Source organism: Pezoporus occidentalis, unplaced genomic scaffold (genome assembly GCF_034315485.1).
Source record: "Pezoporus occidentalis ecotype Australia unplaced genomic scaffold, CSIRO_AGI_Poc_V1 ctg78, whole genome shotgun sequence".
Classification (NCBI taxonomy): Eukaryota; Metazoa; Chordata; class Aves; order Psittaciformes; family Psittacidae; genus Pezoporus; species Pezoporus occidentalis.
In genome coordinates, this window is record NW_026916137.1 from 2,511,597 (window position 1) to 2,651,538 (window position 139,942).

At 46.7% G+C, this 139,942-nt stretch overlaps 6 protein-coding genes and 1 long non-coding RNA gene across 22 annotated transcripts; 1 reads left to right on the plus strand and 6 right to left on the minus strand.

Moving 5' to 3' along the window:
* Positions 1-922: 922 nt before the first annotated feature.
* On the minus strand, positions 923-9,197 carry TXN2 (thioredoxin 2). The gene is made up of 4 exons (XM_062602738.1): positions 9,128-9,197; positions 8,350-8,549; positions 6,687-6,810; positions 923-1,634 (listed from the first exon to the last, which is right to left on the minus strand). Exons 2-4 carry the CDS (start codon positions 8,547-8,549, stop codon positions 1,518-1,520), a joined length of 441 nt encoding a protein of 146 aa, XP_062458722.1. The 5' UTR covers positions 9,128-9,197; the 3' UTR covers positions 923-1,517.
* Positions 9,198-11,357: 2,160 nt separating this feature from the next.
* FOXRED2 (FAD dependent oxidoreductase domain containing 2) lies at positions 11,358-19,498 on the minus strand. Its single transcript, XM_062602755.1, has 9 exons — positions 19,437-19,498; positions 18,506-19,051; positions 16,746-16,997; positions 15,966-16,235; positions 15,095-15,261; positions 14,323-14,488; positions 13,681-13,922; positions 12,655-12,825; positions 11,358-11,960 (listed from the first exon to the last, which is right to left on the minus strand). Exons 2-9 carry the CDS (start codon positions 19,027-19,029, stop codon positions 11,695-11,697), a joined length of 2,058 nt encoding a protein of 685 aa, XP_062458739.1. The 5' UTR covers positions 19,030-19,051; positions 19,437-19,498; the 3' UTR covers positions 11,358-11,694.
* Positions 19,499-19,741: 243 nt separating this feature from the next.
* On the minus strand, positions 19,742-27,872 carry EIF3D (eukaryotic translation initiation factor 3 subunit D). 2 transcript variants are annotated; one of them, XM_062602609.1, is made up of 15 exons: positions 27,743-27,872; positions 27,269-27,402; positions 26,712-26,757; positions 26,180-26,316; positions 25,995-26,080; positions 25,443-25,515; positions 25,197-25,309; positions 24,843-24,975; positions 24,074-24,221; positions 23,714-23,844; positions 23,169-23,254; positions 22,816-22,945; positions 22,191-22,333; positions 20,706-20,986; positions 19,742-19,837 (listed from the first exon to the last, which is right to left on the minus strand). In XM_062602609.1, the coding sequence occupies exons 2-15, from the start codon at positions 27,389-27,391 to the stop codon at positions 19,824-19,826; spliced, it is 1,644 nt and encodes a 547-aa protein (XP_062458593.1). In that variant the 5' UTR covers positions 27,392-27,402; positions 27,743-27,872; the 3' UTR covers positions 19,742-19,823. The 2 variants fall into 2 exon arrangements, with proteins under 2 accessions (XP_062458593.1, XP_062458592.1); XM_062602608.1 differs by having other exon boundaries at positions 25,197-25,312.
* Positions 27,873-32,956: 5,084 nt separating this feature from the next.
* On the plus strand, positions 32,957-38,337 carry LOC134155464 (uncharacterized). The gene is made up of 3 exons (XR_009961572.1): positions 32,957-33,055; positions 35,329-35,590; positions 37,973-38,337. It is a non-coding gene; the product is annotated as an uncharacterized LOC134155464 (long non-coding RNA).
* Positions 38,338-38,876: 539 nt separating this feature from the next.
* On the minus strand, positions 38,877-91,643 carry CACNG2 (calcium voltage-gated channel auxiliary subunit gamma 2). Of its 2 annotated transcripts, XM_062602613.1 has the most exons (5): positions 91,127-91,643; positions 90,433-90,578; positions 45,476-45,559; positions 42,079-42,219; positions 38,877-41,626 (listed from the first exon to the last, which is right to left on the minus strand). In XM_062602613.1, exons 2-5 carry the CDS (start codon positions 90,572-90,574, stop codon positions 41,091-41,093), a joined length of 903 nt encoding a protein of 300 aa, XP_062458597.1. In that variant the 5' UTR covers positions 90,575-90,578; positions 91,127-91,643; the 3' UTR covers positions 38,877-41,090. The 2 variants fall into 2 exon arrangements, with proteins under 2 accessions (XP_062458597.1, XP_062458596.1); XM_062602612.1 differs by having other exon boundaries at positions 90,433-91,641.
* A 4,724-nt stretch (positions 91,644-96,367) lies between these two features.
* IFT27 (intraflagellar transport 27) lies at positions 96,368-115,925 on the minus strand. 13 transcript variants are annotated; one of them, XR_009961579.1, is made up of 9 exons: positions 115,040-115,325; positions 112,411-112,490; positions 111,284-111,343; positions 110,548-110,607; positions 109,444-109,561; positions 109,058-109,167; positions 108,634-108,853; positions 99,041-99,565; positions 96,368-97,223 (listed from the first exon to the last, which is right to left on the minus strand). XR_009961579.1 is itself a non-coding variant. In XM_062602704.1 (7 exons), the coding sequence occupies exons 1-7, from the start codon at positions 115,808-115,810 to the stop codon at positions 102,304-102,306; spliced, it is 636 nt and encodes a 211-aa protein (XP_062458688.1). In that variant the 5' UTR covers positions 115,811-115,925; the 3' UTR covers positions 102,232-102,303. The 13 variants fall into 13 exon arrangements, 6 of the variants coding, with proteins under 6 accessions (XP_062458688.1, XP_062458691.1, XP_062458685.1 ...); XR_009961578.1 differs by having other exon boundaries at positions 96,368-99,565; XR_009961574.1 differs by lacking the exons at positions 96,368-97,223; positions 99,041-99,565 and adding an exon at positions 102,232-108,430.
* A 10,102-nt stretch (positions 115,926-126,027) lies between these two features.
* Positions 126,028-135,586, minus strand: PVALB (parvalbumin). Of its 2 annotated transcripts, XM_062602754.1 has the most exons (5): positions 135,335-135,586; positions 134,964-135,031; positions 132,871-133,003; positions 132,361-132,470; positions 126,028-126,934 (listed from the first exon to the last, which is right to left on the minus strand). In XM_062602754.1, exons 2-5 carry the CDS (start codon positions 135,022-135,024, stop codon positions 126,906-126,908), a joined length of 333 nt encoding a protein of 110 aa, XP_062458738.1. In that variant the 5' UTR covers positions 135,025-135,031; positions 135,335-135,586; the 3' UTR covers positions 126,028-126,905. The 2 variants fall into 2 exon arrangements, with proteins under 2 accessions (XP_062458738.1, XP_062458737.1); XM_062602753.1 differs by lacking the exon at positions 135,335-135,586 and having other exon boundaries at positions 134,964-135,145.
* Between the last annotated feature and the right edge of the window lie 4,356 nt (positions 135,587-139,942).

Consider the following 139,942-nt stretch of genomic DNA (forward strand, 5'->3'; position numbering starts at 1 on the left):
AGGAGCAATGCCTGCAGCACTGTGGCTGCAGCAGGACACGGATCACCACTCCCCTGCTTCATCAAAGGTCATAAAATGTTATTGCAGAGGTGCAGAAGAAAATGGCCTCACCTCTCATAACAAGCTGTGCTAGGGCGGTGAAATGGAGCAGAGCCAAAGCAGGTTTAAGAGTGACTGAAGGAAACAGAAGCTGGGAAGCAGAGAAAAAAGGGGAAAGAGAAAAAAAAAAAGCAGCCTGTACTTGGTGATTAAGCACTTACAATGTTCTCATGTGGCTTAGATAAGCAAACTGGAAATAAGCACCACAGTGGGCATCAGTCCTGGTGCTGTACTCTGCCTACAAGCACAGGAGGAGGCTGGGAGCACTCAGAAGCCAGGTTGACTGGAAACAGGTGTATATAGGGAGGAGACGGGAAGGGCTGAAGGCTGCTCACAATACAAGCACACACTGCTCCCTCAGTCTGAAGGTCAGGGCTATTAAAGTGAAAAGGCTGCCTGTTGGCAAGGCTCACCTGGATGAACAGATTTAATCATTCACACAAGGGAGAGGGAGTCTCTCAGGGTCCACAGGCAGGAAAGGAGTGAGAAAAACACAGGGGAGTGAGCACAGCTCTGGCTCTGTGCACAAGGAGCCGCTGTTACTCTGCATGCAGGGGGCAAGTCCTTCCTCTGGCATCCTGGAGTGAGCAGCACCCAAAGGGGATCCTAGAAGCAGCACTGAAAGCCCTGTGAAAGTAACCCACTTGTTTGTTCTTCTGTGCCTTCTTTTTTAGTAGGGATCAAGTCATAACCTGTGCTCTCCCAACCCACCATCACAAACCAGCCACTGAGGTGCCGATACTCCCTCTCGCCTCTCTGGACAGATAAGGGACTTCCCTGTGATTTCCAAGAATCAAGTTTTATTCTCCAGCTAGACAACAGCAACTGATAAAGCTCTCTTTATTACAGACATATAAAAGGAGATCCATAAAATACTTCTCCCTATTTTCTCTTATAAAATTATGACTGGAGCCTATGGAATTGTGGGGGAGTTGTACCTGTCCCAGCAACACGAGGACAGAGGGACACAGACAGGTTTCACAGACAAGGCAGAGGCATTCTCAGCTTTAAACAAACCCACCCAGGGCAGGTATGTACCAACATCTTGCAGGGAGCAGCTGCCCTCTGCTCTGGGTTATCAGATACTAAGCAAAGAGGAAAACATTCCTCCCCTGAACTCAGCAGCGGCAGTTCTGCACGTCAGCTCTTTGCTGATAAACACAGGCTAATTCCAGCCACATTCCCCATTTTGAGAATAAGCAGCCCTGCTCCTCAGTGCCCTTTACAACTACTGCTGCTCAAGAGAAGGAGTGGGTGGGAGGGAAGGATTAGAACACTGTCCATCTCCTAAAAGCCCCAAACCAGAAGAAAACCCCAGGCTGTACAAGGCAGGCCGTTCACGTGCCCCTCAAGTCTCCTAGGCAAGGAATGCACAATGTGGACGTGTCTGGAGGCAGAGGTACAGCCACCCTTTCACTTCAGGCTCCGATGAGTTTCTTGAGGAATGCCTCCAGCTGATCCTCATCCTTTATCCCCACAAATTTATCCACAACGTCTCCGTTCTTCATAGCCAGCACAGTTGGCACTGCTGACACCTATGGGCAAGGGAAACAGGGAGACACGGGTGAGCAGAAGCTGGGCCTGGGCCCCACATGGAGCTCCAAAGAAGTGGCTACAGGAGTGACGTGTCTGCTCTCAAAACCAGGCCAGTTGAGCTCCATGTTCCTCCTCTCCCTGTGGCTTCATCTCTGCACTGCTTAAGTCAAGGCTGAGCAGCTTTTCAACTTTAAATAAGGCCCAAAATGTTAAAGACAAACCCAAAGCTAACGTAAAAACAAAGCAAAGCTTTTCTCCCTTCTCCAGTACAAATTCCTCTTCTCCTTCCTTTTTGTCCTATCATAAGCAAACAAACCCAGTCTTTTACCAGGACACCCCTCAGACATGACGACCTTTGGACATTTTATGGCCAGGGCGGTTTCAGACTTGACCCGTGTTCTTATGCAGACAGGACTGGGGCCAGAGGAGTGGCATCCCTCCCCCCCATCATTGCACAGGCAGATTTCCTGCCCCATCCTGTCATGGTAATGACAGCCCCCTCCGACCCATCCTTCCTTTTCTGGTCACACACCAGTACAGTGTCCACTGTGGATCCCTGACAATTAGCTAGGAAGAGATAAAGCTCCTCTGACCAAAGTGAGTCCTGCTCTGGGCACTGCTTTTTTAGCCAAAACCAAAGTTTTCTTGGAATTATCCAAGAGGACAGCAGCAGAAATGACAACAATCCCCAGGGGCTTGCTGGATGACCAGTGACAGAAAAGACCCCAGGGACACGACTGAGAAAGGAGCAACAAGAGCTCAAGAGAGCTGCTGTGGCAAGAGAGATCTGGTCATGTTTGTGACCCCACAGTGCCCGTATCTCTGCAAAGCCTTCCCCCAAAACACATCCTTATCTTGCCTGCTGCCTCCCCACTAGCCTGCAGGGCCTTCCCATGTGTGCTGCCAGCCCTGCTACCAACAAGGGTCTGCAAATCCTTCCTTGGGAAACCCGCCAGAAGGCTGGCTTTCCTCCCACCAGGAGCCTCAGATGAAAGGGATATTTTGTGCTTTCCTTCCCACCCGGCCAGTCCAGCGTGGCTGCTGCAGTCTGTCCTCCAGGGCTTGTGAGTCTCATCTGAAGGAATGGGAGCACCGGGACTGCTTCAACACACGATCTTCAGCTCCTCCTAGTGACTGGTGGGAGTGGATCCAGAGAGCTCAGGCCCCAGCACTGGCAATGGTGCCATCAACATGTTCCGTTGTGATTTTAGGGGTGAAAAAGGATGGTACCAGCACTGCACTCAGCTGGTCTCTCCCTCCCTGAGAAGAGCAAACCTCCACTGGGCCTCCCTCTAGTTTGCAAAGTGGGTTAATAATGAACAGAGTTGGCCCAGTTCCATCCAAAACACCTGTATGCCCAACCAGCAACAGCAAGGACCAGGACACTGCAGCCCGAGTGAGGAGCAAGGGGCTATTTGAAGCACTATGGAGAAGCAGCTAATGCAAAGTTACAGGGCTCTGAGTGCTGAGCAGCGCACCCAGGAGCTGCACACAACAAACCTCTGTCCCTCCTTCTCTTCCCCTTTTCGTGCTAGGCAGCAAACCCCAAGAAGGGGTAGCGGGTCTGGGGCTGGCTGAGAACCAGGGGCACTGAGCAACTTGCCTCTGCCCAGAAAACACGCCACTTTTGACATCTTCCTTCCTACTGGCTGCAGCAAGGGCAGCCTCTTAACGGAGCACACGCTATTTGCAGCTCAAGAAGCAAATGTCATGGGAATTTCTAGAATGCAAAGTTGCTGCCCTTTTCCACCACCCCCCCCCTTCTTTTTTTGGGTCCCATCTGTACTGAACCTAAACAAACCCTCATCCTCCCTCAAGAGCATTTATAGAGAAAAAAGTCAGGCTGCTTTTGATCAGTGCTGACCAGAGATAAATAAATGGGGCCATCCAGGCTATTCCTGGCAGCACTCGTTCCAAGGGAATTCTCTTCCATCTGAAACTGGGGCTTTTATACAAGCTTGGATGTCACACAATGGAGCAGCGAGAAGGATTTCACCCAGGCTTCAGAATAAGGCATAACATCGGATCAAGCTCTGCTGCTGAATGACCATCCTTGTATCCAGCAGCTCCCCTGAGCTACTAGAGAAGGGGCTGCCCCTTTCCAGCAGCCATGCACACAGGCAACAGGCCAAAGCAAGAGATGAATCTAAAGAATTTTAAGAGTCGGCAGATTAAACAAAAGTATTCCTTCTCCCTTTCTGCTCTGGGGTCAGAGGTGAGGAGCGGGCTGGAGCAGCAGAGAAAGGCCACGACCAGAGATGAAAGGTGTTAGATAAAAGGAGGAATCCCCAGAGAAAGAACTTTTGTGCTGGGCATAACCGGACAGGGAAAGGCGCCGGGGACATTTCTAGTCGCAGGAAGCGTGTCCCCGCTCTGTGCTAAGCGGGGAGGGCTCAGAGCCAAGAGAAGGAATGTGCCGGCATTCCTCAGCTCTTCCAGGGGGTCTGTCCCCTTGCCCTGCTTCCCCCCGTGGTGAGGAGGCTGCTGAAGAGGACGTTGTGCAATTGAGTAGTGAGCTGGGGGCTGCATGTGTGGACATGGATGGAAAGAGACTTCCTGGCAGCTTGTGGAGAAGTCGTGGATGCTGAAGCCCCCTGAAACAAAAGCTTTCTCAGCCTGCAGATGCCCAGTCCCCAGTGGAATGATTTTAAAACAACTAAATCTTTCCTGATCCATCTCAAATACCACCTTTGGTTATCCTGATCTCCCCCAAACACTGTCTTTGGTCCCTCTTTGATGTCAACTTCTTGTCTTCCCATCAGCCCTTATGCGCACATCTCAAGTGGTAACTTTCCAGAAGATGAAGCACAACCAAGCCCATGCCCAGCGCATGAGCCAAACTCCTGCCTTGAAAAGGATGGCCTAAACTATGAAGAACAAAGCAAACAGTTATCCTTTACCCCTATCTGTTTGCAGCTGTTCTGCTCACAGACACTACCTAGGGATGGGGGTTAGCCATGGAGATTATGGTCAAAACCAGACACGCACATCACTCAGAGCAGAGGATGCAGCAAACAAAAAAACCCAAAATCTTCATCATGTTTGTATACAGGCTGGGAAAGTTGGGGCTGTTCAGCCTGCAGAAGAGAAGCTGCATGGAGACCTCATAGCAGCCTTTCAGTATCTGACGGGGGCCTAAAGGATGCTGGGGAAGGACTCTTCATCTGGGACTATAGTGGTAGGACAAGGGGTAATGGGTTCAAACTTAAACAGGGGAAGTTCAGATTAGATATAAGGAAGAAGTTCTTTATTGGGAGGGTGATGAGGCACTGGAACAGGTTGCCCAAAGAAGTGGTAAATGCTCCATCCCTGGCAGTGTTCAAGGCCAGGCTGGACAGGGCCTTGGGTGACATGGTCTAGTGTGAGGCATCCCTGCCCATGGCAGGGACTAGATGGTATTACAGTCCTTTCCAACCCAAACTGTTCTACGATTCCATGATGCTCCAGAACAAATTGCTGGAAGCTGGCCCTTGCCTGCCAGCAGCCTCAATGCTGCCTGCACCTGTATCACCAGGGCTGTAAGGCAGAGCCTGCAGACAAATGCATGTACGTAGCAGGCTGTGCTGGTGTTCCTTGGCCATCCAGTGGGAACACACAGTGTCAAACCTGTGCAATTTGGGAATTTCCTGCCTCTTTTTAATGACCTTTCTTCACATACACACTCTGCCGTTTTCCAGCCATCTGTGATTATCCTCTTGCAATCCCAGCCAATCACATCTACTGGAAGGCTTAAAACAATACATAAATTGAGCTAATAATCTTTCTTATTTTCTTCTTAGGATGGTTGCTACAAGAGCCTTGCCTGCATCTACTAGGATTTACTAACTTTCTGACCACCACTGAAACAACTTCACCCTCTTCACCTTTGCCCTTGAGCTACACAGCCCTGCTCAGGAGCCAGCACCCATCTTCCTTGGCCTGAAGCATCTCTGCCAGTACACCACCCCCAAGAGAAGCACCTAAGGCTTTCATGCTCAGCTTGTGGGAACTGCAAATCATGACTGTGGGCACCAGCTGCGTGGATACGCCACCACAGCACAAGCAGAAAGGTCTCCTTGGGAAAGAGTGGGAGGGAACAAGCTGTTTCCACTTCCTCCTGGCTCAGCAGGGTGTGGGAATGGCACAGAGTGTCTCCTCCAGGCTGAAGAACGTGGCAGCTTGCTCAGGACACTTTGCTGGGCAGCTTGAGGAGCTTCCTGTACCAGCCTCAGCCCTAGGACTCATCTGCAGAGGGAGAGCAGTTCCATATGTGAGTGGGAATTAAGTGTTTTCTTCCCTGTAAAATACAGCAACAGGATGCCTGGACTCCGCAGACTGAGTTGTTTACAAGGAGAGACAACATAAGCGAGCACAGTTGTCAGAGAAGCTTTTACACTTCTTAGACTACCTAATGATTGACACAATCATGTAAACCAGAGCTTCTTCTCCAGTCACTCTGCTCTATCCTGGAAGCACGACAGAACAGAAACACACCTAAGAGGCGTGTAAAGCACTAGTGTAAGCACTAAGGCTTGTGCTTGCCAACAGCAAGATGCATGTTCCTGTTGCTTATGTGTGTCCTCTGACCTGGCTTTTACCTGTCTAAACATGGTGTCTCCTTGTGCTGTGGCTTGAGGATGGGACACTGTTACCAAGCAAGAAATTCTGCACAAGGAAGGGCTGGCTGCATGAAGAGCCAAACCACATTCAGGGCAGAGCAGATTGGGGCTTGTTAATTCATGTTCCTGCCCTGCACTTGAGCAGCCCATGCCTGCAGTACAATGCTGTGTATGCTGCAGGCTCCTTGAGGCCAGGCAAACATTCATGTTGACAGACGCCTGCAAGGCCCAGAGGACACCTTTCTGCAGAATTAGAGGTGGGGAGATGCTGAACATGAGCGGCAGAGCTGCAGCAGGGCCAAGCAGTAAACTCCACCTACTGATGAGTGAACAGAGAGATCAGAAACCTACAGGCACTGAATTTCCCCTCCTCACACCACGCACACCTCACCCCAACAAGGGACCTTCTTTGCACTACCAGCAGAAGAAAGTCTGTGCTCTTCCAGCTCCTACCTCGTACTCAATAGCAAGGTCCGTGTGATCATCGATGTCCACTTTGGCCATCAGCACCTTCCCCTCCTGCTTGGCCACCATCTTCTCTAACCTGGGGCCTAGGATCTTGCAGGGGCCACACCATCTGATGGAGAAAGAACAGAGAGGACATTAGAGGAGGGGAGCACAGCAGCCTCCATTCAAAAGCCAGCCTGGAAACACCATGCCCAAACCACAGTTCCACAAAGTAACTGTGAAAGAATTTTGTGTGTGTGGCGGTGGGGCTGAGTGGAAGAAGAGGTCACCATTCAGCATTCGTGGTGCTTTTCATGTCATTTGGATCACACCATAATCTGCCCTGCCAGCCTTGGTGGGCGGTCCTCCTGCCCCTCTTCTCAGCCGTTTATCCCAACCCTGCTTTGTGTCCTCACTGGTGGGTACGTGGAGAGCTGTGATCCTGCTGCCCACAAAGCTGCCCTGGAGCCAGTGTTGCTGCTGGGTGCAGGGGTAGCAGCAACACTCAAATCAACTTCTGCCAATTATCAGATCATAGATTTCCCTTCCACACTCATTGCAGGGTCTACAGAAATTCCCTTTAGCTGCAAAACTCACAGAGGTATCCATGTGTTCGAGGAGAGACCACTTATGCTAAACCAAGTGCAACAGCATAAGACTTTGTGAGGCTTGTACACAGAAAACATCCCCTGCAGCCTCTAACAGCATCAGTTACGATGGTTTGAACTTACTCAGCCCAAGCAAAATGTAAGTTAAAGCTCTAAGTGCCCTTTTCTTTTAAAACGGGAGCTCTGCTAAACTCTGCTCCTCCTCAGCCTCCCTCTGCATCAGGTTTCAGGCTTTCAATTATTTGTCCTCTCCTCTCTGGCTGATCCTGGTTAACGTTTGTTTTGGTTTGTCAGTTTGGTCTATTTAAAGAAGCAGTTTTGGGGCTGTTTCATACTCTGCTTGCCCAGGATCAACCACAACAGGCTCACATGACAGCACTGTGGGACTAGGGAAATACATGAGAAAACAAAGATAATCAGTATCGTTAATCCAGCAGATAACATCTAGGAATATTTTTACTGGCAAGAGGATGACAGTGTTTTTATCGATGACGAATGCTGCTGTTGGCATCACGGGGCTGTTACTAATTCCTAAGGGCATTTACAGTCAAGCGCCCTGCCTCAAGAACACACAGCGTAGAAATCTGGAAAAGCACAACGTGACAGTGCAGGGGTAACCAACTGCAGTGCTATTCCACAGCTGTTCATATCAGTGTTTTAAAGAGGGTACTTAATCCACAAAGGGGACATCAGAGCTTTTTCTTGAGGTGCCATTTGCAGGATGATGCAACACCAGTTGGGGTGGCACCCAACCACTTGGGAGTTGCAGTTATGCTGCTCTGAGGAACGCCTTCCTGGCACTTGTGTTTTATGCTCCCGCAGGGTGTAGCTACACCTACAGTGGTGCAACTCAACAAACGAGTGAGCCCTCTATGGACTGTGCTGTAGGAACAAAAGCACCTTTTAACACCAGATGCTCAGCAGGGTGGTCAGCAGCTCCACAGCCTGGGGAGCCCTTGCACACACTTGCTTCTCTGCACTGTGTCAGGAAAGCAGAAAGGCACACCTGCATGTGTGATGGATGGCAGAGAGGGGCACAACAGCCATGGGGGGGAACTTACTGTGCATGGAAGTCCACCACAACAGGTTTGGGGTTGTTCACCACCCGGTCCTGGAAGTCGCTGCCATCCTGCACATTGAAGGTGCTCTTGCAGTTTGCTGAGGCGCTGAAGGCCCTACTGTGGCGTGCCGCAGGGGCCTGTGGGGGCAGCGCCCTGGGGGCGAGGGACAGCAGCTGCCGAAGCGCCAGCCTCTGGGCCATCTGCGGGGAGAGGTGGATCAGGTATGTTGGGGTGAGTGCACCCCGCAGCCAGTCCCAGTGCAGGAGTCCCCTCTGCGGGGCAACCCCCAAGCCAGAAGATATCCTAGATAGACATATATGGGGCACTGCATGGAAGCTCTTGCTGTCCCTGTGCCAAACCCCTGCCACCCCGCTGCAGCTCCGGCCCCACAGCCATGGGTCCCACCTGCCACGGAGTCCGCAGCTACAGACCCAGCTTCTGTGAGGATGCTCCCCCCGCCCTAAGCACAGGGTCCCCGTTCCCCCAGCCCTACAGAGCAGGGCCCTCCCCCCGGGCTATTCCCTTCCCCTGCACTGGGATCCCCCTTCCCCTGACGGCGCAGGACACGGCTCCCCTAGCCAGCGGGTCCCAGCGGCTCCCACCGGTAGGATAGGCCATGCCAGCCACGCTCAGCCACCCGAACCGGTACGGAGAGACCCCCTCTCCAACCCCAGGGGCAGGCTGCCGGAGACAGGCGGGACCCACAGGCGACCCCCGGCCGCCACGGGACACCCCACACCCAGAACCCCGCCGCCTCCCTGCAGCCCCCGCCCCGCACCTTCCCCGTCCCTGAGGTGACCCGCACGCAATCAAACTTCCGCCTGCCGCCCCCCCTACCCGCGCTCTGATTGGCTGCGGCGCAGGAACGCTGCGAACACCGGTACCACCGCCCTCACAGCTGATTGGCCTTCGCCCCGATCTTGGATTGGCCGTCGTGGCCGTCCTTTAAGCTTGGCAGGGGCGGGCCGTGAGTGCTGATTGGCGGCGGTGATCTTCCAATGGGCTGCGCGGGGCGTGGCGCGCCTCCTGCACGTGGTGGTGGCCCGGCGCCGGCCTGCGGCTCCTTGCTGCTTGGGGGTGGGCGCCGCCTGTGTGGGCATTCCGGGAAGGAGGGTTCCCTGCGCTCCCCCGGGCCAGGGATTAAATCCCTGCCAGGAAACACGCAGCAGAGCCAGGCACCGGGACTAGCCTGCAGCCCTGCTCCCACGGGTGCCTGCAAACCAGGGCGGCTTGCTGCTCCCCCGCAGTGCCCCATGGGAAACCAGCCGCTGCTTGCACTCCCTCCTGTTGTCAGCTCTGGCAGAAGCAAGCCCAAACGGCACTGCTTGCTCAGCAGCACATGGAGGAGGGTAGGTTTAGATTACATATTGGGAAACAAATTTTCCCTGTGAGGGTGCTGAGGTGCTGGCACAGTTTGCCCTGAGAAGCTGTGGCTGCCCCATCCCTGGCAGTGTTCAAGGCCAGGTTGGACGTGGCTTGGAGCAACCTGGTCTAGCGGAAGGTGTCCTTGCCTATGGCAGAGGGTTGGGACTGGTTGAGTTTTAACACCCCACTCTGTGTCCATTCTATGACCCTATGACCCAGATATCAGCTTGTGTGGGAAGCAGGCAGCAGCAAAACCTTCTGAAGCTGGATTACCAGATCCAACCCTGAGATGCAGGCGAAGAACATGCTGGAAGCATCGGTGGGTGCCAATTATTTTCTGTACAAGGCGAATCACAATTTAAGGCGACACATGTGCTGTAGGCGTGCAGACTGCTGCCCCCTTGTGGGATTTGAGGCTGGAAGAGGAAAAACCTGGAGAACATGCATGCACGTAGGTACAACAGGGACACCCTCCATGTCCACGCGCACAGGGATGAACGAGTGAAAGGGGTTCTTTAGTGACAGCCAGTCAACCCAGTTCAGTCAGACAATCCCAAAATAAAGAGCCAATAGTACCACGGATGTAGGAAGTAGTGGCACCCCCAGACTGCTACAGGCCACAGGAGCCAGACTGGCCTTAGAGCTGTGGCAATGGGACATAAGCCCATGGAAGGATGCTGACTAATGCACATTGAGAAGTGATTGTGTCCCCCTTCCAGCTGCATGTGAACTTCTAAGATCTCTCAGCAGAAGTGTTCTCACAGAGGAGCAAGAATTCACTTGCCATCTTCCTCACCTCTTCTGCTCCCCAGCCTCTGAGCAGGGTAGAAACTGGGACTTTACAGAAACAGCAAATGAATTTGAAGGATTAGGGGAGTTTTAGGACTCCCCCACTCTGGAAGCACTAGAGAGGAACATTCCTCTAGATGCCCAGTGGTTGGAAAACAAGTGCTGAAGCAAAAAGCCCGTTACCTTTTGCCCCTCCTCCATTTCCTAGAAATCAGAGAGACATCATAATGTCAAGCTCGAAACTGCTCTCGCTTTTCAGCTTCAGTGGAAGGAGCCCACAGAGAGGTGACAGACATATGCATGTGGCTTACAGAAGGAGCAATAAATGCCAACAGCCTCCAAGTCAGTGCCAGCATGCTCTCAAAGTAACAGGAGAGGGAATAAAATACAGAATGAGCATTTTAATGACATCAGTGTCCACCCAAAACTTTCTTGATGGGACATAGTGTAAACAGGAGAACTATTGGTCATGCTTTATAAAAGACAAGGGCTAACCTTTCAGGGTGCTTGGGGTGGGAGAAGAGAAGTGTGAGAAGAGTGAAGCTGAACCCACTGTAAGTCTCTCTGTATCTGGCATTCCAGGCAAGCTGCTCATCCTTCCTGAAGGAAGAAATGACAAATTATCTGACCTATAAAGTCAGTAAAACCCACCCATCTTCACTCAAGCTACACACCTGCCCTAACTGAAAGGCAGGAAAAGTACCAAGGAGTGTGTCTGGAGTGCCACTTGGGGATTCAGCACAGAAACAAACCTTCAAGTATACACAGTGTACGGTACTCCAGGACTAGAGAGCCCGCACTGGCCTGCGTGAGTACCAGCAGGTCACCTCCGGCATGGGACATAACATTGTAAGTTACCCAGCCGATCCTGCAGTCTCTTCTGTGACCCCTGGAAGTCACTGCTGGTACTGATCCATGAGATAAACACCAACACCGTCTTCAAGCGACTCTGAACTCTGCAAGGATAACACGGGAGCCTCAGCATAGCTGGATTTTAGCCCCTTGCTTATCATTTAAAGCACGTTGGTCCTCTTTGTAACAGCAAGATCTGAGCAGGTCTTTGGCAACTCATGATCAGTGGAAGACATGAGGATAGAGAAGGTGCATGGGGCAGGGCAGAATCCTGCTGTGGATCTCTGTTACAGTATTGTCACAACAGCACCTTTGAGTTTCAGCGTGGAGTGAGAAAGGTTAAAGCTCATCCTTGGCATTAACGAGATGCTGCAGCGGACGAACCGATATGACATGATCTCTCAGCAGTTGGTCCTGTGACCCTTTGTGGCTGTCAGGGGGTCTGTCACCCATGAAGTCTGTGATGCTGTAATCCTGCAGCAGGCCAGCTTCTACGGCATGGCGCCAGAGCCCCTCGCTCCCCTCCAGACCTTGCATTCTCATGTAGCCCTGACGACAGAAGGGAGGCAGCTTCTGACGGGTGAAGGCAAACAGGAAACAGGACTCTGTGGGGGAAAAGGATCAAATATCAGACTCAGCAGAGATATCCTGCAGAGAAAAATTCCCATAAACTTTTGAGGACTCATTCAAAACAAAAAGCAGAGAGGATGAGGGAAGGCAACCAGAGTTTCCCACCCAGTACCCTGCCCTGGATGGCAGCAGAGTAATGGACTTCATTTTGCAGAGTTCAGAAGATGCAGGGTGGGAGCTCCAGTTCGTGCTCTGAGAGGAAAAGGAGCTGGATTTGAACTTGCAGCCCTCTGGCATGTTCTTTGTACCCGCCTCTGTGTGTCATGTGGACATCCTGCAGGAGGTTCCCAGGCCAGCAATCCAATTTCCCATCATCAGTATGTGAAAAGAGATCTGGTACCCAGTGGCATAAAGGAACATTCAGATAATGGAGGTGGAAAGAAAACTGAAGCTAGAAAAGGGATTGAACCCAACCTCATACACCTTTCCCTAATCTGGGTGCACCTGGGCAGTCTTTTTCTGGTGGTGAGCAGGAACAAAGAGTATTTGGGAACATACACACAGCACCAGCATTTTTTACTATCTGGAGAGTGCATCAAAGAGGTGTGACCGATGGTGAGACCACCAGCACGCCATGGGTTGATCTCAGCTCTTTGCAGATCACTCCTGTTGCATGTCCCTCACATCCCTCCTCCTCCTCCTGCCACCTCTATCCTGTGCACAAATTACCTGCAAAGAAATTGCGCAGGTCCGTGCTGAGGCAGTTCTCCAAAAACCGCCTCAAGGGCAGGATGTGAGCATTTGGAGCCGTCCAGTCTGTCAGAAAGTCCTCCACAATGTGATGGATGGCATCAGGGCGAGGGAGAGGCCAATCTGGGGGCCGAAGTTTCATTTCATGCTCTGCCAAGAGAACATTAAGGGAATCTCTCAGAATCAAAACAGCATTAAAAAGTGCCTGGGCAATACAAAGCAGCCACCACAGCTGTTTCAGCTTTTATCCTGCCCTTTTAATCCCTACCTGACTTTCATTTGCAATCCCCTCTGTTAGCTTTGTCCTCAGCAGCCCTGCCACTGCACAGCTGCCCCTTGTCCCTGCCCACAGTATTCCTGTCATTTCACTCCTGTTTCCCCTGGCAGGGACTGTCAGACGGACTGAGCTCCTTTCAAGCTTTAATGCTGCTACCCATCATGCTGCTTCTTGTGCAAGGCAAGCTGGACCCTGACCCTAGGTTTCAGGAGATGAAGATTCAGCACAGTAATTTCCCAAGGAAATCTATTCTGAGTGCATTTGTTTGCTGGCTGTAATACTCATCTTCAAACCCCTGCCTCTGGCTGCCTCTCACTGTGTGACCTCTCAGACCTGAGCAGGCCACAGAGAACAGCCTTCTTTTGGTGCTAACACTGAAAAACCCAGGACTCTGCAAAATAAACACAACGTGCCAGCCAAAGGGAAGCAGTGTTCCTCTTTCTGGGAACAGAGAAATTCCCAGTGTGCCTGTTTGTTTCTATTCTCAAATGTGAGGTCTTTGGTACAACTCCCCCACTGTGCATCAGTCTGACTGATGGAAACTTCTTGCCAGCTCCCAGCTTTTTTTTCAGCTCACACAGTGGTGGTGGGTGCCCCAGAAGATGGACATGAAAGAAGCAGAGGAGAAGGGTGTGCAATTCCTTAGGTCCCACCCCCTTCTTTGGCAGTGAAGTGTATTTATCCCTCTCAAGTTTTGCTAGTATCAGGTAACTCAAAGGAAAGCTTACCTGTTGGGAGGTGTTTGTAAAAGTAAATAACAGGGTGCAAAAAGTTGGACTGCCAGGCATGCTGTGCCTCTCCCACAGCTCGGTTGTAGTAGAAGACATCCTTGTCAGCCCCAGAGAAATTTTTCCCATACTCCATGATGACAACAAACAGCCCACTGGGAGCCTTTCTCCCTGTCTGCATTTCCAGGTCAGCCAGGATTCCAACTGGGTACTCTTCCAGGTATTCAAATGCTGTGGCATTCCTGTGAATTACAACCACAACCACCAAATTTTTCCATTAGAGAAAAGCCAGCTGGGATCCAACATCCCCTCAGCTGGTCCAGGCTAAGGCCAAAAAGCCACCAGATGCACTGCTCAAGGAAAGCTTCTTCCTGGGGACAGTAGAAGAGTATTACTCCTCTGAGCCTAAAGAGAAGGTCCGGACCCTTTCAGCCCTTTAAGAGAGGGAGGTAACTGGCAGAATTGGGCATACTGGCATAAATTGTGGCAGTGGTACAAGTTTTGAGGTGGCTGCTTACATGACTTACATAACATCCTTAGGCAGCAATGGAGCAATTTATGTGGTGGCAACACGGGAAGCAGTGGTTGAGAAAAAAGGACTGAAATGATGGAGCGCAGTGCTGGGAATAATTACTCACTCACTCTCTCAGCAGTATGATGTCAGCCAGGACACTGAACATCTGGTAGAGGCCCGAGGCCTCGTTCACCCTCTTGATGATGGAATTGGTCAGCTGTGTAACAGGGTAGACTGCGGATGGCCAGGGGACACCATGGTGACGCTTTTCCAGTAGGCGGTGAACTGCACGAGCTAAGACATGGGGAGAAACAAGGACACCTTATTAACACATCCAAGCTTACTTCAGAAATCACACAGATAACTGACAGGGCACAATAAATAAGCTTTACAGCTCATCTGTGCTTAGGATCTCCCACCCCAATTGCTGGTAACTGCAGCGGAAATGCCCTCTGAAAGCTGATGCGATGCTAAGTGGTTGGTGAGCAGGCGGGGAGGGGGAATCCTAAGGGATGTTTCATTACTTCTGAGTAGTCTTAATGATAAGGATGAGCACATACATAAAGACAGAAATTCTCTACTGGCCAAAGCCACTGGGTTTTAACTCCACAGCACAGACCTCTCACCCACAGCCTGTCACGAGGCAGAGCGTCTGGCAGGCAGAACTCTATTGTGTTACATAAGTAAGAGACAATGGGCAAAGAGAAACACAAGACAAAACAAAGACAGACAACCCAAAACTTCAGATATGACCCCAAGTCACTTCTCCTCCACTTCAGATGATGCAGCTGCAGCTTGGCTGTGTTTTGTTGTCTTACTGCCAGCCATAAGCTATGAATTGTTCCTTCGAAGGGAGGACCAATTGCCATCTCTGTCCCTTTTGTACAGCCCAGTACTCACTTGTATACCGGAATCCATGGATGAAGCCCCCAGCAGATTTCCTGAAGTCAATGGAATGGCTAGCAGTGCCAAGAACAAAGAGCCCTTGGGTGCTTGTGGACTCGTAATTGGGTTTGATCTCAGGATACTTCTTTTTGTCTCCTTTCCCTGGCATCATTTTAAGGGATCTGATGTGCAAAAGACAAGCAAGAGCAGACTGTCAGAAAGGGCTTGGGTGAAAAAAATAGAAGGGGTTTCTGATATTATATACACATTATATTGCAGCCACTGCAAGACACTGCTTCATGCCCCCACTGTCTTCAGTGGGATTTACTACTTCAATGAGGATCTTCCAGAAGACAAGGGTGCTCATCCCAAGTTAGCTCGGGACAAGATCAAATTCCAGCCTGAGCTGCTGACAGTGAATTTTAGAAGACAGTGAAGTTAAGAGTACCATTTTGATCTCCTGGATGTACTAGGAGACAAACCAAGGTAGAGTGAAGGTTGCAACCTCAGGGGAAAAAAGCAGACAACACCTTTCTGTAGCAATCTGTACCTGTACTATCATTCAAAAAAATCCCAACCCAAACCACAGAACACTGCTCGCCCTATCCATGTGTTCTGGCAGGTCAGGATATCAATTTCTAAAGGTACAGGTTTTTCTGTGTCATCCAGGTCTCAACACGGCCATTTGCTCAGCCCTGCAGCCTGTCTGGGACAGTGGCACACACAGTGGTTCCCACTGCAACATAGCTGTAGCTGCAGCATCAACAAAGGACCAGCCACCTCAGAGCATGTGGAGGTCTAAGCAATGCTGCCAGAAGAGGACCTGCTCTTCCCTTTCCTCTGTACTCCAAATACCTGCTTTCCTGAGATTCTGTTTCCTCCTCACCTGTTGTAGATAGAGAAGTCAAACTTCCACCCCAGGCAGCGGATGACACGGTCGTAAGGTGCGCGGGGGGCAAAATTATCCAGTTCATCCTGCGGGAGGGTGATGGAGTCAATGCCTGCACTGATATTACTGTTCTCCAGGTAGAACCGAAGCGTGATGTGTAACTTCCCTTTCTTGTCCTTGATGATAGCCAGGTCTTCCAAGTCACCCTCCAGAAGCCCATCCAGAGATTTTAGCTGGTATGTGTCCAGCAGGCCATTGTTGATTGCTCTGTGGTAAGAAAAGGAGAATGTAAGAAGAGCTAAAAGAAGGGAGGAGAGGTTCTGTCTCCACTGCTGAAAACGGCAAACCTTTACCAGGTATCCCACATCCCTCTTCAGTGCAAAGGTTATCCCCAGAGCCTCAGGGCTCACAGGAACAGCACAGGTAACACACCTTCACTGTCCTTGCAGGATGTAGTCAACCGCTCAGCTCTCCTCTGTGACTGCAAGCAAGGGAACAACTTAAGACCCAGCACTATTTTATGACACTGTTTCCAAAGAGATATTTTCCTATTTCACATAGATCCTGAAGAGCTCTCATTAAGCTCCTGCGTTCACCAACTGCATCCTGGACTGCCTTAAACCAAGGGCCTAAAGCTAAAAGGCCCTGTATTTCTTCTGCGATGTGCAGGACCACAGCACCTCCAGTGCCAGTCCGGCTCATTGCCTCAGCAAGAAGTGATTGTCCAGATTCATACTCCAGCTGCATTAGAAAAGAGGAAGAGAAGCGGTTTCCTACCTCAGATCCCCGACGTAGTGGGTGGCCCACGACAGGCGCACGCGCGACCGGCTCACCATGTGGATGAAATTCGTGACGCCCAGAATGTTCTCTGCTGTCTCAAAGGCCGAGTTCCCTCGGCCCAAGATCAACACGGTTTGCCCAGTGAAATCCTCAGGGTTGGTGGACACAGTCTCGTAACCCTCAACGTATTCGGAGCCAGGGAAGTTCACCACGTTGGGGACCCATGTCCCAGTGGCAACCAACAGGCAGCTGCAACAACAAGGATAGCACTAGAAAATGCAGCAATTATGGGACCAGGGACCGTTACTCTGTCTCATCACTCCGTCCTCCTGCTATGGAGGATGGCTGTGATGTAAATCCTGAGTCTCACTGGATCAGCTGCAGAGGTCATAGTTTCAAAAGAAACTTCTTCCCAGCTTCACCTATTGAGCTGCTCCTCTTTTCCCCACCCTCAGGCCAGCAAGGACAACTAGAAATATTGTTATATATAGCAAAAGTCAGTGTGGGTGCTGTACATAAACACAGAATCATAGAATCAATTAGTTGGAAAAGACTTTCAAGATCATCAAGTCCAACTGTTCAACCAGCACTGACAAGGCCATCACTAAACGCCGTGTCACTGAGGGACTCATCTACACGGTTTGTGAACACTTCCAGGGATGGTGATTCCACCACTGCCCTGGGCAGCCTGTTCCAATGCCTGAGCACCCTCTCAGTGAAGAAATTGTTCCTAATGTCCAATCTAAACCTCCTCTGGTGCAGCTTGAGGCCGTTTCCTCTTGTCCTGTCACTTGTTACTGGGAGAAGAGACCAGTCATCTCCTCTCTCCATCCTCCTTTCAGGTAATTGTAGAGCGCAATAAGGTCCCCCTGAGCCTTCTCTTCTCCAGATTAAACAACCCCAGTTCCCTCAGCTGTTCCTCAACAGACTTGTGCTCCAGACCCTTGACCTGCCTCCACTGTTCAAGAATGTGCAAGTACTACTTATACGTACTCACTGAAAATAGATATAATACTAAAGTTTTAAAGGTGATTCTATGTTGCATAAAAGGTTACTCTGATTTAAAATTTGTGTTGCCCTTTAGTCCAGCAAAACAAAAGTAGTTTTTAAGGGGGACAGAAAGTGATTTTGATATTTAAAACCTTTAACTTGTAGCCGTAAAAACACGTTATCACTGTCACTAATTGCTAACACTAAAATGAAATATAGTAATCTTTTTATCTTTCGCTGTAAATTTTCCTTAAATCTTAGGCAAAACTTTGTGACTTGTATGGAAACACCAGGCAGCCGAGGCTAGAGGTACTGCCTGCTGTTCCAGCCCTGCTCACGCAGCTCCTGGTGCGTGGGTGCCTGGGATTGCCTTCTGTCCCCACCAAGCTTGCCTGCCAGCTCACCTCCAAATGAGAGTCAGCAAACCTGCTGTTGTGGAGCTGAGCTTCCAGGAGAGGTGAGAAATAAACTCCGTATGTTTACTTGAGGAACTTCTAGGGTTTTAGGAATGGAGCTCAGCAGTGCTACAGGATACACACGATCATAGAATGGTTTGGGTTGGAAAGGACCTTAAAGCTCATCCAGTTCTGGCCCCCTGCCATGGGCAGGGACACCTTCCACTAGACCAGGTTGCTCCAAGCCCCCTCCAACCTGGCTTTGAACACTGCCAGGGATGGGGCAGCCACAGCTCCTCTGCACAACCTGTGCCAATGCCTTTGAAGACACCCATGGAGAGTGGCGTCCCTAGCCCTGCATTTGCCCATTACCTGCACTTGTAGTTCTGCCTGTCCTGATCAGTCAGGATGAAGTAGTGCCCATTCCAGGCCTGCTCATCCCTCTCCAGCGTGACATGGATGATGGCCGTGTTGTACTGAACCCGCAGCTTCAGCAGGGAAGCAAAGTCCTCCAGGTAACGCACCATCTCGTCAGCGTTGGGGTAGAAGTCACGCGAGTAGTGCCGGAAAAGCAGCCGGCGGTCGTGACTGAGGAGAGAGTTCCAGTCATGGCGCAGGTTGAACTCGCTGTTGGATTTGCCCGTGTAGCGCTTGTTGATGCTGATGAGCTTGCGGTGGCGAGGGTAGAGGGCGAAGAAGCTTCCGGGAGCGTGGCTCCGCTCAAAGACGACGTAGTCTCGGCCGGCTCGTTGGAGGAAATACGCTGCCTGCAAGCCCGAGGGTCCTGCCCCAATGATGCAGTAGTCGTGGTAGACCAAAGCGGTGCAGCTCAGCACACACAGGCTGCCAGCGTACAAGGCCAGGCCCAGGAGCACCCCGCACACTGCTGGGGTCATGGCGGGGCTGGGGCAGCCGCCCCTGTGGGGGAGAGGACCGGGTAGGTGTCACACAAGGGGCGAAAGACCTTGGGCCCGGTCTGGCCGCCATGAGGGCATCACCACCCCTCAGGGCCCAGCGTGGGGTGTTGGGGCGGGGCCCTGTTCCCTGCCAGCCAATACCAAAATGGACCACAGGTCAGCCGACCAATGGGCACACAGGGCCCCCAACCCCAACCAATAGCAGACAGCATGAGGCCTGCAGGTAGCAACACCTGTGGGCTAATGGCCGCAAGCCCCTCATTGTGCCGCTGCAGCCCAACAGCCAATAGGGAAAGGGACTCATAAACCCCCCCACCCAATGGGGTCCGGCCTCGGCCCCTCGCCCAATGGCGACCCGCCCGCACCGTTCGCACCAGCGGCCGCACCTGCACCGCGGGGCTCGCGCCGCTCCCCGCCTCCCGCGCCGAGCAGCAAGTGGGGGGGGGATAGGGGGGGGGGGGAGGGCGCGCACGGCGCGTCACGTCACGTCACGTCACGTCACGTCTCGCCGCCGCCGCTTCCCGCCGCCGGCACCATGGCGCCGCGGTGCGCGTACCACGCGTGCGGGAAATAGAGACAGTGGGCGGGGCAACGCGCTTAAAGGGGCAGGCGCCGCAGGGGATTGGAGCCAGGCCCAGGCCCGCACACACGACACGGCAGCGACACTGAGCCAAAGTCACTTTATTGCCTCGCGGTGCCGCCGCCGAACCGCCGGTGTGAAGGGAGACGGGGAGGCCCGGGCGCTCATGCCCTCCTCGGGCAGCCCGCAGGGTTCAGCTCTCTTCCTCTGAAAGAGATGAGACAGGAATGAAGTGAATGCACCTGGTCAAGGAAACACCACAAGGAACAAGAGGAAACCAGGGATCCATCCCACCTCCGTGTGCCTGACACCCCCCCAACAGAGCTGTCAGCCAACACCATGAATTTAGAACAACAGTGCAATTACATTCCTGGACAAATGCTGCAGAGACCTAAAATGCCACAGTGGGAACTAAGTCTATAGCTCCCACCCCTGCAAGAAACACCAAAATCTTGCTGAAAGACGTCTTGTGTATCACAGAAACAAGATCTCTGGGTCAAATGTTTTTGCTGTTGCCCACTGCAGCACAATCAGCCCTCTGGAACTCCTCAATGACCTGCTAGTCACCAGAGCTTCACCAGTTGCATTACTGAAGCCTTCCCAGAAACACATCAGTCAGTCTGGGTCACCATGTGTTCTGAACGCACTGACCTAGTCAGTCCTGTTTCTAAAACTGTACTAAACAAATATGCTGGTACGAGCAGAAACACGCACCCACCCACTGCCACTGAACAAAGGGCTCCCATAGCAGGCTTTGTTTTCCCAGTTGGTGCTCTGAGTCCTCTCCCCAACCCCTGCCCAATGAGGCCTCACTTAGCATCCACACCAAGGCATGACATCTGCCTTGCCAACTGTCAAGCTCTTCTTGCCTCCATCTGAGCTCTCCCAGCGTCACCCACAGCTGCTCCACCACTGAATACCATCCTCTGGACTGCAGGTTCTCCAGCCTCACTCCTCTCCTGCCATTGCACTCATCAGATCTCACCATTTAGACTGGGTCTTCACCACAGGTCACCCCTTTTCGCCCAGACCAGATCATCTCTTTAAAGCATATATCTCCAAATTTGCTACAAACCTTCTTCCTCCTCCTCTTCCTCTTCATCTTCCTCATCTTCATCAGAGCTGAAGGTGCCATCGGGCAAGCTGTAGATCCGGATCACCTGCTTGTTGGGATCCTTCAGGATGAGGTACTTCCCCTCATCCAGCTTCATGCAGATGTCAATGACACATCGCAGGATGCCCCAGGCGTTCTCTATGCTCAGGTTAATCTGGCTGGCAAACTCATTTGGCTTGAACTGCTGTGTGCCCAGGATCACATGGCGGGCAGAGTCCTTCACATGGTAGCGGGACACATACCTTCGGAGGGCAAGAAGAAACCAGAGGGATATCAGGAGATTAAGCCCAGCCAAGAGAACTGACAGCAAGAAAATCAGCACCATCACCTCAGTTTTCTTTCCTGGGCTAAAAAAAAAAAATCTAATACTCCCAACACTGAAAGTTAAGAGGATCTCCTCACTACAAGGTGACAACCAGTAACGTACCTGTAATCCTTCCACCACCCCAAATCAGATGGGGTGGTACAGAAGATTCAGCAAAATTAGTCCCACAGGTAAAAATTAAGCAGTAACATGATTAGCAAAGAGTTATGGAATTAAGCAGCTGCAAATGCATCAGTCCCATATCCAAAGATTGAATCTGGAACTGCTGAACCACCAGACCCAAATTAGCAGACACCTCTTTTTCATTATCCACAGCATGTACCCAACTGATTTCACACTGCCATTTCAAAAAGTGCTGTGGCTATACCCCTCCACTGTATCTCCCAGCAACAGGACCCTGAGGATCTCAAATTCCTGACAGCCAGTACAGTCTCTGCATTTATTTCTATGTTGGCAAAAGAATAGTAGAATGGTTTGGGCTGGAAAGGACATAAAGACCATCCAGTTCCAAACCCCCTGCCATGGGCAGAGACACCTCACACTAGACCATGTCACCCAAGGCCCTGTCCAACCAGGCCTTGAACACTGCCAGGAATGGTGCACTTACCACTTCTCTGGGCAACCTGTTCCAGTGCCTCACCATCCTCACAGTAAAGAACTTCTCCCTTATATCTAACCTGAACTTCCCCTGTTTAAGTTTGAACCCATTACCCCTTGTTCTATCACTACTGTCCCCGATGAAGAGTCCTTCTCCAGCATTACTGTAGGCCCCTTTCATATACTGGAAGGCTGCTATGAGGTCCACAGAGCTTCGCTTCTCCAGGCCGGAGCAGCCCCAATTATCATCCTAATCATATAACGATGCTTTGAAATGTTATGGCTAAACATGTGTGACACCTCCAAAGGTCAGTCACAGTGGAGGACACAACAGCTGGATGCTGAGGGGAAGTGGCTCACACCAGAGCCAGTGTGCTCACTGCAAACCTTCCCCTTCTGGCCATGCAAAACATGGGGTGATACTATGATTATTCATTCTACAGATGGTTCTCTTGGATATACATGCTGGGTTACCTCATGGGAAATGCACCTGCAAGATGCCTGGTGTGAGAACGCCATCTTACCCGAGTTTAAGATACTCAGATCCAGCCAGCAGCGCGCAGCAAGTCCAGCGGGCTAACTTGTAGCTGTTGTTTTTCAGCTCTGTGGCAATCACAGCTCCCCTCTGAGAGTCAAGCTTCTGGCGCCAGTCTACTCCATTGCAATACTGAGAGGGGAATCAAAGCAAGGGTCAGCCTAAGAAGCCAGCAGCAGTCATCTCTTCTGCCACCTTGACATCACACAGGGAAGTTTTTTGTCTACCTTATGGTATCATGTGAGGGAATGCCAACAGCAACGTGCAGGGAAAGCCCTTGCACTGGGAAGGGGAGTAATGTGAACCACAGGTATTGGTCAATGTTTGTGGCACTGGTTAGGAAGGGAAGCTTGTGAGGGAAGAGTTCATGGGAAGCATGGGAACAGACTGGCTACTGTGCTCAACACCTGGGACAAGAGGGTTCAAACCAGCTACCTCACACCTGGGGGAGAACCCCACCAGCACTGCTTGTCCACCAAAGTTATAGTCCTTTGGTGGAACATAACCACCTGGGTGACACCACCAGATGTTTATCTCATCTTGCCTGCTGTACCTGGCAGGTCAGGCAGCAGTGCAGCTGTTAGAGCTAGCTCTGGGATCAGGTTCTTCCTCACCCTGGAATCCCACTCGTTCAGTGTTTTGATGTTGATGAATGACACCTCTCCATTAGCTCCTGTCATCACTCCATCATGCTCACAGCGGACAATGAGATCTATATCATCTCCCAGCTTCCACCTTCGGTATCTGCCAACAAACAAATCAGAAGGTTATTTCTGACTCTTGTTCTTACCCAGACCTATGCAAGTGCTCAGCAAAATCCTTTTCCCCTTGGATGTCCTGTGAGAACATCCAGGAACCCCACTCATGGCAAAGCTTCTATCAGTAACACCCTCAATTTGTTTTCTCCATATCACGCTGACATCCTGCCCCCTTGCCAAACCTGGGCATCAGAAAAATATCAAGATACCTGTAAGCAACAGATGCTACTTCATTTTTATCCATGTCATCCTCTACAAAGGGGTTTGGGTTGGGAAACTTGTATTTCTCCTTTCCCTTCAGGACAAAAGAGAAAGGCATGTTAGAATTAAAAACCCAAGGCAGCTCTCCCCTAGGGGATAAATATTCCTTTACAGCAACAGAAGCCCATTTCCCTTATATAAAAAATGCTAAGCCAGTAAAAGAGCTGATGAAAAGCCTCATTTTCACATTAGTCACTTCGCTGTAAGCAGTACTTCTACTGGCACTTTGGCTTCACTAAGCATACTCAGAAGCTTGTCTGCTTCACCAGTAAGAGTGGGGTTTCTTTTTTTGTGGAATAAAGGTGAGAATCTTTCCACAATAAAGTCATGTTGCTCATAGCAAGTAATCCCACCTCCTTCCAACCTGAAAGAGCATCAGCGTCATGTACTTATGCCAATTAAAATGCTTGTGTGCTGTACTACAGCAGCCTTAACAAAGCCTCCTCTTGAGGCTCTCTCACAGGCCTGACTACCCAGCACTGCTCGACCTTACCATCCTCAGGCACTGCTGGGAGAAGTTGTGATTGATGTAGGTAGCTTCCATGGCAAGGTTGCGTGGAGAATTAAAGGAGTTGCCCTCTTCCTGTGGTGGTTCATTGGCTGTTTCACTCACTGTCAGGAGGTCTGGGAAGAAAAAGAGATACAAGTGGTTATACTTGGGGGAATAACTACATCAGCTTCAGTGAGTCTCTAGCTCCACGCTGGAGCAGATTAATACTGAAGTCTTCTGCTGTATTCACATTGCTCCAGGAGTCTCAGTCTCAATGCTGAGACACAGAATAAACTCCAAAAGAAAAGCATAAAGAAAACTTTAGCTACTGTAACAGAAATTTCTTTCATGACTTTTCCTTACCAAAATCTGAATTGTCCCTCTTGTCAAAGAAAAGCTTGGATCCAACTCTCTGGACAATGATGTCCCAGGAATAGACGGAACGAGTGCAGCTCATCAATGTGGCCAGGATGGCATCTGTGGCAAATACATTCCCTTGGGTCTTGGCCAGCTACAGACACAGAAGGAGAAATATGTTTCAGCAACAAGAACAGACAACCTTAACCTTTCCCTTTCCCAGCAAGGATGAGAAGAAATTAATGATCTGGTTTGCTAACACTTTTCCCATGCTGAGGAAGTTACACTAATAGGTATACCACCAACTGCTAGAGAAAGCATTAGGTACTATCCAGCAATCCAAGCCAATCCTCAGTCAAACAAGGAAAAGGTAAGAAATATATCACAAAATGTGAGTCCTGTTGGGAAAAGGCATGGCTCCTCTTTCCTGATCAGGTCACAGAGATCTCCAAGCCTTCTTCATCGCCAAAAGGAGAAACCTTAAGAACCAAGTCTCTGACATGGATGTTTCTTTCCCACTGTAGCTCAAGCACAGCTCTGCTCGCTTCTCCAGAATGACAGCTTTTCCTTGGCCAGTATTCCTAGTTTTGTATTAATCTAGATCTGCCTTGGACCTAAGAAAAATAATGCTACCAGCTAATGCTTCTATCCCTTTACAAGCTTCAGGATGTGGAATTTTTCTGCCCTTAACTTTGGTCTGACAGTGTCAGCTGATCTCTCACAATAGCATGTGCTGAGAAACACACTACTGGGTTTTAGAAACCAGTAAACGTACCTTTCGGATAACTGGGTCATCAGTTGTAGTGACGGTATGGAAGATACGCTTAATGCTCCTCAGTAGCTTCTCATTCCTTGTTGTTATGCGGTCAAAGGCTTTGTCATAGTATTCCAGGGCTCCACAGCACTCTCTGCAGAGGTAAGAGAAAGACCACCTTGATAGCCCCACTACAGATACCAGCACCCACAAACTACACAGGACTAAGGGGGGCCTGTTGGCTGCTCCATTACCTCCCCCTGCTTTCGGTACCTCAGTGAGAACACTGGAGCAGGCCAGGAGACCCTTGCCCTTTTGCCTTCCAAAAATCCAGCCAGTTCAGGAGGCAGGCAAACAGCTGTTTTGGGAACTCACATGTCCTGTGGCTCTGAAACCTCCAGGTAGCGCATCTTCATCAGCCGAGGGAAATCCATCTCTTCCTTTACCTCCCAGTCACTGCGAACTTCAACAGAGGAGTCACGAGGCTTCTGCTGTGCGGCCAGAGGCAGGACAGATAGAGAGAAACAGAGATACAGGTATCGGGCAGGATTCATGCAAGAGAAGCTGCCCTGCGAGCACAGGCAGAGCTCAAAGCAGGGGGCAGAAAGCTTGTTAGTTTACCTGTGATTTTTGGTCCCATTTCTGCCTCACTCCAAACTGCTTCTGAAACTTCTTTTGCAAGCGCAGACGATCTCTAAAATGACAAATATGAGAAGACATGAAAAGAAATTCTCGATTCCTATGTGCCACAACCATTTCTATGCTTCCAAATTACAGAGCAGCACTTTTAGGCACTGAGCCACTGAAAGAGCTGCTGAGCTATCTGTTATCAAGACGCCCCAGACGTTAAAAGCTCTGCTCTTTATTCCAAGCAACTCTTTAAGCATTTTCACCTCTAAAGACTGCAATGCAGTTTTCGGAATGCTCTTGCTTTAAAACACCCCATTTACTTTCTAAATACAAAAAAACGTTTTCCTAAATTCTTAGATAGCAGCTTGAAACCCATGCTTGTAACCACTGCTGGCATCAGCGCAATGAACTGGAAATACCCTGAAATTCTTCCCAGCCGACTGTTTGCTCCAGTGGGTTCTGTTACAGCAACTTCCTAAATTTATGAACAGTATGCTCACACACTCCAGTCCAAGTTTGGTATGCTCCTATCTGCAGCCTCACCTCTCCTTCTGCTTGGCACTCTTTGGCAGGGTCTGCATGCTAAACTGCAGCATATTCCGACGATCCTTGTCTCTCCGAAGGTTCCTCTGCAGAAACAAAGGAAACAAATAAAAGAACATTTTAGATGCAAAATCCTCCTGTGCCACTGAAGCTCACTTTTGAGCCTGTTTCTGACAACACGTTACCTGTGCGAAACGCATCCGATTCCTCTGGTATGCAGTTTTCTGTGTCCGAGCTGTATCTACCAGCTGGAAGCTCGTCTCATCCTCCTCGTGGAAATATGCATATTGGCTTCCACCACCAAACTGAGATGAATACTTGTCTGGAAATAAAACAGAGCATCTTGACAACAGGTGCTAGAAAAATCCCTGACAGTTTGACCTTTTTTTTCTCCCCAGATTCCTTCCAACCGTCTTCACTTATGATGCATACATCAGGACTCAGGCCTTACACCAGCATGTTTCTGTTCTTCCAAGCGTCCCTGAGAAGCCCCAGCAATGAGGCAGTACAAAACTCAGGAATAAGCCCCGAGGACAGGGAGAGCCCCACAGAGCTCTCCCAGCAAGGGTGAGGCATGCTGCCTAGTCTGAGTGGCCTCTCTTGCTGAGCTGTGCAGGTAACCACCAGAGCGGGTGTGAGACATGAAAGCAGGAATGACGCTTGAAGAACACTTGGTAGGAAATAGGTCATGAGCAGCAGCAACCACACAACACGTACTTGTATATCTTTTATCCTGATACGTAGCTCCTGTCCAATCAGCCACCTAAGGACAAGCATAAACAGTCACAGTAAGCATTACCTCACGGCAGCCTTCCAGTATCTGAAGGGCCTATAAGGATGCTGGGGAGGGACTCTTCATTAGGGACTGTAGTGGTAGGACAAGGGGTAATGGGTTCAGACTTAAATAGTTTAGCGTGTGGTATCCCTGCCCACGGCAGCGGGGTTGGAACTGGATGATCTTAAGGTCCTTTCCAACCCTAACTATTTTATCCTATTCTAAAATAAGTATGACAGCTCCCCCCACCTCTGGTTTTATCTAGGCAGGACTTTCAGCAGCAGAAGCAAACACTGCTGTGTGCTCCAGAACTAAACCTCTCAACTCCCACCTCCCTTTTGCCAGCCCTGCCAATTGGCCACAACTATGCTATGTGTTAGGAAGGGTGTCAGAAGAACAACCGTGGTAGTAAGAAAGCAAAAGCCGGTGGCAGCATGCAGAGGTGGGAGGGCAGGAGACACACAGTGCTTGCTCAGCAGCAGCCCATGGCTGGAAGTACCTTTCCCAGGCGGTCTCCTTTACTGAAGGGCTGGTAGGGCATGTCCCGGAACTGCTCGGGCACGGCGCAGGGGCCCCAGCCCGAGGGGTTGTCCTGGATCACGGGCGTCACGAACTTCGCCATGTTTTAAACTTCTAGACGGAAGAAAAAGCAAACCCCCCAAACTTCAGCTGCCGCACGGCCAGCCCCGCCGCACACGCTGCAATGGGCCACCGGGGACCACGACCTTACCCCGGCACACGCCAAGGCGCGGAGACACCGTGAGGGCACGCCGGCAACCGGCCCGCACCGAGCTGAGCAGCCAGGGTGGGCCGGGAGCCCGGCGCTGTGTGTGCGAGTGTGGGGAGGGGCGGGAGCTAGGCCCCACCGGAACTAGCTGCAAAGCCGGGGCGGGGCCGGGGGCTTACAGCGCCAGCGGATGAGTGCCGGTAGGACGGGAGGACGATCCCGGGCCGCCCCCAGCACTCCGCTCACCTGCGCGGCCCCCTTACGGCCCCGATGGCACCGGATGCGGCGGAAGCGGCGGCGGCGGGCACGGAAAGAGGCCTGCGTGGCCCCGTCCCGCCTCTTGCGCGTCAGCGCCGCGCGACAGGAGTGCCGCCAAGCGGCGCTGTCGTAAAAGTAAAAAAAAAAAACCCTAACTACAACCAAACGCGTTGTGCGGCCGTAAAGCGTCACCTTAGAGCACGCAGTACGTCGTGGCCATAAAGTTGCAGTACGTGCGGGCTAGAGAAGGCACAGCGGGTGAGAGCGCCCCCAACGATCCATTCCTCGCTGGCGGACCTGAGTGTCCGCGTCCTTCAGCTTCCTGGGGGTGCCGGCGGGGGTCCGGACGCTGCGGAGCTGCATCCCATGTGGCGTGTGCCCCTGTCGGGAACGTCCGGCTCCTGTTTTGCTGTGCCTTCTGTGGTGACAGTGCCACCTGCTGGAGTTCTGCTCTCTGCTAATTACCGCTTAACGACAAAAATGCGTAGGAGTGGGAAGAGAGTGATGTTAATGGTAGTAAATGTGCCCCGTTGATTAAAAAGCTTGGGTTTGGCTTTGAAGTACAAAAGCTGGGGCTGACACATGACAAAATGTTCAGTTTGTACCTGGCTGTCACTAAGAGGAAGAAAACATTGATTTTGGTGTCTGAGGAGAGCACGGCAGCTCAAAAAGGCGATGGCGAGGTGTCAAAAGCGTCTTCTCCAGCAGAAACAATGATTAAGCTTCATAGAAAAGTGGAACTTCTCTTGGCAGAAGTATTTCTTTTCAAGGCCAGGTTGGATGGGGCTTGGAGCAACCTGGTCTAGTGGAAGGTGTCCCTGCCCGTGGCAGGGGGTTGGAACTGGATGAGCTTTAAGGTCCCTTACAGCTCAAACTATCCTATGATTCTGTGATATCAAGGATATCAATATAACCACATGTCAGGACAGAAAACATGACTTAATGCTGTGCCTCTTAATTTTCACACACACACAGCCTCTTGAAATAAAAATACATTTCTATCCAATGATTTTGTAGGAAAGCAGGTAACTTTTCAGTTTGTAGCTGTATGATCATTCAACTGACTGTATTTTAGAGGTTGTTAAGAAACATTTGACTTTGAGAGGTAAAGATGCACAAAGAACAGGAATTGCAGTTGCCCTCACTGTGTTCACAGCGTGGCATTTGAGGTTCTGCATTGTCCTCATGGCTTTCCTTGACCTGCTGGAGGGGAGACCTAGCCCTAGACGTAAGGATTCAGCCTTGTTGCCCCTCTGGGAGACCATGAGCCAGTGATTTAGTACAGCATGTGCCTCAGATCCCTGCTGCTGGCATTGGTATAGTATTTTTTCTCAGGGATCGAGGGCAATAAATCGTTAAATCACAGATGTTCATGTGCCAGAGGAATTGAAGTTTCCTCTGCCCCTAAAAGCAGCAGGATCTAGCTTACAGATCTCTTTTGCCCAGAGGCCAAAATCTAACTCTTTAGATAATTTTATCAGGTATCTTTTACCTAAGAAGAGTATAGATCAATATTTTCCAGGCAGAGAGGTGTGCATTTTCTTCTTCATTTGCCACTTGTAATTCCCCCTTGAGAAAGAACTGAAGCTACAGCAGTCTTTCCTTTGCCAAGACACCCTGCCATTAATCAGAAGTGGGATTATTAAAGCACTTTTCCCCGCTAGCAAAAAAATCCACTTATAGAAATACAGTTTATAAAATGCAATTTGTAACTGTCTCACCTAAATAGCCCTTTTGGAGACAAACATCATTAGTGCTGGAACTGCCTCACTGGTTGCTGGTGGTGGCTGAGTGCAAGCCCAGCTCCAGGTAACCCCCACAGCACCCATCCCTTACCCTCCTGCATCGAACGGGCTCAGAGGGACTGTTGATGGTGACAAAAAAAGTGAAAAGTTCTAAAGAGAAAACTGGACTAGGGAACGAATGAAGAGAAGTGATGACAAATTGATATGCCAAAATCCTTTCCCTTCCATGGCTTCCTCTTTGCTCAGAAGCCTGTGTAGGTGCTTACAGGAGAATGTAATGCTGCTTCTATATCCCAGAGATGACAGATCATGTACAATTTGGGCTTAGTCCTTCAAACTACCTTTTGTGGGGTCAGAGTTGGGTAAAGGCATGGGTCAGAGGAGAGTGTGTGTAGGAAGTGGCTGGTGTGGGTTAGATGTGCATGTGGGCACAGAGACAACCTTCTGGTTTCTTATCAAGGACAAGAAAGGATCTAAGACAAAAGCCCAGTGTTGAAGAAGATGAGATTTGCTGCCCCATTTAGGTCAAATTTACTGGAAGAGGGGAAGGAACAAGTGTGTCTCCCTTTCTGCTTCATGCCAGGCACTGCACCTCCTGTATCCTGTGCCATGCTGCACCTGGGACCCCTCTCACCCCAGCCACAAGCCTTTCACCACCCAGCCTCTAGCTCTCATTAAAAGCACATGAGATACGTCGTTTCCCGGAAAAGTACTCAAAATACACTTGCTTGCAATCATTTGATCCTTGATCCATAATCTCAGTTCATCAGTTAATTAGTCACTTAATCAGTTAATAAGGCTAATCACTCTTCCCTGGAAGATGCTCACGAGAAGAGCCAGGATAAATTGCTCCCATCTGTTTCTCTGTTCTTGTCTCCCGCTTCACTGTTTCTGGGCTCTGTGCTGGTGTTAGATCCATAAAAGAGGGGCTCGTTCCAGCACTGTGGCTATTCCAGTCTGAAACTTCCACCACCATCAGCCTCCACCATGGTTTGTGGTTTCTTGGAGGTCTGTTGCTCTGTGAGCTGGCTCTGTGTTGAGCAGCAGCCTCCTCTGTGGCACGAGGACAATACGCAGCTCAGGTGGTGTTACCAGAGGTTTGCCAGGTTTAAATGAAGGAAAGCAAGACCAAGTGCCCAACCGGTTAGGGGCCTTTCATAGGAAATAGATCCCTTCTGCCTTGACCGAAGATGCCTTGGAAAGCCTTAAGGCAGGGGTTGCTTTCCAGCTTGTGTCACTGTATTTCCACTCAAGGAGGCAGCTGAGGACTGGAAGACTGATGTTCACGTTAAAACACTCTTTTCCAGTAGTTCCTTTTCTCATTCTTATAACAAATGCATCAGAAATAGCCACTTGGATTCTTCTTCCTCACTAAGCAGCAAGCACACCTTTTACCTGTGCCATATGCTTAGTATCCACTGCCCCACGCTTCTTGACATACCCAGAAACCGAAAGAAATAGTCTTCAGCCTTAACACCTTCCCCCTGTGGGGAAACCTGACCTTTACACCCCTCTTCAGGTCAGACTCTTCTTCTAAAGTCATCATTGTTGTCTTTAAACAGAAGAGCTCACTGCTGGCTCTTGGGCTTTCACTGCAACCAGCCCTGGCTGTATAGGAACTGGCTTCTGCCACAGAGCAGTGTTCACACACTGGGAAGCCCTCCGTCCTTCCCTGGCTTTCTTCTTTGAATCCCATTTTTCCCATTGCTCTTTTATTTGCCTTTTCAGTCTGCTGTTCTCCCACACCATGTGCTTCACTGTGACACGTGGCCTCCTTCTCAGCACCTTCATCCCCTTCCCGGAGGCTGGACTATAAACCTGCCCTCTTCGTGTGGCAGCTTTCCTGGAGAAATGCTTGACTGGATTTTTGGGAACCCAGTCTTCCTCTGAATTAGTGCTGTCTCTTGGTTGGCTTTGATTGTTTTTATCACCGTTGTCAGATGTCTCCCATGGCTTCTGTAGCTTTGACCATCAGGGCCTGGACCACATGTATCATCGAAGAGGCAGCATGTATTATACTCTGTTCTCATCCTCAGCTGCTGAACGCTGCTCTTTCCAGAGCTGCAGAAGGAGCCTGCGTCCAACTGCCTCCCCGCAAACTGTCAGCAAGATTGCCTCCTTTGATCTGCACTCAGCGCTGGATTTCATCCCAGCAGCCAACAGGCTAATTCCACACGTTTATTCTACAAAGCTCAATTAGAGCAGCTGGTGCCGGCAGTGTCCCTGCTGTCTCGGAGCCTGCAGAAGGAGAGGAAGGCTGGTGCAGTGGCTGGGGTATGAGCTTGGGAGTGCACAGGCTGAGCTGCAATCCCTGCTCTGTGTGCTGTCTTCCAGGCCACCCCAGTAAACCTCTCCAGTGGGAGCTGGCACCTCCATGCTGTGCAGGGAGGGACATTATTTCCCCGCCTCACTGAGGGAGAAGTACGTTAGAGACACAAGCTATTGTGGTGATGCGGAACTGTGTCAAAAGAGGCAGAAGCAGGTCACAGCTGCTGCATTGGGGAAATGCTGCATGGATCCAGCTGGACCAACAGCAGGGAAGAGGATGTGGCCCAGGATGATGGAGGGTGATAGACTTCTCACTACTGAGGTAGTGGTTTGCTTTTCAGCTGCAGATGCCCTCCTCCTTGCCCTGCAGTTCTCCAGTGTCTGAGTTATATTCAGCACCAAACTGAAAGGGATCCTGGTGTGTGTGAGCAGAACCACAGGCAACGTGGTCTTTCTTTACAAGGGCCCCTGTCCAGCACAGAAAGGTCCACGGTAATTTCCTTCAATACTGTCAGTGTTGTGGTAACTTCCATGAAAAATCAGAATCTTCTGGAGCTAATCATGTTCTCCACATGCTACTGCCTCTCTGGTCCCTCTTCTGGAAAGCTTACTGTTTACTGAAACCAGGTAAAGAGGCCTGAGCAGGACATCAGGAGGCAGGAAGAAAATCTTACCATAGAATCATGGGATCATGGAATTACAGACACAGAATGGTTCCGGTTGGAAGGGACCTTAAAGCTCATCGAGTTCCAACCCCTGTGCTATGGGCAGGGACACCTTCCACTAGAGCAGGTTGCTCCAAGCCCTGTCCAACCTGGCCTTGAACACTGCCAGGGATGGGGCAGCCACAGCTTCTCTGGGCAACCTGTGCCAGGGCCTCAGCACCATTGTCTCATAGTGAAGAATTTCTTCCTAATGTCTAATCTAAATCTCCCCTTTCATTTAAAGCCATTCCCCCTTGTCTTGTCATTACATGCCCTTGTAAAAAGTTCCTCTCCAGATTTCTTGTAGGCCCCCTTCAGTACTGAAAGGCTGCTGTAAGATCTCCCCAGAGCCTTCTTCTCCAGGCTGAACACCAACTGATTTCTGCTAGTGAGCAGAGTTGAACCCAATTTGCACAAGAACAAGTTATCAAAGCAGTAAGGAGTCAAATGCAGATGCTACCTATGTATAAGATGCTGTTTCTCTCCCAGGGTCTCTCAGGAAAGTCCCCACAAAAGAGCACAGTGCCAAGGGACACACAGCAGCTCAGCCAGCCCACGTTTGCCATTCTTTTCCCTGCTTCTTGGTAAGTCAGAGACCGGGCTGGCCGACACGCTTGGCTGGGAACAAATGTGCCTCTTGGGGTGCAGGGACTGTGGAGCCTCGGGGCTATTCCTTCCTCTCTTCTTGAGCAGATTTCAGCGCCATCTGCTCTCTTCTGTCTCTGGAGGAGTCAGCCGGGTGCTTTTGTCCCTTCTGGCAAAGCTGTGCTGTGTATGTCCCCCATCGGGCATCAGGCACCTCGAGGCAGTGGAAAGGATGCACACTCTCAGCCTTGCTCCAGAAAGCAAGCTCCCTCTGCAGCAGCCCAAGGTCCTTCTTTCTCTCCTCTTCCCTGTCCAGGGCCTGTCCTTCTGCATAAGGCACTTTCCAAGGTCACAGCTGATTCCCAAGGTCGGGTCCAGGCTTTGCTGTGGGCTCTGCAGGAAGGGATGGGAAAGGTCTGGAACTGGGAAGCTTCTCTCCTTCCCTGCACCACTCACTCCCCAGAAAGGCCCACAAGCAACACCAAGCCCTTGGGTGGTATCAGCAGGGACAGGAGGAGGTGTGGGACAGCCATGGGGCTCCCTGAGCTCTGTGGGATTGCCCTTTTCTCTGCATGAATGAAGCATCTCTGCAGTGAGCGCTCCTGGATGGTGCCTGGCTTGGCACCATCAGGAGACCAGAGGAGCTGTAAGTTTAGAGGAGAGGTGGGGAGGTTTGTTGATGGAGGGTGCCTTGCTGGGACATGCTGCCTCCAACCTCATGACCACACCAAGCTCAGGGTCACAGCTTTATTGTCTGCCCTCCCCTCCTAAAGTTATACCTGCCCCTCACATATATATATATATATACCTGGGACCTGCTGGAGCCTGTCATGGGCGGGAGTCAGCTGAACCCCCATGTCCAGTTATGTCATTATGATCTCTCAGAGCTTTCCTGCTGGAAGGAGAGGGGGAATAAGGGGAAGCAAGAGGTAAGGAGCCCTGGCAGACTGGAAATGGTTCCAGCCACTCCTGTCCTGTGTGGGACACTGAGCAAGTGATGTCTCCCACATGGGAGCTGCGCGGCTGCTTCAGCTCCCGCATAGTGCGGCTCTGAGACTCGGCTGCTGTGCTGAGCTCATCCCACGGGATGGCACTGCCTGCTCAGGAACAGTCTGGCAGGCCGGCCTCCTGGCAGGCATAAATTCAGCAAATTAAACGGTGGTGGCAGATTCTGACTGACAGGTCCCTAGAGAGCAAAGTCCCTTGTTTTCTCCGTCCCCAGGGGGATCAGGAGCGGCAGGAGGAGCAGTAGCAGAGAAAACCCTTTCCCAAGCCCGGTGCTTTGCCCTTGCTGATCCGTTTCTGGGACTCAGCCCATACCCGTGTATCTTGACCCCTTTGCTGAAGCTGCCGGTGCTGGGTCAGCCTTCTCCTGCACATTGCGACTTCCCACAATATTGAGAGCTGACCGCTATGGAGGCAGTCAAGGCCACCTCATCCAAGCCCTTTCTGCACATATGAGACATTGCATCCCTGTTGGTGTGTGCCCAGGGTGCAAGGCCCGGAGGTTTCAATAAAGGGCAAGTGAAATGAGGCCAGCAGGGTTTGGCGTCATTCGCACTCCTCTCCACACTGTAAAACTGGCACAAATGACAGCACTCTGCCAGAATGGTTCACGTCTGCGTTGGCTCTGCTGGAGCCAGGTCAGAGCTGGGATTTGCAGCCTGGAAAGGTGATAGCTGGGTGAGCCTCTGCTGCTGTGCCTGGGGGAAGCAGCACAGCCCATCGGGGTCCTGTCTTCTCTGGTGGGGTCCTCACTGCAGCTCCATGTCCGGTAGGTCCTCAGCACCGCTCTACCCACCGGTGGTTGGTGGTCTTAGGATGTAGTATCTGTTGTGGACACTGGAACATCACCAATGTCTGCTCTACCCTTGTGGGCATAAATCCCCAGGGAAAGTTTTTTTTTTAGGACCTGTCCCATGTCCTGGAGGGATTTTTCTCTCCATGATGCATTTTGGTTGCACAGCTACTCTGGAGCTGTGTGGAGCCATTAAAATGTGGCATGGATGTGCTTGGTTTGGTCAACTTCTTATAAATGCTCTGCTTGGGTGAGAAGCAGCATAATGAGCTGGAGCTGCCATGGGGTCCAGCTCCATGCCTCAGCTTAGCAAGAGGGATGACTTGTTCTCTGCTTTTGGAGGGAAATCTCAGGCTGGTGGCATTTAATTCATATTCCCTTAATCTGTATAGATCTTTGGCTGCTCTTAATATTTGTCCTTCCTCTGCCTCCCTTCCCTACCAAAACTGTTGCCTCTTCTTTCTGTCTCTGCAGGGGGTGTCTGAAAGGGCCTGGGGAAAGGAGGGGAGAAGCCCCCAGCAGCTGGAAGGCACCCAAGAAGGGGATGCTGAGTGTCTGGAGCCACCTCTACCCTCAGACAGAGCCCCCAGGACATGCAGCTGGCCTGCTCTTTGCCATCCTTGCTCACCTAGAGGCTTTTGTTAGGTTGACTAAACCCTCACAGACCCCCTTTCTCCATCAGCTCTCCTTCTTGAGGCTCTCTGCATCCTTGGCCCCAGTGCTTGGCTTTGAAAAGGTGAGATGTGCAACTGCCTTCCTCCCCTGTGTCAGTCCTCACGTGCAAACAAGACAGTAGGCTTGTGTGTCTGGTGCTTGGCCTCTCTCTGTAGTCATTTGGCACTAAAAATTACCTGCAGAGAAAAGTACTGGGCTCCATACCTGGCTCTTAATTTCCTCCCTCACCGAACCATTATTACTAATTACTACCTCTAGGTGTTTAAACCATTTCAATGATGCTATTAAATGCCCGGTGTTAATTTGATGGCCATGTATCTAGGTTTCCCCATATTAGGAGCTCTCAGAGTGTCTCCCAAAACCCAGCCAGTCCTGGCTAAGGTCCATATGAGGAAGTCAGCAGAGTAGCAGTAAGCACACATTAACAACAGACCCATGAGTGCCAGGAGCTGGGCATTACTCAGCAGGAAGTGCTCCCTCACCCTGTACTGTCCCCTAAAGGGAGCCCCCTCTTCAGCCATGCTGCCTCCATGGTGAGGGAAGACCTGGCATCATTGTCAGTGCTGGCTGGCATTCCTCGGGCAGCACCATGCCCTCTCAGGCTTGGATCCTTTGCCAGAGCCATCCTAGAGGGTTGCTATGAGTGGGGCAGCATCCTCCCTGGTAGATGCCTGCCTGCTTTCCACCCATCCCTGGCCAGCATTTGGAAGTGTGTCCTCAGATTTGAGAAACCACCCCATGCAGGGGGACTTCCAATCCGGGTATTTTAACTGACCTGTCAGTTGCAAGTCCCTGGCATTCCCAGGACCTCAGTGTCTCACTGCTGTGGAGAAGATGCTGATCCCTGTGGAAGAGGCAAGCAAATGTTCTGGGGAGCACTGAGACCCAAGAGGGGCACAGGGTGGCATTTTAGGGTCTTGCACCTATCCAAGTGTTCATGTCCCCTGGGAGAGAGTGGGAATGAGGGCTCCTGCCCATGCACAAGCCCTTTGCTTTCAACGTCACCCCTTTAAGATACCGCTTAATATGACAGATTAATTAGTTAATGTTTGTAATGTGCTTTGAACATGAAAAGTGCTGTAGAAGTGCTGAGTATTAATTATTATGGAATGGAGGCTGCCCCATTTGAGCAGTGTTCCCCATGCATTCCTCATGCCTAATTTCAGGCTGGTGTGGTTCCCCTGCCATTGCCCCATCTGTAAAAGCCAGAAGAAGGGGAAAAGCAGAAAGGAAAAAGACCATCTGCACTGTGTGAGGAAGGAGCGTCTCCTGGAACCATGTAAGAGGCTAAGCCAGGCACTCTCTGTGCTGCATCACACAGGAAGTGGAGCCTCATCTCCCCAGTGGCCCAAGGAGGATGGATGAAGATGCATGAGGGTTTCTGCAGATCATCCCACCCATGCTTGGGTGGGAGCACCCAGCACTGGTGGCAGCTTCAGAGCCAGGCAAGGGGATGAGAAGAGGGTGAGAAGGTTTTGGGGTCTGTGAGCTAGACAGGGCAGGAAGATGGCTGCATCCTAGATGTGTGTATGTCACGGCCAGGAGCTCCCTGGTGTCCCACAGAGCCAGTGCCTGGCCTGCTTTGCTGCCTCTCCCCTCCTTGTGCCCTCCTTCTTGGAGAGGCTGCTCCTGGGAAGGGTCCCCGGAGGAGGATCAGAAATGGGGCAGCAGGTGCCCTCAATTACCTTGGTGGTGAAGCATCTGGCTGGCTGGCCCACGAAATGTGTGTGCTGACAAGCATGCTGGGGGGCATGGGGTATCTGTGTAGTGCTACCAGGGGCCTAAAGGAGAGGGATGAGCTGAAGGTTGTTGGGCTGGGGGTACCCAGTGATGCTGATCAGAGGATCTGCATGCTGAGCATCGGTATCAACCTGTGCGATGTGCATCAGGCGGTGGGTGGACTGTGGTGCTGTGATGGCACTGTGAACCATCAGTGTCTGCTGGGACATTTTGGAGCCGAGTGTATCTTCATGCCGCTGCCCCCCCTGCCACCACTGAATTAAACCCCTCATCCTACCTGCTCATCCAGCCCACCATGGGTCAGACCCTGGCTGCACTTCGGAGAGGCTTTGTCCCTCTGTTGGCTTTCCGTCCTCATAACCCCTCTGAGCTGCCGGTGATGGGGTCTGATGGGAATCCTGGTGCACTCCAGAAAGCCATGGAGGATCCCACGGTAAGCAGGAGCCCAGCGGAGGTGAGGGCATCTCAGCACGTTGGTGGCACCCCTGCTGCCAGCGGTGGGGTGGGAGGTGAGGGGACATATCTCACCCATTTCTGGGTGTAAGAAACCCCCAACTCAGGACTCTGATGCTGAGCATTTCCACCAGGCAGCCCTGCCAACCCAGCTACTGAGGAAATCGCCCAAATCCTGTGAGTGATTGAACAAAACCCCAAAACAACATTAGTCCCACTTTCTTTTCTCTTTCCTTTTTGACCCCTCCAGCCTGTGTGAATGCTGAGCTGGTAAGTGGTTCCTGGCTTGGTGATGTGAGAACTGCTCTCTTTGGGTAGGAGTTTGGGTAGTATCCTTTGTGGTAACACCATCCTGGGAGGAATGGGACAGGAGCAGCAATGCTGGGGGCAAAACAGGGGCTGGAGCAGATATTTGGAGAGCAGCAGGAAAAGCCCATGTGTGTGACTTGCATTTACCTGCACTTACTTTGAAAAAGGTTGTAGCAAAGCCCTCTCCTCTTGCCTTGTATCATGAAGACCAACTTGAGAAGAGCCATTGAAGCAAGAGCGTCCACTCAGTCACCAGAGAGGACAGAACTCTCCAGTAGTTGACTTTCTTGCTGGCATTTGAGGAACTTTTCCTCCCCCCCAGTAAGTCCACATAAACGAGGACCAAGTTATATATATAAAAAAAATCTTTATTTCATGTACCAGGATTTTTTTTTTTGTCATTTTCTCTTTTTAAAATTTTTTTTCTTTTTAACAGTCTGAAAAAAACCATGAAATAAAGGAAATGGAAGTTGGTTTCTTGTACTGGTTTGAGCTGGACATGAGCAACACCCTCAGAAGAAAGCTTCCCTGCCAGCCCTCACCTCCCATCCACGCTCTCCCGGCACTCTTCCCTTCCCGCCTGTCCCCGGGGGGCACACTCAGCCCTGTGAATGCTCCCCAGCTCCATACGGCATCGGGCGGGCGAGGGGGCAGCTGGGGATGGAAACCCCAATGCCGGGGTCTGGGAAACCAGCTTTAACTTGTTCCTTGAGAGGCACTGGAACAGGGGGGTTGCTGTGAATCTCTTTTAAAGGGCTGTGGGGTCACGGGAGGGGATTTCAGTGGTTGGGGTGGGGGGTCTGGACACCCAGCCAAGCCGCTCTCATCCTCCTCTTGCCCGGTGATGCTGTTTCTAGGGGTGACCCCCTCCCGATTGCTGCCCACTGCCCTGCTCTGGGGCAAGGAAGGGGGGTGAAAGCAGCGGGGAGGTGGAGGTTTCTTTGAAGCAGAAGCCCCACTGGGACCCAAAGCGGGGGACTGCACAGCTCCGCAAAACTGGAGCGTCAGAAGCGAGGACGGAGATGTCGAAAAGTGGGTCTGAGCTGCCCAAGGGCTCGGCAGCCCCCTCCCGCAAGCCTCCCCACAAGGGGCCCTGCCCTCTCCCTGGGCTGGCCAGCGGCTTGCAGGGTGTCACTGTAGCCCCATGTGCTCCCCTACCTCTGCCTCCGTGGGGGACCTGGATTAAAAGCTGACCCTGGCACCCCTGGGAAGGGGTGCAGGGGTCCTGGGGTGGGGGCCCAGCTCACCTGTTCACTGTGGATGAAGCCACATCGGGATGGGATGCCCCTGCGAGGAGGGAACGAGGACAAAACCCAGCGGGTGTGGAGATGCCCAATGGCTTCTCACTTCTCCCTGGCATGGCCACTGGGACTCGGGATGCTCAGGCCTGGAGCAGGGGCCTCCCTGGGGTGTTGGCCGGGGACTACGTGTGTCAAGGCTAAAAGCCGGTGGCCAGCTTTGGGTCAGGGTGGGCTGGTTGTACCCGGGGGGGGGGGGGAGACAGGAGCTACTTCAGGGGCTGGGTAGACATTGCCACGCCCCCACATGGCTGCAGCCCCATTGGCAGGACCTAAGTGGGATCTGGGCAGATTTGGGGGCTGCCTGGGAAGCCTCTGGAGCATTCACAGGAGAGCGTGCCCGTGCCTGGGCACACGTATGTAAGCACAGGGGCACCTGCGTGCACGAGTGCTGTCCCCCCCGTTGGCACGCTGCCCTCGGCTTTGGCCTCCCATATCCCCCCCCGGACCACAGCAGCAGCATCCCGAAGGGATGGGAGCCATGGTTCCCCTCCACAGCCCCCACCCTTTGCCTGCACCTCCCACCACACTCCCCATTGCTTTTTCTCTTTGTTTTTTGTTCACAGTTTAAAGCTGGAGAAAACAAAAATGAAAAGAAAAAATAATACTATCTGTTTTTCTTGCAAGTAAATCCACTTATTATATTTACATTTATTTATAGCTGTTGTTTTATTAAAAAAATTGCCACTTTTTTTTTGTTTTTTTTTTAAGAAACCTCTTTTTTTTTTTGTCCTTTTTTGTTTTTTTTTTTTTGTCTCTGTGTACGCCTGTCTCTTTATATACTGTGTCTGTTTGCTTTTTGCATTGTCACCGTTAACCCCAGGGCTCCTAGGGCCAGGGAATCAGCGATCCCCCCTGGGGACACTGTGGAGGGGTGACTCAGCATGGGCTCCTGCATTCTCTAGGGACAGGAGTTGCTCTTAACCCCTATGGACCTGTGGGGCATAAGCGGATCCCCATCTGTCTTGGGGGAATGGAGTGGATCCCCATGGGTCCTGGGGAAACAGAGTGGGTCTTGGCTGAGCCCCTGGCACCTTGGGATCCTCTGTAAGCTGCCCAAGGACACCAAAGTCGCTGCTGTCAGGACCCCCAGACCCAGTCCCCCAAGGAGCCTGTGCTGGATTAAAGGTAAGTGGGAAAGAAACTAAAATTAAAGAATAAAACCCCCCAAAATCCAAAGAGCTGCCTCCTCCTCCTCCTCATCCCACTGGATTTGTTGTCCTTTGTTATTTCTTGGTTCCCTTTTATATTTTTTTAAGTCTGTTTTTATTAAATGTTAAAATAATGGTACATGGGAAATCATGCATTTTCTTTTAAATTTATTTCTATTTTTTAAATCTCTTTCTCTCAGTTTTAAATTTTTTCTTTTTTTTCTTTTTTCTTTTTTTTTTTATGAATTTTTTTTCTCGCTGTTGTCTCTTTCCTTTCATTTCCTTGTCATTTGTTTGGTTTTTTTGTTCACTCGCTTGTTTGTTTATCTGCTTTCTCGTTGGTTGTTTATTTTTTTGTCCTTTTTGTTTGTTTTGTTGTGTTTTTTTTTGGTGGATTTTTTCTTTTCTTTTTTTCTTTTTTTTTTTTTTTTTGTTTTTGCGTTGGGTAGGTCCCCAACCCCCCAAGGGGCGCTTTCTCCTCCTTCTCCTTTTCCTCCTCCTCCTCCTTCCCACCTCCCTGCTACCCTTGCCCCGCTTCCACCCTTCCCACCCCGCATCCCACCCTGTCTCCTGCCCGTTCCTGCCCCATTTTCAGCTCCTGGCGACAGCTTCATACCGGGGTGGTCCGGCGGTTGGCTGTGTTGGTGTGGATAGAGTCCTTGTTCTCTTTCTGGATACAGTTGTGAACCTGGAGGAAACTGTTGTCCCTGTCGGAGTTGTAGGTGGCGGTAGGGGTGGTGGTTGCCTTCAGCGGGTCCCTGGTCAGGGTGTACATCGAGATCTCTGTTGATGGGAGGGTGTTGAACCCTTTGATCCCGACGGGAGAGGCATCCCTGGAGTGTGAAGGCTCAGTGGAGCGGGAGCTGGAGCGGCTGCGTCTCTGATAGCGGTATCGGTAGCTGGGGATGCGGGTGATGGCGGAGGACTGGAGGTAGTCCGTGGCGCGAGCGTTGGCGCGCAGCTGTTTGTGCCGGTCTATGAACATGTGGACGGCCAGCACTCCCACCATCTCAGCTATAATGAAGGACAGGGCCCCAAAGTAGAAGGACCAGCCGTAGGAGTAGCTGTTCTTCTTAGAGTCACTCTTGGAGGGGTCTCCAGCATTGGCTGATATGTATACGATGATGCCAATTATATTACTCAGACCTGCCAGCCGGACGGTGGGGAAGAGAAAGGGAGATGTCAGGAGAGTCACACATGAGGGTTGTGGGGTTGTGGACAGAAGGGGCCCCAGACTCCCATCCCCTCCCAGTGGGCCACTTCCCTTAGGAAACCAGGCAAGACCCTCCTTGCACACCTGCAGCATCACTGGACTGCACTCCTGGCTGGTTCCCGAGAGATGCCATCGGTAGGGAAAGAAACCCTCTCCCTCCAGCATCTCCCTTGCAGCAGGAAATCCCCTCCTGCCTGCAGGGTGCAGCTGCCTGCCTCTTCCAGGCAAGGAAGCAGGGTGAAAAGGCCTGTTTTCTCCCCAAATAAGGCTCATCAGAGCTAGGAACCATAAGCATTCCTGCCTGAGCAACTGAGCCCGTGCAGGACGCCCCAGCTGAGCAGGCTGTCCAGATCGCAGGAGCATCAGGCCCTGTGCATCCCTTTACCTGCAGACACGAAGAAGATGCCGGCACTAAGGATGATGTTGTGTCGGGTTTTGTAGAACTCGCTGGCTGCAATGCAGAGTCCACCCATGAAAAGCAGAATCACACTCAGGATCGGGAAAATACTAGAGGCTCTAACAGCCCCTGCAGAGGAGAGAGGGAGCAGGACAGAAAGAACAACAGAGGTGTGAGAGAGAGGAAAAAGGGGGTGAGGATATGGGGTTACGTGGGGGTACAAGAGTGGGGGTAGAGGGGAGACACAGAAGGCAATGTGCAGGTGGGGGGAAGTAATACAAGGAGGGATAAATGTATTGGGGAGGGAGAGAGAAACAAAGTGTGTCAGAAAAAGAGAGCTGTCCGAAGCATCTCTCTTGCTCCCTGTCTGCTGCCACGAAGCTGGTGGGGAGGTGTGGGGCTGTTGGCTGAGCTGGGACCCTGCTGTGCTGCCTATCCCCCCTTACACTGTCTTATCCTTCACTTTTGGGGGGACAACAGACTGGAGGGGGAGCCCTGGCACCATCCAGCTTCTCCTCCTGGGAGGCATTGCTGCTCCAGCCCACTCTTCAAAAAGCAGCCACACAAATGCTTCCCATAGAGCTGCTTGATCTCGAATCCTCCCAAAAGGGCCTGAGCATCTCAAGGAGAGATTTATTTATTTATATATCTTTTTAGGGTTGGGAAGGAGCTCCTGCTGCTCTGTAGCTGCAGTGAGGGCCGAGAAGCTGAAGTCCCAGCCCTCCACGCTGAAGCACAGGGCTTATCCTGGTGATCGAACAACTGGGCTCCTTCCAGAGGGCAGTGATGTGTTCGGATGTGCCAGCTCCCACACACGCACTCTCCATCGGTCGATAACGGGAATGGCTCAGCCAGCAGAGGGCAATGGCACTGATGCCAGGGTATGCTCGTACACACATGCAAAATGTACCCCAAAGCTTCTGGGGGGACTCTCTTGTAATCACACAGCAAAAGGCCAGGTCTGTATATACATGTGCACACACGTGCAAGTGCACACATGCTGACTGTGGGCTGCTCAGTGGGTACCAACAGGCTGCCTGTGTTCACGTGGCCAATATTCATATGTTTTAATTAGGAAGGCCTTCCCTTCTCCCTTCCCAAGAGAAAGTAAGCTGGTAAAGCGTGAAATGAAGCCTTGCTTGGTAAAGAAAGGTACCAGAGTGGCTGGTGCAATTCTGCATGTGGAGCAAAGATCTGGAAGGGGGGGATGAAAGCCAATATATCCTTGCCTGCAAGAATGAACCCTACTGAAGCAAGCACAGGATTTACGCCTAAGTGGGCAGAGAGCGTGCTTCAAAGAGCCTGTTGGCATCAGGATCCTACCAGGCACAAGCGGTCCACTCTTTGAGGGGGGGCCCTAGCCCACTGCCTGCGCATAGGGAATGCAAACAGCAGGGAGAAACCTCTCTTGCTTGCTTTCCAGTTCTGCCTGGCTGTGTTTCAGGGACCAGGACAGTGATAATAACCTTCTTAATAGCTTCTGGAAAGCAAGGTGGGATTTGACAATGTGAAGCTTAAATGGCAGGAAGCAAAGAGCTTCCTGACAAGAGGCGTTTGATTTCAAAGAGACTAACACACCTTAAGTGAACGGTTGGCAGAAATAAAGTCTAAGCCCTTCTAGCAAGGCCATGGGCAGTGCCCCACAGTTATGTCCTAGTCCCCTAAATGAGGGAATCGCTTAGTCTGATGATAATGGATGACTTCCTAGCTGTTCTTGCCAGTACCACCAGGCATCACCCATGCAGAGAGCCCAGGGACTCTGGTTTGGCAGGAGTCCTGGGAAGAAGCTGTTCAGTGGGGTCCCTCTTCAGTCATGTCTAAGCCAGCAGAAATCCCACTTCCCTCATGAATGATCCAAGTTGTCCTTTATTGACTCACCAAATTCCTCTTTGAACCTGTTTCTTTCTTGAAAAGGGCTCTACACTGGGACGCCATCAGGTCCTGATGATGGGTCAGTTTGTGTGCTTAGATCTTGTTCTCTCTGAGGGAACAGACTCATCCTTCTTGAGATGCTTGGCCCCTTCCCCCAACTCTTCTTTCTGAAGTGCAGCTGATGCTGCAAGCAGCTTCCTCTCTCTCAAACAGCTCTGCAAGAGCAGGTTTGGCCTCAGAGGCAGCCTGCACAGCCGCTGTGCCAAACTGGATCAAACCCCTGTATTCAGCTCTGCTGTTCAGGGGCCAAGCAGCGATTAAGAGGCTGATGCTGCAGAAAGGCATCTGAAGGAAGCAATCTCCCTGGGTTATTTACAATTTACAGTGGATGAAGAACTGTTTGAGAAACCAAGAGGAAGCAGCATAAGGTCCGCCTCTTTTCACATACAAATGAGCCTCACAGAGCCTAAATTATCTCTCTCATCCCTGCCGCAGGGCTGGGTCTCCACATCTGGCTTGGAGAATGCCTGGCTGACAAGGAGCTATTCTGAAAGACTCCCAGCCTTTTGGAGTCCTCTGATGCTTAACCTTGGGAGGTCAAAAGCTCTCATCTCAGATTTCTGAATGGAGAAGATCTCTTCTTGTGATGTCAAAAGGCATTGGGCTTGTGGAGGGAGGGCAGGATAGCAAGGTGGGGACCTAAGAGGAGGAATGATCCCTGTTCAGCCGTGCTAAAGGAAGAGCAAGCTCTTGCCTCTAGGGCAAGGTGGAAATGCTGGCTTGTGATCAGGGAGGGCAACACACGGTGTTGATCTGCCCTGCTTCACCCACATGTCCCAGACTGGGCTTGGAGCTCAGGTTAGGTTTCCTTATGGAGATGCCATGTGCCTGGCTTACAGCACCTCTCCAAGTGGCTCTGGGTGAGCACCAGCTCTTTTCGTCAAAGGGCTCTGACTCTCCTTTCTCCTGCTTCCTGTTCCCATCACTAAAAGCAGCATAGATCAGACCTGCAGCCTTTATAGGCAAGTGGTGTTTGGGGAAAGGTAAAGACAGAAATAGGTGCTCCTCAGACACAGTGCAGCTAATTTCTTAATTTGATGCAAGTGCAGTATCAGGTAAGGAAATATAAACTTCCTCTGCTTTAGGAAAGACACACAGACTCTCACATACACTCACACTGCCCCAGCTAGCACAGTCCTGACCTTACATCTGCTCAGCAGCTCTCCAATGGATTTGAATTAAGACTCTAGATTTATATCAAAGTTAATTGCCATTAATAAAAAAAGCCATCAGTTGTTACTGTGAGTTTGAAACTTGCACTGTCTTATGAGCAGGGCCCCAAGGAGGTGAGAGTGGAACTGGTTTGGGGGGGCAGTGTGGCTCTGGGGTCACCTCCTCTGGCTTGCTGAGCCTCACAGGTCCCAGCATATCCACCACTCTACCTACAGAGAACAAAAGGCACTCGACGCTAGCACCTACGAGCCATTGCAAGAAGAAGAACCTGCAGACTTACGGAGGAAATATTCTGCTGTATCGGCTTCATAATCTGCATCCTCAGGGAAGTGATCGATTTGCTTACACAGACCTTTAAAATTCCCTAGGGAACAAGAGAAAAAAACAAGAACAAATGAGAACACCAAAACCTGCCTCGCAGGAACAACTGCCCTCTGCATCGCCCTTTATGCCCTCCCTGCCTTCCCTCCAGACAGCACTCCTGATCGCGTACAGATGCCCATTAAATGCCCAGGTAGTCTCCTTGCATGCTCACACATGCATCTCCCTCTTATTTGCACAGGAGCATGGGATTCACTATCTGGATCCAGCCTCATGCCCACCTAGCACAGCACCCCTCACTCAGTGGTGAAGAGCAGCAGGAGCTTTGGCCAGCAGGCATGGCTCCTGCTGCAGATGGACGGGAGAGCACTGCCCACCTCCAAGGAAGGTGGTGGGGTGGGAAGAGGAGCCAGAGGCTGGATCACCCTGTGAAGCACAAGGGCCAGAGTCCCTTCCCTCAGCATTGACCAGCGTAACTGGGTGTTTGTGCTTCACCTGGTGTGGCTTCGGTGGATCCCAGCAGCGGGGATCAGGTTTGGGTGGAAAAGCGCTTGTTTCTCTCAGCTGTGAATTTGCTGCCTATTCTTTTCACGTGCAGGATACATTCTGTTGTTCTGGTGCAGTGTGAGAGGAGCAAAACCTCTTAGTCTACTTTCTCCATAAGACTGCTTGGTTTTGCATACCTTTATCAGGTCTCCTCTTGTGTCCTCTCACAGACTAAGGCTACAAGAAGCTCGGTGCATGTGCGTGTACGTGGCTCAGCAGCAAAACACCCTTTGCACTGGGGGAGCAAAATCTTCTACTGTAAGTGAGGGAACCCAGGCTGGTCACCCTCAGTTTCAGCAGACTGTCTTATGTACAGGGCCTCTGCTAGTTTTAGTCATGGGGAATCCTTTTTCACACACTCTACGACCAGCAAAGCCATCTCAGCAGGAGGCAAGCAACACCTTCCTAGTCTTTTGTCATCTGAGATGTCTACCAGGTTCTTATTTTCATCGTCCATGTCTCTCTCCTCTTGAAATCACGAACACCACTCCAGAGAGGTAACCCTCAAGCCATGTCATCATCATGACCACTGGTGGACTAGTATCTCCAAGGATCAGGTTGTTCATGCTGGTACAGGGGTGCCCACATGCAAGGCAATTTCCTTATGCCTCTGGGGTTCCCCCAAACTTCTTCCCCTTACATTTCCCTCTGGATTCTTGCACTGGCCGGCCCTTAACACAAAACTGATGGGCATAATATGTTCAGAAATGTGAAAAGCAGTGTCTGCATGAGGTACCTGGATAGGCATGATGATCCCATTGGCCCCCTCACCAGAAGTCAGCCACCAAAGTGGCTCAGGCTGACTGATCCCTTAGCAGAAGGGCTTGGAGACTGAGTCTGGAGAGTAACAAATGCTGTGGCAACATGGGAAAGCCTCCTGCCACCCTGTCCCTGAGCCCAGCCACTGGACAAGCTGGTTGTGCATGGGGAGGGGACAGTGAAGCCACTGCATGTGTGGTTGCTGCCTCTGGGAAGGGTTGAACGTGATGAACCCAGAGCTCTTCTAGGACAACCCTACCCAGACTGAGACCTGCAGGCACCATATCAGGTCCCAGAGTCATGTCTTGGAAGGTTTATTCCAGATTAATTCCTATGACCTTCCAGATATTTGGTCATAGCTGGAAGAAGGACCAAGCTCAAAGGATTCCCTCTGAGTTTCTTCTCGAGACTGAGCCTTGCTGGAGCAAGGATTGGAACACTTTGGGAGGCAGTGATGAGCAAATAGTTGTAGAAGGCAGGTAGGGAGGTTCCTCTAGGTCAGCCCCCAGGCTTAGCCCTGTCTGCGTCCAGTCATCTTGTGTCTAATGCTTCTGAGATACCTACTGCCTTTAACTACTAGTTCAAAGAGCTTCCATGGAGAGGCTAGAGACAGTACAGAGGAGTGTGTGTGCATGTGAGAGGTAAGTAATAGGAGAAGAAAGTAGGAACAAAGCCTCTCTGTGTAGTTCTGAAGTGTTATTCCCACACTGAAACTGTGGGTTATGAAAGGAGGTTATTAATCATCCATCCTCAATCCAGTTACCTCGTTCAAGAAATGTCTGCTTCTTAGCCATATGTCTTCTGAAAGGAAAGCTGCACAGCCAGACTCCTTTGCCACACTCCCACCCTGCTTCTTGCCCACTTAAAAACCTGTGAGGAAGGTAGATATAGCATGAAGGGGGTCCTTTCGCTTGCTTGCCCCTGACTGCCCAGGGCCATCTGCCTATGACAGGCGAGCAGCTCATCACCCTGGTCCTTTGGTTGCTTTCACTGCTGTACAGTGCATGTGAGCACTGCTGCTCCCCGAGGCACTGAAGGAACCTCCAAAACCAGATTTCAGCTCCTTGCCTGGCACATCTTGAATACTGAGTGCCTCCTGCTTGTACACTGTTGGGGAGCACTTCCCAGGCAAGGCTCCCATCACACAGCTGGAGACCCCCAGCCGGAATCAGCCAGGGAGGGAAGAGGCACTGCATGTGGAAACCTCCTCTTTCTGTGCCATCCTTTCCCTGCTTCTTCTTTTCTCCTTCTCCCCCACTCTATTTCTCGCTGTATTTGAGCCTGATTAATTCCTATGCGAAGAATCAAGCTGCCTGGGAAAGACACTGCATCTTGAGCAGGGTGTCTTTTACATGGACTTGTGTGGGATAGCTGGTTAGAGGTTCAGCTACTTAGTCAGGGTGAGGGGACATGCAGGCTCTTTGCTCCTGGTGCTGAGAGTCCAGAAGTCCTGGCTGACCTGGCTCAGCAGGGTGCTTGGCCATTGGGCAGTCCAGCCTTGGTTTACTTAAGATGCTGGGGTCATTGAGGAGCTGCCCTTCACTGCAGGCTGGTACACTGTGCCAACCCTGCCGGGGTTTATGCTGGCAAGGTGGGCAGCACTGGTCCCACTTCAGCCCCTGCTTTGTCTGTGCTTAGCAGACTCTGAATTCCTGTGCTATCACACCCTCTCCTCCAATGCCTCCTAGCTCCTCTGGGCAACGGATGGGGAAAGGATGCAGAATTTAGGTCATTAACACACTGACTGGGGATGTAAAAGAGCAGGATTCAGTTTTTGCTCTGCCACAGGCTTGCTGTTAGAACAACTTCTTGTCTCCGCCTCGGAGTCCCACCCTGTAAAACAGGGGTGCCAGCACTCCTCTGCCTCGTGCTGCACACGAGGGCATGGTGCGGGTGCACCAGTTTGTATCGGTGAGTGACGGATGGCAGCAGTTCAGCTCGGTGCGGGGAAGGCCTCCGTGTCACTCCTTGTGCCAAGGTCACTCAGCAGCTCTCTGACAGACATCTGTGGCCTGCTGAGATGGTGCAGCAGCATCCCTGGCACCTGTGCTGAGTGGGGAGGAGGGATGGAGCCACTCAGCAGCACTGCTGAGGTCTGACACAACAGCCTTCTGTGCTGCACGTGCGGTTTGCAGAGCCAGGGAGGGAAGAGCTGTGAGCTGCCCTATAGGCAATACTTGTGAGTGCCTCAGCAGGAGCAAATTACTATTTGGGAGGGTGTGTAGGAGCTGCTCAAGGGAGTGAGAACAGCATCTCCCTTTGTACTTGTGTCTTTTTGCCCTTCCCATTCTTCCCGACTTGAGCCATTTCATGCTGTGAACCCTGAAACAAGCAGGTGTTGAGCACTCTGGCTTCTCCTGCACGTCTCTCTGAGAAACTTCAGCCACGTGCTTCCACCTCCTTCTTGCAGCTCTCCCAGCACAGTCCAGGCTCTCCCCTCATCCTCTTTCCTTTGCTCACCCACCAGATCTTCAGTCTCTCTCATTCATCACAGTCACCTCCCTCTCCCTGGCATATTGGTGTGGGCATCCTTTGAGCAGCCTGCTTTGAGATGTGCAGGCTGCAGAGGAGGTGGGGAGGAGCTCTGTGTTGTCTCAGGATAGAAAGGCTGGGGAAGCCCAGGCCCATAGAAAATCACAGAGCAGCCCCCAGGTTCCCTGGCTATTATTACCGTGAGTCCTTAGGCACAATCCCCACCATTTGCTTGTGGCCTGCCCAAGCTTTGGAAAATGCCTCCTGGAGGAGGTAGGACTGGTGCATCAGGCAACCCCCCCCAGTGCCTGGACTGAGACAGAAGTTGCCCAGTCAGGGCATTTAGACAGAGCAGAGACAACCTGCCACACTGCCAAAAGGGACTGAGTGCCTAAGATGCACGAAAATCAACATTAACTGTGCATTCAGCCTTCAGAGAGACCTCCAATACAGCCGGGTCATTGCTTGGGTACATGCAGTTTATCCAGGGCAGCTGGCAGCAGTCAGGTCTGCTGCAGCGAGAGTCAGACCAAGCTACCCCCGATGAGAACCCGGCTCAGTATTGCTGGTGATAGGGTTTATTTTTGTGCCGCTTTGTGCAGCCCTGCCTCTTTCAGAAGTCGTGCTTGCCTGCAGAGTGCAAACCATCACAAAATAGTAAGTTCCAAAGAATGAAAAGCTACTCCCTTCCTGCAGGGTAGGAACACTTTAAAATGGTCAGGACTGTACATCTGAAAACTGGGAGCCAGAGGCAGAGGAAAAGACGTCCAAAAGGAGAGAAGCAGACAAAGAGGGATGAGAACAGAAAGACCTGTTTTCCCAGAATGATTTGTGATATTTCCATTTATGGAAAAAAGCAATCCACTGAAAGCTTTCCTTCAGTCTCACTCTCCAATTTAACAGAGGTTTTGGCACGATAGCTTCTAGAGAAATAAATAGAGGGGGCTGGATATGGCTGTGGTCGATAAAAGCTCAGAAAGATGGCTTGGTGTTAACCAAGGATTCAGTACCTCTTTCTGCCACGCTTCCAGTATCATTTTAGGCAAGTCACTTCATTCCCCTCTTCTTTCACTCAAAATAGGAATAACGGTATTTTCCTGCCTCAGGGAAATAGCCTGAGGATATTTATAATAAGAATATGAAAGCAATCAGACACTGAATCATTTTGGGCCAGATAATTTTCCCCAGCTTCAGTTCAAATGTAATGTGCTCATCGTTGACGTGACCTTCTCCCAGATCAACGCGAAGCCTGAGCACACATGAAAGCTCTCCCAGATTCACACTTGTGATTCCTACCTTAGATGTGATCTTTGTTGCAGATTAAACTAATATTCACTATTTATCCATGAAATAAATGCGAGAAGCGGCACAGGAAGGGCAGGTCGTCAGACCCAACACAAACATTTCTGTCTGCTCCAGGACCCTGTTTCTGGGCAGAGTCCTTTTGAACCATGTGGTGAAGTGGGGATCAGAGCCAGCATCTGGGCTGGGAAGACAAATTCCACAGCTATGTGGCAAACAGTTGGTGTGTCTTCCTTACACGTATTGGCAAAGGGCTTCCAAACCAGGAGAGGAGGTCTGCTGTCCCTGTCAAAATCTGACACTAGTGACACTGAGTTGTTAATGCCCAACCTGACATGACTTCAAGACGAAGGGGTGAGGTTTCATGAAGCGCCAAGGGGAGCACAGAAGAAGCCCTCTGAAGGCATTTTGGTTGCTCTCTACCCTTCCAAGAACAAAGCACTTGGAAGCACTCGCAGGTTTGGGGGATTGAAGAGCACAGTGGCAGAGAGCACAGAGTGCTTGTGGGTATCTGCTTTTACCCACCTGTGCTGATGTGCCTGAAGGAAAGGCTGGCTTTTCAAAAGTGCTCATTAGCCCTTTGAGGGATTCTCTCTGGAGACAGCACCTCACAAAAATTAGGCCATCTTTTCACGTGCGTTAGTATAAAGGCCTCAGTTGCGGGATGTAGGGCTACACCAGCGAATGCAGCCTCTGTGCCACAAGGGACAGTGATCTGGGGCTTGAGAAGGTGCTGCTCTAGCAGCTCTGACCCTGACGCTGTGATAGTAGCAATACCTTTTGGCTCAGGTGGGTAATTTGAAGATCGAAGGGTCCACAGTTCCACAGCTCTGTCCTTAAGGACAGCTTTCCACTGCTAGGTGAAGCTCAGTGGGGCAGCAAATGAGGTCTGCAGAAGGGTGCCTGGGACAATCCCAGGTATCCCATGGGAACAAAGGACCATCAGAAATCTTGCCACCTTCCTGTCCAAATGCCTGCCTTGACATGGTCTTCTCCAACATAAGCATGCAGCAGTGCATATGATAAAAAACCCAAACAAAACCTTAGCAAAATAAGCAGTATGTTGCATACATAATTCTCTCCCTGGGGACAGGATAAAAGAACAAACCACATGTGACTGATATCAAGCCCCATCACTTAACGAGCCACTGGAAATCATTTAGATATTGTGGTGAAGAAGCCTGTAAAAGAACTGATGCAAAATAGAAATTGATCTTATAGTTATGATAGAATATCCCCCCTGCCTACAAGGCAGAACCATTATACCAGCTCTCCTCACCTTCTTATTAATAATCATGTTTATTACAGCTGTTGCTAAGGATCAGATGATAAAGAGAGTTTACTGCAGTAAAAATGGTACAAACACTGCCTTAAAGATCTTGATGAGCATGAAGGAAGGGATATATCACCACACATTAGCTATGACCGAAGCTAGAGCAGCAAATACCAATTATACCTGATAAGATCAGCTCTCAGGAAATGAGTTTAGTCAGGAGACTGTTAATAAACAGAGAAAGAAATGCAGACATAGATGGGTAGGGGATGAAAAAGCAGGGGAAACGGGTGTGGGGTAGCACTGGGGAGGAGATGACAAGATGGAAGGAGTTTCGCCACCGGGCAGAGAAGTCCCATCCAAGCCAATACCAGGCTCCTGTTCTGCCTTTTTCAGCTCCCCTCTTGCTCTCTGCCACCTCGCCGACTGTCACCTGGCAAAGGAGAGGGGGCTATCGACAGAAGAAGACACCACATGTACTGCTGGAGGTTGCCTGGGTCCCTCCCTCGGCGCGGGAGCGCAGGAGAGCCCCATCACGCACGTCCCGGCGTTCTCCGCAAGGTCCCCTGCAGCGCTCCGCCTGCCTGGTCCTGGTGCTGCAGCTGCGGCGGGGAGCGGGCACCGCGCTGCATCACGGCCGGACCCTGCGCCTGCTCTCAGCCTTCAGTCTCTTTGCGTTTTCCCTTGAAGGAGGCGGCCTCCTCGCCTTCCCACCCCGCTCCGAACGCTGCCGATAGACTCAGCCTCAGAGCTGGCTGTAGCTATTCCCATGGACGTGGGTGGAGATGCAGAGGTAGCAAAAGCTATTATTAAGATTATATGAAATTTCCATTTATAAACACCCTCTTTTTACAGGGTCATAACTTACAAAAATATCCTCGCTGTGCCTTGAAATTTCCTGTGCTTTGTTACAGTGAGATTGGCCGGGAAAACTGGGCAAAGCCTCTTGAACACGTTTTGGTGCAAGCACAAATCCAGCACGTTTGAGCTTTATAAGCCGGAGCATTGTGGGTGGCTGGTTTTCAGGGACTGCGAGACATCTGTCCAAGTTACAAATGAAAACCCTCAATACGGCAGTAATAAAAATCATTCAAAAAGATCCTTTTTGTGTACATCTAGCACAACCATCTCCCCTGGTAAATAATTTGCTCTATTTCTAGACTTTGCCAGAATCAAACCTGAGCTGAGCTTCTTCTGAAAATAGCACTAAACTCAAAAATGTAATAGGCTCATCTAAATCATCTAAAGCTGTGAATAAATTTGCTCCTCCTGATGCTGTATTTCTTGCATTTCCCTGCTGTGCTGCTGGCATTCTGGAACTGAAAATAGTTTTATGTATACATATATAACAAATGCATGTCATGATTTCATTTATATGTCAACAAAATAATTTGGTGTTTGTAACTGATACTTTCCTGTGTGGTTCAGTGAATGCGTAAAACACTGACAGTATCTCTGAGTCCTCAGCAGAGAGGTTAGAAACTGTTCCTACAGTTGTTAGAGTGACTGGTGTCACTCTAGGTAGGAAAAACTTGGACTTCCGGGCATACAAGCCCTGTTGCAGAGTTTTCAAGGTGTATCAGCTGAGTCAGTAAAACCTATTGCCTTTGCCTTGCAAGAAGAGGCAAAACGGGTCTTTAAATGAGCTGGGAACAAGAAAAATAGTTGAGAAAAGGGTTTGTAAATAGTCCTGCTCAGATGCTGTAGCATGATGTTGGGTTTTAAACGCCAAGAGCACAACTGAAGTGCTGGAGCTGCTGGGGTGGAAGGCAGAAAAGTGAAGCAGAAATTGATCAAGGCATGGAAAGAAGTCCAAGCAAAACAAAAAGAGGCAAGTGAACGAAATCAAGATATTACAGAGGATTAAAAAGAAAAAAAATAAATCTGGCAATTTGTAGCAAGAACATTTGTGTGTGTGTGTAACAAGTCAAAATGTGACACTACAACTGTGAGCCGAGTAACAGGAAGGGTGATGCAATTATCTGCAGTGAGAGAGAAATGATGTGCATAAGGTGTGGGAGGAGAGGAGATGCTCCATAGCTACCACAGGCAATCCCAATCTATGGCTGCGTATCCAGATGTCAGAGGAAGAGAGGTACTACTGTAAGCCTGGAGGGAAAGGAGTGGATGGGACAAAGGGAGTATTTAAGAGCTGTTGCTTCTCTTTTTCTTCCTTTTTCCCCTATCATTGCAACAATACAGTAACTAGGACAGGTTTTGCATATAGGGTTACAACATCAAACTCTGAGAAATCAGAGCATGTAAACAACATCCTAGCTGGATGAGGACATAAGGGCTGAACCATCTCCAATTTGACCTCAAAGACCCAGAGCTTGGGTGGATTAGTCTCTCTCCAGAAGTATGCAGAGGAAATCCATGGATTGGAAAGTTTATAATTCATCTTATCCTATTGGGTTGCATTTTCATCCTCAGATATAACTGATCTGTGAGCATGCATCAGAGGACAGAGCCAGGCTCACCTTGTCCAGTATGTCATGTTTTGGGTCAGTGGTGAGACTGTAACTCCAGGGGTGATTAGCAGTTACTATGCACTGGCATGGGTTTACCAGGCATGAAAAGAGGGGAGAACAGCCCTCCTTACACTGTGAAAAGTGGCCTGTGCAGCCTGGAACACAGCCATGAGCTGTACAGTGCCTTGGTTCAGATGTGGGCCGAGCTCCTACTCCAGTGGGAATTTGGGCTTGGCTATTCCCAAAATCCAAATCTTGAATCTTGCAGTCGTAATGCTGCATTCACAAGGCTTTTTGAATGCAATTTCCTTAGTCATTTTTAAATTATGAAGGAGGAGAAAAGGCAATTCAAATCTTTCATCTCCAACTCCACACTGCATTTGTCTCTGACATATCCAGCTGGATCTATAGGGAGATGCTGTCCTCAGTTAAACTGGTGCAAATCTAGTGTGACTCTGAGATTTTCCTTCAGCAGATATGGTCACAACCAAGAGAAGAATTAGGCTTGCAGCTGGTAATTAGCTTATGAAGTATGTGGTGTGCTTTAGGGTCCTTCAGGATGCAAAGTGCTACATAAAAATTATTATTAGTTATTAATATTAAAAATATCTGGGAACTCCAGGGAAATAATCCAAAGAATGGAGCAAGTCAATGACAGAGGCAGCTTTCAATCCATCCTCCCTCTTCTGTGCCACTTCAGCTCTCCTCCCCATTCCCCTCCAAGGCTCAGACACATGGAGGAAGGGAGAGCCCCCCATCACATGTGTTTAGCAGTTTGGCAGTCTCAGCAAGTCTCCTGTGTTCTCCCACACAACGTCATCAGCCTGCAGCAGGAACTGTCAAATCTGGATCATAATTGACAGCCAGCAGTAGAAATTTTGGGGAATAGCAGGGTGTGGGAATTCTTCAGCTTGCTTCCCATGGGAAAACTGCAGTGGGGACCACCTGCCCCAGTGGTCCTCAGGACTTTTCATCTCATCACCCTCCCTGCCCATGGGCAAAGGACTGGGCAGGTAGGCACCGCTTTCTTTCTTTAATGACCTCTGAGTAAGAACTGGGGGTCTGGCCACAGTCACCTGAGTTGGAGTGAGAGGTTCTACTGGGGATGCGCAACCTGCTTTGGCTATTCCAGCCCAGTAGATGAGTGTGAAGTTTATTTTAGGCAAGGAAACAGAACAAGGGAAGGACTGTATTTTCTCTAGCACTTTTTATACCCCAGGGATCCCAAAGCCCTTCATGCAACAGTGAGAAAGATCCCCCAGCGCGGTGGCTCTGCAGACGAGCATGGCAGCCATTACGTGCTCACTGAGCTTGCACACGCTTGCCCTCGGAGAGCAGAGGCTGCTATACCCAGGCAGGGAATATTGGTTATCCCTTACTCTGCTCAGAGAGCTCGCTGGGATTTCTGCTGTCCCTTCAGGCAGCCCACCAGAGATGGCCAGGAGGGAACTCGGCATAGGATTTCCTTGGCAGAAAGCCCTGCTGACTGCAGCGCTTCAGGCTGAGCTGCGACGTGCAGTGCCACGCACTCATGGAGCTTTTCTGCCCTGTGCCCTTTATTGCCCTGAAATGCACCACCTACGATATGAAAATGGAACCACCAAGGAGGAGGTCAGGACTTCCTAATTCTGCAATTTCCCGTAGCCGTCACTACGTCTCACCCTGCAGCACTGGTGTTTCGGGAGAAGCCAAACCCAGAGCAGATCCCCAGCCAGTCATCTCATCCTGGGGAGCACCCTAGGATGAGGGGCATGCAAGTGTACTGAACCTCTTCAGGATGCTCGCCCTCTGGTCAATCCACTCCTGACCTTGACCTCAGTCACTAAAATGGTCCAAAGCCTCCCAAATGCTCCTAAAGCAATAAGAATAAGAAACTGGAGGGAAGACAGGGCAGGAGGAGTGGAGGGCTGACCTGATGTACAGCAAGCCCCTTCTTACAGATAGTTGGGGAGGAAACCATTGGTATCCTTAGCTATCCCAGAAATGGGAGCTCACTGCCTTGGTCATGTCCCCAGAGTGGGGACAACCTCCATTGCAGCCCCTTTGCAATCAGCCTGAGTACTGAATCCAAACATGGCTTCTTACTGTTTCATGAATTTCCCAGCTATGCCGGGATTCGGGATTAGAAGAGTTATGTGGGTTGCAAACAATTTTAGGCTCCTACTTCTCTGAGATTATTTTAGTGCAATTGCTATCAGGGCAAATATCTGGAGTAAAAACCAGACTGGTCTGTGAAAGCAACAGGAAAGCAGTGCCCTCTGTGCTAAAAGAGCTAGGACGTAGAGTTTGCTTTGTTACACATGAAACAAACATGCTTATACTTCATTTGGGTCGCTGGAGTTCAGAAAGTGTAGGTAAACACAGTCTATATCCCACAGGGCCGAATAGGGTAGCTGGCCCCTGTGGGTCTGATTAAATTGCGTTAGCACTGCTACGCTGTGGCTCTCAATATCTCCAGACAAGCTGCTGCTGTTCCAGCTTGCTGCTTTACTCATAATCCACATCAAACATTGGGTGTTACAGTAGATATTGCACAGATTTGATTTTAGTCCCCTTTTTATGCAGCTGGGCAAAAAACAAATGCCAAGCCTTGCTAGTGGTGTTAGCTTTTAGAGGCTGCTATTAGAAGGTTAATAATTTTATTATTGTTATTTCCTCTGGGTTGTGGGTACCCCAGTGATTTACAAGGAAACAAAGTGACTTGGCCCTCTTGTGAAATGCTTACAACAAAAGTTAGATTTAAGCACAGCACTGGGCTTATTTAACAAGCAAACAGTACCAGCAGGGTGTTTAGAAGGAGAAGGTTTATAGCAGCAGAGAATCATGGGACATTTACAGTTGTATGTGTGTGCGTATTGTGTTAGTTTATGCTGAGTTTTAAAAAGAAAACAGTGGAGGGGAAAAGCGTGCTCGATTTAGGGATGATGCCTGCGATAAGGGTGAGAGGAGGTCAGTGAGGGAGGGGAGATTTGGAGAGGGGAGCTTGAAAGGGAGGCTGTGAAGGAGGAGCGCGGAACTACCTGTGGCACAGTCACAGAAGGCATATGGGGGAGCAGGTACTGCTGCTCAGTCATAATAACCTCTTTGAAGCTTGACTTCAAGCCGTGCTGCCGCACCAATATTTTTTCATCCATTGAGTACGCTACTTTATTACAGAAGAGTCTGTAGGTGTGAGCTATGTGCTAGGGCTAATCTCTGAAGCGTTTTCTGCTACACTACACATAACATTACTCTTGCGTCCTGGGGAGGAGGCTATTCATAATGGGATAAAATTTACTCACAATACTAGACTAGGGAATATTATTTCTAATGTGATCTGGTCCAGTTACACTCAGTTAGAAACTTGAAAGGCCGTTTAGGGCTTTGAATCATGTCCAAGCCAGGTACGGAGTCACCTTCTGTGGCCAGGATTGCACTACTTGGAGACATGCCCATCAGAGATTCTTACACCAAACCATGCCTCCCCGCCTACCCCACACGTGAGGTAACATAGCCTAAGTTTCAAAACTGAAACTTCCCTGCTTTAAAGCCAGTAAATTAAAAACTTGTCTCCTAAAGACTGCCAAAATGCGAACTCCTTCCAGATTCGCCCACTTTTCCTTGGAAAAAATTACCAGTTCTCCACTGGAATCACTGGTCTGAAATTCCAGCCACTTCCTCAGTTTCTGATCGTTTCTATAGCTACAGAAGTCTGTGAGGCAACAACAAATGTCGTGCTGCACCTTAGACGTTAACCTCATTATTGTACCTTCGAACTGGAGTTGCCAGTCAGGAAACGTGCCAAGATCAAAGAACGGCAGCGTTTCACTCTCACTGTGTGTATGTCTCTCCATGAGTAAATACCTTTTGATTTTCCTCATGCTACAGCCACTGCTGCAAGTCTTTCTCTCTTGAAGTTATTCAGAGTTTTTCAATGAAAATTTCTCAGGGGGATGCAGGGACTTTGACAAAACCACCTGAATTCCAGGTGAATAAGGTGAATATTTGAGCTATTGGCTTACTGACAGTTTCAATGTATCTAACTCATGGTTTTGGTCTAAAAAAAAGCCTTAAAAAACCACCTTTGTCCCACCCCAGCATAGAATAGGAAGCTTTGTAATTTCAGAGCTTTGTGGGGCAGGAAAAGAGTTTTTCATGCTTTTCCAGCCCAGTTTCTGCATCCACCTCAGCTACCATACGTAACAGACGTTTGCAACTTCTCTTTGGGTCCTGCTGGGGCAGATGTGGCTGCTGAAAACACATCTGTTCCATGGGGACAGTTAAAGGGATGTGTCTTCAAAACCGACCTCTGAGATACTGTTGTGCACCAAGACCCTGTTCTCTTGGCCCTCTTGATCAGCACAGCCTTGGAAGGCTGTGGCCTTGGTTTTGCCAAGCCTATGTTAGAGTCTTGTCAACCTCAAACATGAAATTCGCTCTATGCGTTAATCCCTAGTCCAAACTGCTTCTCCTGGAGCCGTTTTCGGTGAACACCAGAATGAGTTTGGGACAAATTAGAAACACAACTGTGCAGGTTTTCCTCTTGCTTCCTCTGTGACCTGAACTGACAAATGCGTTGTGCAAATGCTTCTTCAGGGCTGCCCTCTGCTCCTGCTGAAGGGCTGCTCTTTTCCAGTAGTGCACTTTGTGGTGCGCAGAGGTGATTAATACATCAGAACAAGAATGAATGACTTTGCCTAGCCACCAGGATCCTGTAACAACCCCGGAACTTGGAGATTCCCCTGTGGGGGGGAAGAAGAGAGAGCATTTCTTGACTAGCTGGAAGCCCTGTGTACAGAATACCTGCGGAGACTGGCAGGGAAAGCGAGTGAGCTGGGACTGGATGCTTTCCAAGCATCAGAGCAAAACGGAGTCTCTCAGTGGAGGATGCTAAATTTTGACAACGGGAAAGAAACAGATAGACAAAGGGTGAGTGGGAGGGGGAAGTCTTCCCCTGCTAATGCTGTCTGCTCATAGCGTTAAGCATTATTATGTATTTCCACATGCCACCCTGTGTACGCAGAGTTTTACTGGCAGCTAAAAAGGCAGAATCTTTCCCCCAGGGTTCCACACTACAAAGACCCCAGCCTGTGGGGCACTAACGAGTGAGGATGCTCAGCTCTTTCAGAAGAGGCTCTCAGCAGCCTTTAGGCAGCAACTGTGAGGCCTGGATCCTGCTTCTGGTGAGGTCAGCAGGAAACCAGCAGGGATGAGATTAGGTCTGAGATGTGCAGGCTGGAATGAGGGAAGTGCCTGAGAAAGGTCACAAGCTGAGCTATGGCATGTTCATCTCTTGTTTGCTCCTGGCCTTGGCCGGGTATCTCTGAATCATTCCTCATCCTACAGATGTAATAGTAAACAAAGTTAATAGTCAAAAGGGGCAAAGCTTGCCAGCGGCGTAGGAGAAGTGGAAGTCATTAACGCAGGAAGACTAGCTGCAGTAAATGAGTCCTGAGGGCAGGCATGAGGGAGGTGAATGAGGCTGTGTGGTGGAAAGAGGAGAGAGGACAGCAGGAGAGAAGGAGTGAAGTCATTGCTGCAGGAAGATGGAGGGGGGGCGGGCAGGGGGAGATGAGTGAGTAGGGTGGGAGAGGAAGGAGGGAGAAAGCTCCAACAGAGCCACGTGAAGCCTTGAAGATGAAATAAGGAACTGAACTTTGATGTAGAAAGAGACTGGAAGTCAGCACAGGGATTCAAGGAGAGAAAGTGACACAAGTGGAACAGCAGGTAAGGAAAAGATAATATAGCTGCTGCATGCTGGGTGTTTTAGTGTGAGTATTAAGCCTCCCCTATAGTCCTGCTGGGCTTCTCCGGCTCTGAGAATTGAGTGGGTTTGTGCTTTCATGGTCTGGTCTAAATAGCTTGGTAAAGCGTTGTCTCTACATTGCTCTTGCCTAATCAATCAGCTGCACACCAGGAGTGTTTATTTGTAAGGGGAGGCAGTCGACAGGAAAGAGCTGTCTAGGAGCAGTGGGATGGGTGCCATTGCAGCAGCAGAACAGTAGGACACAGGGGGCCTGAGGATCTCCCATTGCATCCCACAGATTGTAGGATGCAGAGCATTTCTACAGAGAGGAAAGCAGTGGGATCATCTCCAACCTCAGGACCTCCCCAAAAGGTGACCAAGGGGATAATCCCAGCAGCAGAGCATTTCCCACACTCTGCAAGTTCCCAAGGAGGTCAATGCAGCTGTCTTTGCTGCTTATTGCAGCTTCCCTGGATCATGTCCTACCAACAGTAGGTACTGAAGGACAGAACTAAATCAAGCCTGCTCCTCTCAGGAGGAGCCACGTCTCCCATCTCTGAAACTCTTGAGTAGATCCTATGTATGTTTTTAAACAGCTCATCTCTCCTTTCACTCCTGGAGCAATTTTGTGCATGTGAATTTCTTCTATTTTCTTACTTTCCATGGTCTTTCAGACTTCTTACAGTCTTTGCTTTACTCTCAGCTTCAGCTTCCTGATCTCTGGGAATCTGTCCTAATGAGCCCAGCTTTTCCCTCCCTACCCAATGCTGTCTTGCTTAATTTGCACCAATTCCTGTTGTCTCTTCATCTCAGGATTAAACTAAACCTTTGATTCCCTTCAATCATTCTCCCCACATGCTTTTTAGTGCTCATCGGCAGTTTGACTGGCTCCCTCCTTTCCTCTCTCAGGTCATTATGGCAATACCTGCAGTGCTGTGTTAATCTCCATTTCTGTCCAACACCATCTGCGTTGAAAACCGAAACCAAACAAAATGCACCACCTCAAGATCTTCTTCAGGATACTTTGTCCAGCCTCTGGTTTTCCATAATTTGGGTTATAGTTTCAGAAACAACAGTATGACTCCCTCCTCCATGACCAGCAGGAGACTTAGGGCAGTTTATTACGGATAGTCTTGATCCTATTCCTTCTTTGTTTCTCAACAGCTATTAGCTGTTTCTCTGACACTGGTGCTCTTCCCAGCACACCCATGTCGTTCCCATCTCCTAGCCCTTTTGCAGACAAGTACAATATACTTTTTCCATCTTTCAATCATAGATTGCCCTGATTTATCTCACTTAGAGATAACATCCCCCTTTCCTGAGCCTTTCTCATGCCTCTCCTCCTACTCTTTTTGCAGCCCTGGAAACATCTGACATAGTTCAGTCACTCAAAAAAACAACTACTTCTCTTGACCCTGGTACCTCTCATCATTTAGGCCTATCTCCTTACTCCGTCTTTTTACTTTACTCCTGTTCCCAGTAATTCTTTAGCTTCTGGTACTCTGCTCAGCTCTTTGAAAATAAGCCATTATCTGCTGTGTCCTCAGGCTCCTCCACTGACACCACCATACCATTTAACAAGCACCCAGTGCCTCCTTATTCTTCATAGAGCACTTAAGAGAGTCACTCACTCCTATCTCTCCTACATGACTGTCCTTGTCTGTTTTTGCTGTAGGTTCATGCAGACCATAGTGCAGAAATCTAATGATCTCCTTTCTGATAATGATGCCTGGTCCCATTTCTTTTTTTACCTCATGACAGCCTTGTGAAATGGTTGTCCACTCCATCCGTCTCCAGGTACTCACTGGGATAAGGGTACTCTGGCTCTTAGCAGCTGCTCAACTTTCAAGCAGTACTTCGGACAGGGATGTCTCTTCTGTGCTAGGATCCCTTCTCCAGGGAGAGATGATCCTTTAAATCTTTTTCTAATAAAAATTATAGTCACACTTAACATTCATGCTGCTTTTCATCTGTAGAGCTCAAAGCATTTTGCAAAATCAGTTAGCATCGTTTTCTCTATTGTAGAGATAGAAAAGCTGACTCACAGAGATATTAGGGCCAATATTTTCATGTTTTCATTCATTTTATGCATCTTCATTTCTGGGAACGCAGTCTGAAATAACTTAACCTAATTGCTTTGCCGTAGGACTTGAAAGGGAGCAGTAGGTCTTCAGCACCTTTGAACAATACAGAATAGAACAGTAGGTGCAAAATATCTCAGATGAGGCACTTAGAAAGAAGTACCTATGAAAATGTAGTTGTATACCATCTGATCAAGACTACACAGAGCTCAGTTACTTCTGGCATCAGAGCCAGAGACCTCCATTCATGAGGATACTGCTGCTTCAGGGTCTTCTTTCTGCCTGAAGTGGTGAAGAGATGTGATGGTGCAAAGCATCAGGGTATTTCTGAAGTTTCAGAATTAGTCTTTTGTTCGTACTGTGGCATATCCATAACTCCTCAGTTATTTTTTTCTATGAGGAAGGGGAAAGAAGCCCTGCCCTAGATGAACTAGCAGTCTAGCAGCCAGACTTAGTATTGAAATTCTTTTTCTCACCCAGTATAGACTTCACCCTGGATTTCTTGTATTCTAGATCAGTTAATTCTTTGGCTCTTCTGATTGACTCTTCTCTTTCTTTCCTTCTGCCTAGTCATCCCATCTCAGATCTAAACAGCCTTTTCCGCTGAGACTAGAAAGTACGCTCCTGCAGAGTGTCAGCTTCAACAAACCAACATTCACAAACAAATAATGCGTTTCGGTAAAAATCTCCTCTGAGCTCTACCAGCCACTGTAATGTCAATAGTACTCAAATGCACACATACCTTTTATAACTGCACTGGCTCTTCCCTGCTTACCTGCAGCCTCTCTTGCATAAGAAAGCTTCTCAACTTGTGTCAGCTTTTCTCAGTTAACTCCTTCACAGGTAGAATAGTTTCTCTTAATCTAAAATGCTTCAAATAATCTGTATTATTTTCCTGACCCTCTGTGAAGCCCTTTCTGCAAATGTTAAGCATAACCTGGGCATTTCTGTGAATTGCAAACCTGCTTTCCTTACTCTAACAGTAAATCTACCAGCCATAATGTCTACAGCATGGTCTGACCTTTGAAATGTTCTTACTCAGGGCTTTTCCAAATTTGTGTGTACAACTAAACACAACTGGTATTACATCTTTGCCTTTTCGTCTCGAACTCATGGTTTCCCATTTGTTTTGAGGCAAAATATCAAATTCCTCTCCTTTATTTTCCAAGCTGATTTCCTCCAGTATGTGCCTTTACTTGCATTTCTCTGCTAGTGCCTTCCACAGCTACAGTTGTTGACATACGTTTTTTTCCAATACTGCTTGCTTGACCTGGACTAATATTTCCAACTCTCTGGTTTGGGGACTCTCACTCTCTTTCCCCCTGTCTTGATTTCAATTGATCTCAGATTTCTTTTCAATTTTTTCAACTTTAATCTTGTATTTTTCCACTGTGAACCCAGGCCAGTCCCCATTCTTCCAACACATGGTACAAAGGTTACAAAAAATGGGATTGAAAAGCAATGTAAAAGCACAATTGCATGCATAAGCAACAGAAAGCTATTCCCTCTTTTGAGGAGTCTGGGATGTATCCACTCCCTCAGAGCTACTAACCCTTGCTCCCATCTGTATTTAAATAATTCTTGGAGAAAAACTGTAACTTCTCTTAATTTGTTTGCTGATTGATGTTTTTTTGACAGCATCAGGGTAATTCAGCCTCTGATTTGTTTGCTAATCCATTTCTGCCAGCATTGCTTTAAGTATATGAGATGATATAAAATTCAATTCTTTTCTGACTGGACGCATATACTAAATTGCTGTTCTCCTATGCCATCAACTGGAAATGGAAAATGATTTCGTTTCCATTGCTCAACCCCAAAAGAAAGAACATATCAAAAATATGACCATGAAAAGATTCTTTTGCAGCTCTTGTTGTTGTGTTTAAATTCTAAGTTCCCCTCAGACAAAAATTTCCGATAACAATATGGTAGTGCCTGTAACTCATTAGTAGTAAGGTCTCATCACAGGGCATACTTTTTGGTTATAGATTCAACATTTGCTTTTTGACAAACATGTTCACTTAAATGTTGCTGTTTAAGTGAAAAATCTGTGCCAGTAAATATGTTGCTGGAACAGTCACAGAAGGCAGACAAATGGAGTGGGAACACAATTGAAGCAAATTTGTTTAAAGTAAACTGAATGATGGCACACAAATATTTTATGTGTTATTTACTAAAACCTGTCTTCTCACCCATCTGATAACCAACACATAGTTTTTGTAAAGTAAGGTACAATATCCTGACAACAGGCCCATGAGAACATAACCTGTCCCTTCAGATGGTAGGAGTTTACCAACAGTAGAAGATGTAGCATGCTGTGTTTTCATTAAAAGGGTAGTCTGAGAGATTAGTCTAAAATTCATGTCACATGCACTTTTCACACCAAATGCACAGATATGCTCAGTCAAGGTTTGACTGCAACCGCAGAATCCCTTCTTGATGAAATAAGTGATTTAACAAAGAAAATGTGACTGGAGAATCGATACTTAAGGATAATGATAGGTAGAGGGTATGAATTGCTATCTTCTTCTGGTGAAAATACATCAGCTTTCTCGATTACTGGTCTTTTCAGCTATGTTTCTTTTCTTGGCTGCTTCAGGAATGCTACTGTTGTAGTATAGAGTAGTCTTAGAGGTGCTATTAGGAACACCACATCACTATCCTGTTTATTGGGCAGCAAGGGACAAGTGCAGGGGAGTCCAGCAATAGTTAAGGTAGTTTAAGTTATGTGAGTTATGTGCTGGCAGGACAGAGAAAATGACACATTACAGCAGCTCACCCTGCCTCCAATTCACTCAGCTCAAGCTGTGAATGCAGCCAAACGTATATGATTTGCTGGCATATTTATTAGTTATAAACATCCATCCTTTCCATCCAAGCCAGTGAAACCACTCTCAGTAGCTTGCTGGATGAAAGGCCTCTGCTTCTGAGTGGAGAAGTCTTGAAATGAAATCCCACATGTTGTGTACAGTGAAAGGGCTGCAGTGCAAAGTGATGTGTCAGGTAAATAAAGTTGGCATTGGAAACTTAGATTGCAAATTTCTGATGAACAGTTTAAAAGAGAGAGACAGAGGTGACAGTGTCACCACATCTAGCTCTGGATCAATCATGCTGCTGCACACCATTACATGCCCAACACATAGATTATAAGCCAGCTGTAAACCAGATAAGCAATGCTGGGAATCACACACATCTCAAAACCAACAAAACACCAAGTGCTCATCTACCATATGTAGTGCAGTGACACTCTGTGCTGTGGGGTGTACTAGTGAATATGAGCAAGCAAACGTGGGGTTGTTTGCAAAGTAATTTGACTGGGTTCCTCTGGCTGCACTGCATTAGGTTTGGAGTGCAGCATCTCATTTCCTGGCTGGTCTGAGCAGTGAGCTCCAGAGAAGAGGGACTGAAAATAACTGATACATAGGAAATGCAAGGAATTACTGGCAGTGACAGTAAAGAGGAGTTGCCTGTGACCAAGGCAGCCACTGCTATGGGATAAGGGCACAAAGCTGTCTACGACTCTGTGGCCAGTGTCTCTGGAGCACCAGTGTGCGGTATCACGCAGAGATGCAGCCTCTCCTGGGAGCCCAAAGTTTGGGAAGGCTCCTCTAGCTGCAGGTTTGACTATCCTGACTGCATTAGATCCAGTGGGTTGGCCTAAAGCCTTTTGTGTGTGTTTATCTAACATATATCACAGTAAGAGATACTGCTTTATGAAAGACTTGCTGTTCCTAATTACAACCCTGGGTTTTCCAGAGCTGTGGCATTGGCTGACAGACACTCACGTGGTCTCAGATTGCCTTTTACTGTGCTTCTCATGCTCTTATTTGTCCAACAGATCGTTGAACTATTGAGCAGCCCTGGCTGACACAGTTTTGCAGCTCTGTGACCTACAGCAGTAGATCCTCAGCATAGGAGGACTATGATCCCTTGTCACATTTAGGGGGAGAAAAAATCAGTTTTTATATGAAACAGCTAAATTGCTTGGTGTCACTGTTAAAACTTTCCATCCACTTCACACCCCATGATGGGGGTAATATAGCCCCCAAGCTGTTGTACAATTTCCTGAATAAGGGGCCGAATACATGGGATTTCAGAGGAATATTTTTCTTCTTGTCCCTCCTGATAGGGCATTATACCTTAGTGTGGGAATCTGGATCCAGTAACATCCATTCTGACCAGAGATGACAACTCTGGTTTCACACATCCAGCCCTAGTCCCAGGACCCTGAGGATGGCCTGGGTGGGTTATGATACAATGATTCCTCCAGCCTAACCCTTTGCCAACAGAAAGGAGTAAGTTCCTGTTACAGGCTCAGAAACTGGGAAGCAGTGGGTCACAAAGAGGAGTCCACTCATCCCCAGGACAGAGGGCAACCCTGTGTGCATTTGAGTGCATGGTCTAGAAATAGGGTGCAGGGAGACATCAGAGATGTTCCCATGGGTTTGCAGTCTCCAGTGTGCACATGCTGAGCTCCCAGGGAGCTTGAGACTGCAGATCACACTTTCCTACATCTCCTACTCTCTGGCTACTCTCTAGTTATTGTGATAAAGGAGATGAAGCACTGCTTTCTCTCTACTTGTGTGCACCACCTAGAAAGTCATACAAGGTTCTTCCTTTGGCCTTCTTACAAGTTTATGGCCCAAGCAGGACTTATAGCTTATATTGATTTGAGATCTCATACGGCTATTTTCAGCTCTTGATCAGCACCTACTGAGGACTGGTAGAGTGAGGAGCTGTGGTAAGTTACAAAGGCACGATGCACATAGAGCTAAGACCTAAGTATTAATTTTTAAAAAGCTATATGCGTCTGAAATTTTAGGGATGGCTGTTCTTCAGTGATATACCACATTCATTTGAAGTTCTGCTGGAATATGATATCAAACCTAGCCCCAGATGGATAAAGCCCTGAGCAAACCTGGCTTCACAGCCGACCCTGCTTTGACCAATAGGTTGGACTAGAGACTTTGTGAGGTCCCTCCTCACCTGAATGCTTCAGTTATTCTATGATTCAGACTTAACTAACAGACACAACTGTCTCACCAACCTTTTCTTAACCAACACCCCCTGCCCAGTTATAGGAGGGTGAACAAACACAACTGGGGGGTGAAAGTCAGTGCTATGTCATCGCGAAGCCTGGCAAGCCAGTGCTAAAATACTTACGCAGCATGATAATGGCCAGGCTACAAATTACCACAGAGCAGCTGCAAGATTTCATCCTACCACAGGATCCAGCTGCTGAAGATTGTGTTACATGTAGAACTTGAAAGGTGAAAAGGAATCAGATTGAAAAGCATGTGCAGGGAAAAAGAGATTTACCCAGACTGGCAACATACTGATAGACTTCTGTTGATGAATGGCATATTAAAGTAAAAAAACCCTTCCATGTCAGTTTAAGTGTAGTAAAAGAATGAGTGCTACAGTGGATCCACCATTGGCTGGTTACAATGTTCTTCATAACTGGTAAACCTCAGAGAAAATTTTGGGATGGAAGCCCGGACTTCACGTAAGGTTTATGATGCATTGTTATTTCCAACTTATCAGTGAAGCTGAATCAAGGAAAAAGGACTGAAACTGAACTCTAACTCAGGCTAGGGATGTTTTGTTTCGCTTGGGGTGATCATGGGTCTCATCACTTTTGAGAAGTTGTGTGCAGTTCAGGAAAATCAGCATCCTGAAATCCCAGTGAAGCAGCCTCAACAGCCAAAAAGCAATGAACTTCTCCCAGTGTTGCTGCATTCTGGTGCAAAGCAAAAAATCAGCTTGTAGTTCACAAGAAATTACAGCAAGAATCCAAAAACCACCACTAAACCCCAGTTCCTTCCCTGCCCAGTCATACGCATAAGGTTTCCTCAGAGGCACACCAGGTCATTTCTGGGCATGCACTTGCTGTAGGAGAGAGGCTTGGGATTATTAGTTCTGTCTCTTCTCCAGTGGGGCTTGTACAAGTTCATTCCATTACTGCACTGATAAGACTGGTGCAGGCAACGAGGTCATGACTGCAGTTACCTTGGACCTTCGAGTGTCTCTGGGGAATTGTAGCCCTTTTCTCTAGGAATGCAGCTGCACACTTTCAACCTGCATTTATCTTACAAAGCAATGTGTCTTGAAGTTCTGCACAACAGGGCTCTTCATAATGGACTTGACAAATCTGGGGCAGGGCATAGAAAATCTCCCTGCAAGGGAACAGGTTCAGGTGCACCGACACTGATTTTCACTCTTTAGCAGATGGAAGACTATTTAGAAGTGGAGCACTGAAGATAACATTATTGCCAAGACATGTACCCTGGGGTTGAAGGGAAGGGAGCTGCCAAACAGAGAGGTTATGCTGGTGAGAAGCACCCAGACCACCCCAACTCCATTGCATGAGGATTGAATGACCAAAAACTTCTTTTATGGGTAAGGGACTTCAAAAAGAACTGTTGTCCCTGTGGAATGTGTCCAAGGAGAGATATGAGATGTGTCTGAAGAAAGGATCTAAGATGAACCAAGACGTGTACAACCATTCAAGCAGATGGAAAGTGGTAGCACCGACTGGACTGACAGACTTGTTTGTATGTGCATGGTGAAGCCTGGAGATGAGCTGACAGGGATGGCTGAGCACATTCTCTCCCTGAGGACTTCTGGACGGGATCCTTAGACTGGGATCTCCCTGTGAACTCAATGAAGCATACACCAGTTCCAGACTGTGTTGCCATGCTCAATAGCTCGTGGGAGAGGAGTACAGTAAAGACAGTCTTGTCACTCTGGACTTCAGAGGTTACTGTAGTGGGGGTCAGGCTCTTCGCTCTTCTGCTGTTGCGAAGGAAATGCTCCAGGCAGGAATAGAGTCCCAGGGAGGGCCATACAAAGGAAAAGCTAAGACTGGTTTGCTTCAGCTTCTGATGAATGGCAAAAGGAGAGAGATAAACAGGCTTTTCCTTCTGTTGCCTGGTCTTGCCAGTAGCTATTGGACTCTGTAAAGCTGCTGAGGTATTGCTAACTCATTGTGTTAGAATCTGCTTGTTAATTCCCCATGGGTGTAAGAGAGAAGTGAGGGCTCATTTGGGAAAAGGTAGAAAGAGAGGGAGTATGGAAAAGATCTTGGAAGGAAAGCCAAGGACAATCAGATATAGTCATGATGCTTTGGCTGGGATGTATATTGAATAAGACTTCCGAATTGCCCATAAAGTCCAGATCCTGGCAGAAGATGGATTTGGATGCTAACTCAGCATTTGTGTGCAATGGTGAGAATACCATGGGGACTCAGTCCATTTTCCTCATTGAAATGATTAACTCAAGTGAATTAACTTAGTTTCTACCTCAGCCAACCTAAATCATTCTCCTTTGAAGTTCTCCTTCCTTGTTCATGCTATGCTTGTGCCATATATATAAAATCCAATGTGTCTCAAAAGCAGCTGTAGTAGAAACCATGGAAGGGACAGAGGCCTTTTATCCAACACAGAAAATTAATCCCATTTTTGGACACTGTAACAGCTCTCAGAGTAGAGAGACAGAAGAAGGTGGCACAGCCGAACTGCTGACTATACCTCTTCTTGCTGCCCTTGAAAGACTGATTCAGGGCACTTTGCTCACCCACACTAAAATGCTTGGTGAGTTAGAGGAAGGTGGAAGGCGTAAAACCTTGTCTTGATGTTACGTGAGGACATCACGTAACTTAAACTGAGGGATCAGTTCAATTCTGTAACTGTGAGCAAACAAAACTCTAGTGAAGAAAAATTGTTATAGGAAGGAGTGAAAAGGGGTTTAGGGACTGCCTTTTCTGTCATATCGCTCAGGGAGAAAATCTCAATGAAAGCCACTAGTATTAATGAAAGCCAATTGGAACTTGATAGGAATTAGTTTGCTATTTTTTCAGCGTTGGTGGAAACACAGGGATTTAGGAAGATTTCCTTTGTAGAAGCACATATAGGAACACTGTGATATTATCTCTGAGCTGTGAGATTGCACAAGCCTTTGGGAATTTGTATTACCCTCAGGATCTGGTTTGTATTCAGCTTTTCAGATTTCTATGGGAGACCAACAAACTCACTTTACTGGCTGAGAACACACAAGCTCAGACACAAATCTGTGCTGTGAAGGAACTAGAAGGATGGAACAGAAATTCAGGTTGCCATCTCCATTGGTTCACCTCTTCTAAAAATCACACCATGAACTAAGGAGGCGAGAGCCAGGATGGATAAATAAATACCTTTTCTCAGTGGGGTAAACTGCCAAGTCCAAAGGAATGGGTTTCAAGAAAGACCTTCTCAAATCATTAAACAGGTGCTATCAAAGAAATGGCCCATGAGAAAGTGGCCTCTGTTGCCCACTGTCACGATGGGTCCAAGAACTCAGGTGGGAAGCAGATGCAGTACGTGGGGACCAGCATAGCATGTAGGGATGCCAGAGAAAGGCACATGCAAGCGATGAGCTATTTCCTAACTGCATTTGCTGGTATTGCACTTGCCTCTGCTCAGAGCCATTTGTTGCTCTTTCTCAGGAACACAGAAATATTCCCTGCCATTTAAAAAGAAGGAGAAGGAAAAGCTCATCTGCGGGAGAGAATGGAGAAATCAGAGAGTGAGGGAGGAAGCAGCAAAGCAAAGAGCAGGTAGAGCACACGTCCGATGATGTCCATCTGTTCCTCATTAACCAGATGTCCCCCACCCACCTCCTGAAGTGCCATTGACTGTATATTGTCAGGACAAGAAGGGGATAACAATGCCACCATGGTGCAGACATTCATACACCAACAGGAGTCCTGCCATGCAGCCATCCCTCCCTCTGCTACCCTTCCAGATTGGATGCCAAGTCCCTTTTTTCCATAATCAGCTTTTAAACAGTTACATCCTCATAAAGCTTCTTGCATTATAATTGCCATGTGTTTCATCCCATTCTGAAAATTGCAAGTTATTTCAGCTCAGTTTACCAGAATCAGGCCTTGCTTCCTGTAAGTGTGTCACCACTTCCTGCAGTCTTTAACTGAGAGAAGACTGAATCCTTGATTTTAAAAGTGATTTCTGCTTGCCAAACTTCATCATTTTAAGAGTCAGAGAGTCCTTGGATTCACATCTGTACCCAAAGAACAGCAATAGATTTATGGTCAATTCAACCTACTAAAGATTATTCAGAAATGCAAGAAGAGCCATAAATTACTTTACATATGTTGTTAGCCAAGGATCATTTATAATAAGAGCCATCGAGTCATCCTTATTCCAAGGGTGATGTGTGCATCGGTCTGTGTGTGGGCATGTCAGTGCAGGAAGACTCTCTTGTACCCTAAGCTGTATTCCCAGCCCATTCATAAGGAGCTTTCTCTTACCTCCATGTCCCGGATGAAACTGAAGCACTCTCTACCCTCTAAATCATGCTGCAGCATGGCTCATAAATTATAGGGTGCAAATGGACCATCTGCTGAGCTGCAGCCATAGACAGCATGATGCTTCCACCTATTTCCTTTTATAACAACATGCAGGTTATAATATATTCTGGGACCCTGATTCATTATTGTGATGGACTTGGCAGTGCTAGGTTAATGGTTGGACTTGATCTTAAAGGTCTTTTCCAAACTAAGTTATTGTATGCTTCTATTACTCTATATAACAGCTAGAAGATAATCTGTGCCCTGATCTTGTTTTTTTCCTCCAAGATCTTGCGGAGGGAACTTGAATGTGTGGAGGAAATCCAGGTGGGCAGGTGTCCTCCAGAACCAGCAGCTCTGAACACTTGCCACATGAGCAGCTGAAGGCCCCAGTTGCTTGTTCAGGTAAATACCTCTATGTCTTTCAGAGTCATTGTACTTACTAAGCCTACAACACTACTAGAATAGCACTGAGCTCAAACACCTCTTCCCTGGGTGCCTGCTGTTGAACAGCTGTTCCTGAGCCTCATGTTGATGTGGGACCTTTACATGAGTTGTGCGGCTTTCTTGATGTCACGGTGTTCTTACATTGCTGTAACTAATAATGTAGCTTCAGCGTGGGTGCCTACTCCCTATTAGGCAGAAGAGTCCTTCATGCATCATTGACTGCAGCTGGTTCTTGAGCCCTGGTGGGTGATGACTGAGATTGAACTCAGGGGTGATGGGATTACTGAGCCCTGTGCACAACACAAAAAGCTGAACAAAGCCAGATAAGGATAGAAAAGATAAAGAAAGACTTGGGGAATGAACAAAAGAGGAAACTTCAAGAGGCAGGAGAGAATGGGTGGCAGGGAGGGGAGTGAATGGTTTTTGAAAGGAAAAAGGCTAGTTTAGCAAAGGGAATAACCACATTCAGAAAAGACAAATTATGAGCTGGTAATCTGAAGGGAGGAGATCCCCCACTGAACCAAAGAGAGAGGGAGCAGTGGGTGGGGACATGTGTTTATTGTTTTCTCATGATCTGTATTTTCTGACATAATGCCTAGGTTCAGGCATTATGTGCAAAGTTCACCTCTACCACATGTGTTACACCTAGCAGTGCCTGATGAATTAAAGTGTAAGCCAAAAGGTTCATGCCTCGTGATAGGATTCTGTGAAAGGCTGCACTTAAGCTACCTGGGGAAGTTGTGCAAACCTGCAGTGACAGATAACTGCAGCAGGAGGTCAAGTGCTCAGGAAGGGGTGGTCGATAGAGGCTCTATGCCTCTCAAGCATCCCTGCAGATGCTCAGTCAGGTGTAGTGCTTTTGTCTCTCTTTACGCTCCAGAAACTAAAAGCACATTGGAAACTCAGCAGCTGGATCCTGCAGCAGGAATCTGATTAGTGTCCAACAAATGGCTCCTAGCCAGGTTTGTGACAACCTGATCAATCAAATTCAGAAAATCCCTTTTTAGCTCAACAGCTGACACCGGGACAGATCTGGGAACATGTTTGGGAATTGAAGGCACCTGATGAACATGAATGAGAAATAAAAAAAAAAACCTATCACAGACAAGCAGGTGGAGAAAGAAATGAATGGGTGATGGTGAGATGATTCCTTGGGCTGGTGTGTGGAAGAAGGCAAGCAATGTAAAGTGCCAAACTGTGCCTTTGCCTGCATCATGTAATACCCATGAGGCTGCACCGTGGTGGGAAGTTAATGTGGGTGCATTTCCATGTTGTGCTTTTGCAGTAGAAAAACACACCTGAACATTTCTCCAGGTGAGTTACAACTGACATGGAAAGCCCGAGGAGAAAGCTGGAATCCAGCACGACATGGAAATGCGTTAAACACCATCTGTGGCATATGTACACAGGAGCTCAGTACTGGATCCTTTGTACATCACAAAGGTTAAATTATATAATCTGTGTCATAGCCTCATACACATCACGTCTGAACACAAGAATCAGTGGATTATGCTCCCTTACGGTAGCAATGGACTGGACCCAGTATGGTAACTTCAGGCCTTACTTCCCTGACACTGCCCAAGAACAGCATGGATTTTCTTTTTTTCCTGTTTTCCTTTTCTGTTTTCTTCTTCTTCCTCAAAGCGTTCCAGAGTTGGTTTGTTTTTTAGTAAAATCTTTTTAAGGTGCCAAGTAAGTCTGCAATTGCAGCAAGAACAATACCCCAGTGTTCTGTCTTTCCCCTTTGGTTCTAACAACCTCTGAGTATCAAACAGGCTTTTATTTGGGGAGAAAAAAGATAATAACGAATGACTTAAAATAGCTCTGCTGAGGAAAATATGAGTTTGATTTCAATTGCAGTGGGAATAACTTTTTTTCCTGGTTCACTCACTGACTCCAATAGAAGACCAGCATCAGCGGCTCCTGCAGAGACCTCCTATACTCAAAGAATCTAGGAGCTTGCAAGAAGCACTATAGAGCTTGAATTGGCTCTAATACGTTACTGATTGCAATCCGTGGTATTTCTGTGGTGATTTAGAGATCATCTATGTAAGATAGTCAGTGGAGCCAGGTAAACAGTGTTGGTGGAGTGATCTGGATATGGACTTCAGACATGGAGAGAAGTTCACTTCTACTGCAGTTTTTGTGTATACTTTGCTAACCACTTAACCTTTCTGTGTCTGAATTTTTCTATGAGCATGGGAGCATTTTCTTGTGCTCCAGGGACTCTGGGTGATGAAATGCATCAAGGAGTGAAAACCTACGGGCTACCAGAATGACTTCTGTGGCTATGAGCAGAGGACAGCAATGGCATGTGTAGAAACCACAAGCTGAAACCTCACCAGCAGCATTGCTTTTGTTGATGAAAAATGGGACATCTCCTTCAGTAAATCATCTGTTAGTCTTTGTTTACCTGACCAGCGATGGCACTAGTGGGTTGGGAATGTCATCCTGATTGGTACCAGTAAAATTTCGTATCACAATCTGCCACTCTCTATTCTGGAGGTGCCATTTGTGTCATGGAAAATGAATTTATTTTGAGAGGTTTAAAAATGTTATTGAGACTATTCCTGTGTTCCTTCTCTATAAAAGCAAACATCAGTTACTACTCAACTAACCGCAGACCTCACAGGAGGCCATAACGGTCTTTTAAAAAATCCTGGAATAGTCTGGAATGTCAACATTTTAAGCTCTTTCCATTAAAAATGACTTCTGTAGGGAAGATGTGGATTCCCAGCTTTCCCAGTGGTATCTGAAACACAATGGGTAGTGTGGGGGTTAAAGGTGGCTTTGTGCTGTGTTTGAATTTTTCTGACCATCAGACCAGAAAAGATTGGCTTAGTCTCTGATGCAAGTTAGAGTACCTCAGGGCTGTTGTAACATATACCTGGCCAAATCAGAACTCAAAACAAGGTGCCACATGGAACATGTCTTGTTATTGTCCCTATTTGTCCTTCAGCCTCATCCCGTAATTGAGGGGAGGTGTACACATTTCTTGGCTGTAATTCGTCTGCAACAGGGAAGTTAAACCAGCAATGTACAACAATGTTAGCAGAGGTCCGGATCTATTTTGGACTTTGTGGAGTCAGGCACCAATATAATTAACCAAAGTAGCACAATGTTTTCTGTTCCGAATAAAAGAAGTCACTGGATCAAGTGCCTGGTGTGGGCCATGGGCAGGTGTTGTTTTGGAAGGGACAAATCACTGAAGTCAAAGCGTTTAAATTAATAAACCAGGCAAATGCACATCTTCCAGGGAAGAGGTATTTCAGTCAAGAGAAGAAGCCTTAACCAGGTGCACTAGAAGGCTGCGCAGCAAACCCTTCTCATCATTCCTCTGACATACTCCAGCACGGCTCCTCGTGAGTTCAAGAGATGGCATCTGAGGAACCCGGCATGACCCCATGACCCAGCAAAAACCTGTATGACACAGCAGTACCTGATATAACCAGTGCAAAGCCACCACGGTAACCTAGCATGACCCACAAGGTTGACCCTGTGACAGCGTTTGATTTATTACAAATGACTTGGATTTAATCACTCACCAGAGAATGCCGAATGACGCAGCACAGCGTTGCTCGCTGTGGCTCTACTGAACTGGCACACACTGATTGGCTTTGGGAACACACCCATTGTGTGATTCATCCAATTAAAGAGTGGCCAATGCTAATGAATTACATCTCTATTTTATTTGTAGCACTTTCTAGCAACCTATTTAGGCATTTCTGCTGCTCTCATCACCTTAAGGTATAAGTACATTGTAATTGATGGGCAGTTGAGATTAAAAGGAAAACCTGGTTCCTAACAGAATAGAGTTGAATAATTTGTGCGTTTATAATCACAATGCAAATGTTCAGTCAGCTAATTAATTACTATACTGGCTTAGCGCATATAGGATGTTGTCCCCCACACCAATAACATTATCATAGAACTGCTAAGGACTGTGTGTGTACTAAGAAAACAAATGTTAAAACATTGTTGTAAAGCATGTAAACTAAATCTCAGATATGTTTGAAGATTTCCTGCAGGCTATGAGGAAGGAAGACACTGTGGTTCTTCTCCACTGGAAGGAAAAATAAAGGTAGCTTCAAGGTGCATAGCAAACTGCCCGCTAAGATCACTAACGTATTAGCATATGTCAGCCAGTGAACAGATGTAGGGCTCAGTGCTTAAATTCATTCTAGCTTTTTTCACCCCATTTAATAGCACAAAACTGCAAAAATTCTGCTTAAATTCCATCTGAAGACATTCTGTATGTAGGGGAAATCCCAGATGACATAAGTTCAAAGATGTGAATATGATGGTAGTTTAAGACTCTTTTGTCCTCTGTCATTTTGGACTGAGTATAATCCAGTCATGCTGGAAGAGCTAGTCCACATGTGAAGGACAGCCAGTAGGGTCTGCATGAACTAAACTTGTTCAATAGGATTGCTTCAATCCTCACAATAAACCTATTTTTCCTATTAGAGCCTCAGTTTCCCTTAGTCTTTTTGCATGTTCTTTGGTCTAACACCCATGAGGTTCCAGCTCACTTCCTTCCCTGCATGAAAATTAAACCTCTCTTCAGCTGTAGGCTCTACCCTGATTCCCTACTCATTTTGCTGCTGTACAATTAAAAAACAGATTCTCCCTCTTTCACTCTCACCATCCTACTAATCTAATGCCCTGGTATTATTCTCATAACAGCATGCAGAGATGTGAACTGATCTGCCTCCCATCTTGTCATCTTCTCTTACACATCCGACCCAGTTCTCAGGGTCTGATTTTGTACAACTATGAACATTTATTCTTGAAAATTGATCACTGGCCCAGAGGCTAAATGTTTGTTATCCGGAAAAAAAAAAGACCACATTACAATTATTCTTATTTTAGGTCCTGAAAAAGGCAGGAAGTCCAACGGCATTAGCAGTGAAAGGAGCAAAGGTGGCTTAAGAGGGTCTTGGCAGGCTCATGAAGTCACAACATTTGAAAACAAAGTCCACATTTGATCACCTATCAAGAATTTTATCAATAGCACAGGGATTAAAAACAAAGCTCTTCTACTTCATTAAACACATTCAGTGCCGTTTGCTCTGCATTCCAAATGGCTGAACTGATGTTCCAGTGCAGCCTATTTTTAGTATTTCTGATTAGTTCATTATTTGGGAAAAGCTACTGACTGTGTATCTGTTGCAGAGATCTAATTCTTCACTGGATTCCAAAGAAGAGCAGGTCTACATATAGGTCTGAAGAATTTGTTTGGGTGTGGGTTCAACCTCTGTCCCTGCTGTGGTGCAGCTCAGTGAAGTGATGGCCATGGAGCCTTCATCTCCTTGAGTCCTTTTCATTTGTTTTTATTGTGGGGAAGAAGCCATATAGCATATTACACCTTTTTCTGAGTAAACTAAGATCAAGAATGACAGAAAACTAGCAGTCTCAGTGAGAATTAAACAAGATACTCAAAATAAGTGATCTCTTGGGTGTCTGAGTAAATTGCCACCTCCAGATCAGATTTTATTTATTTTAAGAACAAACTATTTTTTTTTTTTTTTTGCTGGTAAATCCTGCAGTTTTGTCATGAATCCAATGAATTTTCACTGGTAAGTGACAACCCTAGAAAAGGAAGTGGCCGCGTATGCTCAGGGCAGATATCGCATGGGCAAAAGCATTCCAGCACTGCTTCTTCAGCATGCTTCAGCCCTCATGTGAAAGGACAGGATCTGCAGGTCACATGGAGATTTGTTTCTGTCTCCTTCAACCCTGGCTGCTAAAACTGCAAAAGGAGAAATCCAGCTGTGATGGCATCTGGGGGCTCCAGATCTTTCAAGCCCTTGGAGACATGTTTGGAACCAAGCTTCCTTTCAGAACCCCAAATAATACAGTACCTCTCCCACAGGAACAGAATGAGGTGTGATCATTCTTTCCTTTCAGACCACCTGTGGTCACCAAGCATGGGGAAGAACCCCTCCAACCACTCAGGCATGCTCATATGGGAATACAGGAATTAGATTTGGATTGAGAGCTGAGAGAGGCTTCATGGCACAGTGTAATGTGACCTTGCATGGGTCTTGGAAGCAGCACACCTGACTAAGTGCTGCATCCTGACAGCTCCCAGACACACTGCTAATTTGCCTGTGCAGAGCACCATGCTTGAGTAGCCATTAGGGCTTGGAATATTTAAGCTAGCTTGCTTAGAGATTTTTGGGTATCTCCTTCTGGCACTGCCTGGTGCTGGGCAGATGTGCCCTGTTCTGCATTCTGCTCTGCCTGGAGAAGGAGATGAAGTCAGTTCCAGGTGTAATACACTCTTACTGATGTCAAAAGCAAAAATGCAGAAACAAGTTCTACACGTTTGCTGTCTTCTGCTTTGCTGCCCTTCATATGTTGTTTGTCATCTTAGATTGTCACTTCTTTGATGTGGGGACAACAGCTTTTGTGTATGCATGACGTCTAGCATAAAGGTGTTTCCACCCTTCGTGAAGCATTTTGATGCAGCCGTAATGGCAGCATGGCAATAAAAGGTGAAATACTCAGAAACCCTCTGCCAAATAGGAGCATTAAGTTTTGGTTCTGCTGATCACCTGGCCAAACCATGGGTTCTTTACTATGAAAGCTGTACTCCAGGCCTCCAGAGGAAGGACAGATGTGTGTGTTTACAATCCGTGAGACCAGCAGAGAGCCTCACTGTAGGAGGTAGCCATGTCTGCCTTGAGTTCGTTGTATAGATAAATTTCCTGGCATCACCAAGCTGGGACAAAAAATTTATACTCGGACTCTTTTGATTCTTCATTTTCCCAGCTTTCCTTTGTTTTGGGTCTTCTCTTGCCTTGTGTTTCCTTCTGGCCAGCTGTGCTTCCCAGCTGCCACAGACACTTCCAGGCCCAAACATCCCGCTGTTTCCAGCATGCAGAGATGCTTTCCTCCACAGCTGAGTCAGTATACTTCCATAAACAACCCATCCCTTCAGTTTCTGCAGAAAAGTATAAATTCTCCTTGGCCCTGGTGCCTGTACATCCCCACAGTGCTCTTTTTCACAGTCTTGCTTTGCTCTGAATGCTTTCCCCCTCGCTGTTCCTGCAAATGTGAGCCAAGCTGTAATGATGCAGCACACAGAAAAACACCTTTCTCCTGTGATCTTAGACAGCCCGTGGAATTAATTCCTGGAAAGCCATTCTTGGCCTTTCTCAGTTATGCTTTCCTGTGAACACACGGACAAAGCGATGACTGAAGAGGGGAAGAGTGGAGCGATGACTGGGGAAAAGTGGTGCAATAATTAGGCGCCATCTGAAATTTAGGAAAATGGTCAGTCCATGCTTTTCCTGCGTGCTGCGCTGCTGTTTGCATTGCAGTTCACTTGGCAGGGTAGACATATTAGTTTCTCTGTTGCTCCCTTTACCAACAGCAAAACACCTGCACTGCTCTACTCTTAATTGTTATTTCCTTCAAGACTATTGAGTACAGCTGCAATGGAGGTGTCTCAGCTAGAAGATGTGGTGCAGTGCTCAGCTCCAATTAATCTCCAATACCAAGCCTGATGCCAGCTTCTCTGTTACCTCAAACCCTTCCGTTTTCATTATAGATCCTGTCATCCTCCCTGGTTTCCTCCCACACCTCCTATTGAACTTTCTTATGAATGTTCTCTTCCTTGAAAGGAACACATAGCTCCCACTTTTGGAGGCACAAATGGAGCAGGAGAGATTTAAGCAACTCCATGACTGGCATACTTAGGGGTCTAGCCCACTGTGCAATCCCTTCCAGCCTGGCAGATAGGAAGGAGCCTAGCTCTGGTTATTTCTTGAGGGAGCAGCTGCATGTCTCCACTTCTGTTATTTTACAGGTCAACTTCCAATTTCTTTTTTTCTGCTGCATACACTGAGATGGTAGGGTTCCAGGCAAGCAAATTATCTGAGGAATATCTGGGACAGAGGCTTCTACACCAAACTGTAGCACCCTACCCCCCCTGACGTCCCAAAAGCACATGCTGCAATGCTGCTCAGAAGCAAGTTGGAGAAGATAAGAGCCTGGAGATAGATATTCCTGGACCTTTCCTCTCTCTCAGCTGCATTTCCACAGTGCATTGGAGATCTATGTCTCTCAGTTGTTTCTGCTGGACACCAGCCTCTCTTGCTGTCCCCAAAATACTCTAAACCAGCTCTTCACCCTGCCTACAATGTTCCCACTGTCTGTAGGCGAGTATGAACTCCCAAACACAGGGAAACCATCCGTCCTGTTTTCGTTGTCATTCAGTAAAACTTCATAGTTGCTTCAGCTTATTTCCTGTACTTTATTTCAACTCTCAAGCACCATTCCTTAGTCTCTGAATATTTGATTTCTGTCTCCTTCCCCAACCTTCATGCAGGATGACATTCTTTTCTACTCTAGTCCTTTCAGGCATTACTGATCTTGAAGCTCCCCAATTACAACCACTTTTCTTCTGATGGTGACACCTTAAGAGACATCAGCAGCTGCCTATAAAGGGCCTCTGCCATCTGTTTCCTCTGCCACTTCTTTGAGACAGCTCTAGCTATATACAGAAAAATATTTATCACAGTTCATTCACTCCCTCACTTAAAAATGAGCAAGAGAAAAACGTCTTCTTTCATGATTCTGCCACTGCCCTTCAAAAACCCGTGACCCTCAGCCTAAGGAAAAGGGCAATGCTTGACTCTAAAAGGAAGCAGCAGAAACTCTTGTTGATTGATCCCTTGAGACCCTGTACTCCCAAGGCAATTCTGGGGGGCATCTGCATTCGGAAATGACTCCTTATGGCTGGCTGAAAGGCAAAAGTCAGAGCCAGGACACTTCATTTCAGCCACCAAGCTTTCATACCAACCGTATCTGAAAGTAGATGCACATGTGCATGTGTGCACATATGCACATGAAAACACACTTAGTTGTCAGTCCTTTTCCACAACCTCTCCATAGAGGCTGAATGGCCTGGGATTAAGGAGAATGGTTCCTACCCAGGAGGACTACAGTCTGGAAATGTGAAGGGAAGGGAAAAATGTCATCATGGGTGAGAGCTGGGGAAGAAAATGTCAGACATGAGAGATAACATGGAGAAAAAGACAAGAAAAGAAGAAACAATGAATTCTGAAGGGGAATCATAGAGAGAATGAAGAGAAACTGAAACCAAGAAAGAAAAAAAAAGAAAGAAACTAAGAGATAAAAGTGTTAGACAACATCTTCAGAAAGAAATAAAGCTCCAGGAACAGGGTCTCAGAAATTTACTGGTTACAATGGACAGGTCACAATTAGGTTGCAGGAGTCAACAAACAGGTTTGGATCAAAAGTAGTTTGATTGGCAGTGGCTGGTCTATGAAGCTGAATGAACATGACTGTATTCAGGACCTATTCAGTGTTCAAACGTGATCCATCGCACTGCAGCTACGCTGCTGGTATAAACAAGAGCTGAAGAAACAGAGAAATTCCCTGAGCAACTGCAAATTTAAGAATGAAATGTAGTTATGAAGCAGTGGGTGGAGAAAAATAAAACAGACACTAAAAAAAATATATCATGTTCAGGGGGAGAATGAAAACTGAGAAATAGGAAGAGAAAAATCAGAAAGGAATAGAAAATCCAGGGGACGGAGGTGGATAGTGTTGTTCTTTATTTGACAGAATGTATACCTTATACAACAAGCTAAATCAGAAATTTATGGTTGTTTGCTTCTAGCAAAAACACACATCAGAAAGATTCCTACCCATGGATAGGATGGCGTTGCATCTCAGGTTTTTGTATACCATCATTTTCTGGTTTTCACAGCTAGCAGGTAAGACCATTTGCTCTGGGGGAAGAGCAAGTGCAGGATAAAGTCCATATACTTCTCTGGGGAGTTATAGATTTGATAGGAAGCTAGTAGAGAAACTTCAGCAGCCTGTGCCATAGAACAGCAGTGGATTTCAGCTATCCTGCAGGGCTTGGTATGAAAACTCTGACTGTGTAGTTTGGAATTTTGTGGGAGAGCTTTTCTATAACACAAAGAGGATAAAGGGGGCTGGGAGACAGGAAGCTGTCAGTAAATAAAAGAGATTCAATGAAAGATAGAAACGCAGAAAGATGAAAACGAGAAGGTGAACGCGAGGGGATTCATGGTCACCTCTGCTGTGTTACATGCTCATAAATCCAAGGTGAGGAGTCCATAAGAGGATTTTTACCCCACAGGGAGGGCAGCCAGGTTGAATTTTTCTAATGAAGGTGAAAGATGATGGCAATGGAAATAATAGTTAAAAAAGGAATGCTGGACTGGGTGGGAGGCTGGCATAAACAAGTGCAGAATCTCATTAACTTTGAGGCTGTTGCAGCCATCCACACTGGAACTGAATTTAGCCCCTGGTTTGTTGGGTATGGCACTGGCAACGCGGGGACATGCAGTGACCTTGGGGTTGTGTTGTTTAAAGCATGCACAGACCATCCTCAGCCTCATTCTCCCCTTGTCTGTATGGACAGCATATGTACTGTGGCTCCATCTGAGTCGGTGAGGTTGCATCAGTGCAGATGAGGGGAGAATAGGGCCTTCACATCTCTTGTGCATAGAAACACTACGGTATTGTACGTCATCAGATGCCAGTTCAGTAATCATTTACACAGATACAAGAGAAAAGAGACAACCTCGTTTCTAATTTAGTCATGATAGCATCAAAGAGACCCAAAGCCTATTGCTTTCTGGGAAGCAGGGACTTCAACAATAATAATTCTTCTCACATATATAGCACCTTCATTGCTAACTACTTGCTTTATACCCTGGGGTGTGAAGAAAAAGGACTCCACTTAATTCCATATGCTCTTAATTGCTCTCTATCCCAGATCCTTCCTAGAAAAATATGATAGAAATACCTAAACTCACTGTTAATTTGTCAAATTAGGGCAGTCATTGACACCAGCAGAAACACAGGCCTAGTTTGCATCTTATATTGCAACTGCATACCATAGCATCTAGAAACAAAAGGAATGCCAGACTAAGTAAATCTGAGCTCTGTTTAATCCCTGACAAATGATTCAGGGAAGAGGCAAGAACCACATGGCAGTCGGATAGGGGATAGACTGCCCTTGTGAAATGTTATCCTCGTTTTTATGGCGACTGCCTTAATTGCTGAATTACAAAACACCCAAAATGCTGTTCACATCTATTAGAAGGATGCTTAAGTTTTGTGAACTTGGTTGTAAATGCCCACTTGCTTGCTAGATGTTGCTAAAATCTTGGCCACGGGAGCTCCGGTGGCAATGAGCTCCACAGCCCTGATACGCATCAGATGAGAACGCTTTAACTGGGTCTCCGGTGACTCACATCAGGTCCTCTTGTCTGTGTGTTACAAAATGGGGAAATCAAGAGCTACTGATCCATCTTCTCTATCCCATTCATTATTCAATGCAATCCAATTGCTTCCCCTCTCATTCACCTCATTTTCCAGGCAAACACATCCAATCTTGCAGGGGTGCCCTCATACTCGTGGTCCTTCCTCCTCCTCCTTGCCCCTTTCCCCTTTTATGAACCCTCTTCTGACTTTGCAACCCTCTTCCTTGGATGGCCCTTGCTCCCACACTCTCTGCTATCCATCCTGCTCTACTCCTTATGCCTGGGGACTTGCTAGTGGTGAGTTTTCTGTCTGCAGCCATGGGCTGCACTGGGCCACTAACAGCAATATGTCTGTTTCCAGCATTCAGTGAGCTGCCATAGTTCATGTAGAGCCCTCCGTGGGACACAATCCCCTTTTCCCTCCAGCCAGCGTCACCTCCTGGCCTGACTCGCTGTGGTTCATTCAGCTGATCATCAAGATCCATTGAGCCTGGAGACCCCAGCCCCTTCCCCTCACCCCCTTGGGCATCCCTAAGAAAATCATCCCCCTGTAAGCGGCTTGAAAAGGATGACTGCTTGCTGAGACACTTCTTCCTGACAACCAGAGATCCTTCGCTGTAGTGCACAACAACTGCCCCAGGGTTATGGCTACAGAGACCCTGATTTTCCATTTGGATCCTGGCCTGATCCATGGCTGAGGGTTGCTGGGGAGGGTATTTAGGACTGCTATGAGCTCCTTCCAGCCCAGTTGCTGGCTGGATGCAGATGAGCCAGCTCATCAGCTGAGCTGCCAGTGAGCCCTCCGGCCACGGGAGGTTGGAGGCAGCAAAGTGGAGTGATGTTGGCTTGACCACAGGCAATGAGCAATGAGGGGACCAGAAGGAGGGGCTTGGGTCTCACCCCCCTCAGAGGTAGCCAGGCTGCCCTGGGGACAAGAGAAAACAGCAACAGCAACTGGTGTTACACACTGCTTCGAGGAAGGGGAATACTGTCCAGAGAAAGGAGGAGGAGGAGAGACGGAGAGGGGTCAGAAAAGAGCCACTTTAGAGTGTAGAGGGAGCACAGCTCCAAAAGAATGGGGTCCTTCAGCTGGGGACAATGAGTGTATGTGAGATGGGGGAAAGGGCAGGGGAAATAACAGCAAAGAGGAAAGAGGACAGAGAGAGATGAGATGGCAGGAGCAGAGGGGACAGAGGAGAGCAAGGACAAGATAATATAGCAGAGGAAAAAGCAAGGGGGATGGGCCTCAGCGAACTTGGAGAGAAACAGGGCGAAATAATGAAGGCGAAGCTGCTTTGGAGAGAAAGCACAGAAGAGACATGAAGATGAAAGAGAAAAATAAAGAGGAAAAACAGGGGAGAGAAACGAGAGCAAATTAAAATGAAGATGGATAGAATGAGTCAAAGATGGAGGGCGAGAATAAAGCTGGGGTCATAGAGGCAAGGGAGAAATAACTTTTAAGTGTATTGTATTTACAATACATTCTACGTATGCCTGACCTGTTCTGTGCTCTGTGCTTCCCGTGCTGGGTAGCTGTTGCCCTGGGATGGGGGCTGCAGGGGGAGGAGACAGAACAAGAGCCCTGCTGCTAACCCATTCCCCCGGCAGAAGCCCCCTTCCGTCCCTGAGAGCCCCCTGCAAGGGGGAAGGTTTTGTGCCCGTGAAAGGCAGCAGCACATCCCTTGACAACGAGTGCAATATGGAAGGGAGAAGCAGTGCAGAATGGAGCAGCGAGGGCTCCCCCCTGGGATAAACCGGGTATGCTTGATTGGGAATCTGCTCTTCAAACAGGGGCAGGGGGCAGAGCCATCTGAGAGCCTGAAATGTTCCCTGCTCCCCCCGGCAACCTCCTCACTCCTGCTTTTAAATGAAATCAATATGGAGATTCTGCTGCCAAGCCTCAGCGGTCCTCCTCCCCCAGAACTCTTGCTTAGATTGTACCAAACCGCAGCAAAGTGAGATGGGGGCTCAGGAGGCTGCATGGGAAGAAGAATGGGTTAAAAGGGAAACACTAGATAGGAATAGCTCCTGGTCTCCCTGCCAAAGAGACATTTGTTCTATCTCTGTGTAATTTCTTTATACATTACTGCTGCCACGCTGCATCTCCATGTCCCTCCCACTGCATTTTGCTCTCACCGTCTTCAGCAAGGCAATTTCTGGTGCATTTCAGGACAATATTAACCCATTCCTCTTTCTCTGTTGGTAGGAAATTTCATCGTTTAAAAGCAATTTAAAAGTCAGTCCCAGTGACTCAATGGTGAGGAACAGCATTTCCTTGTTTAAAATCTCACAAAGGAACTGAGCTTGCAGGTCTCAGCCCCTCTCATCCCTGCCTTCTCAGTACAGTCAGGTGTGAATTTAAGCTGAGAGGAGAATCAAACCCAACCGAGTCTGGGATCCTGAGTAATTCTCCCCACCATCTGCCACCCCACTTTTTAAAATCCTTTGTCTTCCTCTTCACCCACGGCCTGTCCAGCTCTGCATCCACCTCCTTCCTGGCAGATGCAATGCCAGCAGCAATCAGCTCTGTGCTGGGCCATTGCCTCCTGCTGCATCTCAGGGCTGTGCTAGGCTGCTCCTGCTCCTGAACCACAAAGACATGGAGACCCTGACTTAATAATCTACTGCTCTGTTCACTGCGTGTTCAGAAAAGCCCCTGGATGAGAACAGCAAAAGTCAGGGGAAAGGATCATGTATGATTTGTGGATCCTTGGAAGTAGGACCGCAAGGAATTCTGCAACACAAAACTAGGAATGCTGACAGGAAAGAAGAGGAAAAGAAAAGAAGTTGGGAAAGGTAAAAGGGAATATAAGGAAAAAGAGCACTCATAGGACGGGTGTGAAAGAAAAGAGGTGGCCCAGGAGTGAACATCAGTGGGAGAAGGTAGCATGAGGAAGCGACACAGCACCAGAATTGTCTGGCAGAAGCTTGTCCACTGCCTGTGCTCTGCCTCGCTGTGCTGTCAGCTCTTCGTTTTTGCAAACACTGAAACTGCACTTAACTCTTCTGTGCTGTTCAGATATAACAAGCTGAAAAGAGAACAGATCAGCTCATTAATTTTCCTTGGGAAGGGTCTCTAGGCAGGAATTATTTTCTCAACCAACATCTATTCAATTACTTGCCTTCACACCAGTCAGATCTACAGGGATGTCTAACCCCATGCACATCACTCATGCCTGCCTGCCCTGGACTCTTCTCTCCCTTCTTCTCAGTATAAAAGCCTCCCAGACCTATCCCTTTCCTAGTAATAATGACAACATGACAAAACCAATAACCTGCAGATATAAAATACATTTCATTTGCTTGCTTCGTAAGACCCTGATAAGGCATCGTCGCTCACTTTTTTGAGATCCTATAGGAGATCTACAGGAGCTAATGAAAGAATTAGACAAGGCATCACTCATAATAAAAAGTGGTTTTAAAGCACTCGGTGCCAAGAAGGATTTAGGCTGGAAGATCTGCAGCCATTTCAAAGTTGTAAGAGGTGCAGTATCCACGTCTGGCATGAGCTTGCAGATCTCAATCGCTCAGTGCACGTGTGTGTTTTGTGCCTATGCACTTAAAGGACTGAGAAAGGCCATTTTTCTTGAAGGGCAAATATTTTTTAATGGCCCTGGGACACATTTGGGCAACCCCAAAATCTGAGAAAGGAAGATGAGGAAAAAAAAATCAGAAGTGTGACCTGCAGTAATGTGAACCGACACCACCACTCTGCTTTAGCCCCACCGCAGAGCAGGGGCTCACTATAGGACACAAGAAAGGGAGTGAAAGAAATACCTATCAAGTAGGAAGATCCCAAATGATACTCTTTTTTGGAACAATATCAAGATCTGCGAATGCTGACTGAAAGTCCACTGTGGGGAAAAGAATGACTAAAGAGAGGGGGACCCAGAAACTGAAAGCCTGGGGACCAAATTCTCCAAGAGGAACTCGCAATTCTGACTGCAGTATATGTGCGTGTACAGCCTGGACTGAGGCTCCATGTCCGGTTTTGCTACTGGGTATCTTGGCCAAAAGGAATAAAGACAGTTTAGCACAGTATTTTCAACACAAGGAGTCCACCATCTCTGACATCCTACAGTCTTGACTAATGCCAGCATTCCCCTACATCCCCAGAAATGAAGACGGCCTCATCAGAGGTTTCCTACCAGTTGCAAGAGGAAGTATGGGCTCTTTTGATTATTTCCTTGTTACAAAGCCTCCTGCCCTCCTCGTCAATACCTCCCCTCACCCTATAGACCTGTCCTGACACCTGCCCCAGGCAGCAGAAGTGTGTCTGTCCCAGAGCCTTTGTGCCATACCGTGGGCAGGGTGTGAGCACAGTCCAAGGGGTTTGTCCTTTTTACAGCCTGCTGGGGCCAAGCCCTTCCCTCCACAAATCTGCCCACCCTCTGTATCGTGGGGGAAAGGATCCTTTGCTGCTCTCTTCTCCCTCCTGCTCACCAGCCGGCAGCTTTCACCAGGGAGAGTGAGTCAATCAGGGACACCTTTCTGATTCCTCCTGCTGAGAAAGACAATAACCCTCTTTAAGGTTAAGACGTTACAGTAAAAGGTCTGCCATCCAGGGGCTGGTGAGGGTATCTGACTGTGCTGTCCTGTGAGCAAGGCAGTGCCAGCCAGCAGCCCATGTGGGCTGTGGGAATCCAGGCAGAGGCATCCTGGCAGCAGTGGTGCCAGACCTGTGCCATGCCACCCCAGGAAGCAAACCCATGCCCAGGGCCTGTTAAGAATGAGGCCGTAGGGCTGGTTTTGCCTTCTGCTGACATGTTCTTGCTACCGAGCTTTTATCCAAGTTTTGGTGCAACCTGTGCCCTCAGGCTAGGGACTTGGAGCTGGGCTCAGCTCCTGTGTGGTGAATTGTACCCTCCTACCCCACTTGCTGCTTCTGCCCAGAACCCGGGGGCTGGGGGAAAGGGCCAGCCCAACCCTCACATGGCTAGGGCAAGAGGGAATACCCTGCCAGAGCCATGCACCTTGTGCTCAGGCTGCATTTCACCCCCTTGTGCAGGGCTGCAGTTTGAGCCCGCTGGAGAGCATCAACAGGGAGGACAGAGGGCCTGGGCTAGGGCCACTTCGAGGCTTTTAATTGGAAGCATCCTGGCACATTCCTTTGCCATGCAAGCCACTTCTCCACAGTGCCTGTGGGGTCCCGTCATATGTAAAGGAGCAGGAGCCCTGAACTCCTCCAATCTGACAAACCTCACCCGCCCCTTCCTCCTCCCCCTTGGACCTCGTCTCTCTGGGTACAGCTCTGTGGGCAGATAGACATGATCCGAATTCACTGCCTCTCCTGGTCAGGGTCCTCATACGTCCTCTCTCCATCCCAAGCCTCCCTCCGCCCTCCAGCCCGGGGACGCAGCTCAGGAGCCCGCATCCTCCCTTCCCCACATGGCTTTGCATTTAGGCTTCCTTTATTTATTTATTTTTTCTCTTCCCTCTCTCATTAATTTTTAATTAAGGAGACGTCTCCTTCCCTGGTTCTAATGAATAGCTATTTGAAAAGCTTTTCATTTTTTATTGCTGTATACCTCTATCTATTTGGAGGAAATGTGTGCGTGTGTGCTTGCGTGTGTGTTTAAAACATCTCCCATTAATTTACTGCTATGGATTTTCTGGCGTGGAGACAGCATATAGTATTCAGCATAGAGCTCCTCTGCAGGATATGTTAAAAGGCAGCAGTTTGGGTTGACAAAGGGCACTAAATGCAGTATGCGTCAAATAGACCATCGCTCAATGAAGTCACTTAGCTATTCAAAACATGTCCAGCCATCACTCAAACGTTTGCACCAAGAACGGGGGGGAAATTCATGCTTCTTCCCGAACACAACCATTTCCAAACAGCAGCTTTAGCTTGCTTTGGTGAGAGACATCAGGACATGCATAGTTTATCCCCCCACCTCCACTGCCTTCCCATCTCCCAGTGCCGGTCTGAGAGAATCAGTCCTGCGGTACCCGCTCCCTGTTGTCTCCTGATGGGGAGCTCCAGGCACACCCAGCTCCAGTGGATGCCACCAGATCCAGGCGTTATCCCTGGATGCCCACAAAGCTCCGGCAGCCCACCCTTCGGCTGGGAGCTAATTCATAAGCAGGGCTTTTACAATGGGCTGTAATGTGCGCTCCTGTGCTCTCGCTTCTCTCCTCCTCACTACGTGTGTAACATAAGCCACGTATTTACATCGGTTGCCCCTCTCCCTCCAGCACAGGCTGAAGACCACCTCCCCAGCCCACACATACGCCAATAGCGGTAGCGAGCAACACATATTCAAAAGCAAATCACTGGCCCCCTCTTTTCTTTCCCTCTCCCTTAGGAACGTCTGATTCGAGAAGTTGGCTGTGGTGTTGTCTCTTCTGCCATCAGACATGTCACTGAGTTGCTGTTCAGTTTCACCACATCAGACTTAGGCTGGATTTTTTCCATTCAGAGGCTTATTTATTTTTAGCCTTTACCATAAACCTTACACCCCCCCCCCAACCCAAAACAACAGCCCCAAACAAAAACCCACCCCCCACCCCCCCCAAACAACAAACAAACCCAGGAAAAATCCCAGTCCCAAAGCAGTCAGCCACCAACTAGACCCCTCTGCACCCAGCCCAGTGAGATGTGGTTGCTCACAGACATTACGAAATGATCTGAACTCTGCTCAAGATGACTGGAATCATTAGATTCACTGCATGAGGCATATTGGACCTAACAGGGCTGCTTCCTTTTCTCTCTTCCCCCCCTCCAAAAGTGAACTGATAATTGCATCCAAAGTGCTTTGCAGTCACCCCCTCCCCGCATCACCCCTCGCTCCCAGTCTTGTCTTTGCAAATAAGCCGTTTGCAAATTACTTCACTGTGTGGTGAAGCAATAATACAGCATTTTGGCATTGCTTTCCCAGGCAGTACAAACAAGCTGAAGACAGGCAGACCACACAGTTGGGTCTCTCGGTGTTTTTGTAACACGCGCGTTATCCCAGTTTGAGAGGGGAAGTGAATTTTTCACAGGGAGGGGTGGGGGTGGAATGTGGGGAAGAGGAAGGGAGAAGGGAACAGAACAGAGAATGTTTTGCCTGTCTTCTTGCCTCTGTGCCCTGAGTAACTGAGCCCACTGCTCTCCATCCGTGGTGAAAGGAATGAAGTGAGAAAATGGTGGAATGTGGAGGGATTTATTTGGAAGGGGGGGGGAAACATGGGTTGGTGGGAGAGGAAAGGAGGGGGTGGTGGAGATCCAGGATCAAATACCTTCCAGGCAGCAGGTTCTCCATAATCCAGAATGGGTCATGACTTCCTCGTTCTTTTTGCTGGTTTCGTTCTCACTGACAGTTTTAGTCTTGCAAACCCCTCTGGAGTAAAGCCAGTAGTCGGTCCCCACAGCTATGGTCATCAGGCTGAAGGCAGCGAAAGCACCAACGGTGGTTAAAAGCATCTGAACACCTCTGTCAAAGAGCCCCATAATTCTTCATTATACAAATACCCAACCGCCTTCTGATTCTTGGGGTGTGTGTGTTTAATAAAATAAATGAATAATAATTCCGACTAATAATATAATGGGTATATATAGAGAGATAGATATCAAAAAAGGGAGGTAAGAAAGCCCACGGAAAAGAGTGTAAATTAGAAAGACCACACGGGAAGAGGCTTGCCTTTTAAATTGGAAACGTTCTGGTTGAAATAGAAAAAAAGGAAAAAGGAAAAAAAGAAAAAAAAATAACAAGAGATAAAAGAACCAAGAAAACCAAACAAATAAAGAGAGAACCCCCCCCAAAATGAGACGCCTTAATCCCTTTTTCTAAAATTCTGGTCTCCAGTTTCCATATGTAATGGCTAATTTGGAGATGGCTTCCACAGTGAACAGGGGAGCAGCAGCAGCATCCTCAACACAATCTCTCATTATCTGGACCTAGACAGTTAGAGACTGTAAGAGCAGAGATGCAACCTTCAGTCTTCTTGCTTAGCTCTGCAGCCTGCGCCATGAAAATCCTTTTCCTTCTCAGTTATCTTCCTTGGGGTTTTATTTATTATTTTTTTTTTTTCCCGGCAGCGGCAGTCGCTCCAATCCTCTCTCACTTTTGCTTGCTTGCTTCTCCTTTCCTTTCGCTCGCTCCTACCACCAAGCCAGGCTGCCCAGTATACTGTAAGCCCTTGATTTCAGCTGAACAGGTGCCGAGGTCTTGCCTCCCATGGCTTTTCCGCACAGCCGCGGCGCTCGTTCCCGGCGGAGGTGGGCGAGGACAGAGGGGGGCTCCGGGTGGCGGTGGGAAGACGAGGACACGGACGTGGGGTGGGGGGGAAGCGGGGGGGTGGGGGGGCTGGCTACAGGCGCGGAGCGCGGCTGCGGCACCCCCTGCCCCGCGGAGGCCCCCGGCTACTCCCGGGCCCCGCTACTGCATCAAGGCAGCGGCGGCGGCGGCGGCGGCGCGGCGCTGGACGGCTCGACAGCGGCGTGCGGCGGTGCTGCAGGACGGCTCCCCGGGCGGCGGCGGTGCGGGAGGAGCGCTGCCGAGCCCCGGTGCTGCAGGACGGCTCCCCGGGCGGCGGCGGCGGTGGTGCGGGAGGCGCGCTCGGCGGCCCGCGGTGCTGAAGGACAGCTCCCCTGCCCGCGCCGCCCGCCCTGCCCGCGCCGCCCGCGCCCCAGCATCCGCGGGCGGCAGCCGCCCTCCTCCGCTGCGCTGCTCTGCGCTGCGCTCTGCGCGGGCAGCAGGCAAGGAGCAGGCAGGGAGGGGCGAAGGGGGCAGCCCCCCCCCCCCCCCCCGCTCCAGGCTCCCAACCCGCCGCTGCCAGCCCCGAGAAGGGTTGGTGGCCCAGGCGTAGCTGGGGCTCCCCCCTCTTTCTCGGTTTTCTGTCCCCCTCAGCTCAGCCTTCCTCCCGTACGTGCTCAGAGCTGCAAACCCGCACACCGCGGCCACCCCAGCGCAAAACTTCGGGCAGCCGTTTCTGTCCTCAGGAGACGGGTGAAACGGTAATTTAAAAGTAAGCGCTTATTGCTGCTATTGTTGCTGCTGTGGTGGGGTTTTAAATGCTTGCTCTTCACTCTTCGTGGGCTCGCTGCAAGTTGGCTGTGTTTTGGTGTTTTCCGTTCCTCTGTCTCCCCCTGACCAGTGTTGTGTGAATCCCCGAGTTCCGACTTTGCCTTCACAGCTTTCCGTGAAATCCCAACCCCTGCTCCAAGAAGCAGACATTTTGGGAAGATTCTTCACCAGAAAGGACAATTTGTTTTATTATTACTATTATGCTGTTAAGGAAAGAAACCACCAAAACTGAATACCTCCCTCCCCTTCAAACCTAGTGAAACAATCCCCATTTCACATCCTCATTTTACACAGAAAAATGCATGAGCTGAATGGATGTAGGCTGAGTTTTATCAGTGGTGAAGTTTCCTGTGTCAGACACAACCTGAGAGTACTGGGAACATACACGAAATTGTGCAGTACTGACATCTAAGTATGTCATAATCCTCTCTCTCTTCCTCAGCAATATCATTACACCAGGTTAATTACATTAGTCACCTCCTGGTCCTATACATGTAGCTGCTCATTAATGCAACAACCATAAAGAAAAGGAATCCTCTAATTCTTGATGCTGCCGATTTTGTTTCTCTCTGATCGGATTCGTTGTTCAGTGAAAAGGGGGCCAGAAGAGCTGTTGTAGGTTCACTGCTGTTCTGTGCAGGGAGCAGGGCTGAGGGAAGTGAGTGCTGGGAAGCTGAACCACTCAGAGGGCTTCAGCCACGTTACAATTTCATAACTCCATCTACCTCCCTTCCCTCCTCCCTCTCTGGGTGCAGACTGGGACTGTCCTTTCAGGACAGTCTGCCCCAGGATTGTTGGAATTGAAAGGCTTCATAGCCAGCGGGGGGGGGGGGGGGGTGTGGTGGTGGTGAAGGGGGGCATTGGCTGCCCTGCAGACCACTGATCACCTTCCGCAGTTGAAGGGCCTGCACAACTGAGACTGAGTTGCAGGTGTTTAGCAGCCAGCACTCGTGGTGTCTGGCATCAGCCATACACAGATCACCACCAGCATGCAGGAAAGGACCTGGGGAGGCAGGAGAAGGGATGAGAGGTGATAGGAGACAGTGCAGGTTAAGACCACTGAGTTCCCAGCCTCACCTGGGAGAATCCTGGCTTTGGCTTCTGCCACAGGAGCTGGGAGTCTCTTTCTGCACTCATGGAGTGATGGGCAAGGGGGATGTGGCCCCAGTGCACTTTTTGGACGCAGCCTGATGCAGGAGTGTGGAGTATGGTAGCTGTGGACAGGCTCTGAACCATTGTCCTTGGTTCAAAGGATTTTGAGAGGCAGAGAGATGTAGAGAACACCCCTGCGATGGTGGCTTTACAAGGACAGCCTGTGTTGAAGAGGAGGCTCTGTAAGGCTCTTAGCTGGCGAACCTAGAGATCACCAAGGACTTCCTCTCCCCTTCTGAGACATTCCCACTGAAAGAAGGAAGGGGCCTTGAAGGGGGAAGGTATAAGTGTGGAAAAAATAATTACTGGGACTCTAAGCCATTTTCTTTTTGTGTTGGTGGTTGTTCACCTCCAACTTAACCCCAGTATTCAAGTCTTCTCATTCTTCAAAGGTAGAAAAGCTGGGCCAGGAGTCTGGAAGACTCTGAAGAGGAAAAAACTGCAGCTGGCTATTCTGGCACTCAAATCCATCAGGCACCAATGTGCGGAGCATGGAGCTCCGAGGAAGGTGGGCTCCTCAGTTACTCGGTACTCTCAAAACTGTGTAGCACAGCTCTTGTAGTAATGCCACAGGAGGGACCTGGCTGGAGTTAGTGGAAGCAAAGAGATCTTAGGTCTTCTGAAAGCTCCCAGGATCCCACCCTTACACACGAGGGTCATTCAGGGAGGAGAGAGAGACAAGGGGTGATGCTTTGTGTTTTCACTTTGGGCTCCCCTGCATAGCCTATGGGGTTAAGTGTTTATTTCACTGTTACAAATGGCAGTGCTGCTTTGGGTCACTGTACGTGTGGCTGCCTGGACAGAAGTCGTCTCTGGGCTGAGGAGCTTTCTTCTGTTGGTATACGAGTCTAGTGAGCCTAGTAGGAAGAGCAAGCAGTCACTGCACAGGTTGTGGATTTGGGCTTGCAGGGGACCCCAATACTGTGAGAAATTACAGATTTCACCTGTAAATAAAAATATATTGCTGCAATGTCAGGATTACATATTTTTACATCTAATGAACCCAGGCAGATGCCAAGGGTGATGCAGTGGCTGGGCCAAAACAGAGACCCTCAAACAATCCAGAACTGTTTATTACGTATTTCTGCAGCTTTGACAAGTTTGGTTCCAAGTGACAGCACCAGAGGGGCACGTTCTCCCCAGAAAGAAATGGCCAGTGTAAGAAGGCCATGTTTGCAGGGTGGTGAGCTCTTTAACCTCTGGCTGAGAGTAGTGAGATCTATGAGGGCTCAGCACATCCCAGGATAAGGACTGAACACAGCTTCCTGCCTCACAATTCCCAATTTCCAGAAATGATTCTCTTCCTGCTACAATACTTATATACTCTTAGGCCACTGACAACATTTCCTCTACGATTCTAAATGCCGCAGGAGAAGAATGGAAGAAAGGCAATGCAAATGCCAGAATGTCCTGTGTGACTGCTTGTGCTGTGGCTAGATGCTGTGCTGAGATTTCATCTTTCCTACAAAGAACCATTAAAAATTATAATCCAAAACAAGAATGCAGAATAAAAACACTGTGCCAGGTTTTTACAACAGTCTTACTGAATAGCGCAACACAGAATGACATCTATAGAAGAGTAAGGAGAGAGAAATTAATAGTCTGGAGGAAATAGAGAGATTTTAAATTACATTTTAAATTACTTGAAATGAGAAGCTGATGAGACAGGGAGCCACAGGAAGTCTGCTTCCAATGGCAAACCAAGAGTGTTGCTATTTGTGGAGAGAAGGGGCAGTGCTGTAGGAAAAATAGGGGCACAGGAAAGATGCAGGAAGGGAGATGAAGGGCACAAAGTCGGAAGCAGCTCCATGGGATGGTAATGGAGCTGACTAGAGTGTTTGTGAATTGAGAGCTGCAGTGGAGCTTTTTGGCACATAAGAGAAAATCAGACCGCGATAGTGTACGAAAACTGGTATCTAGGAATCTTCATCCTGGGGAGGCCAGCTCAGAAGGAGCTGCTGTAATGAGATGTAAAAGAGATGGAGTTGACACAGCTGTATTTGGAGGCAGAGCAGAGGTGTTAATAGACAGAGGCACCAGCAGAGGAGATGCTAGGAAAAATAAATTGGGGTTAGGGTGATGATTATAGAACTGGAAGCCAATGGGCAGAGAAGACAGAAGTGAGATCTGATGCAGAAAGAGAATGAAAAGAGAAAGTTGGAAAAAGTCTGTATGGTTAGATAAGCAGAGGGGGTGATCAGAGCAGTCATCACTGGCATCCAAAGCTGAGGGTCCCAAAGCACTTAAGAAACGTTATTCACATCATATCTTCATGCTGGTGGTTTTCTTAGGCCAATTTAACAAACTAGTAAACCAAGGAAAGAAGATTTGTGGGGTTTTGCCAGAGAATTGCAGGTTGGGATAATAGAGATTTAAATGAGATCGAGACAGGGAGATAAATACAGATGGAAATAGCCTCAGTGGTCCTCTTTTCTTCAGGTTCATCTAACTTGAGGATCAACATAAAAGGCAGTTCAAACATCAAATATTCAAATACTACAGAAGAGTCATCTCTAGTGTAATACTGTGACTGGAAAGGAAGAAAGAAGAGAGATTCAGAGCACAGAGGTCTAATAATTAAAATTAGTAGGTTTCCATGTAAAAGCGGCACTGGTGCTGCCCTGAGAGTGCCTAAAAAACTCCATTTTAGACAGGACTGGAACTCTGGCAGGGACCAAGTAAGAGGGTATAAAGCTGCAATACGTAATTCCCTCAGCTTCTGACCTATATCCTCTTCCAAGCTAAAAGTTGTGCAAACAACTCATTTAGCCTCATAACAGTCTTACAAAGTACATTAGTTTACAGAGGCACTGAAGCACTGAAAAGTTCAGAATATAGTAGCAAAGCCCACCAAAATCAAAGTATTTGCACTGATTTTAGTGGGATCTGGGTGCTGTTATAAATGAGTTGGGTACCCATATATAACCAAGAAATCTGTTCCAGATTAAGTCTTGAAGCTACAACTCCCGTGCTCTTCCTGCAAGACTCCTTGGTAACCTTTGAAATGTTTGCTAGTCAGAGATGGTTGGAATAAAAACAAAGTGTTATCAATCATCTCATGAGCCCTGTGGGTTGATTTCTGCAAAAGGGAAAGGCTTCCTTCTTTATTTGAAAGAGATAGTGGGAGAAAACTGGGGTTCCCAAGATGAATTTTCCACCATGATGAATTGCCGGGATGTGAGCTGTTTTGCCTCCCTTTCTCTTTCCATGCTGTGCTAGGTTTGTGTGTACAGCAGCCTCCTAATCAATAGGGGAAAAAAAGTAAAAATCAATTCCTGCAACCCATTAGCTCTAACAGAGGGCAGGCTGCTAACAAGTCGCTCTAGCTGTTATTCCAGTATTTGGTAAAGTATCCCCAGTGAGGATAAATGCATACACCTATCTAGAAACTTACTGAATAAGACTAGGAGAGAAAACAAGTTTTGTGAACGTTCCCACCTCCCACCAGCATGTTTTATCGCCATGTATTTGCATAACTCTGTTAAACTGAAGGCACCATCCCCCTCCCTCAGATGCTGCCCCTCATACTTTTCCACCCCAGAACACACATTTTTCTACACTCTTATCTATAGTCCCAGGCTACCTTCATGTTAAACCACCTTGTGTATAAATAAATACATACCTCTACATGCCCTTACCCCTGCACAAACCACAGAAAATACACACATACACCATATGAAACATAAACACACTATAGAAATACAGTCTGAGACCAACTTATTCACAAGCATACAGGTATTCCTTCTCCTTTGCTGTATTCCTGGATCCTTCATGGAAACACGCTGATTTCTTCCCATTCATACCCAAACCCAGGCACAGATACTTCCCACTGACATCCACATATGTCCAACCCTAGAAGTATCCAGAAAACAAAGTTAGTGAAAAGGTTATGGCACAGGTTTTGTAATCAGAATCTGCTCTAGGGTCAAGGCACAGCAAAAGGGTGTCCAGACCCTTGGATTAGAGAAGCAATGGGCCTCACTGCCCATTGTGCATGAAACACGGGCACAAATAACTGTCTTGCTTCCAATAAAGCCTTTGTCTATTCATCCACTGACTGTAACTAAAGTAGACTGTCACTCCTGATCTGCCTCTCATGGAAAGGATGGTTTCTCTTGGTCAACTTCAGAACCCACAAGTTAAAAACCTCATCATTTCTTGACAAACAGGTTTATGAAGCTCCTGTGAGGAAATGTGTATTGGCTGTGGTTTGGTTCTTAAAGAAGCAGAAAGTCTGTTTCATGCAAAGACAGCAGCAATGAGAGAATTGCAAAGAATAAGGCAAGAAAAATAAAGGCCTTGGGTTTTTTTCTGAACTGAAGGTTTTCAGAATCTTCCTGGAAGCATCAGCGCAATGCTAAATGCTGAGGGAAAGGTGAGGCTTACAGTCAGGATGGTTCGTGTCAACACTGATAGATAGTCCAAGCCTTTCTTCCCATGCAAAGGGCACAGAAGGGGACAGATAGGAGGACCCTTTGCAGCCTCATCTGTTCAGTATCATCATTTAAAGCGACAATCCAGCCCAAACATGAATGAACTTTTGCCACCTGGTCCTCAGAGCTGCAAAGGTATCATTGGGGTTTCCTGTCTGGGGCAGATTTACTCTCCTAGGTGTGGTGGAACTGATGCAGGTAACCCTTCTGCAAGCCAGCTATACACGCTTTTGTCTTCTGTAGGACATCCCTTGCTTTTCACTGTCAGATAGTTTAGGTATCAGGGGAGGAACAGTGAACTTTTAATTTGTCTGATGCTCAGTAATAAATCAGGGTTAAAAGAGACTCTTGAAGGAACATCCTAAGAAAACCAAGAAAAATGGTCAGTCTCTGGGATAGGTTACTTAGTCCTTCTCGTGTTTCAGAGGGACAATCAAGAGAAGTATGTAACCCAACAGCTATTCAGAAGTTCAGTGAGCGGGCAATCTCAGAAAATCCAAAATCATCGGGTCTCTCTGATGTCAGTAACAGGCTATGGATTTCAGTGTGAGAAGGGTTTCTTTCTGTAGTCCCACATAGGCAGGGAGACATCCCATGAGATGTACATGTGCTTTAGACACTGTTTCAGAGAAAGCAAGCTGGTGTTTCGTGTCCACAGGGCTATCATGTGAACTCCTACGATTTGGTTTTACATTGCCATTGTAATGGTTTAGGATTCCCAATGTGAATTCCTATAGAGGAAGTATGCTAAACACGTCAGATTAAGCCAATCAAATGCTAAACTGGAACATTCTGGTGAGGCACAGAAGAGCGTACCATGGATAGAAATTGTAGAGAGGTGATATTCTCTGTCTTGGGAATAGAGGCCTATTTTAATAAAGAAAACAAAACACCTATTTAGGGCTCTAACCCCATGTTTAGACATCGAAGAACCACCCTGAATGTCAGTTGTGCTGAGCAGTCAGCATCTCACTGATTTTGCAGAGATGCAGAGGCTCCAAATACCTACAAAAAACTGAATATCTGTTCCATTGTCTGAATGTCATCTTAGCAGATTAACTTTGACCTCCTGTAACAACAGAAGTCTTAGTAGAAACGAAATCAAAAATTCCAAGGACAAATGCTGCACTCATCAGGATTTGCCACTTTCATTCATTCATTCTTTCATTCATTCACTGCAGCTACTGACCACTTATGAAAATTGCTGGTAATGTTCTGAAAGCAGAGTTTACTCACATGGTGGCGAATCATATGGGAAGTGAGGAGTCTACTGCAGAGCAAAGCAGTTTCCAGAAGTACACTTGGCTCGTGCAGCTCCACCAGATCAGGCTCAGGTCCTTGGTAATACCTCACTGCTGGCTGTGTAGGTCTGCCCGGCAGCACCAACCCCAGCAGAGGCTGGCCAAACACTCAAGCCCATCCTCCAAGGGTGCGGGTGTATGGTTCTCATTTGGGCTTCTCTAATTATTTTTCTCTGTTGTTGTCTGCTTTGACACAATGAGCAAGTCTGATAGGGGGCACGGGGAGCTCCCTGCATCTTTGTTACAGAGGGGGAAGCAGCAGTGTTCCCCACTGTGTAACAAGGACATACGAACATGAATGAGAGAAGACAGCTCAGAGCAGAAAGGAATCTCAGGCTGGTTATTCCCTGGGTTAAGGGGGTGGCTGGGAGATGAGCAGACCCCTGTGCAGAGCTGATCCTCCTCCCATGCTCACCACTGCTGCACTCTTTGACAGGGCACTTTTCCAGGTTTCCTGTGTCTGTTGGATAAACAAAAAAAGGTGGCTCAGTTGCCACCTTTCCAGCAGGCAGCCTGAAGAGACAAGGCACTTCTCTGTTTCCCAGACCACTGGGATTCTTCTCTGTGACTGACCTATATTAGTGATAAGCTTCATTCGTTCTGGCCTGCACTCTGCTCTCCCACATGGAGCACATGCACTGCTCCTCCCCCTCAAACAAACACCTTTACACATCCAAGGACATTGTAAAAATAAAATGATCACAACCTGGCCCTCTGGGAACCTCGGTTTTACAGTTTGTCCCGCTCTGATGCCAACAGAATCCACAACCCAATTCTAGAGAGACAGACAGTGAGTGAGGGAAAGCAGGCAGACAGGCGCAGACAGGAGGACACTGAGGAACTGGGGAGAGATAAAAAAGAGCAGAAGAAAAGAAACGGGGCAACCAGAGGGAATAAGCTGCAACAACAAGGGGAGGCATGTAAACTAGGAGTCTAGAACACAACACAGAAAGGGGGTTGGGGTTACAGGGAAGAGTAAGAATTTTAAATGATAGAAAGTTGAATGAAGAGAGAAAGGAGGAGATGAAAAAAGGCAGAGAAAAGAACAGAAGAGAAAAGAAATGGGCAAAGGGAAAGGGGGAGGTCGACTCAGGCAGCAAAGCAAGGTGGTGTCTATTACATGAGGCAGTAGAATTAAGAAGGTGCCTGTGAATCTGAGCACTGCTTTTTCATGCCTCTTGTTCCATTGTGAGTACACTGTGAGGAAAAGGGCACGAGGAAGGGGGAGAAAAGGATAGATAAATGCCTCAGCTGTCATCTTAAACAGCACCTAGCAGTCAAGCAGGTAAACTGGAAAGAAGCAGTCCACAGGTTGCAGATGCTCAGGGTTGCATTGCAGTTCAGCAGGCAGGAAACCGTCTGCACTAGCACAGTGGCATTTACACTCCCAGGTCCACTGGGTCTCTCTGTGTGCTTGCAGTGAGCCCTGCACACATAAAAATGGTTCTGTTCAGTACTGAGGAATTGTGCTCTGATCTCTGCCCTGCATCCTCTCTCCGGTCTCAGTAAGAAAACCTCAGCCACAAACAGGAGTGCTGTTAGTCTCCCTCCTTCCCACACGAATCCCCCTGCCAGATCCCAGTTCTTGTTTGCTCTGCAAGGGCTGTCTTGCCTCTCTTTTCCCCATGGTTCATCTTTACCTTTGCTCTTTTGTTCCTCTGCTTTATCTCTCTCCTCTTTCCTTGTGGCTCTTCTTCCTTACTGCCAATCATTCAGCTCCCCTTACACAGGCCTATATAAACACGCCCCAACACACACACATATACACACTATCTCCATCTCTGTAGTTATACTTACCTATTGCTGTAGTACCTAGCTTATACACATCTCTTCCCCACAGATAATCTATCTACCTCCTCACCACACACCTGACAAATCTGTGTTTCTTTCCTTCACAGCCTTTCTCTTGCTGTCCCCCAACCAGTCCATTTCTGTGTGTCCATTCTCCCCAGTTCTTCTTCCCTCTCTACAATCCATTCCTCTTTCCTTCTCCCCCACTCTGCCCATCTGTCTCCACAATTTTCTCCAGCTGATACACGTGTACCCCAGTCCCTCTCCCATTCTCCCCCCCCCTTTTTGCACATTTCATTTCTTTGTGTCTCCTACACACCCAGGCCCACACTTGCTCTCTCCCATACTGAGAGGAGGCGGCAGCAAAGAATTTGCTGCTGACCGCTGCATTGCTAGGAGGCAAACACATGGCCGGCCTTGTGCAGGCCAGTTTCTGCCTGAGTGCCCCAAGTCACATATCCCCAGCATCATCTCCAGCACTGGGAAAACAGATGGTATAATAAATGAGCACGGTCTGATAAAAGGAGGAAAGGGTGCCTGCCTCAGATGCCCCTCACCCATACAGAGACATACATCCAACATGGGCACAGCTCTTTCGCTCCTATACCAGTCCAGTTTTGTGCCAGGGGAACAAGGCACAAACTCTAGCCTAGCACCAGATGGGGAGGAAAGGGGTAGGAGAGGAGGGTAGTGGATAGAAAGACCAGTGGGTTTTTTTTCCTGACAGCAGCTTATAACCCTGGAAAGAACAGTACATGGAAAGGGGAATCTAAGCAGTATTATGGTAACGGGGAGGGCTGTTCACATGGGAGGTGAGCAGAGTTGTGAGGATGAATAGTTGCAAGACCTTCATGTGCAGAGACAGGAAGAAAAAAAGCAAGAGGCACGGACAATGAAGAGGAATCCTTCCTTCTGCATTTACCTCAGTTACAAGAAACCCACATCGTTGTTTCCAACCTTGCTCCCCGTTTCCAAACCCAGCAGCATTCCTTCCCCAGCTAACATTTTCACGTTCATTCATTGCAGCCTGATCTCTCTCTGCTGACAACAGCACTGAAAAGCATTATCTTAACCCTGCAAGACATCTTTCCTAGATACTCTGTTCTGCTGTCCTTACAAGCTGATTTTATGTCTGATGCTTCAGCTGCAACCTGAATGTCAAAACTTCCAGTTTCGCGGCCCCCGGACTGAAGCCACCAAACATCACAAAACCAAAAGTCCTAGAAATAGCACACAGTGGCCATGCACAGCTCAGTCTGAGAGTGATGCTTCACAGGAATAAAAATAATTTAGCGAAAGCAGAGAAAGGAAACCAACACAGAAAAGAGATTCCTGCCTGCCATGCAGAGCGGAAGGCATTTTTTATTGTATTTAATTTTATTCATGAAAGAGTGATTTCTATCTGCTTTACATTGATCTCATACACATTGTATTTTTCTGTTGCTTGAGGTTAAATACTGATATTCTGGGGAGGTCTGCTGTATGAACTGACTGTGAAGTTTTCATTGTGGGAAGCCGATGCTCAAGTTGTAGTGGGCACTTCTGCTTGCTTGGGTGAGGTGCAGGTTCTCTTTCTGTTCCCTGAATGGATGAACATAATGTAGTCAGGGTGCTGCAGCAAAATTAGGCACAAGTTTTTGTCATTCCCATCCCTCTCCCCCCCAGAAAAAGGAAAGGTTTAAACAAGAATAGATCACCCCACTTTCTGGCAAAAGAAAACTGAGCTAGTGCTGGAACTAATTTGTGTTTTAAATGCTACAAAGACGTGGGGGTAACAACTGTAGGCGTCTATTTCCCTCCACTCAGAAATCCCCTCTGAAGAACTGTACTCAATCTGGATTTCCAACAGCTCTTCACACGCTTCCACTCTGGCAGTCTGATGGTGTCCTTAGCTTACCCTCTCTGTTTTTTATGGCTTCTCCAGCCACTGCTCCTCACAGTATCACAGCTTGCTGTTCTTATCCCGTAGTACTCGTAGGTTTATCATTCTGGATTCTTGCTACTGCCCTATCGAACCCTGGTCTCATGCAACCTTTAACTCATCCTGCCTTGTTCTAACGCATGCCCCACCTCTTGAACCTAAACTGGTGGTTACCATTGACCTTACTCATCGTGGCTCTGAATTCCCCAAACTGTCCTTGGCCCCAAGGTCTTCACCCTGAAAATCTCTGATCAGTTATTAATTCTTACCTGCCCTCCCACCTGCAGCATTACCCAGCTCTACCCTGTATCCTCATTTCCCCTCAATGGCTCATGCAAAAATTACTTTTCCTCCCACTTTATTTCCATACATCACTCCACAAGCTGGGAAAAGCCTTAGGTGTTCCCACCCCTCCAACTCTGCCTCAGCAAAACCTTTGGGCTCTTCATGAAGAGATACAGACCCCACTTTTTCCTACATATTCCTATTCCCCTATTGCTCCTGCTTGTCCCCTCTTTGGGACAAAGCAGCTGATAATTTCTGCCCTTACAGCTTTCTGCTTGCTGCCCCTAACTTGAAGCTCTCATATTGTATATTTTTCTAGTACTTGTGCAGAAAGATTACAGGCTCCACATTTCTCCAATTGATGCAGATCTGGCTGGAGGGAAACTCATCAAAAGTGACCCCATCCCTGACCCCAGCTTGACATGTAGGCTCTGTCACTTTTCCCTTTTCAACGTTGCCAGATTTGGATTTGATCTCAGAGACCAGGAAAGAGAGTGATTCCAGGCTTCTCTTGACAAACAGCTCTAGGGGAGGAAATATGTGAAGCTGTGACAGAGGAATGAGAGAAAGACCCCCAAGGAGTAAATCAAACAAACAAAACCAAACCAACACCAAAACTCCAAGTCTCTTCTCGAGAACAGCCAGTATCTGTGAAAGTTACACTGCAGCAAGCTCTAAAGAGCCAAGATCAGGCTGCCAGGATTCAACTGGGGGTCTTCTGACAGAAAATTACACTCTAGGCTGAGCAACTTCCCCATCTCTCCGGTGACTTGGATTGGGAATAACAACAGCTAAAGAGCCCTGAAAAGAGTTGAGATCGGGTAGCAATCTTCTTTCTCCCTCCCCCAAGCATTGCTGTTCCGGGTCAGCAGAGCCAAGGGCAACTGGCACAGAAGACATTGTTCTCTAGGCAAGATGACAGCAGGAGGAGGAAATAGGATGAGAGCAGCACAGAGATGATGTGCCTTTAGGCTGAGAGATGTTGTGGGGGCCAACACGGCCCTTGGAAAAGCTCCCTCTCAGACTCCACCTCTGCTCCAGAAGGTCCTAGAAGTCCCTTAGCCCCAGCTTCCCTGGAGTACCAGCGGCAAGACAGGAAAATTACTTGCTAAGAACAAGAAGTGCGTATTCTCCATTAAGAAGTGGATATGATATACAAAAAGGATTGACAACAAATGCATGGGCAGGGTGGGGAGGGGGGCATCACACAGGTGTCAAGAATAGGAATGTCTTTCTGCTGCTAGGAGATACTCTGCCATTGCACTGCTGGCCTCTTGCAGGCAGAGGAGACAACTGCAAACAGTTGCCACCTGAACATCATAGATACAGTATTTATTAAAAGCAGAGCAGAGCCTTGAGCAGGGTATGGACCCCCATGGATCTGTTTAAGCACCAGTAGAAAGCAGTTGCTGCCTCCAGAACGGAAACGCAGCATTTTCCCTGCTGTCAGCACCTGCATCAGGCTCCTTGTTTCTCTTGAGATACAGCCCTTAATTGGGATAGATTGTATGTGTTCTGCCCTAGCCCAGCCCAGCTCCCGGTTTAATTGCTAGTTTATGACTTAGCCTGTTTTGTGCTTTCCACACTACTTCTTTCCCCACTTAATCTAATAGAATTATAGAAAGTATTGCTGGGAGGACCTCAGGAGGCCACACAGTTTATCCTTCTGCCCCAAGGCAGTATTTCATTTTCAACAACATCATGTGTCTTTTGCTATCAGGTCAGATCGGTCCAAGATGTACAGTGGGTAAAGAAATGAAGCTTACCCAGGGGAGCCAATTGGCATAAAAGACTAAATCCAGCCCTTTAAGTCACTGGAGTTATATCAGAAATAACCCTGGTCAAAATGGTGTCATTTATCAGATCAGTTTTCTGAAAGATGGCCTTTCTTAAGTTTTAAGTCTCTACAGAAGAAACTGTTCTGACAGCCCCATTTCAGTATATTTAATGCTTTATTATGAACAGCAGTGACCACTCTATTGTTAAGACTGAACAGATCTTATCACAGTATGATCAGCTTTGAAATTCCTATTAACTCCCACAATAAAACCTAATCTTTCTGGAGTTTTATATCCTGCATTTCACTCCAGAGCAGAATATGCCTGGCAAGACAAAACCAAACCATTAAAGCATCTTTAACATGACAACTTTACACAGACAAATTTCCAGTGAAATTTCAGAAAGTCAGCTTTTTAAGGCTCTTTTTTTCCAAGACAATTTGACTAAAAATTCCACTTCTGTTTTCTTTCATCTATTAAACTCTCTAAGAAGAAATGTCTTGCAGCCTTGGGAATAGATAATGCAGAAATTAGAAGGGTAAAAAAAAAAAAAAAAATCAGCTGGTGATGTATCAAGCTAAGTAAAGCAGGGCACAAGTATAACAGGGATTCTGTGCAGCAGAACCACAAGGACCAAAGGAAAGGTAAGAGGGAGGGACTCCCAGGAGAAAAGAATGTTTTTGTCTAATCAAACAAGCAAGCAGGAACAGGAAGGACAATGTATCTCTGGAAAACAATTAAAGGCTTTTTTCGTTTCCTCCCACTTCTTTTGAAATTTCAGTTCTGATTGAGCTGGGTCTCCTCTGAGTTGTAACACCCATGCTGAGCACCTGCAGTACTGCACAACTGGACAAAATAGGGGAGCTGTAACATGACAAGAAGCTTCCTGGTCAGCAGACAGCTTCCTGCCTTTATCCTATTCTTCTCCACAGTGTCTGTAATTCAGAGGGATGCTAAGGCTATAAGCAGCAAACATGAATTCACACTCTACAGATGTGGCCACAACAGTTACTGAACATAGTAAGAGAAACTTAATAATGGCCCAGTCTGTTAACTCAGCCTGCTCACCTAGTTGCTACCCTAAGCTCCTTCAGACACAAAACTGTTTTCCACAGCATTCCCATATTTGGCTCCCATGTCCTATACCCACTCCTCACTACTAGTATCTACAACAAGGTCATGTATAAGCTAAGAAAATAGCAACAAGCATCACCTTCACCATGATGGTATTATATAGTACATTAGCCAGGAAGGACAATATATGATGCTTTTAAAATGCATTTGGAAGGACTGAGATGATTATTCTTAAACATACCACTTTGAAGGACATTAATTTAGTGCTTGAAATAGTCCTGCAAAGGCAAGTTAGGAAACATGCTTTAGACACAGCCTTTTTTCTAATTCTAGTCATGGCCTGTGAGAAGAGGGAAAGGGGCAGTGGGTGAATCCCTACTGCTAGCTAATTAGATCATACATTTCCTCTCTTAGGCAATACATCTTTCCCTGCAAGGGATGCATTTTTCTTCACTAACCTCTCAAAAGCAGCTCCCCTATAAATCACAAAGCACCACTGCAAGCATTCCCTTAATGAGATCCTCCAGCTTTTGCATTCATTTAATAAAACAGTATTTACCCATCTTCATCTTACTGGTGCATTTAGACTGTTTATTTGAAGTTATGGGAGGTCCTTCTGGTACAGAGAGGTTGAACTCCCTGGTTAAAGACTGCATAGGATTCATTTCATCAGCCATTCCCAAGGCATTCATTCCCCCTATATACCACGTCACAGCTGGCATACACACCTGGCATGCTATTTTCAATATGAAAAAGTATCTGTCTTGTGCTGTAATCACATCATCAATAGAACCAGGGGAAATGAGCTACCAAATCAAATCAAGCCTTCTTTAGTTCTTTAACTAGATCAGCACAGCATCCAAAATAACTTTCATTCTTAACAGTCTTAATATTCTTAACAGTCAAAGGTATCAGCACCTGCAGACGAGACTCTACTCAGCCCATGGAAATCAATAGACACCTCCCAGGGTTAACAAGACAACCAATGTAAGATACAAATGCCAGTAATGCTAATCCAACTCAAAAAAGAGTGAGTCTTCTAGTTACCCTAAGCCCACAAAGGAGTCCTTCCTTCTTCAGAGGAAGCAAGAGCTTTCCCAGGTGGTTCTGTCATTTTTTGAGGTGGCTTCTAGCAAAAGAACTTACACATTTTCTTTTCTTTTGGGCTGAGCTCCTACTTAACCTCTTTAGCTGGTATTCATTCTCCCTAGTTAATTCCCAGCATAAGCACACAGTTACCAGTGAAATAAGCCCAGCTGCTTTTCCAGATTCTCTAAGTGCTTCATAAACTCTGCTATAACATCTGCAGCCGTATTTCTTACATTCAATCCAATGTACTTTTCCTAGCACTGGGCATAAATGTGGTTATAAAATGAATTTATAAAAGTCTTGAAACACAGATTCCTGAAAAGCCTGCCTGAAAAATCACTGTAGCACTTATGAATACAAAATTCAGCCTCTCATGTCCAAGGGAGGCTGACACAATCTGGGAGAAAAGAAAGTTACAGTTTTGAACTTCTCAGTGTTAGGCTGTTACAAGGCAGTACCTGACTATGGGTGCTTTCATATACTGCATTAGCAAAAAGACTCCTACACATGCAACATCAGTACTCCCCACAGAAAAGCAGTTCTCTATCGGCTTTTACCCTTCCTGATAAAAAACTTCTAGCCAGACACGGCTGAGTTACGGTAACTCAGCTGGGCTGTCTTTCATTTTCTTAGTCCTGTTTCCACTAGCAACATCAAAATCGTGGTCTTTAATCCCAAATTCAAGGACAAGCAGGGAAAGTTTAACAACAGAGAGGACTCTCATTCTAGTCTGAGCCTACTAAGAGCATGGTATTGCTGAGTTCAGCTGATAAAAAGAAAAATGACATAAAACCACGTAAGATGAAAAACACATGAAGAAAAGAGAATTTGTTTCAAATTTTGCACTCGTATTTAGAATAAAAGAGATATTCTTGCTATCTGACCCCATTTTGCAGATCAGCCAGTTTGGATATGCCTGTAGGAAGTCCTGCTCGCCTCCAGAAGTAGCTCCTTGAGAAACCTTGTGACCTGGGACCAGCAGAGGGCACTGCGTTACCAATTGATAGCGGTGCAGATGCAAGACAGTTCCTACCAAGCACTGAAAGTGAGCCACGTTGAAGAAAAGAACCAGATTCTGGAAGTCACAAGCACATATTAGTCATCAGCATATCAGTCCTACAACTGATAAGGGTAACGCTGTTAAAACAGGCCTCGAACACTGGATACTCCTAGAAACACACCTAAAACCAGCCTAGTTCCCACATATCTCGGTCTCCATGTGTTGATTTTAGGGCGTAGGCCTCCTACTGAAAATGCTTTTCAAGCATCAGGGCTAAATCAGTCCTGCCCTGCAACATATGCTGGGTTGCTTAAGTTGAAAAACATCCTGTCAGCTTCCTCTCTCCTTCTCCAAACCTCTAAATCCTCCCTTGTAGCAGCAGGAAGTCTGTTCAGGGAAGACACATGACAGTATCAAAGCAAAGAGCTGGTTATTTCCATTCTGCCCTCCCCTTTTACTCCCCGCCTCCTCCAACCTAGCAGACTTTCAGTGAGTACAGAGCCAAGTTAGAGGACATGAAAGGAATGCTGAGGTAGCAACTGCAGAAGACTGTGTTTCCACTTGCTTATTTCTAGTTTATTTTGAATTACCAGAAGATGACCATGAAGAAGCAAATAGCTCATCTCTTTTCTTCACTCTGTATTCCACCCTGCAGGTTTCTGGGCATTAGAACAAGCTGCGAGGATAAGTAAGTCATGCCAGTCACAGCCCTCAAGCTAGTGAGTGAAAAGTTTCCACTTTCTCTTTGTACAGTTGGTGGAATGACTTTGCCAGCATGTGGAAAGGGGTATCAAAATTTTTCATCTCCTTCTGTAAAGAAATAAGAAAGTTGTGAATCACAGATGGAATAAGCATTTGACTATTTCTGCTCTGCTTCACAGAACACATTAAAATTGAGGGTGAGTTAGATGACAAACAAGTGGAAGGAGACACCAATTATCTTTCTTTACCTGAAAGAGAAGATAACTTTACAAAGACCCACTTCCACAGATGGTGAAAGGAGCAGACACTCACCACTGACATCTCACAGTATTCCAAGCCGTGTTTCTCAGCCCACTCCTGTGCTTGTTTCTGGTCCACAACTCGACGATCAACTAGGTCTGTTTTATTCCCCAGTAAAACACCTACAGAAAAAAACAACACAAAGGAAAAACAACTGCCCAGAAATGCTGACTTGCTAGCAATAACTGCTGGAACAGGTCTAGAAGTAGCTGAAAAAGTCAGAGGCACAGAGAATAGTCTAGAAGTATCTAGAAAAAGTTCCACAAAGGAAATATATTAATACCTTATCTGCTTTTTGATAAAAACAAATAGAGAAGACATGCCCTACATCTCAAGGGGGAAAACTGCTGTCACAGAAAAGGAGAGCAGATAACAAGAATCACCACACACTTTCTCACCTGGGATGTGCATCCCAGCTGCTTGAGCCTTCAGCTTCTCCAGCCACTTAGCACAGTTGTTGAAAGATTGCTCATTAGTGATATCATACACAAGGCACAGGACGTTGGGTTGCTCCCACTGCACAGCAAGAAAGGAACATTGTCAGCTCTAATGAAACTGATGTGGTCAACAGCCAGTCTGTAAACACGGCAAACACAGATGCTAAGACAAAAATAAAAAGCCTAACATTCAGGAATCCTATGCCCTGGCTGTGGTTTCACATTTCAGTGGAGCTGACTAAATGGATAGCTGGCACTGGGAGAGGTGGCCTTGCTCTCTTTCCCCATTCCTGTCTGCACGGTCCTGCTCCTTTACTTGTATCAGCTCTGGCACTCATCTGATCCCTGGGGAAGCTGATTCTGCATGCTGAATAAGCGCAAAATTAATCCTAGAGAAAAAAAAGTAGAAAGGTTTTCTTCCAGTTTGAGAAGCTGAGCCAGCTTCTAGAGGGGTCTCTTGTGAACCAGACCTAGTGCAAGGGCAAAAGTGGGATTGCCTCTTGTACAGCAATGAATTTTGTTAGTTTTCTCATTAGGTTGACTTAGCCATCTTATGAAACCTTGCATCAATTAATTGATTCTACCCCTCAAAGTGAGATGACACAACAGAGAACTGTACAGGTAAGGATACAAATGCATGAAGGAAAGAAACAAGGGCAATATTATGCTCAAGGACAAGAATAAGTCCTGTTGGATCAAACACACCTCTGAAACACACACACACAAAAAAAACAACCACTGTTGGAGCAGCAGCAAAGTAGATGTTTTTGTAAGAAATAAAAATAACCTCAAGCAACAGTACACAGAGAATATCAGTTAAACATCCCTTTATTATTTATTTATTTATTTTAAGAAAAGTGAATGACTTTCTGCTTTCCTTCCTCTGGAAAGTATTCTAGTACTTTTACAAGTTTTAGACAGGAAGAACAGGATGCATTGGCAACTGAAGTAATTGCTCCCATTTACACTGAAGACAAAGTTTGCTACATCTGCCAGACTGGGAAGTTCAGATCTTCAAAGCAAAAGTGCTTCTTTGGAAGAAGAGGACTGTTACATAAGACTTACCAGTTTCTCCAGCACTTCAGAAAATAGATCTTTTCCTGCAGAGTCAAAAATGAAAAATTCCTGAAAACGGAAGCAGAAAGAAGGCTCTTGCCAGGAAAATGCAGTGTAGGGAAAGAGTTTAGAAAGTAAATACCAGAACTTGTAACTCCTGCATTTTGTTCAGTACAACAGTGTCATGTCCCTAAGGGACAAGTTCCCCGCACTGAGAACACTCTGGTTCAGATAGTATGAGAAAAGAAATAGTTATTTTTTATGTATAATCAATAAAAGAGTTACCTCCAAGCCCCAGGTCTTGTTTCCATCTCAACTGGAAACAGAGTATGTGGAGTGGGACAGTAACCTGCACTATTTATACAGAATATGTGCAGGTTGGTCTACGTTCCACTAGTGGGAATATATGGCATTAAGGAAAAACAGTAATTAAGTTATAACTCCTGTAGTTCTAAGAAACATGAACTAAACCTGCGTGTCCTAAAAGACAGAAGAGAATCCTAACAAAGATGGTAACAGCTTTGGTTTCAACTGTCATGTTGGGACACAAATATGTAAACCTCACATTTTTAAGATTAAACTAAACCTGGAGTATCAGCAATTGTACATGACCAGCCTCATTTCCTTAATGCAAACTAATGGCCCTATGACCATGCAGAGCAATCTTCCGTCAGAGTGAGACTGAAGAGAAGTTTGAGCTCTGGATGTCTCTTTCTGACCTAATTTATGCCACATAAAAACTCACCACGCTATCACTTGTCTCTGGAATTGATACAGCCTTCACCAACAGTTCTATGCCCGTTGTCTGTCAAAAAGAATCAGGAAAACAAGGATCAGAAGAGTTTTTAAAAGCCTGTCCAACTGCATACCAACTACGCATTGGACTGAGGCAATTCTAGTGAATCATTACAATCCCATCAAACAAAGACTGCTGGGAACTCAGCAATACTGCTCACAGCTCTGGTAACACACTCCTACCTACATGTCAAAGCCGCGTAGATTTGCTCGGATGGGGGGAAAAAAACAGAGAACCACCAACATCCAGAGATTTGCTTATATACAGCCAAGAGTATTAGCTGAAACGTGCAGGGCAACATTCACTATCTTACTGCTGCTGTAAAACACACCGTAGAACATTCTGCACCAACCATGTGATCAGCTAACATATGGGACTGAGGTTATTTGTGCCTCTTCCACCTTTTATCTCATTCTGCTTTGTAGCTTGTTTGTTTGTTCTATTTCTATCCTTAAATTCTTGTTTCCATCTTTATTTCAATGAATAAATATCTTTTAGTATGGGATTTTTTTTCCTCTACACTCATATTTTCCTTTTTTTACTTTACTTATATTTACTTTTATTTTTATCCTGCTTCTGATTAGTCATCACCATTGATTCTCACACTGAAAGACTGCAAACTGTATCCTCTTCATCTGGGAACAGTTTCTGTAGATTATAATTATCTTGGGGCTATGCAGCACATCTTCGTGTTTGCATAGTGATAAGCGCACTGTCCACACGCACATTTAATAGTTGGAATTAAAAGCTTTCTCCTTCAGCAATGCTTTTTCATAGAGCACTCCCTAAAGGGGGAAGCTCTCTAACACCACAAAAGCTTGTGAAAACATTGGTTCAGCAAGAAAATTACAAAACTAACTGAATTATTCTGCATTAAGTTTCAAAAGCAGCATCTACATAATGTAAAGACAGAATATTCAATTATTTCTCTTCAGAATTCAAGGTGTAAGAGAAAGAAAATCCTGTAAGAACCCCCCTTGCATGCCTTGACTTAAAATCATATTACTTATTTTGTTCTAGACCTTATTCGTTTTCTTATGCAACTTCAAAGACATTTGAGCCTGTTGTATGCTTACCAGTGTGTAGTTCTTCTGGAAATGAGCCCCATCAGTGCGGAACATCTGGGCTAAAGCAGTCTTTCCCACAGTTGGATCTCCTGCAAACCCAAAACCATAAAAGATTTTTATTTTGTCTTGGAGAATCTTATTTTCCCTCAGTTCTGTTACTACCATATGCCACAGGAGTTTGGATACTCTAATTGTACAGGCAAGACAACTGTCACAAGCAGCATACAACAACCTAAAAATTACTACCCATGTGACGAAATTAATATTGCAAATATGCATACTGGTGCTGACATCAAATTTCTGCTCTATGAATGACAGTAAAGGCCTCTCAGTTCAGGGTGAAACTGTTGTTTGTTCTAAAATTCATGTCTACCCTATAGGCTTTACCTAAGAAAAATTCCCAGAGATGTTATCATGCAAAGAAAAACAATGTGATAAGCGAGACTGGGCTGCAGAGGAGGCTATTTCTTCTCCTTAGACTACCCATTTCCCCAGATTCAAATCTGTGTTATATACTGAGTTTAGTGAAGAGACAGGTCATTTATATACTACAAAGCTGCTTAAACTGGTAGCATTCCTCAATGAACTCTTCTTGCTGACCCTGCTAAGAGAGCAACTCTTGCTGACTCAATGCTGCTGGTGGCTCATTAGTTGCATCCTGAGCCTAACAGAAGCAAATGTCACTTGGCTGGAGAGAAAGAGCCTGCTGATTCATCCCTGTATGGAAGGAAAACCAAGGAGCTTTAGTTTTTGCTCCTCTAGAGCAAGCCTTTCTGGTATGGCTTGCACAACACTTCAGATAATCTTGGCAGCTGCCTACTTTGACCTGCTGCGTAAATTCCAATGCACCGGTAGAGAACTGGAGGATTCACGTATGCCCATATCACTCCATGAAAAATATCATAATCCTTGCAAAACAAAGACTTAATGTTCCCAAAGGGCTTTCCTCTCTCCACATACTATCTCACTAACCTGGATATAGTTCAAAGGACAGGAAACACAAAACTAAATACCTCAGTGGTTCTAGCTTTATCCTTAAAGGAATGCTCATGATAGCCAAGCCTGGAATATCAGTCTTTTATATTATGTTGTTAATAAATAAATCCAGAAAGGGCTATATTTTGACCTTATTACAGCTTTTTAGATGCATTAACCAAATGTAGTTCTTGCTTAAACATTTTTAGCATGCTTGCTTACTTTGAGCTGAGTTGGGTTCATAATATTTAGACAGGAAAATCTGGTAAGTCAGCTTGTTTGTTCCCTGATCAGTTCAAGCTTGTGCTGAAGACAACACTCTGTTCTCAGTGGAAGCTATTCTGTATTTCAATAGACAATTAGATTTGTCTTTGTAAAATGAGATAAAGAAGCATCCATTGCTTCAAACCGCAGCAACATCATCCAGTGCAAATTCTCAGTTAACGCGGTGCCTTTCTTCAGTTTGACACCCCCAGTTGTTCTTTCTCTCTTATTTTCCACCCTCTTAGCCCATTACATCACTACACTTTCCCAAAATAAGTTTCCTTGCCCTTTTCATTTAGTTTGGTCTCATCTGCCAGTACTGCATCCCACAATATTTATTCCATCCATATTTCTGTTATTCTGCCAGAAACTGTAGTGTGTCTCTAAAATGCCTGCTACCCCCATCTTTCTACAATGAAAACCTTTTCAGTGTCTCCATAGTCAGCTCAAACAACAGTATCTTTGACTTTGTGTCTGTAAATTACCCTTGAGATAACACAGGAATTGCTTTCTGTTGTCAAGTTAATAGTCTCCCTTTTGTTAATAAAAGCCCTTTCCCCCTGTTGTTCTCTTTGACCTTGGTGCAGATCCCAATACTATGAGCCACTCTATTCTTCATAACCATTTCCATAGGTACACAAGAGCTCCTTGTTTGGTTTCTGATGTTTTTACCTATGTAATTGCATTTTATTGCTCTCTTTAGGTTGTTGTGGTTACCTACCTCTTCTGTCTCTTTCACTAAGTTATTTTGCCTCATTTATTTATTATTTATAATAAAATGTATTTTTAATAATACATGGATATTATTGTAGTACTTAGGAGAACTACATATGGGACAGGACCTTTCTGTTGTTTGTGTTGTGAACAGAATTGAGAAGGCGGCTTCAAACCCACTGAGGATTAAAGCACATAACTGGGTCATCCAAAGAAAACCTGTGTGAATTTAAAATGGTTGTGGAATGGGCCCTTGGTAACACTAAACAACAAAACCTGAAAGACTTAAGCAAAGCCTACATGCTGGGACATGGAAACTTTCAGATTGGAAATGATGTGTAAGTTTCAAATCTAGAAGACAGGCAAGATGCTCATGCTGTCCACAGTAGCTGTCAAAAGAGGTGCAAAGGAGATTAATTCTTCATTAATTCTTTTGCATTTGCCAAAGATCACACCTTTGCTTTGTGTAAGTTGATGGCTAGTTGCTTCTGAGGCTTAAAAAGAAAAAAATAAATAAAAGATTAAAGAAAACGGGTTTGGAGCAGAGTTAAACCTGGGAGTTGTCTGCACACAACAGTTTTATGGATTTGTGCTTCTGGCTGAGGCTGCACAGTGCTCCAGTGTGGGGGCAGGGGAGGGAAGGACAAGCTTTCTTTCTGCAGTGTTAACAGTTAGATGTACTTACTTCCAGCAACTCCATAATCCATCCTGACTAAATAGTTCAGTGTCTTCACCTCACTTTGTTTCAAGTTAACCTCCAGTTTGCACGGGGAAAAGAGACGTCTTTCTGAAGCACACATGCTTAATCCTTCTACTCTTTGGTAAGGCTCTACCTTTCCTCCTCACTCTCAGAATCATCCCTATTTCTGACATGAATTTCCTTTCAGTACAAGGGGAGCCTTATTGCATGAGGCAGAACTCTGCCTCTGCTGTCTACCCTGCTCCCTTCACACTCTCCTCATCCTCAGCCCACCTTCCCACACTGTAAAAATACTCTTTTTCTTTTTTTCTTCTCCTCTCGTTCTTCCTTTCTTTTTCTTTCTTTTGTTTTCTTTTTTTCAGATCCATGCCTTTCAGCTGGCCCGGCTATGCTTCACACCCTCCCTGAGCACATCTCTTGATTCTCCACATACCGTAGGAGAGGATATGCGGTAGGTAACCAGAAACACGGTTTCCACCGTTCCCGAAGGAGCTGAGCTCCCCGCCTCTCCTGTCGCCTCTTCCCCCACATCCTCCGTCTGGGCGACCCCTCGAGGAGGGGTCGAGAGGAGACAGGCCTCCTCCCGATCGCGGCCCGCCAACACCCTGAGGGGGCCCAGGCACCCCAGCGCCGCCCCGCTGCTGGGCTCGCCCTACCCCACAGAGCGCGTTCTAAGCTCCTATAGCCGGCCGGGAGCATGGGACGGGGCGAGCCGGACTCACCTGCCAGGATGCACTTGGCAGCGAGCTTCACCATGGCCCCGGCGCGGGTTAAGACGACGACGGCGGCCACCACCACACTCTGCCTCCCTAGCAACAGCGCGGCCCTAGCAACCGAGCGCCCCGCCTCGTTCAGGAAACGATAGCCCGGGCAATTCGATTGGCTTTGAGCCCTGCTTATCAAAGCTATTCGCAGCTACTATTGGTTCTCTTCGCTTGCCCCGCCCACCAAAAGTCCGGTCATTCAAACCCGCCTTCCCCGCCCCTTCTAGTGGCTGAGGCGGGGCAACGCAGGGGCGCGACGGAGACAAGCGAGTAGTTTCTACCCAGCAACTAAGTACGTTAGTCAGGAGGCGGTTTGTTATTGGGCAGAACACAGGGGCCGTACCACGGAGCAGAAATTAACCCACTGGGGACAGGGCAGAAAATGATAAAATTACGGGCAAAGAGCAGCAAGGAGGGAAAGGACAAGCGATGGCGAGGGAGAGAAGTCTCTGTTTCCTGCCGATGAGCCTACGGAATGTCATGTTCCATGCAGGAGATTCCTCACCCGCCTGGCTGAGTGCAGTCCTGCGCATGCGAGCCATGGAGCGATTGTCTTCTGGAACGGGACTGCGCTGCTTTTCTCATCGGGCGCGCTGTGTTCTTTCCTGTGGCTGTTTATAACCCGGCCGCAAACCTGAATTTCCCAGTGTCAGTTGGGTCAGCATGTTTAAAAGAACCAGTTTGTGAGGGCTGTGTGCGTCCTGTGTGGAAATTGAGCAGGTTTTCTACTTAGCGTGGGTCAGCATTTGACCTGTTAACACTTTCCTCAGTTCGTAGTTCCTGCTTTGACTATGTTACTGTTGTTTTCCTGGTGAGAGTTAACTTCTAAATAACCAGTTTCCTCGTTGCTTTATTCTCAGTATCTCAGACCTTTGTCCTTTCTTACCTGTGTAGTCTTTAATGCTGCAGGAGGTTGGTTCCTGCAATTATTTGATATTCTTCTTAAAATATTTTTCCTAAGATTTCCTGTGACTATTCTTAAACTATGTTTATCCCCTATTCATAATCTTTAAGCTGATCTCCTGGCTTCCTTAAGCAGCCCAAATAAAACTTCATGGGTTTGGGATGCAGCTGAAGAAGCTGATTGTGCAGCTTCCTGATTTTCCCTTTCCCATCAATTTGAAAGGTCTAACACTGTTAGAAAGCCTATCATTAATAACAAACAACACTTCTCAGGGTATAAACTTTGCTTTGCTATGCTTCAGGTTGTTTACTGTGGAGCAAGGAATCTGCTTACTATGAAAAGCAGTAAGTAAGCTTGGGAAGAAGAGAATAATCAATCATGCATCTGTATTTGGGTTATAATAGTGGACATTCCAAGAGCAGAGCTGGTTGAAAATAAAATTTTCCAAATTTTGTTTTAACCTCTGTCTGCTTAAAAGGCTGCTTTTTTTTTTTTTTTGTCTTTTCTAACATTAATGACCCTTTTTACATGTTTGTAACTATGTGCTATATCTGCCAGATATATAGCCAGGCATGCAAATAGCATAAAAATAGTAAGTACCTTTAGCAAAATCAAAGGAGTCTTTTATGTGCACATAGAAACATTGTTTCTGTGATTAAATTATTAAAGGGTATTCTTTAGTTTGAGTGGGCAGAGGCTTTAATTGTGGATGATGACTGTAGTGAAGTGTAGTGATGGAGTCACTACTAGGGGTTCCTGTAAAAAGGAAAAGAAAAATTAATCCCAGATCATCTTACTGCTTTCACCATTTTCTCTTTCCATTCCTGAATCCTCCATCACATAAACCAGTTGTGTGGTTATTGATGTTCTCCATCACTTACGTCTAAATAGCTTACGGCCTATTTCATCTTTTCCTTCCACTCCATCCTCTGAGAAATTCAACTGTCTCTGTGTTGTTCCATTTTTGCAATCTTTGCATTATCCTTTGTTGTCTATTAGTAATATTGTCCCAGTTTACTGACAGGTCTGTATGTGGAGGCTTTGAGGCACCATTATTATGTACTTGAGATTTATTGATCGTGGCTGTAATGTAGTAGTATCCATCAGCATTTACTGAGGTCTCAAACATCTCTAAAATTTTACACTGGGATCAGTGTAATAGAAGGCATAGATTATGTCGGAAGTGAGATTTTCATTGCTTTTGAAAAATTCTGCTTGGAATCTGGTAATATCCTTTCTGTTGCTAGTTTCCTATGCTACTTACCTTGGTCTTTAGTCCCATTCCCTCATTTCCCACTTACCTCCCCATGCACTTGCACACAGAGCTCTTAACGAGATGTGTCCCCTCTATTTCTGCTACCCTTTTGCCCCACACACTTTCTGCTGCCCACCTCAAAATCAGTCTTTTCCCCTGCCTGACTTCTCATAGGTAAAAGTCGTTCTCTTACCGGCGTTGGCAGTGATACATTAAGGATGAAATTTCTTATCTACACCTTGTAATCCAAGCAGAATTGCAGTCTGCTGTTAGTAGTCCACAGGGGTTGCTGCTGAATAAATTGGAATACTGGTAGCTGTGCTCACTGAAGCTTCTTTCCTCTTGAATATGTGAGAAAGAGAGGGGAAGAGAAACCTTGTGGTTTAAAAAAACCGCCCCCAAAACAATGTTAAAACAACAGCAGAGGATGATGTCCTTACCCTAGAGAAGTGTTTGTTAGGTTAAATCCGGCATTTACCAGCTAAGGAAAAATAGAGGACTCTTTTTTTTTGATTCACACACTGTGTTTCTTCCTCAAATGAAGCAAGATTCCTGTGAGTGGGAAGTGCCCCTTCTCTGATGTGAGCAGGTTGAGTTCCCCTGACAGCCACAAGACCCTGAAATTTGAAGTCACATTCCTTTAGTCAATGGTCACAAAACAGCAGATAAAGTGCACGTGTCTATGTGCAGCTTGCATTTCATCAGGCTACAGAAAGCAGCGGTGGTGGAACTGGAGCTCCAGGAGGATGGAAAGGAATTTTGGAAGCAAAGTAGGGCTTTACAATGAGGATTAAACCAAGGTCAGTCTTTTAGATTTAAGTATAGCTTGTGCTTCAGATTGTCAGGCACTGTGCAGGTCACTTCATTGTCTTCTTCACAACACATACCTGTTAAAAAGTGATTTTTGTGGGACAGAATTTATTAGTATTCCCAGGACTTGGTTTTACAGCTATAGATGCATATAAATGTGAACATTCTGAATACACTCAGAGTTGAGCAGATTACAACCTGTAAGTTGAATGTGCTGCTTAATAGAAGCTACTGAGGAAGTAATGTAGCCTTCCTTGGAGTAAGCAATGCTTCTCAGGAGGGCATTAGTGTTGAGGAAAGGAATTAGACTTTTCTATAAGAAACCTCTTAAATAAAAAGTGTTTCATCATCTCTTTTTTAAAATCTCACGTTACTAAAGGGAAACTGAGGAACAAAACACCACCAGAAATATCTTGCAAATGGATAAATACACAGACTTCATGCAGCTTTTAAAATCTGTATAGATCTGACAGAATTGACTGAGTGTTTACTGACATGTCTGAAGAGCTTTGAAAATGGCAAGAACGGATGTGTAAATTTTATTGTAGCTTTCCATTCTTTACACTTTACCCACGCATTAGAATAAATAGAAACTTCATCTATTTTGAGGGCTACTTCATTTGCCACCCCCAAAAATTGCCTTTTATTTCTCTTCAGAGTGGAGCTATTAGCACAGAAGTATGAATTTGGATGCTTTCTATGTCACTATTGATAACAGCATCATAGTTCCAGGTCTTGAGATTTTGCTCTTTTGTGGTAGGGACTGAGACACAGATAGGAAGGGGTTTTGGCTGAGACTCGGTGCACTGAAATGTAAGATGATTATGGAATGGTTGAATCAGCCAAAGGATTTGTTGGCAGTTACAACAGCGCTTCTGACTGATCTGGCATATCTGTCATTTGTTTCTGATCTACTACACTGGGAAACTGAAAGCTAGAAATTAATGGTAGTTGTGGCATCAGTGAAAAGTGGTAAATCATTAGATATTGGGTAGGTACCTCTACAAGGCTGTAAACTTGGTTTGAGTATGCTAATTGTAGCTGTTATGTCCTCTCTTCTGATGAATATGGCATGAGGGATGGATTTCTCAAGGATACATTCAAATCCACAAGGAGAATTTGGGGGGAATAGTTATTCTGCATATGTCTGGGAAAATCCCTGATTGAATCTTTGTTCTTGCACAAGGAAAAGCTCTGTGAACAAAATATTTATGTAGTTTTTTAGCAATATACTCTAAAGCATTAGGTGTGGGCAGTTGATCAGGGATCTGGAACTTCATACAGCAGGTCTTACTGTTGTATAGATCTCTCTGTGGGGGAGTATTGTGACAGACTGAGGACTTGCTGTGGCCTTGTGTGTGGCTTGAGCCTTTCTCAGCTATTATTGGAGCAATCATTGTCATGCTCTTTTGCACAGTTGTGCATAGGGTGATTGGATGCTGGTAAGTGAGCGTGAAGTATGCTTCTGCATCACAGGGAAGGGGTTAATCTGTCAAATACAGAATATATGAATACATGACATCTTTAAATGAGCTACCCATAATTCCAGCATGCCAGTCATTATGTGGTGATGATGGCTATGATAGCAGCTGGGAATCTTTTTTTGGATCTCTAGCTGCTGTCTGCTGAGAAAGCAGCTGCTAGGTTTACACTAATGCTATATCTTATATTAAAAACTCGAAGACAGACTGCATTCAAGTAATGAGATTTATTAACAAAATAAAAGGTTATGTTTTGGTTTATATTCTGTTTATGCTTTCGGGGATTGAATGTTCAAGGTTTTTATCTGCAGGCATGATAGCTAGAATTTTTCTTCCCCTTGCTGAAAACTGAGTGGCAGCCATGTGACTGTAGGACCCAGAGGTTTAATGGAGGAAGGAGAAGAGAAGTATTTAAGACTCTTAACTAATTTTTCAGGAGTTCACAACACTGTTTTCTATCATCTCTGCTTTTCTAACAGGTTACTTTTTAGGCACAAACATTTTGCCTTATCCATGTCCTTTCTTTTCAAGGTCAATTTATTATAATGGTTTATATTATGATCCATTGACATCTGGGCTACACAGTGAATTTATAAAAATTATGAACGAGAAGGATCCTGAGCTTGTAAAAATAGGATGCAGTCAGGAAAAAAAAAGTTAGGTGGAACCTTTCACTATTACGTGTTCTGTGTTTTGCATTCAAGAGACTAGAAAAAAATCAGGTTAATTTTGACCTATCAGGCTTTCAGTGAGAAATAATTTAAGTTCTATGGTATCAATTATGTTCCTTCAGAGCATTCAAAATGAAGATTTTTTTTTGAACACTAGGATCCTCAACAGGCCAAAAAAGATGTAGGCTCATTAAATCTGTGGGCATGTCTCTTAAGGCTCCTCTGCTTTGCTAAGAAGGCTATCACATGTGAACAAGAAAGTTAATACATGCAGAGGGGAACAGAAAAGCACTGGCTCTGGTAATGGCGATTGTTACAGAACGTAATTGAACACTGACTGCAGCAAAGCTAAAAGGAGACTTGCATTACAATGACATAAAATCTTTATTTTTTCCCCTAACCTCTGATTTCAGCTGTCTGACTAAGAGCAGGTGCTGGGCAATAGCTCAATTTCAACAGCCCACTGCAGCTGAAAGAGTAGATGCGATTGTGCTGTATCCAGCAAAATTGAAAATTACTTTAAGGGGGGGGGAATGCAAATGTTTTAAGACAGAAAATCTTTATTCATCTGCAGAAGGAAGCATAAAATTAGCAGAGCCAAATAATTCTTATGCCTCTTTATATTAAAGCAGTAAGAAGTGCTTGATAATTTGCTATTACCTATATATTTTTGTATCATTCTAGTGATACATTTTGTTCAACTGCACTGCATTCTGAAGATACAGCAAATGGAGTTTGTTTATGGTTAAAATGATAGAATTCTAAAAAACCTTCCAGGCAACGTTTCCAAAACCTGAAAATGCCTCTGAAGCATTTGGGTTTTCAGAAACCCATGGACATTCCCTCCAGTAATCAATGGTTAAGCATTTGTCCTCTGGTCCTGTGATTCTTAATGACCTGTCAAGAAGCTCTAGGGGCAAAGCTGGAATTAACAGAGAGTTACCGTGTTCTTACCACTTGAAGGCCCAAGTACCCATTTGTAATGCCAGCGTGGTGCCACCGTAACACCAGGGAAACTGACTGCAGTTTTGTACATAAATCATTACTTGCTTAGTGAGCATCTCCTAGAATTAATAACTGTTGTTGCAGTAAGAGCTGGACATTCTGATTCAGACACTTGACAAGATGCTTTCATTGGGTTTTTCCTGGGTGGAAAGCCAAAAGAATTTATGAAGGAAATACCTTTTCTAGCTGCATGTTCCATGGGCTTTAGTAAGTGCCTTCCAGTATTTTTATCTGGCTCTTCTGATCCATTTATTGTCATAGCTGTTGCAGTCCTTCCTGTTTTTTTGTGGTAGATGGAGAATCACAGAATCATAGACCCACAGAATGCTTTGGGTTGGAAAGGACCTTAAGATTTTTTAGTTCCAACCCCCTGCCACGGGCAGGGTCACTTCACGCTAGACCGTGTCACCCAAGGCTGTGTCCCACCTGGCCTTGAACACTGCCAGGAATGCCATTTTACCACTTCTTTGGGCAACCCATTCCAGTGCCTCGCCACCCTCACAGTAAAGAACTTCTTCCTTACACCTAACCTGAACTTCTCCTGTTTCAGTTTGAACCCATTCCCCCTTGTCCTATTGCTACAGTCCCTCTCCAGAAGGGACTCTAGTATTTGTGTTTATGTTAACTTCTGTCTTTAGAAGTGTATGAACCTCTGTTAAACTTTGTTACTTCTTTGACCATAAGAACACTGACCACAAATGCACTTCCTCTTTGTGGAGTAATTCTCTTACATTAGGAGATCCTCCAGTCTGGGAAAGTTTTGACAATTGACCTTTCATGCATACACCTAACCCCCTTTAGGCACATTTGGCTTCACTACCTCTTTATTAGGAGAAAAGTCGTTTTGAATGTTGGAGGTCCAGAGAATGTTGGGATTTCTAAAGGTGTGCTTCTCAGGAAAAGGGAATCTGCTAAAATGCTTTGTCAGAATGAAGGTGCAGCAGTTCAGGTTCAAGCACATCATTAGCAAGGACAGAGTCCAGCACATGGGGAGGTATTTTAATCACTGACATTTGCTAAAGCCTGTGCTCTGGTACCTGTGTTACCCATGGCCCTGGGTGGTGTTAGAACAAGAATACCAGCATATGCTTTAATCATAGCTGAATTTTGGTGTGTTAACACATGCCATAGAAATTTCTATATAAATAAGTTTCTCTTTCATTTGCAAATTCATTTATATGAATGATATAAATTTCTCTTTCATTTGCAATTCATTTATAAATAAAAGAATGACAAATGAAAGAGAAATTGACCACTTTAAATGTCAATCTGAGATTATAGAGTCAAGTTCTTTTATGTTTTATGCTCATTAACACAAATTTTGTGGGCTAATTTGTGGATTCATTGAACCTTGTATAAATTCATAATCTTGGATGTTATTTTGGTGAGTCAAAACTTGTTGCAAATGTGTGCAATGCCACAGTTTTTAATTCCAGAACAATATTAACTCTGGTTTGGACAGAGTATTGTTAATATTTAGATCCTATAGCACAGAGGCTTTGACAAATTATCTGTGTGTTGTTGGAAAGGAGCACATGAACTGCATTTCCAGTCTTCAGAAGTATTTAGAAATGAGGCAGAAGTGTCTTTACTTCCCTCCTCCCCCAAAGATGCAAAGTCAAAAAAGGCAACAGAAGAAAACAAGCAAGCTTTGCTTTGACGAAGTGAATGAAGTGTGGGAGCAATCATAGAACATTGGGCAGTATTGAGCTCAGGGCTGGTGGGTAGACTGTAAATATAAATCCTAGCTCAGCTTCTGCAAAGTGAACAGGTGTTACAGCCTCCAGTCCATTGATTCCCAAAATAAGACATGTGGAAAACTGCTGATCCATGAAACTCCATTAAGAGCTTGGCAGGACCCTTAAAGAATAAACAATTACGATTTTTTTTGATTGTTTGATGATGGTAAATGGTGATTGGAGAAATTTTAAGCATTGGTGATGGTCTGTTGGTACAAACCCTTTCTTAAAATGCTGGTGTCATTTGTCAGGAAATGATGGTTTGCCTATGACATGAGGATTTGTCTCTTGTTTTTGAGGTATAGCTGAGAGCAATCTGAGTTTCTTTCCTAGCAATATGTAATACCAATGAGAACAAGTGTATTTTTTCATACGAGTAAACATAACTTCCATATCTTAAATCATCAAGTTGTGTCTTGTTACAAACCCTTGGCAATGAATCTAAGGGAAGGATGTGTATTGATAATTTGTCATCAACATGATGGCTGGAGTTGGGTTTTTTTCATAACTTCTATTATAATGGGGAAAAAATATGGAATATTTTCTGTTCAGGAAAAAAAAGATGTAAGATGCCAATTAAGAAATGTAAGGTTAATGTTCATTGAAGGAGCTATTTGCACCCTTGCTTATGCATGAGAAAATTCAAACATATAGCGGTTGCATATTTGAATAAACTGAGCAAATGCTTGTTTAGAATGTCAGGTACTCTTACCATGAAAAGTAACAATGATATTTTGAAGGTCTTTCTACCCATTTTAACTTTTTTAGTTTGAAATTAAAGGATATTTCTTTTCATCTTATCCATTCCTATAGAGCTGAAAAATTTCAGGCCAGATTGGTCACTCAGTGTTGCTTTTTCTGGAATGACTGAGGGAATAACATGAAGAAAGACTGATAAGGGAATTGTTGGGGTCTTCGGACTTTTATGACAGTAAAATATCCCTGTTAATGTTGCTATAACTTATTGATTTCACCTAATATACTATAAAAAAAATATAATTTAGACTCATTAATGGCAGTGGGGGTTTTCTTGCTTGCTTTTTCTTCTTATTGTGCTTTTGTTGTTGTAAAAATACAGCTTGCATGCTATCTAGTGAAGAATTAAAATATAAATCCTTGCAGATTCAAAGACTAGAAAGAGACTATAAAAGCCTTTCTTTATATAGCAATTTTTAGGTTGATTCCATGGGCTGGAGCACCTTGTGCATGAAGACAGGCTGAGAAAGTTGGGATTGATCAGGCTGGAGAAGGGAAGCTGCATGGAGACCTCAGAACAGCCTACAAGGATGCAGAGAGGGACTCTTCATCAGGGACTGTAGTGATAGGAAAGGGGGAATGGGTTCAAACTGAAACAGGGGAAGTTCAGGTTAAGTATAAGGAAGAAGTTCTTTATTGTGACGGTGGTGAGGCACTGGAATGGGTTGCCCAAAGAAGTGGTAAATGCTCCATCCCTGTTCTAGTGTGAGATGCCCCTGCCCATGGCAGGGGGTTGGAACTAGGTGATCTTAAAGTCCTTTCCAACCCAAACCATTCTATGAATCTAGGGTTCTATGATTCATGATACGTCAATGGGTGGGTTCCTAATGGTTTTATTTCCTGTAGCCCAGTATACTGTTGTAATTACGCTTTACTGCCACGTGAGGTCAGCAGCTGCCGAGAGAAAAAAAAAAAACAACCCAAACAACAAACCAGGCAATAAATCGCTTCATTGCAGTCCGTTTTCATTTGCTTTATTTAGAATACTTAGAAATCAATACACTCTTCAGATCCGTATATACATTGTGCAAAACCAAAGGAGTTCTTTTGAAAGCACAGCAGCTTTAGCAAAGAAAGTCTTCCTTGTGAGTTACTACAGAGTGAAAATTTAGAACAGCTTTAGGGAGTGTTTATTGGCTTCCCGAGTAGCATTGGGTAATTGCTGTGGCAGAGAATACTATTCTGTACAACGTGATGGTGACAGGGTTTCAGCGCTATTTTCTTTTAAATTTTAAATACTAAATTAGCGATAATAAATCTGAATGGAATAAGGTATTATTGCTGCAGGGGAATAGTTTGGAACCTAGAAATGGCAACTACCCCTCCTTTTTCTTGCAGTAGTAATCAATGTTCTGTCAAGGTGTGGGGAAGATGTTAAAATAAAGATTGAAAGCATGAGCTTGGTGCCAAAGTTACTAGACAGGATTTGGGATACAAGTGTCTTGCTCTTGGCTCTGTCATAGGTTTACTGTTGGCTAGTCATTTCCTTAGCTAGAGTCTCAGTTTTGTGTGTGTAACTCAAAGGAAAAGATATTCACTTCTTTGGTAAAGTATTTGAAGAAATGTTTTTGATGGGATTTTTATATACTATTTTAACAGTGAGAGTATCAACAGCAACATCACACCTGAATCTTGGTGTCCCCCCCCGATATTCATGCTGTTATTCTTTTGAGTATTCTGTTCTTCCTGTCCTAGATAGTTGTGTAACATTGATAGTAAGCATATCCTGTGTTTCAGAAATGACTGCTTTTTAATACTTTACAGAGTTATCCTCATGCATGATTGGCATCAACTGATATTGCTGTCAGACCTTTTATCCAAAAATCCCCCTGCACCAGGCAAATTTAACAAATGATACAGACAAGGATCAATTTACTGATCACCAAAATGCAGCATGGGAGATGTAGGTTAAATATTAGGAAATACTTTTTAGCTATAACACTGATTAAGTCGAAAGAACAAACTGCCAAATGAAGTTGGGTAATTGCCATCACTAGAGATTTTCCATCACTAGAGATTTTCCAGGCTATGAGTATGCATCCATTTAGCAGGGATGGCTTAAAAATAATGCAGTCAGTTTTGCCAGAGTTCAGAATTTGGGCTGAATGACTCATTATATGCATGTTTTATCCCAAAAATTGGCTTTTAGTTCTTCCTACTTTACCCTAGCAAGGGATAAAGCCGCAGGGATGTCAGCAAAAAAGAGTAAAATTTTCTCTCAGCATGTGCCAAACCTACATGAAATAAGAAACAAGTTATAGTGAGAGAGAATAAAGCCCAGATTGATGTGACCTTTATTATTTTAACAGTGTCTTTCAGCACAATTACAGAGTTGCAGGATTGCAGAGAACAGAGCTGGAGTATAAAATAACATAAATAAATAGAACAGGAGCCAAAGCAGCCAGCAGGAGGTGGTTGGAATTGGGCAGTGAAGGATGGGTGAAGGGTTTGCATTGGTCAAAGCCTTTATAATTCAGCCACCATAGTTGCAAATTCTGGAGAAGGGAAACATTTAAAAAAAAATATTAAAAAAAGAAAATTTAAAGAAGGAGAAAGCATATTACAATGATTACAGAGTCAGTGGTGTAGCAGAAACATCACAATAACAGAAGAACAAAGAAATCCTGGTTAGTTTAAGGGAAAGTATGACTTGGGAAATCTTACAGTGAAATGAAAGGATTTGTTAAGGGTAAGAGAGAAATGCTATACATGCCAGACTGTCAAGACTGTCCACTGCTGTTCATCTGAAGAACTTGATTAGCTCCCTGTTATTCCTTTGTAAATCTCAATGGGATGAAGGCAAGAGCTAGAAATTTAATTTCACAGGGAGATAAATTTCCTTTATATCAGAGTTTGGCAAAGAGACTCATTAACAAGTCTTTCATAGTATTTGTGTCCCTATATTATAAATATATTGCATTTAAATTCAATTTTGTACTGGCAAATTGACTGGAAATGACAGATTACAAAAACAGAAGCTTACACCAACCCATTTTGACCACACTGGTGATAATGAGAAAAATTCTTGTGATCTCAGAGGGACAGGATTTTACTCTGTGGCTTTTATTAGTGTTACATCAATAATATGTACATACATATATCTATCTGCAGTTTGAGTTTATTTTATGCTTTGGTGTATATATGTAGTGCTTTTCATCGGGGTGCTAAAGCATGGAAAAGGCATGTTTGTGTCCTGGTGAATAGCTGCCTGGCATACCACACTCTGAATACTGCATTACTCAAGGAGGTTATAATTCCTAACTCCATCTAACCTTGGAACAGTCACACATGAGAATACCTTGCACAGTTTTGTGTGCTCAGAGCTTGAAAAATGACAGACTGGAGGGAATCCCAAGAAGGGCAACAAAGATGATAAAGGGATTAGAGGGTATACAGAGAGAGTGGTTTATGGGTCTAACATAATCAGCTGAGAGGAATGTGACAAATAGGGGAGGCAGTCATCTGTAAATGCTCAAAAGAAAATTATTGAAGTTTGACGTAATGAAGAATGTCTTGCAACTAAAAAAGATAGAAAATGAAAATTAGGCATTTGAAGAACATTCTAATGTTCAGTTGAAAAATGCTAAACTCTAAACAAGTGAGATCTTCACTGACTGGTGTGTGCAAACTGGTAGCATTTTTGATGATGTTGTGTCCAAAAATCGTGTTGCCAAATGCTGACAAACCAGAGTAAGACATGAAAATGTCAGTGGGTTTAAATTAAATCCAAATCTATCCATCATTTTGAAAGATGTAAATCCAAGTTAGGATTAGTGATGCAGATTACTTAACACAAAAAGTGTCTAAATCCTGTACACGGTGGGTACAGAGATCGCAAATGTTGCAAACTGAATTTAAGAGATAACATAAAGTGCTTGTGATAGAAACCCAGACTGTTCTGCCCAGAAAAGGAAACAGGCTATGATTATTAAATCACTGTGTGAATAAATCCTGCAGAGAGAACCATGAACTGCAACGGATGAAGCCTTTCCAAAAGGGAAAACTAACTACACATATTCTATTAGAACAAGCTGTCGTACTTGCTACAGCTGAATTAAATCCTTTTTTATAATAATTTTTGCATCTATGGAATATATTTGGAAAAGGTTATTCAGGCTTGCAGCCAAATATTTTCTGTAATACATTATGATAGTGATATTATCACTTAATGGCAATATATTTCATGGGTACTTCTTGATGGCCAGCAAACCATAAAATACTCCTTCATGAATAACTGCTATCTGCTTTAAAGTTTTCCCAGGTTTTTCAATATACTTGAGGTATTTCAAAGGTGTTCCAGTTGAACAATCTTGTAAAGTAGTTCACTATTGGTTTTCATATAAAGGTTAGCCCAACCACAGATGGCTTGTGGAGGCATTGTTACCAAGTGTACTCGTATATGGAAAGTATATATTCTGAGATATGACACTGTATATTAACCCCTGCCTATTGGCTGTTCTTGTAAATATTTACTGCCTCTGACAAGGGAGAGAATCCTTGGGATAGACTGCATCCTCCTTTCCAGTTGTAATTCTCCTTCCAAACAAAATTAAGTTCTATCTTTCTTTGCACAACTGATACTTTTAAATTGCAAGGATTTAGACTATTTTGTCATGTAAAATAATTTACTAGCTGTCTTATGTCAAAGCTCCAACATAAAACAAGAGGATTCTTTTGCGGTGTTCAATATAGTTCAGTAACCTATACCAGCCTGATGCATACCCTGTAGTATTTTACTGAAATGACAGCTATAATTACAGAGTACATGTTGTAGGCTAATGATTTCTCTCATCAGATCATGTTTTTTACATTATCGGTATAATAGCAAATCTGTTTAGCAAAATTCATAAGTAATGACTTAACACTAATTTATTTTAGAAGAAACAGGGGCACAAAGGGGGATAACAAAAGGACTTTCAAAAGCTTTTTCTTCTTAGTTATGTCTTTTACCTGTTGCAAGGTAACGACTTGCCAGCTGTAATTCTGAATGCTCGATGTCTCATTTTTACAGTGTTTAAAGAAAATAATTGAAATATTTTGAAATATTTGCAGAAGTTGAGCTGTATCAAGGAAAATATTTTGATTTACTAGGATAAAAATGTGGACTTGTTCTGTCTACAGTGCATGAACTTTGAAAATTATTTATGTACTTTCTCAAGTCTATTAGTAGCAAGAAACAGAAAGGCATGATGTGCATGTCCACTGCTGACACACAAAATAGATTAAAAAACCCACTATGATCATTTTCACTTCTTCCTTACAAATGTTCTCCAGAAGCTGAGAGAGCAGCTTCAGCATTGCTTCCCAAGCTAATCTAGAAGCTAATGTTTGTAGTTTTCTTAGGTAACTTGGCCTTGACCTTTTTTTTTTTTTCTTTCACATTTGTCATCTTTTGTTCATATCAGTGAAAGATGAAAAGGTCTTAACATCAGACAGAAGATGATGTCTTATATGAACAGGCTGCAAGTTTTCAACTGTTTGAAGATCAGCCACAAATTACAAATCTTGACTGGACAGGAGGTAACCTTAAGAAACCGTTTCTGAGCTGAATGGTCTTGCAGGAATGATAAAAGGTTTAAAGCCGGAGACCTGAGAGACAATTTGTAACATGTAACCCTAACTGGAAGAAGTCTGATTAGGTTGGGATTAACATTTGTGAAGAAAAGTCTGAGAAAGATGGCTCTGTGTTAAAAATCCATAAAGATTAGGTTTTACAACTGCTATGGGCTCTTGAGGGGTGCTCCATATGGGCATTCAAGGGCCATCTAGTGAATTAACATTAATCCCTGTGAAAGGCTGCATCATTTAGGTTGTAATAATTTAGTGATGTAGGAAGCTGATGTTTGAAAGAAGGGGTAAAAGTGATGCCTGACAATTCAGTTACAGGGAAGCAAACAAATGGCTCGCAACAGAAATACAGCATTGCAATACTGAATATAAATGTGACGTACATTTGTGACTTTAGATTTTAGTTACATAAGCAATTATAATCTGGAATTGGATTTCTGAACCAAAGGAAAAGCTGGAAAATGTCTGTCATCCTCATCCTTTGGTCATAGCCCCAGCTGTGATTTTTTGCATGTATTTCAAGCCTTTCCAGTGTCACAATTTCCTGTTAAAGTCAAATTTAAGAAATGGAAAAAAAACCAATGATGTTGTACAGTAGGGCTATGTACCAGGCCAGAAGAGGCAAATAAAAGAAGCCTTTCATTCTCTTCTCATTATTGATTATAAATTCAGTGTAATTCCAGTTCAAAGTTAAGGAAGGGTAAAACTTGCAGAAGAAAGAGAAGTGTTTCGTATTGCTTATTACAATGTACTGGCTTTCAGGCACTGTTTCAACTTTTAAAAGTTATGGTCAATCTTAAATAAAAATGTTAATGCTGTATTATAGAATCATAGAATAGTTAGGGTTGGAAAGGACCTTAAGATCATCTAGTTCCAACCCCCCTGCCATGGGCAGGGACTCTTGTAAAAGCCAAAATCATTCTGCAATGTAGTCCTTGTATTCCAATCAATACTGCTTTTGTTTTGCAGCCTTCCGGGAATAACTGAAAATATATGTGATGTGAGGTTGGGGGGATCAGCTCTAACCTTACTTACCTGAGCCAAGTTTTCTTCTGAAAAATCTCGCCCACTGATTTTAGTACCACTGCCACTAATTTAATGGGAATAAGGAGGACCCATATAATTTAAGCATGTGAAATTTCAAATGGTGACACACTCATCAGGTTCAGTAACACTTCTGAAGTTTAGCCGGAACTTCCCCTAGGTGCTTCACAATTGCCCTTCTGTGACCATGATAGGATCATGATCTGAGAAATCAAAGGCTTTTGTCTAGAAAAAGGACCATAGTCACTGGTATGTCAAGGTGCTACAAACAGGCAGATATGTATGACTAATATGTCAGTGGCTGATTTTGTATGTCATTTTTTTCAGCTTCTGAGTAAGGAAACTATGTTAGTTAATCATATTTTGCTTTTTATTCCTTTTTTTTAATTGTTTGGGTTTTTTTTATTGCGACAACTTTTTTTTTTTACAAATCCCAGAGACTGGGTGACAGAGAGAGATAGGAGTGGTTTAGGTATTTTTTAGATTTCAACCTAGCATGTGGCTTATCAGTATTGTGAAAACTCAGCAGTTGCCTGCTGTCTAGGTGATTTAGTACCCTGGCCACAGACTTCTGCTGCTATCTCCTGCAATGAGGAAAAATTTAATTCAGAAACTCATCTCTTCATGTCTCTCCCAGTGTGTCTCAGGAATACAGAAAGAGAAAAAAGGAGAAAATTTGCATGTGAGCTAATTTGATTCATCCCAAGGGGTAATAGAAAAGTCATTTTTAAGCAGTGCTATAAAAGGAAAAGTTGTTTTTTCTTATACTCCTCATATTTAGTAAAAGGGAGTGACAAGCTTTCTTAGCTGTGAAGACCCACTTAAACACGAGGCAAAGCTGGATGGAAATTCCTCAGCAGACTGACTGCCCTTTGAATTTTAAAAGCATTGCTTTGTGAAGTCGTGCATTACCTTCCTATTTACTCTTCATCGAGCAGAAATGCTGCTACTCAGCTGTTTTTCTTTAGAAGTTTTATATTCAAGCCTGGGTCTTTGAACTCCCAGTGTCCTGATCCTGAATCCACTTGAAATCTTAAACTCACTGAAGTTGCATCAGTCCTTAGCCCGGTGCTGTGGTTTAACTACATCTCGGTTTCTATGAACTGTTGCCCCCTCTAGTGTCAGAACTCAGCCCCTGTTTTCCCTAAAGCAAGGGATGGCAAATGTAGCAGGACTTGGTATTTCATTAAATCCATTTTGTGTCCTTCAGAAGGTCACAGCCCCCAGTGATTCCCAGATTTCCTCAGCTCTTGTATGTAAGAGTAATATTTCATTGTTATTGTCGAAGTTTACTCTTCTAATCACATACCATCAGCGCCAATTTTACCGTCACCATCCTTATCTCCAGCAGCCAGAAGAGCCTTCGTTTCTTTGTCTGATAGGTCTCTTCCCTCTGGGGTAAAGCCCTTCAGTACAAACCTAAAGAGGGGGCATGGAAAAAAAGGAAAGTTGTGGATCGGTTTTTTTTTTTCCCCAGAACAGTTTCATTTCATATTTATTTGTACCACCAATTTCATATGTGAGTTGGAATTCAGTGTTGACCTTCTCTAACGTTCAGGGCAAGTGCTTTGCTCCGAAACTACATTTGACTGAAGAACTAGCAATAAGGTATTGATCAGTCATAAAAGTTACAACTAGCTATCTCCAACATGCTTTAGACCATATAGTAAGCAAACAACAGATTATTGCACACAAATACTAGTTGGAAGATTGAACTGTATGCTATTATCTAGAGTCTTAAAAAAAAAAAAAGAAAAAAAAAACAGGAAATTAGACACTTAAGGTGAGGCTATTTGAGAAAGGACGTATCTTGACTTACTTTAATTCCTCCTCTTCAATGAAGCCACTTCGATCTTTATCAAGAATATGGAAAACCTTCTTCACATCTTCTGGGCTCTTCTTTTTCAGTCCTACCATCTCGAAAAACTTCTTGTAGTTAAACGATTCAGCAGCTATAGGAGATGAAAAGCCAGAGAGCTGCTTAGAAAAACCATTGAGACATACATTAGTACATACCAGTGGTTTCCTTCCACACTCCTGCGTGTCCTATCCTGGGAGGCACAGTTGAGCACAACTGTGTGGGAGCTCCATGTACACCCTGTAATCAATTCTCCATGCTTCACAGACGCTAACTGTAATAAACAGAGGGGGAGAGGGACAGTGCCTGCTCTTTGCAGATGAAGAGCTGAGCTACACAGGGATGGAGACTTTTCCCAAGGTCACACAGGAAGTCTGTGGTAGAGTTGGGAGCTGAAGTCTGCCCTGCTTGATCTCATATCAGTGCCTTAACCCCCTTTTTCTTTTTTTGCTAAGTTTAATTCTAAAACAGTCATCTGAGAGCGGTCTCTGGATATTACATGGCTGTCACTTTTTGGCATTTCCACCCTTTAAAACAAAAAAACCCACTCTTGCTCAACCATGGAGCACTGACGGGAAGTGTTACAGAGCACATGGCTATTTCAGGGCTGTTTCGCTTTTCCTGAAGACTTATCAGAAATCGGTGTTGCTTTTGGACCGCTAAAGGTATGTGCAGTGGTGGTTTGTAAGCTCAGGCACTGCAAGGGAGTGCTGTGCGCTATCCTGCCTGCGAGACCGTGTCAGAAACGATCTCCCGGGAGGAAGAGACAAAAAAAGAATCAAAACAAACAAACAGAGCCCTTGAAATCGGAGCCGAGATAAACGAGTTTACCTGCACCACCTCTCCCGTCCTTTAACCGCACCCGCTTTTGTCCCACACGGGTATCCTAACGACTGCTGGCGATTAGGAAGATGTGGATTAGAAACCCAGTACAGTGACCTCCAAAACGTGCTTCGGAGGGTTGTTTGTTTTTTCCCCCTCCTTCTTCCCCATGCATCCTTATTCCGGACGCAGCTTTTCCTCTTACGTAAAATGAAGGAGGCTCAGTCCTTCGGGATCTGCTTGACTGAGACCTGTCATTAGTTGCTGCTAATTGCATCTGCTCCGGGACTTGGAGCTGGCCTCAGAACAATGGGAACTAATGAGAAAACCAGCTGCCGGATGGAGCAAAGCGGCTTGCCGGTCCCTTAGACTCCGGGCTGCTGCGCTCAGCCGGGCTCGGCTGGGTTTGCGCCTCCGTCCGCCCTGGAAGGTCACTGCACAGGGCAGGACGGAGGGAGGCGGCTCTCCCGGTGCTGCGGTCGGCCAGGTAGTTTGGAGGGACAGGGAGAGAGAACGTGCATCCCGGAGCACGATTTTTGGCGTTGCTTTAAGAGCATCCTTGACTGCTGAATCTCTGAGGGGTTGCTGTCGGCTCAGGGCTGGCGGTGAATTAGAGGGGTAGGGAATATCGGGACCCGGAGTAGTCTGAGAGGCAAGTACGGACGGCTGGCAGCCATTCGTCCTGCAGAAAGCTTCTGCAGTAGAGTAGTGAGTTCTCTATCGTTGCCTTCTGCTCCATCCCAAAAAGCAAAGCCCACCCAGGGATCCCACATAGGACGTAAGAAAAGAGCGAGTTCTTAGCTCCTTGCAATGAGAAACAGCAGTTCTGTTATACCTGACACTCAATTTCAGGGGTGAGTGGGAAGCTGCCGGCATCCATGGCTCACTTCCCTATCCCACAACAAGGTATAATCCAGTCTGGTTTTCCGATGTTTTTTTTTTCCTTTGAAAGTATCCCCTCGGTAGGAGCCTGTCCGCAGTTGCTGCTCACCTTCCTTTGAAATAGGTATTTCACCTCTGTAACGTGCAGGGCAACTTTGCTGAGGATGCAGCCCTGGACTTGATAAATGTGATAGGCTTTCACTGCACTTCTGAAAACCATCCTCGATTAGTATTTTGTTTAGAAATATCCTCTAATCTTCCCCAAGTTTAAAGAAATGTGCTGCTATCGGAAGCTGAAGAGGGGAAAGAGGAGAAAAGAGGAAATAAAGAAAAGAAAAAGAGGTACTCACCTGAAAAGGCTCCCACAGCCTTCTTGATATCCTCAGCGTTGAGCACGTCAGTCATAGCCATCCTGCAACTGTTTGAACAGGGAGGCAAGTGCGAAAAGATTAAAAAGTGCTTTTCTCATCATTTCTGCTCATATGACCAAGCTGCAGTGCCGCGCGGGGATGGCACACCGAGAAGGGCTGGACCCGCGCCAGCTCCGTACCCCTGCGTGGCTGAGCGCCCAAACGTGGGCTGCCGCTCTCCCATTCGCAGAGCCCCACGTCGTTCGCGGACGCGGGGGTTCGGCTCAAGAGAGGGCACGGGGATGGGCGCCTGTGAGGGGACCGGAGGGGGCAGGGGGTCGCTCCCTGCGAGATGGGAGCCTAAGCCTTACTGGAGCAGTGCCAGAGTCTGTCGTGATAGCGGCTGGAGAAAAGAGTTGTGCCAAGGTCAAGTCCTCTGGTGCGGTGGAAGAGTGATGGTGCAGAGCAGAGGCTTTTCCTTTAGTAAGGCAGGGCGGGCTTTCCCGGTTATAGTCGGTGATGAGCAAGGAACTGCAGCATATGCCAAGCTTCAAGCTGCTCTTGAGGTCGGGAAGCAAATGTAACGTAGCTTTTGAACATTCGCCGTACCGTTCAAACACTTTAAACATCTCCCCCTTCCTGCCTTCCCCCCTCCCCTTCACACACACGTTCCTGTTAGACCTCATTTCTTTCGGGCCAGTCCATATTAAGCATCATCCTCGCTGAATTAATTATCACATCCCTACGAATCTTACAGATCCTGTTTGTAATGCACAATATGCTGCAGAAGCCTCAGCAATGGGATACGGTGGAACGAGACACGAGGTGACAAACGCGCTGGTGCGGAGCTCCCGAGCAGCGGTGGGCTCCTTAGGCGGGGACCGGGCTCTTCCCGACATCGTCGAGGACGATTTCGGGATTGTGATGTGTTTTCTAGGGCAACTGTGTAATGTGTTTTCTCTCCAAGCAACTGTGCCCATTTTTCACAAGAAATATGGCCAATAGTCCAGCTAGTCCTCAAGAGTTTGGGCAGGAGCCATTAGGCTGAGATAGCCAAGGTTGGGGCCCGGGAGTAGGGCAAATCTCCGCGGGAGTGTTGGCATCTTCGCTTCAGGAAATACGGGGTATGGGGGGAAGTGATCTCCCCGCTCTGGGACCGGCGGGCATAGCGCGACCCCCCAGGGGGCTGCTGCACCCCGGCCCAGAACGGGGCTGCTGGGGAGCGGCCTTGGGAGGGAGGTGGCGGCTGAGACACTGGGGTCTGTCAGTCGTTCCAGAAGTGCGAGCCCCAGTCCTTCGCGGCCCAAGTTCAGCTGTAACGGATGAGTCATTAGCATGCCACTAAGCGCAGAAGGACGGAGGAGGAGGTGACATTGGGGTCCCCTGTTTTTTTCCTTCCTTTTCTTTTTTAAGCAGCGATTCTCCGCTGTGGGAGGGACCGTCGTTTTTCTCTCAATGGAACTTCCCCCCCCTGCCCGTTTCTATGTATTTCCTGAGATATAAGAGAGGTTTAGCTTTCTCCAAGGACAAATAAGGAGACGGATCGGGGAGTAGAGTCCCTCTCCCTGGGTTGGAAACACCTTTTTCCCTGCTCTGCGGGGCAGGGGAGCTGTGGCTGGGATGCTGACCAGGGACACACCGCTGTAGGGACACACAGCAGGATGCTGACTGGGCACAGGCAGAAGGGTTCCGTGCTCCCACCGGTGTCCTGGAGGTGGGAGGTGCAGTGAAGGCGGTACCCAGGTTACTCAGGTCTCTTGCTTCAGTGGGGCTCCACTCGGAGGAGGGTGTTAAAAATCTCCCGTGTAGCACAGGTTAAAACCCAATCGTTAGTCTGTTTTACGCTTAGGTTAAATGTAGACCCATCAATACACAGCTATTTACAAGATAAATCGATGTGTGATTTTATGCAGTTGATATCCCTTTATCCCTTTACTTTTCCTTAGCTGGCGGGAGGGAGAGGAGGGAGTCCTCCTGTATTCTGTTCGGGACACCTCCTCCCGCCTGGCCGAGTCCACACCGGTGCAGTCTGTGGCGGAGCTGGGCCTCACCCCCCCGCAGCTTCTTTTCGTTCTGACGAACCTTTCCTTAGCTCATTGCTGAGGTATCCTTGTTCCTCGAGCCACGGAGCCACCAAGGGGAACCTTCCCGCCTTCCCCCACCCCGCAGCCGGTGAGCCGCATCCCGGTGCCGGCCCCGCTCCGGTTGCGAAGCCTTTGACACGGAGGAGTGGCTGAGGCCCGTCTCTAATCTCAACAGTGCATCTGTTTTAAGGACAGCTAGCAAACTTCTAGGGGCTTTTACCCATCAAGCTTTACTCAAACCTGTTATTCTAATATAAAAACCGTTTCACGAGCTGGCAGTCTCACACTCGGCCCTACACCCTTATCATCCCTGTGAAATGAATTACACCCTTTTCTTTCTGAGATTTTGACAATTTTCCTGCTCGAACTACTTGCAAGATCCAAGTTGTCTGCACAGAAGCTTTTGTATAGATCAGCTCCCCCTTCCACCAGCGCCAGGACGATTATATTCTTGCTAAGTAAACGATCAAGTACATGAAGTAGACATCAACCCGCTCTTGCCACAAGCAAGCAATTCAGGGAGACTTTGATTAGCAACAAGAAGCCTCCACGCCAAAAGCTGAAGCAGAAAGCAGGGGATCCTTTACAAAAAGTGTGACACATTTATCTTCCTAATGACCGCACCAGAGAGGGAAACTTCAATCAGCTGTCTGTGCATAGAGATGTCCTTTCTGTGACATGTTAAGGAGGGGGTTTTGCCTTTGGTTCACAACTGAGCACTTCGGTAAATTGTTATCCGAGTCCTTACTCACGTTCTCCTTCACTTTCTTTCCTTCTCTGTTTTGTTATTTCCATTCTCTCACTTCCTCCTCCCCCCCCCCCCCCCCATCCCTTTTCTCCTCAGCCCCCCTCCACACGTTTATCTATTCCCTCCTCTTAATGGCCCTTTCTTCTCGTTTGGAGTCGTCTCTGCGGGAAGCCATTCCTCGGTGTTTGAGAGATTTTCACCTCTTTGTCTCCGGTCTTTTGTTTGTGGGAAGGGGGATAGAGTCCGAGTGGTGAGAAATATCCATGTCTGCTTTCCTTCGGGAGAAGGTCCTGAGTTCCTGCCGGGAGCGGGCGAAGCCACCTGTGCTGTGGAAAGCTGGAACATTTTCTTGGTACTTACCTCTTGGGTCTCTCCTAAGCACTCTTGGAAAGGGTGTTAGATGCGGAGGTGGTCAAAAATAGGTGGAACTCGAAGTAGGACCCCTCTTATATAATCTCTCTCCCTCTTTCTATTTTTGGCGGGTGATACCCACTCCTCACTGATATCAGATATTCAGGGATTTTGATTGCTGGTGTCACATTTATCTTTCCCTTAACTGATCGAGGAACACTATTAATAATCCTTGGCACTCACCTTCCCCTGGCTGTGAAAACCCATTACCTCGGCAAACTGGTGCTCCACTCAAAACTTTATTGTTAAGGGGAGAGACAGGTAGTGTAGAGCAGCTATTGGAAGGCAAATGGATGCTCCATCTTCCATCGGATAAAGGTGACATCATGGAGATCATCTGGAGGTTCAGTTTGAGAGATAGGACCCTGCTTAGAAGGAGGGTAATAGGAACACAAATCTCGCTAAACTGAAAGAAGGTAGATTTAGGTTAGATATTAGGAATAAATTCTTCACTGTGAGGGTGGTGAGACACTGGCACAGATTGCCCAGAGAAGCTGTGGCTGCCCCATCCCTGGCAGTGTTCAAGGCCAGGTTGGACGGGGCTTGGAGCAACCTGATGTAGTGGAAGATGTCCCTGTTCATGGCAGAGGGTTGGAACTGGATGAGCTTTAAGGTCCCTTCCAACCCAAACCACTCTGTGATTCTATGATTCTAAGAAGATGCAACCTCCTTGTCAGAGTGTGGGAAAGCGAAGACATGCTCAGGAATTTGTCCTTTTCTCTCTCTAGCCCTGGCAGATACTACTCAAAAGAAGAGAGGACAGCCCTAGGCTGCCTCCTGCACCTAAAGGTGCAATATTCAGCTTTACCTCTTGGCTTTGCAGGAAGGCAGAAATAATTTTTCCTGCAAGCAACAGCAAAACCCAGTTGTGTAATTCTGGTTGCTCATCCTTAAAGGGACATCCAAACTCTCCATTCTAGACCCCATTGGGCAAGGTGCTGTAGAAGTCTAAAAAATTTACAACCTAAGCTTTCTTGGGAAAGGCAGAGCATTGTAAATGAAGAGATAGCGTATATACAGTTGTAATACATTGACTGTAACCTTTTCAGCATATAAATTCTTTTTATGCTGAGTTTTTCGTTCCAGGGAAAGACACCTTTGAAGACACCTCTATTTTCACTCTGTCAAGCAATAATAACAACAATAAAAATGCCATTGAGGCCCATTTGCTATTCTGTAATCCATCTGGGGACACTTTTCCTGTTATTTTGTTGTTTGGTTTTTTTTCTGGCAAGGGGAAACGTTTTATAAAGGACTACGAATCACATTTATCTGGAGTATGTTTGTGAGTAAAAAAGGTATTTTCTGTTTCAGGACTCAAACTGAACAGTTCTTTAGTCAAAAAGCAACCAAGGCTGTTGTGATATAACTGAAATTATCTTTCAGGAAAGGCAGGTGCTGCAAAAGTGGCATTTGATTTTTCTATCTTGATTAATGATCCTAAAAGGGAGGAAAGGTAATTGCAGTATATATGGGACAGGAATATTTTAAAATATTTCTCTACTGCCAGTATCATTTTGATGCTGAGTTCTGCGATAAATTGGAACTTCTCCAGCAGCTTTAGGTAGCTTCTAAAGAGGAAGCTTTATTGAATCAAACGTGACAAAGGTTAATTCAGTCATTTTAGTGTTCTCTCATTTATTTTTATTATGCTTCCTGTATTGGTTTTTGAATTTTCAGTGTACTGCAGTAGTAGGGGAAGTAATACCACTTTTCATGTACCTTCCTTTGTTTCT

What these genes read in the sequence shown, in the direction of transcription:
- TXN2 (XM_062602738.1), bottom strand. Translation starts at nt 8,549, where the DNA reads ATGGCCCAGAGGCTGGCGCTTCGGCAGCTGCTGTCCCTCGCCCCCAGG. An exon ending in GTGGTGGACTTCCATGCACA is followed by an intron (nt 6,811 to 8,349) that starts GTAAGTTCCCCC and finishes TTTCTCCATCAG; the next exon opens with ATGGTGTGGCCCCTGCAAGA. An exon ending in ACCTTGCTATTGAGTACGAG is followed by an intron (nt 1,635 to 6,686) that starts GTAGGAGCTGGA and finishes CCTTGCCCATAG; the next exon opens with GTGTCAGCAGTGCCAACTGT.
- FOXRED2 (XM_062602755.1), bottom strand. Translation starts at nt 19,029, where the DNA reads ATGACCCCAGCAGTGTGCGGGGTGCTCCTGGGCCTGGCCTTGTACGCT. An exon ending in CACTACGTCGGGGATCTGAG is followed by an intron (nt 16,236 to 16,745) that starts GTAGGAAACCGC and finishes TTCTTACCACAG; the next exon opens with AGCAATCAACAATGGCCTGC. An exon ending in CCTGCGCAATTTCTTTGCAG is followed by an intron (nt 11,961 to 12,654) that starts GTAATTTGTGCA and finishes TTTCCCCCACAG; the next exon opens with AGTCCTGTTTCCTGTTTGCC.
- EIF3D (XM_062602608.1), bottom strand. Translation starts at nt 27,391, where the DNA reads ATGGCGAAGTTCGTGACGCCCGTGATCCAGGACAACCCCTCGGGCTGG. An exon ending in CCCAGCAGTGCCTGAGGATG is followed by an intron (nt 23,255 to 23,713) that starts GTAAGGTCGAGC and finishes TTTGTCCTGAAG; the next exon opens with GGAAAGGAGAAATACAAGTT. An exon ending in GTAGCATCTGTTGCTTACAG is followed by an intron (nt 22,946 to 23,168) that starts GTATCTTGATAT and finishes GTTTGTTGGCAG; the next exon opens with ATACCGAAGGTGGAAGCTGG.
- CACNG2 (XM_062602612.1), bottom strand. Translation starts at nt 90,643, where the DNA reads ATGGGGCTCTTTGACAGAGGTGTTCAGATGCTTTTAACCACCGTTGGT. An exon ending in GAGAACCTGCTGCCTGGAAG is followed by an intron (nt 45,560 to 90,432) that starts GTATTTGATCCT and finishes CTTGTTCCCTAG; the next exon opens with GGAATTTTAAAGGTCTGTGT. An exon ending in CATCTTCTTCGTGTCTGCAG is followed by an intron (nt 41,627 to 42,078) that starts GTAAAGGGATGC and finishes TCCGGCTGGCAG; the next exon opens with GTCTGAGTAATATAATTGGC.
- IFT27 (XM_062602701.1), bottom strand. Translation starts at nt 115,154, where the DNA reads ATGTGTGCTTCAGAAAGACGTCTCTTTTCCCCGTGCAAACTGGAGGTT. An exon ending in CAGAGACAAGTGATAGCGTG is followed by an intron (nt 110,608 to 111,283) that starts GTGAGTTTTTAT and finishes TTCCGTTTTCAG; the next exon opens with GAATTTTTCATTTTTGACTC. An exon ending in CTGAAGTGCTGGAGAAACTG is followed by an intron (nt 109,562 to 110,547) that starts GTAAGTCTTATG and finishes CTTGCTGTGCAG; the next exon opens with TGGGAGCAACCCAACGTCCT.
- PVALB (XM_062602754.1), bottom strand. Translation starts at nt 135,024, where the DNA reads ATGGCTATGACTGACGTGCTCAACGCTGAGGATATCAAGAAGGCTGTG. An exon ending in GGCTGTGGGAGCCTTTTCAG is followed by an intron (nt 133,004 to 134,963) that starts GTGAGTACCTCT and finishes CATCTCCTATAG; the next exon opens with CTGCTGAATCGTTTAACTAC. An exon ending in CGGTAAAATTGGCGCTGATG is followed by an intron (nt 126,935 to 132,360) that starts GTATGTGATTAG and finishes TCCCTTCTCCAG; the next exon opens with AATTTGCAACTATGGTGGCT.